At 44.0% G+C, this 121879-nt stretch overlaps 2 protein-coding genes and 1 pseudogene across 4 annotated transcripts in view; 1 reads left to right on the top strand and 2 right to left on the bottom strand.

The window, feature by feature from the left end:
• Positions 1-43530: 43530 nt before the first annotated feature.
• Positions 43531-44046, bottom strand: LOC102282608 (enhancer of rudimentary homolog pseudogene; annotated as a pseudogene).
• Positions 44047-49387: 5341 nt separating this feature from the next.
• IL1B (interleukin 1 beta) lies at positions 49388-87120 on the bottom strand. Of its 2 annotated transcripts, none has more exons than XM_070379482.1 (7): positions 87049-87120; positions 57172-57233; positions 56378-56426; positions 54310-54508; positions 53368-53529; positions 51420-51550; positions 49388-50472 (listed from the first exon to the last, which is right to left on the bottom strand). In XM_070379482.1, the coding sequence occupies exons 2-7, from the start codon at positions 57216-57218 to the stop codon at positions 50260-50262; spliced, it is 801 nt and encodes a 266-aa protein (XP_070235583.1). In that variant the 5' UTR covers positions 57219-57233; positions 87049-87120; the 3' UTR covers positions 49388-50259. The 2 variants fall into 2 exon arrangements, with proteins under 2 accessions (XP_070235583.1, XP_005890050.1); XM_005889988.3 differs by lacking the exon at positions 87049-87120 and adding an exon at positions 57853-57950.
• Positions 87121-118261: 31141 nt separating this feature from the next.
• IL37 (interleukin 37) overlaps positions 118262-121879 on the top strand; it is a 6937-nt gene continuing 3319 nt past the window's right edge. For both annotated transcript variants that reach the window (XM_014476455.1, XM_070380154.1), the window contains exon 1: positions 118262-118343. In XM_014476455.1, the coding sequence (XP_014331941.1) occupies positions 118262-118343 (82 nt within the window). The remainder of the gene's footprint in view (positions 118344-121879) is intronic.

The raw sequence follows: 121879 nt of genomic DNA, 5'->3' as shown, positions 1-121879 counted from the left end.
GGGAAGCCTATCCATCTTTTCTGAAGAGGGACGTTTGCTTGAGTAGCCATAAATCACTCTGAGTGTGGGAAGACAAGCTCCCAGTTAGGGCAGGGTAGAAGACGGAAAATCGACAGTCAACCACTGAAGTCAATCCTTTTACTCCTCTGAATACTGTCAGTCTGTTTCAGACAGAAGTGACAGAGCTTTATGAGAAAACTCTATGCCCTGGCTCATGTTACAGCAAAGTTACCTTCTACCAGAGCCCAAGGAGAAGTCTAGTCTTCTCTAGGTTAAACCCAAGGTATATTAGGATAGCTGGAGACTCAGGGAGTAGCTGGATTCAAGGGAGATTGGGTGGACTTCCCTGGTGGTCCAGTGGTTAAGACTCCACACTTCCACAGCAGGGGGCATGGCTTTGATCCCTGGTTGGGGAACTAAGATCATGCATGCCATATCGCATGGCCAAAAAAAAAAAAAAGATTGGGAGAAAGGAAGGAGGAACTCTTATACATGAAACTGATTCAGTGTTGCCTGGCTGTTATCATCAAAGACTTTTTAAGTATCCCGAAGATGGCCCAGTTCAGGTGGCAGAACACCAGACTCAGCAGATAAATGTTTCTGTTTTCCTGGTTGGAGTTTAAGCCACATAATTTTAAATAAAAGAAATGGATGGAGGAATTAAAAAAAAAGGTAAAGAGAGAAAGGCAAGGCACCAAAGTGCAACATGTTATTGAAAAGCAAAAAAGCTTAGAACCAGAAGTAAAGTGTGAGTAAGGTATGCTGTTTGGTTTTGTTACTTGTAAATGATGAGGCTGATTTTGTGATCATTAAGGTCTGTCCTAGGTGCAAAGTCTCTGGTTCTGATTCTGTAGCCCAGTTCAGTTCCTCCTGGTCATAGACCTGGTGTTATAATAGTTATGAACAAGAGCCACAGAAATAAATGGTATTCTGGATGCTGTCCTGTGCTTAGTCGCTCGGTTGTGTCTGACTCTTTGTGACCCCATGGAATGTAGCCCACCAGGCTCCTCTGTCCCTGAGGATTCTCCAGGCAAAAATACTGGAGTGGGTTGCCACGCCCTCCTCCAGGGGAACTTTCCAGCCCAGGGATTGAACCCAGGTCTTCAGAGTTGCAGGTGGATTCTTTACTATCTGAGTCACCAGGGAAGCCAATCCTGGATGCAGGCAATGTAAATGTAGGACCAGGCTGGGTCCAGCTTGGGGATCTCAGAATGGATCCTCTTGTGGACAGTGATGGCAGCCAATTCTCTACATCTGTGCTTCCCTTTGGGCTCCCCTGGTGGCTCAATGGTAAAGAAGACGTGGGCTTGATCCCTGGTCAGAAAGATCCCCTGGAGAAGGAAATTGCAATCCACTTCAGTATTCTTGCCTGGGAAGTCTCGTGGACAGAACAGCCTGGCAGGCTATAGTCCATGGGGTCGCTGAGAGTTGGACATGACTGAGCACACATACATGCACGTGCTTCCCTTCAGGCAACACAGAAATATTAAGCCCGATCACCCCCTCTTGCCTCCTACAGATCTTGTGAGAACTATTACTAAGAAACAATTGCAAAGCACATTGTAAATGTGGGCTGCTATGGAGATGCGACTAAACAAAAATAATAACAGCGCTAATGATGGATTCTGTTTCTTGGGAACCTGTATAGTCATCACTGTAACACTTTAGTTCACTGAAGAAAATATCGTTCATATGAAAATAGTAATTGGAAACTTCGATAGGGAGGACATTTTCAGGTGAAGGCCTCCACTGAAACCCTGAAGATACCCAGTTTCTGGGAGGGATACATACCACCTCTTTGGTAATCCAGGAAAATACCCTTGGTTGTATTGGCAGTGGCAACGCCCATCCTGGCCGATGTCACATCTCAGTTGTAGAAAATTCCTCAAATGTGGTTGTTGAATTCTTCAAGGAGGGTTTGAACGTTTCTTTCTAGTCAGCCAATTCTGGTTGGAGTCTTTTTCCAGGACGTGACTTTCCTTGAAACCAGTTTTCAAAGAAAGAACAAAAATGTGGGTGAGGTTTAGAGAGTGAGAGGTCCTTGCTTTGTTTTGGGGAACTGCTTTTCTGTGAATGTGAACAAAACTTGACTTGTGAGTAAGTCTCAGCATCAGAACCCCTCTTTCTCAGAAACAGAGAGAGAAACTTATGGAACCCCAAGAGTGTTTGGAGGTTGTCCTGCGACTGGGACTTTGGGTGGTTTCATGTTATACCCACTTCTTGATTCTGAGGAGACCTCAACAATCCTTCTTTAGTCCTATTTACCTACATCATTAAAAAATTTTATGGCTCACTTCTTCTGTGGCGGGTATTTTGCTGGGCATTGGTATATTTTCTTTCATGATTCACAAAATTAGGTATGTGGGATAGATGATGTAGTATTTTGGTTGGTGAGTAGATACGTTTTACGAGCTTGAAGGCTGTGGGTCCAAAAAGTCACAGTGATACTTTTCATTTGGAAACTGCTTTACGTAGTTCACAAAGAGCTCTCACCCAGGCAGTCTCGCTGACTACCTGCTTTACCTATGAGAGATATGGATCACCACGCCCTTTTACAGCTGAGGACTCTTGAAGAGGTTAAGTGACCAACCTACAGTCACAAAACCAGCAGAAGCAGCACTCGAACTCAAGTTTCTGATTCCAAGCCCAGGCTTCTCTTCCCACTGCATATAGATTGATGCTTATCTCTTATCACCACCAATGCCAAGTGACAGGGCTGAAATGGATTGTCCTTAAAGATCTTTCCTGCTTTAAACAGCCTATCATTCAGTGATTCTGGGGTTCTTTGTAAAAGAAAAAAAGATAAACAAGGAAATGTTTGAAATAGCTTCCCTCTCTTCGTCTCCAATGAAATACCACTTTTTTCTCTGAAATACAAGAAAGGGGTGAAGGTGATGAGTGTACTCGAGTACATAGTCCTGGTAGAGTCTGGCTGAGGACTTTAGTGATGCTCTTGCCTTTGTACCATGAAGATGGGAAACATCTATATGCATCTTGGGGACCAACTTTAAAATCATTGCAAATAGTGGGATGTAACAGGGTGTCTGAACAGAGAGAGAAATGTAACTCCTCTCTGTGAATTATCGGGGGATGCAGTGATTTCTTTTTAAGAGGTGAAAAGCCTCTTCAGAGAAATAAAGTGTGCAGAAACCATCACATGCAGAGATTTTTGTTTTAACTGATGCCCTACGTAGTTGTAATCTGCTTTTTTAAAATTTAAATTTATTTTTAATTGGAGGATAATAGCTTTACAGTATTGTGTTGGTTTCTGCCATATATCAACGTGAATCAGCCCTAAGTACACCTATATTCCCTCCCTCTTGAACTTCCCTCCCACTTCCCACTCCTATAATCTGCTTTTAAATTCCAGTTAGTGGGAAAGAGGAAAGGATCTAACAGGTAACCTTGTCTTTGATGTTCTGGGTGTTATACTACATTATCTCCTTTAATCCTCTAATCACACGTGTGGTATGAGGTCAGTACTCTTATCACATTTACAGAAGAGGAAGTCAAGATCCAGAGACTTGAAGCAGTCTATCTAAGGCCTCGAGGTTACCAAATTGCTGAAACAGGATTCAGAGTCCAGAGTTTCCAGAGTTTCACTCAACCACGAGGGACTCTCTTTCTCTTAGTGTGACCTCTTCCTTTCTTTTGCCCTTGTTGATGTCTACTTTTTTCTGCTTTGTCTTGTTAGTCTATCAAAGGACCTAGAAAGATATGTTGGAGAAGGATGCACTGCAGACACTCTAAATTAAACTCTTACTTGATCAAAGAGGGAGTCACTCAGAGGGAAAGTAAAAAGTCCCAAGGTCACACAGAGACCTCATTATGAGAGTGGGAAGGAAAAATGAAAACCGTTTCTTGATTTCAAAATACCCTACTATCTAGTGCTACTGACTCTTTTTAATTTTATTTTTGGTTGCATTGGGTCTCTGTTGCCACTTGCATGTGGGCTTTCTCTAGTTGCAGGGAGCGGGGACTTTTCTTGTGGAGCACAGGCTCTAGGCATTCGGGTTTCAGTAGCTGTGGCATGGGCGCTCATTAGTTGTTACTTGCTGGCTCTAGAGTGCGGGCTCAGTAGTTGTTGCACACAAGCTTAGTTGCTCTGAGGCATGTGGAATCTTTCCTGACTAGAGATCCAACCCATGTCCCCTGCATTGGCAGGTGGACTCTTACCCACTGTGCCGCTAGGGAAATCTGACCCTGGCTCTATGATAAAGAAAGGTTAGGTTAAGAAAAAAATCTTTTTATGGTGTCTCACCAGTATGTGAAAAAGGAATTAACAAAATGAGATTCCATTCAGCGAGCAAAACCATCTGTATTTTCTACTCTTCTGGAAGCTGACAGTAAAGGCATTCATCGATAATCCCCTCAGATCAGTTCAGTTCAGTCACTCAGTTGTGTCCGACTCTGCGACCCCATGAATCGCAGCACGCCAGGCCTCCCTGTCCATCACCAACTCCCGGAGTTCACCCAAACTCATGTCCATCGAGTCGGTGATGCCATCCAGCCATCTCATCCTCTGTTGTCCCCTTCTCCTCCTGCCCCCAATCCCACCCAGCATCAGGGTCTTTTCCAATGAGTCAACTCTTCGCATGAGGTGGCCAAAGTACTGGAGTTTCAGCTTTAGCATCATTCCTTCCAAAGAACACCCAGGCCTGATCTCCTTTAGGATGGACTGGTTGGATCTCCTTGCAGTCCAAGGGACTCTCAAAAGTCTTCTCCAACACCACAGTTCATAAGCATCAATTCTTTGGTGCTCAGCTTTATATAAACTGAGATAAAAGTGTTGTGAGAGCATCGAACAGAAGAGCTAGTCTGAGATTGGGAGTGGGTAGTTCAACGGGAGAGGGAAGAGGGAACATTCCAGGCAGCACAAAGGCTGTGGGGGTCAAATGATGAAATGAAAGTAGGGCATTGAGGCTGGAGCCTAGAGTTGATGGGGGGAAGGGACCTAAGAAGGTGGTGAGATTAGAGGGGAAGGAAAGCAAGAACCTGTCAGACAGGGCCTTGTGTTGCCCCCACTAAGCTCTTTACCCATTTAATTTTGGGTAAACTTTGAGCAAAAAACTAAGATCATGGTATCCAATCCCATCACTTCATGGTACATAGATGAGAAAACAATGGAAACAATGGCTGACTTTATTTTCTTGGGCTCCAAAATCACTGCAGATGGTGACTGCAGCCATGAAATTAAAAGACGCTTACTTTTTGGAAGCAAAGTTATGACCAACTTAGACAGTATATTAAAAAGCAGAAACATTACTTTGTCAACAAAGGTCTGTATCTTCAAAGCTATGGTTTTTCCAGTAGTCATGTATGGATCTGAGAGTTGGGCCATAAAGAAAGCTGAGCACTGAAGAACTGATGCTTTTGAGCTATGGTGTTGGAGAAGACTCTTGAGAGTCCCTTGGACTGCAAGGAGATCCAACCAGTCCATTCTAAAGGAGATCAGTCCTGGGTGTTCATTGGAAGGACTGATGCTGAAGGTGAAACCTAATACTTTGGCCACCTGATGAGAAGACCCTGATTCAGGGAAAGATTGAAGACAGGAGGAGAAGGGGGCAACAGAGGATGAGATGGCTGGATGGCATCACCGACTCGATGGACATGAGTTTGAGCAAGCTCTGGGAGTTGGTGAAGGACAGGGAAGCCTGGTGGGTTGCAGTCCATGGGATCGGACACCACTGAGCGGCTGAACTGAACTGAACTGAAACTTTGGGCAGGTGCTCTGAGAACTCAGAGAGCAGAGGGGTGGCTGTAACTTTCTCCAGATGGAGAAATTCAAGTTGGCAGAGTCAGGAAGGGACAGTTTCATGATCGGTTAGCAAATCCTTATTTAGCTGTGATCTCCTCGCTTTGCATAAAGCTTATTTGTTCCCTAATGTATGTGCTTTCTTGTTTCTTTTTTTTTTTTTTTTTAATTTTCTGTCCCGGGCCAGGGGTGGCTGGTCTCAACCTGCGCTCGTGCGGGTCCCCGGGATCTCAGTGCGCCGGGCCACCGGCACCGGCTTCGGGGCAGAGTTTGCCGCTTTCTTGTTTCTAAATTCGCTTTCATTTTCTCTTGGGGTGGTGGTAAATAGGGCTGTGTCCCCTCCTTGCCTTCTCTCTTGACCCTGTGTCCCTTTTTCTCTCTTTCACAGACAAGCTATAGAAACCAGAGCTCATCAGAAAGCTTCCTGTGTGGCAACAGACATGTTTGGGCCTGTTTCTCATTTTCTTCTTTCTGGCTAATTGTGATTGCTTAGTTAGAACTGCATTTTTAAGTAATTTCATTTTCTTTTGAGTCATTTTTTCATAGGAGTCATGTTTATCTCTGGTCTGAACTTGTTTCTCAGTTAAAAAAAGCTTGTATTACTTTTATGGGTTCTAAAACATGCAGATTAAATATTGCCAGGGAAATTTTTAAAAAATGAAGAAAATACACCCCCTCTTAAATTGAATAACTAGAAATATTCATTATTACTGTTTTGGTGCATTTCCTTTCAGTCTCTCTTTTTTTCAAGCCATGAATCTATTTGTTTCATACAAATGAGATACCCCAAGTACTTTCATATTTGCTTTCCTGGGATTTAGGGAGTATATATTTGGTAGACCATGTTCATCAAATATTTGTCTCATTTCTGGGGTGAATTAATAAGTGTCTGTCTTTATTTCCTGGTCTCCCTTGCAGTTAGATTAGATACACAGTTTTTCCAGCTAGTGCCCTGTGAGCCGGAAGTGAGACAGGACTTGTCACATCTCTAGGGTGATGCAATCAAGGGCCAGTGTTCGCCACCATCATTGCCAAGTTCCCCTGATGCAGCAACTTCAGAGGTCATGTGTTCCAGAGGGTGTGGTCACAAATGCATGAGGTGTGGGCGGAAAAAGCCTGCGATTAGAACAATCTGCATTAGTGTTAACCGTACTGAGATTTTAGGACTTATTTGTTACCCAGGTATAACTTAACCTATTCTGACTACTACTATGTATGACCATCCTTCCTTTCTCTATCACAAACTCTACGATGACATATACTTTTCCTCAAAACTCCTCTTTCATACAGTCGATTCCTCCTTGGACAAAAGTGTGTCTTAGAATTCTTCTGGTTACATTCTTCAACCTTTGGGAGATGACTATTCCACTAAGGTCAATCAAGAATATAATCAGATGTTTTCATTTTGGCTGAATTTCAATTTCAGATATAAAGATCAATTAACTGTGAAAGCAAAATAGCCAATGATAAAGTTGAATTAACCTCCCGGAATAGAAACACATAATAATTACATTAAAACTCTAACCTGTATACGATACTTTACAGTTTTTCAAAGCATTTTTTCATCAACAAAACTTTTGAGTTGGCCCAAAAGTTTGTTTGGGTGTTTCTGTATAATGCTATGGAAAAAACCTGAACAAACTTTTGAGCCAACTCAGTATAAGCACTGAATACAGCTTATTATGCATGCAAATGTTAAATCGCAAAGGTTCCATGCCCAGCACATGATTCTCTCCTCCCTCCCTTTGGTATGAACTCCTGGAAGCTGGAGAGAATGCTCCCTTGATAAGAGCAATTGTGGCCCAGGGAGTGGAGTTGCAGGTGTGGCAGACAGGGCAGTGGAAGAGGCAAGAGATCTTGGATCTGACTCTGACCCTAACCAGTTGGTGACCTTTGGCAATTACCACACATTCCCCAGGCTTTCCTTATCTATAGAAGGAGGAAGTTTTACTGAATGACTGTACGGACTTCTAGCCCAGATTGTCCATTCCACATTTCTTGACTACCCTGAACGTGACCGTGGCACCTCTGTGCCCTTGAAATGTTATGTTCCGTTGTGTAGAGCCTACACTGGACTCATTCCGCACTATGCTTTGGTCAAATCTTTCTCAGTCACACATACAGTTGAATCACAAAGACATATATATATTTTTCATGATTCCAATGGCAAATTTGATTTGTCACTCTGAATATAAATAGAAATAATTTCCTTTTCTAGGACAGAAGTACGTAACAGTTGCTGATAAATTGGAAGGAAATGGCAGTTGTACTCTTATCTGTTAAGTGATGATGACTCAGGCTTGTTTTCTAGAAAGCTTGGTATACATAGAGGACCATCTGAGTCCTTATTACCCTCAAGAAAAGGAAGTTTAGGTTTCTGAGCCTGAAAGGCTGGATAATTGTTGGAGTATTTTGAAAAAAGATAAAAGAACATCTAAGAAAAAAATATGATCTTAATTTCCTCCTTCCATCCAGGGCTGTCCTCAGTAGACCACTATATTCTCTGCAGGGTTGCTCAAAGCACTGACTTCCTTGGGAGAGAAGGGGCAGCCTAAGAGAGCCTGGACTCAGCAGGGGGACCTGGAGGCAGAGGGGAGCAGGTGATTCTATAGAGCACACTTCCATGAAACCTTCCTGGAGCCCTCTTGACAACCTGCTTCACAGATCCATCCCGTGTAAGGCTTTGTATTGGAAGCCACATGAAAGAGGTGAAAAAGAACTCCATTGGGCCTTAACAGCCTTGGAACTTGTGGGCAAGACCTGTGCAGATGCTGACAGGACAAGCAGAATAAAAAAAGTGCTGTAATAAGACAGAAGCAGATAGATGGGAAAGGAGTTACTGAAGCTCAGTTGGTAAAGAAGAAGTGAAATGAAGTTGCTCAGTCATGCCCGACTCTTTGTGACCCCATGGATAGTAGCCTGCACCAAGCTCCTCCGTCCATGGGATTTTCAAGGCAAGAAGTACTGGAGTGGGTTGCCATTTCCTTCTCCAGGGAATCTCCCCAACCCAGGGATTGAACCCAGGTCTCTCACATTGTAGACAGACGCTTTACCGTCTGAGCCACCAGGGAAGTCCAGGTTCCAGTGACCTAGGTTCAATCCCTGGGTTGGGAAGATCTGCTGGAGAAGGGATAGGCTGTCCACACCAGTATTCTTGGTCTTCCCTTGTGACTCAGCTGGTAAAGAATCTGCCTGCAATGCAGGATACCTGGGTTCGATCCCTGGGTTGGGAAGATCCCCTAGAGAAGGGAAAGGTTACCCACTCCAGTATTCTGGCCTGGAGAATTCCATGAACTATATAGTCCATGGGGTCACAAAGAGTCGGACACAACTGAGCGACTTTCACTTTCAGGACCTCTGAGGGCTGGATTTTAGCTTTGTCTCAAAGAATTAGATCTAGATAGTGGAGAATGGACAGTACAGGCCGAAGAAATAATGTAAGTAAAAGCATAAGACATTTCATATCTGTCTCTCCTGCTCTGTGTGTGCTCAATTGTGTCTGACTCTTTGTGACCCTATGGACTGTAGCCACCAGGTTCCTCTGTCCATGGGATTCTTTTGGCAAGAATACTGGAGTGGGTTGCCATTTCCTCCTCCAAGGGATCTTCCCAACCCGGGGATCAAACCTACAAGTTTGATCCTGTTTGTCTCCTGCACTGGCAGGCAGGTTCTTAACCGCTAGTGCCACTTGGGAAGCCCACTGTGCCCTGGGCAAATTCCTTAACTTTTACAGCTTTAGTTGCCTTATCTATAAAACTGGGCTAGTAATTCTTTAGGAATTTTGGAAAGGTTAAATGAGGTTGCAAGAGTGTTCAGTTTGTTTATTTATTTATTTAACTCTTATCTTGAGATTTTTATTATTCAGTTAGCACATTAGCTTAAGGTATAGTTCTGCTACTAAAAGGAGGAATACTGAGTCATTTATTAGACACAGAACTTGAAACCACTCATTCTCCCCAGTGAACTTCAAATTTCTAGTGCATCTGCAGTCAAGAAATGCCAATCAGTTTTTAAAATTAATTTTTAATGGAGTGTAGTTGCTTTACAATGTTGTGTCAGTTTTTTACCATACAGCAAAGTGAATCAGCTATACTTACACATATATCCCCTCCCCTTTGGACTTCCTTCCTATTTGGGTCACCATAGTGCATTAAGTAGGCTTCCCTGGTGGCTCAGACGGTAAAGCATCTGTCTACAATGCAGGAGACCGGTTCGAGCCCTGGTTTGGGAAGATCCCCTGGAGAAGGAAATGGCAATCCACTCCAGTACTATTGCCAAGTAGAGTTCCTTGTGCTATACAGTAGGCTCCTCCCACTCCCAGAGCATTCAGTTTACTACTAGTTTCCTTTTCCTTCTCCCCAAATGTCCCACATTCTCCCATCTTTCCACCCTTCCTCAAGCTTTGGGATTTATTCCGCCTCTTCCATCCATGGAATTAGGACCTTTCTTCCCTAGCCCTATTCCCTCCTGGACACAGAATGGAAAGCATAGATTTGCTGCAGGGAATGTCAAATGTAGCTGGTAAGAGATCAGGTTACAGTCAAAGGAATTCTAATGCAAGCTTGTCTAGAGTGGGTATAGTAGGCTGGAGTAATTATTAAAGGTTATCAGTTCATTCATTCATAGAAGATGGGGATCTTTGATCTGGGAACCTGTTTGAAGCCAGAGAGTGATTAGGAGAAACATGGTTCTGGGAATTCCCGGACGATCCTGTGGTTAGGACTCTGAACTTTAGCTGCCAATGGTGTATGTTCAATCCCTGGTCAGGTAACTGAGATGCTACAAGCTGCATGGCACAGCCAAACCCCTCCCTTCCCTCTGCCCCGCCCCAAAAAACAACCTCATGGATCATTTCTGCTAGCCAGAAACCATATCTTGCACATGTGATCACAATTGTGGGTGGTTATTAAGAAAGCTGTCATGTGGGATGCTATGGAGATGTATATGGGGTGGGGGAGGGGAGAACTGAATCTATTCTTAAAGGGAAACAATGTAATCCATAGAAAGAGGAGGATTTATCCCGATGAATGTGCAAGTAGATGTAGGGAAAGCAATTCACATCTTGAGCAATGAGAACAGCATGCATGTTGGCCCCCAATCTAGAAGGACTATGGTGTATTAGAGAAACTGAAAAAAGGGCCAGCTTGGCAGAAGCCAAAATAGTGAGGGGACTTTAAGTGGCTTGACGTGAGGGTGAAGGGGTTGGCAGGGCTAGGTCATGACTGGCAGCCTTGTAAACACATTAAGGACATCGGATTTACCCTGAAGGCAGTATCGAGCTGTTTTGAGCAGGTAAAATCAGGTTTGTATTTTTAAAAGATCTGTATTGTGTTTAAACTGGAGAAATCAAATGAGGGGAGAAAGCTACTGAATCCTCCCAGTAAGAGATGAGGATGGCTTTGACGTGGGTCCTGGCAGTGGAGGTAGAGAGAAAGGGTGTATTTGGGTTATTAGAAGGTAGAACCTACAAAACTTGATGATTAGACAAGGGATGTGAGGAAGATAGATGGCTCCAAAACTATCCTCTCGAATGGCTGATGTATTTGATTAACAGTTATCCCTATTGTGGAAGGAGCAGTGAGGGGAATAATTACAGCACTATATTCTAAGATAAATGGTAACGGACTTGCAGAAGAGGCTGTGGAGTGGGAGGAACCTGTGACTGAAGCCAGTGGGAGTTGGGGCCATATGTTTACAGCTCAGAAAGAGCCAATGGGCTGGAGATGGTGATGTGGAATCCTTAGCAGTGCAAGTCTTGAGAAAGGGTGAGAGGCTCTGAGAGGTGCAGCTGGCGGTCAGAGGGCAGGTGCCTGGGAAAGGGTGGAAAGAGTAAATGGGAAGCCAAGGAAGTAGGGAAAGCATAGAGAGTGTGAGTTCCTGGGAGTCAAAGAAGCTGCCAGCTCTGGTCCATCCATAGGGCACAGTGCAGCTGAAGCCATCGGCTCACCTGTGGTGTTACTCATTGCTCCTTCTAGCTTGTTCTGACCTGTTCCAGCCCTTTCATTTTAGTCACCCCATGGCCTATTGTGCCCCCAGCCTTTTCGTGGCTTAGAGGAAAGTGATCTGATAAAATCTTCCATGCAAAATTTCCAGGACCAAATATAGTGCACCTTGCAGATATTGATGTCTCTTGAAAGAAGAGCTTGGAGAAAGCAAGGTCTTAGGCTGGGCCTGAGAACTGTGCTTTGTGAGGGTACTGACCCACTGCTGTGCAGTGCTGTGCTCAGTCATGTCTGACTCTTGTGGCCCGGTGGACTGTAGCCTGCTAGGCTCCTCTGTCCATGAAATTTTTCAGGCAAGAATACCGGAGAGGGTTACCATATTCTCTTCCAGGGGATCTTCCCTACCAAGAATGGAATTTGCATCTCCTGCATTGGCAGGTGGATTCTTTACCACTTTGTCAACTAGGAAGCCTTACTAACCCACTGAGAAAAGTAAATACATGAGAATTAAGGTACAATGTAATTTAAAATGTTAGAAATTAACATTGGGCACTGTCATGCTTTATTCAATACTTGGATAAATAATCCTTAAATCCAGCTGAGACTGAAGGTAAAAGAGGAGAGAAATAACGAAATGTTGAAGAGATCAATTGAGAGCTTGTGTCAGAGGAAGGAGAAAAGATTGAAGAGGTGGGTGGGGTTCCCAGGTTGTGGTGGGCATCACTAAGTATAATATCTGAACTTCCATTTATGTCCAAGAAGGAACCCCTGGAGTGTTTGGAGCAGAGCAATGCTGCATGGGGGAAATTTCTGACAGTGATTAGCACAGGAAGTGAGTCGGGGTGGAAGCTCAGTCTGCTCCTCCAGGTGAAAAGTGACAGAAGGCTGGGCAGAGGGAAGTCGTGATGGGACCGGATGGAGAAAATGGATCAGAGAGGCCCAAGTGGGGAAAGAGGAATGGACCCTGATGGGTCCTGGGTGTTGAGAGAGAACGAGGACTCTACTGTGACATCAGTCTGGACAATAGAATTGGAGAAGTCTGGAGGCGGAAATGGTTTGGGGAGGAAAATAATGATTTATCCTCTAGACAGTTTGAGTCACATGGGGTGGGCTTCACGCATAGAAAGCGTTTCCCGTATTTCCCCATTTTATTTAGTTCTGCTTTGTCTGTGGTCCTGAGAATTTCTACAAAACGGAACCAGTGGCCTTTCCTTGCAGAGTTTGGAAAGAAGAAATTCATAGAAACAAAGTGAAAAAAAAGGAAGTGACGTATTCTCTGTCTCATAGGCTTGAGGGAGGAGACAGGATCTTCTGAGGCTCAGTCTAAATTTCCTGAAATGTAGCCTGAAAGGTGGTGGACTCCATGTCAAAGCCAAACTTCCAGTATTTAAAAGCAGTGGGGGAATACTTACGTTAATGAATGAATGCTGTTCAGGAAGGAATCATCCACTGAAAAAATGAAAAGTTTACCTTCTCCATGCCAAAAAGTGCTGGTCTCTCAGTCATGTCAGACTATGTGACCCCATGGACCATAACCCACCAGGCTCCTCTGTCCATGAGATTCTCCAGGCAAGAATGCTGGAGTGGGTTGCCATTCTTTCCTCCAAGGGATCTTCCCGACCCAGGGATTGAGTCCGGGTCTCCTGCATTAGCAGGCACATTCTTTACTGTCTTAGCCACCAGGAAAGCCTCCAAATTCAAATTCAATTCCAAATAAATGAAAGGCATAGACATTAAAAAAAAAAAAAGAAATCATAAAATTATGAGAAGAAAGTAAAGGCAGATATTTACATAATTCTGGGTCTTGGTTGTGGCATGTAGGGTTTTTAGATGGCCTGTAGAATCCTGGGGACGGCAGAGCCTGGTGTCCGACTCAAGCGACTTAGCAGCAGCAGCAGCAGTGAACTCTTAGCTGTGGTATGTGGGGTCTAGTTCCCTCACTAGGGATCGAACCCAGGCTCCCTACACTGGAAGCACAGTGTCTTAGCCACTGGACCACCAGAGAAGTCCCTATTATTACTTTTTAAAACTTCTTTATAAAATAATAATGTAAACTCATTGACTCCATTGAAGCAAATATGTTTTTTCCCTTTTGGTCTGCATTTCAGTTCCCGAACAGTGTTTATGGTCCCATGTTATAAAAACAAATAAGACTGGTTGGATATATACCAGTATGTCACAAACAGAAATATTTTGAATTTTCGATTACAGATATTTAAAATTTTCTTCTTTGTGCTTTTCTTTATTTAAAGTATTTCAACCACAAACATATATTACTTTTGTTATACTAAGAAAAACATTTAAAACTGTTTAAAAGCATTTAAAACATTAAAAAAAAGTCTTTCCCAACTGCTTATGAAAATTTTACAAGAGCTCTTCCTCTGGCCTTCAGCTCTTGGGGTTTTTCTCTTCTGGGCTTCTGAAGGGGGTGGGTATGCCTCTTTTCACTGGATATGTTGATAGTTTTTTGGGTAGCAGATCATTGTATAAAAGTCCCTCCAGACTATTCCTCTCCAGTTGGCCTGGGCCCATGTTTAGCTTTACTTAATATTCTGGGAAATCTTCTTTTTCAGCCCTCTTCACTATAATTGAGCCAGGCCCTAGAACTCATTACTTCATTTCCATCCATTTGCGTTGTCTTAATGCAATCTCTTAATGTCTAATTTGGCATTTCCTGTCTCAGTTCTTGAGTTTCATTAAACAGAGACCTTAGAAAACTCCTAGTATGTGATCGACCGTACCTTACTTCTTAGAATTTTGGACTGTTTTCCTAGTCCAACTCTTCCTCATGGTAGAAGTAAGTACCTTCACCTGCATTTCTTGCAAAGACTAGGGTGATGTGAGAGATGGGGGTGCTTGTAGCTTTGTGAAGCATACTTCCCTGATGGCTCAGTGGTAAAGGATCTGCCTGCAAATGCAGGAGATGCGGGTTCAATCCCTGGGTTGGGAAGATCCCGTGGAGGAGGAAATGGCAACCCACTCCAGTATTCTTGTCTGGGAAATCCTATGGACAGAGGAGCCTGGAGGGCTACAGTCCATGGGGTCGCAAAAGAATCAGACAGGACTTAGCAACCAAAACAACAAACAACGACAAACTTTGTGAAGCAGCCCATTCTGCAAGTGGACAGCTCTGCTAGTAGAATGTTCTCACTTTTGGTGAATGAACTGAAGCCTGTAAGTACCTCTGTGAGTTCCAGCTGTTGATCCAAGATATAGCCGAAAAGATGCACGGAAGTTATGACACCACAGCAGAGCTCTTGAGGAAGGTGATGACATTGATCATATGCACTGCCCCAACCCCCACCCCCTGCCGAGTTTTCTCTGAGTTCTCTTCACATAGCTTGTCTCTCAGACCCCTCACTGAGCTGGTTTCTCTCCTCAGTGAAGGCTCAGCTTTTCTGTGGCCCTCCTGAAATATGTGGACTCCTGAGTTCTCCAGGTGTGAAGAACAGTATGGGCTGGCCTTTCTGCTGCTCATGCTCTGCTCTGTCTAATGGAGCTAAGGTGAACCACATTCTTCTTTATTTTAATTACAATTTAAAATTTTTTTATTTTTTATTTTTATTGAAGTATAGTTAATCTACAATTTTGTGTTAGTTTCAAGTGTACAGCAAAGTTGTTCAGTTATACATCTATCTATCCTTTTTCAGATTCTTTTCCCTTGTAGATTATTAAAAGCATTGCATATATAGCCAGTAAAAACAATGAAATAATGCCATTTGCGGCAGCATGGATGGACTAGAGATTGTTGTACTGAGTGAAGTAAGTCAAACAGAGAAGGAGAAATATCGTATGACATCCCTTACATGTGGAACCTAAAAGGAAACGATACAAATGAACTGACTTACAAAACAGAAAGAGACTCACAGACTTAGAGAATGAACTCACGGTTGCTCGTGGGCTAGGGTGGGTTTGGGGGAGGGATAGTTAGGAATTTTGGTATGGACATGTACACACGGCTATATTTAAAGTGGATAACCACCAACAAAGACCTACTCTATAGTACAGGGAACTCTGCTCAGTGTTATCTGGCAGCCTGGATGGGAGGAGAGTTTGGGGGAGAATGGATACATGTGTATGTATGGTTGAGTCTCTTCACTGTTCACCTGAAGCTATCACAATATTGTTAATGGGCTATACCCCAAGACAAAATAAAAAAAGATTGAGTATAATTCCCTGTGCTTTACAGTAGATCCTTATTTTGTATATGCTATGCTGTGCTTAGTTGCTCAGTTGTGTCTGACTCTTTGCCACCCCATAGATTGCAGCATGCCAGGCTCCTCTATGTGGGGATTCTTCGGGCAAGAATATTGGAGAAGGTTGCCCTGCCCTCTTCCAAGGGATCTTCCCAACCCAGGGATCGAACCCAGGTATCCTGCATTGCAGGCAGATTCTTTACCGTCTGAGCCACCAGGGAAACCCAAGAATACTGGAGTGGGTAGCCTACCCCTTCTCCAGGGAATCTTCCCTACCCAGGAATTGAACCAGTGTCTTCTTCATCACAGATGAATTTTTTGACAGCTGAGATACCAGGGGAGCCCCTATTTTATATATGGTAGTATGTATATGTTAATCCAAAACTTCTGATTTATTTCTCTTTCCCCCATTCCCTTTGGGTAACCATCAGTTTATTTTCTATGTCTGGGGTTCTATTTCTGTGTTGCATATAAATTCATTTGTAACACATTTTTTTTTTTTTTTAAATCCTCAACAACTTTGTCTCTAGGCCTGGCGAAGCTATTTATGTTAAGGATTGGGTTGAGAATGATTGAGGAGATTATTGGGAAACTACAACTCCATTCAGATTTGGCGGACAGATTTCACATAGGCAGGGTTCCTGCGTGGTTAATGCATCTGTGGAGAACTAGTTCCTTCACTTCTTGCTGCAGGAAGGAGAACCTGGGCTTTGGAGTCTGACAGACTGATGTTTTCTAGCATCTGAAATGGGGTACCTCTCCTTATAAGGTAGGTGTGGAAATCAAACAAAAGGTGAGTTTCCTGGTAAAAAAAATAAATGCTCAAAAATATTCAAATTCTCTGCTTTTGCATCTGATGCAGTCCTTAAAATATTTGGAAATTTGCATCTCTCATAGAAATGAAATTTCTGTAATATGATAGAGGAAAACTTTATTCACTGATAAAATTTTGACCAACCATGCTGCCAAGTCGATTCAGTCGTGTCCGACTCTGTGCGACCCCATGGACTGCAGCCTACCAGGCTTCTCCATCCATGGGATTCTCCAGGCAAGAACACTGGAGTGGGTTGCCATTTCCTTCTCCAATGCATGAAAGTGGAAAGTGAAAGTGAAGTCGCTCAGTCGTGTCTGACTCTTAGCAACCCCATGGACTGCAGTCTACCAGGCTCCTCCATCCATGGGATTTTTCGGGCAACAGTACTGGAGTGGGGTGCCATTGCCTTCTCCCTGACCAACCATAAACTTATGCAAATCAATTGTTCTAAAGTTTCCCATTTTACAGATAAGAAAATTGAGCCCCTGGGAAGTTGAGTGAGTTGCCCATGGCTACTTAACTCATATTTTACTAGATATTCTGTCTTCTCTGCATCATTGTCTCTGTGTCTGTGCCTTTGGTTAGGCACAGTTTAACCCATAGGACTACCAGTTAGTAACTGATTCCATTTACTGGAAGAAGATTGATCAATCAAGCAACAAATATTTCCCCTAGGCCTGGCATTGTTCTTGGTGCCAAAGAAGATACCAGTGTACTCTAGACTCTTTAGACCTCATATCACACCTACAAGAATGTCTGCTATGAAAAAGACTGACCATACCAAGTGTTGATGAATATGTAGAGGAATAGAACTTTCATACTGTACTGGTGAGAACGAAAATGATACAACTGCTTTGGGAAACAAGGTGACAGTTTATTCATTTAAACATTTATTTTACCATATGACTCAGACCTTCCACTTAGGTTTTTATTTATCTAAGGGAAGTGAAAACATATGTTTAGACAAAAGCATATACAAAAGTATTTATAGTAACTTTGTCATTATTTGAAAATGGCAAGGACTTCCCTGGTGATCCAGTAGCTAAGACTCCACACTCCCAGTGCTGGGCACCTGGTTCAGTACGTGATTGGGGAATTAGATCCCACATCCTGCAACTAAGATTTGACATGCTGCAACTAAAAATCCCTCGTGCCACAAATAAAACGTGAAGCAAGCAAATAAGTAAATAAAGATAAATATTTTAAAAGTGGCAACAACCCAATGTCATCAGTAAATGAATGGATAAACAAACTATGGTACATCCACACACAGTGGAAAACTGCTCAGCTTCCAAAAGGAATAAACTGATGACATACACATCAATCTGGATGAATCTCAGAATAGTTATGCTGAAAGAAGCCAAACGTGGAAGAGTACATGTTGTATGATTTCATTTATAGAAGGTTCTAGAAAATACAAACTGACTTATGGGGCAGTAAGCATTAGTAGTTGTCTGGTGTTGGGGGCTGGTCAGGGGAGGGGGGGTTACACAGGGGCAGGAAGAAACTTTGGGGGTTAATGGAAATCTTCATTATCTTGACTGTGGGGATAGTTTCACGGGTGTATGCCTTTGTCAAAATGATCAGACTGTACTCTTTCAGTGTGTGCATTTTTTTAAACTGGTCAGTTGCATCTCAATAAAGCTGTTAAAAGACAAAACAAAGGTACTCTGGGTCTCACAATTGTGTGGGTGTAAAGAAACTGCAAAAACAAATAAGGACCTACTGTATAGCACAGGGAACTCTATTCAATACTCTGTAGTAAAAATGGGGACTTCCCTGGCAGTCCAGTTGTTAAGACTCTGTGCTTCGCATGCAGGGGGCATGAGTTTGATCACAGGTCAGGGAACTAAGGTTCTGCATGCCACATGGTGTGGCCAAAAAACAAAACAAATATGGAAAGGAATCTAAAAAATAAGTGCATGCATGTATGCATGCTCAGTCATGTCCAGCTCTTTGTGACCCCTTGGACTGTAGCCTGCCAGGCTCCTCTGTCCATGGAATTTTCCAGGCAAGAATATTGGAGTGGATTGCCATGTATATGTATAAATGATTCACTATTCAATAAATCTGAAACTAACACAACATTGTAAATCAACTACATGCCAATAAAAATAAAAAAAAAAAAAAAAGAAGAAACTACAAAAGCGTAATTCCAGTTTCCCCTGACTGCTGTTTCCTTCTGGCCAAGAACTCAGAGTCTGCTCCTGTGTCTCACCCGGCTTATCTTAGAGGCAGAGATAGCTTTGACACTATCTCATATGTAAATTGGCCTGGGAATTACAGTCTCCACAGTGGCACTGACGCTGCTCTTGTTGGGAGTGGCTTGTGATGCTTCTTGAGGGCATGGTGCTGGCCCTGCTGCCGGGTATCAGCAGAGAAAACTGATGTACAGGCCAGAGGCACGGTCCCTCCAGGAGGGGCTGCCCTCTGAGGACCTGCCTGTGGACAAGCATCAAGGCTATTCTGCATCAGGACGGAAGAGAGCAGATCATGTCCCTACCACCTGCCTCTGTGTCTTGGGTACTTTTTTACCCCCACCTCTCTTGGAGTCTCTGATGAGATAACTCTCCCAAGCCCCTTCTCTGGTTTCAGTGCCTGAACAGAGGCACTTACTAAAGAAGAATGCCACAATGTTTCCTCACCGCAGATTCCTGGGTGGATTCTCCTGCCCCCGCATTCAAATCAGCTCATGCCAATGAGGGACTTCCTGCTGCTTGCCCCACCTGCTCATCTGACCTGCCTGGACCAGCTGTCTCCAAGCACTGGCTTGACCTAGGTTTCCACCCGGCCCTCCCATCACTCAGGGCAGACTCGGTCTGGTTGGCAAACCCCAGACATGAAAGACTTTCCCTACTCCCCACTGCTTCTTCCTAGGCTCCAAATCAGGGAGGAAGGTAGGACAGAGGAAGAAGGGCAAGGAGGAAAAAGTGAAGGAACCGACATGCCTCTTTGTCCCAGAGCCATGGGCCAGGCTGAGTAGGACCCATGAGAAACTTTGAATTAGATGTGAGATTGGTATTTTTGCTTCCTGTCCTCCCCTGCCAGTTCTCACCACAAAAATCCTTAAACATCCAGACAAGTTTGAAAAGTAGCACAGGTTCTTCCTGTAGCGCAGGTGGTCCAGTGGTTAAGAATCTGCTTGCCAATGCGGGGGACACAGGTTCCATCTCTGGTTCGGGATGAGTCCACATGCTGTGGCACTACTAAGACCGTGTGCCACAGCTGCTGAGCCCGGACACCCTGGACCCCATGCTCTGCAACAAGAGAAGCCACCACAGTGACAAGCCCCAGCACTGCAGGGAAGCAACTAAACCCACTTGCTGCAGCTAGAGAAAGCCCACCTGCAGCAACGAAGACCCAGTGGAGCCAAAAATAAAAATAGATAAATAAATTTAAGCAATTACTGTTTGTAATACTTCTCCCACCTTCAGATATACTTGGTGTTCCCTAGTTCAAAGACACTTTATTTTACAGCCTTTACAGAATCAATTTGTTGTCTTGTATTAGCATGGGAAAAATGATCTGTAGATCTACTTATTAATTTTTTCCCCTGGTAATGTCATTTTAATTATTGTTTGTTGTTGTTGTTTAGTCACTAAGTCATGTCTGACTCCTTGCTTCACCATGGACTGTAGCCCACGAGGCTCCTCTGTCCATGGGATTTCCCAGGCAAGAATATTAGAGTGGGTTGCCATTTCCTTCTCCACTTTATTATCCAGATGTTAAATGACTATCATATTGCTTTTCAAAAACACTGAGCCAGGCAGCAACAAATGAGAATTCCCTCACAGCCCTGTCAATACTTCTAAAAAAAAAAACAACTTTACTGAGGTAAAAACAACTTTACTGAGGTAAAACCAACATATGATAAATTGTGCATGTTTAAATTGTGCAATTCATATGTTTTGATGTACCCATGCAAAACCATCACGACAATCAAGATAGTGAAGGCATTCCTCACTTCATAAGTTCCTGCAGGCCTCTTGATAATTCCTCTCCCCTCTTTCATTTCCAGCAAACACTGATCTGTTTTCTGTCACTGTGACTTAGTTTACATTTTCTAGAGTTTTATGAAAATAGAATTGCACAAGATGTACTGTTTTTTTGGTCTGTTTATCAGCTTTTAAGCAACTTTCCATAGTTTAACCTCTACTCCCTTTTTCAGAGATACTAGATGTTGCCTGGTTCTCAGTTTTCCCTCTGCTCACTTAAGGTCAGCTTCCACTGGTCCAATTACTGCTTTCCAGCTTTCAATTTTTTTTTTCCCCCTTGAAAAACTCCTGTGTGAGTCTGGGAACTCTTGCATCTCTATTGTGAAGGTGAACTCAGCACAGGGCATGCCAGGGAGCTGTCTGGTCATTGTTGCTGTCTCCTTTCCTGTTCTCTTCATCCTTGTGGGTTTGTGCCTTTAAAGACCCCTTTAATGTTATTTTAGGGTTTGGGAACAGAAATAACAGTAGTGAATGAGTTCATATCTGCCATCTTTATCTGGAATCTGAGACTGTTCAAAAATGAAGATTATTCGAGAGAAAGCTCTGCACTGGTTGGAGGCATCAGAGGGCTCTGACAGCATGTTTGAAGCAGTTGCTGCAGGAAAACAGATGAAAAGATATACTGCATTCTTGGTTTAGAAGAATCAATATTGTTAAGATGACCCTATCACCCAAGGCACTGTACAGATTTACCGCAATTCCTATCAAATTACCGATGGCATTTGTCATAGAACTAGAACAAATCATTTTAAAATTTGTATGGAAACACAAAAGATCCCAAATAACCAAAACAATCTTGAGAAAGAACAGAGTTGGAGGAATCACTTTGCCTGACAATACCACAAAGCTACAGTAATCAAAACAGTATGTACTGGCACAAAACCAGACATATAGATCAATGAAACAGGATAGAAAACCCGGAAAAAAAAAAACAAAACCCATGCACTTATGTCAGTTAATCTATGACAAGGCTCCCCAACTGGCTTAGTGTTAAAGAATCTGTCTGCCTATGCAAGAGACACAGAAGATGCAGGTTTGATCCCTGAGTTGGGAAGATCCCCTGGAGGAAAAAATGGCAACCCACTCCAGTATTATTGCCTGGAGAATCCCATGGACTAAGGAGCCTGGTGGAGAAGGCAATGGCACCTCACTCCAGTACTCTTGCCTGGAAAATCCCATGGACAGAGGAGCCTGGTAGGCTGCAGTCCATGGGGTCGCTGAGGGTTGGACACGACTGAGCAAATTCACTTTCACTTTTCACTTTCATGCGTTGGAGAAGGAAATGGCAACCCACTCCAGTGTTCTTGCCTGGAGAATCCCAGGGATGGGGGAGCCTGGTGCGCTGCCGTCTATGGGGTCGCACAGAGTCAGACACGACTGAAGTGACTTAGCAGTAGCAGCAAGGAGCCTGGTGGGCTACAGTCCAGGGGGCTACAGAGTCGGACATGACTGAGCACAACAACACAACACAACACACACACCGCAATCTATGACAGAGGAGGCAAGAATATATAATGGAGAAGATAGTCTCTTCAATAAGTGGTGCTGGAAAAACTGGGCAATTACATGTAAAGGAGTGAAATTTGAATATTCTCTAACACCATACACAAAAACAAGCTGAAAACAAAATCATTTCATGTTGCCATTCGTGCTGTTCAGACTGCCCAATGTACTGGTTATGTTTACTGTTCAGTAAAAGCTCTTTTCTCCTTCCTTCCCTCTCTGTCTCCCTTCATCCCTCCTTTTCTTCTTTTATTTCAGCAGCTGATGTGGGGAAATTTCCCAGGAGGAGAACGTGCCTGCTGTGAGTAAGGGTAAATGAAGACAAATGAGATGCTGCAGCTTAGTTTAGGATGCTGTGAAGGTCAAGAGAGGCACCTCAGGAGTCAGTTAAAGGTGAGTCTTCCTGCCAAGAAAAGAAGAGGGAGAAAGGGAAGGGAGTTAAGATAAGCCTCTGAGTAAGGGGATTCTGAGCTTCCCTGGTGGCTCAGATGGTAAAGAACCTGCCTACAGTGCAGTGGGTGGGAAAGTCCCCTGGAGAAGGGCAGGGCATTCCACTCCAGTATTCTTGCCTGGAGAATTCCATGGACAGAGGAGCCTGGTGCGCTACAGTCCATGGGGTTGCAAGAGTCAGACACGACTGAGTGACTTACATTTCATTTCTAAGGGGTTCCAGGGCCTGAGGCCAGGAAAAGACTTAGTTTTTATTTTGGGGACTATGCTACATGACATGTGGGATCTTAGTTCCCTGACCAGAGATCAAACCTATGCCCCCTGCAGTGGAAGCATGGAGTCTTCACCACTGAATCATCAGGGAAGTCCCAGGAAGAGAAATTTAAGAGCGTATAGTTTCTGAGGTGGCAGGAACTCAGCTGATGAGGAGCAGCCTGAAGGCCTGGACTTTTTTGGTGACGAGGTAGAAAGTTCCTTCCTCATACAGAAAGACCAAGTGGCTGATGAGTGGGTGGGTGTGGAGGGACAGGTTTGGGAAATGGGTTCAGGTAGAGACTACAGAGTTCGTCTAGATGAGTTTTTGTTATCCTAATCTTAGTAAATGGAATCTAAGGCTTCCTGAGAGTGGAGAGTGGCTGGGAGGAGGAAGGGTCTCTGGGGTTTAGGCCCTGAGAAACTAGGGATCCCCTGCCCAGGTGTCTCTCAGGGGCTCTGCTAGGGTCACTCCAAAGGTAAGAGTCTCTTAGCCCTGCTAGATAGTATCGGCTGAGAGAATCTTATTATAGCATTTACTTCCTTTTCTTTTGATGAAAGTTTAAAGGTCACCGTTTGCTCTTGCAAAGGAAGTTCCACAAATATTCCATGTGCAGCTTTAGAAATAAACAGCAGGACATCAAGTTCATTGCAAACTCCCTGTTCTGGGGGAATTCCCAAGGAAGTGGAGGCAGAGTTCTGGGAGAGACAAGACGAATTCAGAGTGATTACTCAGTAGCTGCAGCAGGGACCAGAATTTCCCTGCACGTTTCCCAGGTTCTCATTTGCCAACTCAGCCTAGAGGTATTTGTTGACAAAAAAAAAAAAAAAAGCTGTGGGTGAAATAATTTATTTTTCAGGCATTGGCCTCCACCCCTGCTTGGCTTGGAGGACTGGTTCCTCTTTGTCTGGGATGGCAGAGGAAGAAGGCCCTGGTGTCATTATGGAGGAAAGGGAAATGGGTGGGTATCCACTTGTAACAGTAAGCAGAGCTGAGTGTCAGCTGTGTAGACATTCTACAGGTTGTATCTGAATCCCCATCTGCCACTTTTGAGGTATTGGTGAGGACTGTGAATGGTTCTGGGACATCCATCCCCGCTTTGGGGCAGATAACCCAAATCTCACTTTCTATGGATGGAGGGTGGGAGGTTAAATGTAAGTTATGCAGCCATACTGCAGGCCAGAGAGTAACATGCCAGAGTCTCATATGTCATTCATCATTTGTGAATAGCTGTGGTATCAGGTTCAAGGTTAAGGCCTTCCTACTAGCTCTGGGGAAACAAAATTTCCCTATTAGGCTGAGATACTTCTGAATAGAGAAGCACTTGGAGGGTTGAGGGACTAATGTGTTATTTCCAGATGCTTTGCTTTAAAAATGTAGATTTCTTGGACTTCCCTTGTGGCACAGTGTTTGGCACATCTGTCTGCTAATTCAGGGGACACAGGTTCTATCCCTGGTCCAGGAAGATTCCACATGCCTCAGAGTAACTAAGCCCATGTGCCACAACCACTGAGCCTGCACTCTAGAGCTCACAAGCCATGACTATTGAAGCCCATGTGCTGCAACTTCTGAAGCAAGAGGGTCCTGAGCCTGTACTCTGCAACAAGAGAACCCACTTCAATGAGAAGCCCATGCACGCAATGAAGAGTAGCCCTCGCTCGCAGCAGCTAGAGAAAGCCCATGCAAAGCAATGAGGGCCCAGCACAGCCAAAAATAATAAGTAATAAATAAATAAATAAAAATTAAAAAATGTATACTTCTTACTCAGGTGAGGGAGCATGGTGAGTCCGAGCAGGACCAGAAGGACAAGGACAAAAAGAGGAGGGAAGAATTCAGGGTATCAAGTATGACAGTGTGTATTAATTAGGTTGGTACAAAAGTAATTCGGTTTCAGACCGTGAATTTTAAATCATTATAACTAGGTTAAAATCATTATAACATCTTTATTAATCAAAATAGGAACCATTACAATCAACCCATTTTTGCCAATGAGAAATGAGTTTATTTATTCCTGTAGCATAAAAATCCATGCTTTTGGAGTCCACGAACTCATAGAAAGTATTTTCTGCCTCCTGCGGCTTGTGGAAGCACTTTCCCTGCAAAAAGTTGTCAAGATGCTTGAAGAAGTGGTAGTCCACTGGCAAGAGATCAGGTGAATATGGCAGATGAGGCAAAACTTCACAGCCCAATGCATTCAACTTTTGAAGCATTTGTTGTGCCACGTGCAGTTGGGCATCGTCGTGGAGAAGAATTGGGGTCATATTGTTGATCAATGCTGGCTGCAGACATTGTAGTTTTGGGGGCATCTTATCAATTCACTGAGCATACTTCTCAGGTGTAATGGTTTTGCTGGGATTCAGAAAGCTGTAGTGGATCACATGGGCAGCAGACCACCAAATAGTGACCATGACCTTTCTTTTTTTTTGGTTAAAGTTTGGCTTTGGGAAAGTGCTTTGGGGCTTCTTCTCAGTCCAACCACTGAGCTGGTCATCATCAGTTGTATAAAATCCACTTTTCATCACACGTTACAATCCAATTGAGAGATGGTTCTTTCTTGTGTAGAGTAAGAGAATGCTTCAAAATGATGATTTTTTCAATTTTTGGTCAGCTCATGAGGCATCCACTTATTGAGCTTTTTCACCTTTCCAATTTGCTTCAGATGCCCAATGACCATATAATGGTCGACATTTTTCTTTGGCAACTTCTCATGTAGTTGTAAGAAGATCAGCTTCAATGATTGCTCTCAATTGGTCATTGTCAAGTTATGATGGCTGGTCACTATGGTCCTCATCTTCAAGGCTCTCATCTTGTTTGAAAAACTTCTTGAACCACCACTTCACTGTATGTTAGCAGTTTCTGGACCAAATGTGTTGTGTATGTTGTCAGCTATCTTTGCTACTTTATGATCCATTTTGAACTTGAATAAAAAAAGAATCCCTCAAATTTGCTTTTTGTCTAATATCATTTCTATAGTCTAAAACAAATGTAAAATAAACAGCAAGTAATAAGTTGTTAGCCAAAAAAAAAAAGCAAGAAATGAGCATTAAAATGATGTATAACATAACCACATTTATTTAAGAATGTGTTCCAATAGTAAAGAGCAAATTTCAACAATGCAAAACTGCAATTACTTTTACAGGGGAGATGGCTGAATAGAGGAGAAATGTGCCTACATTTGCCCACCCCTAAGCCCAACTGATAGTCATTTTGTACTTTATTGAAACAACAAAGACAGTAGGGCAGGAACTCTCTTATTGTCCACTTGAAACACCGAGTTCACCTATCTCTGCTTCTATTATGGTGGACGAAGTGTCCCTAGGGACAATGGTCATCTTGAACTCTGGCTTCTACATCTCCCCTCGTGCCCCAGCCCATGGTCTGTTCAGGACCCTTTTCTCAGCTACATCATCCATCCCTCCCTCTTTCCCAGGTCTCTGCCTAAGTTCTGACCTTGTGAATAAGTCCTTTTTGACCCCACATCCCTCTTCAGCCACCACCTCACTTCTTTGTGTTCCTTCCTGGAGGGTTGTAATTCTGCCCTTTCTTCATTCTACTCCAGTGTGATTTCTGTGGCCACCACTCCCCTGATGCCAAAGCCAATCCTTGACCACCATCTTGCAGCTGGTTATCTGTCCTCATCTGCCCCAACCTATCAGCAGCACTGGACACAGGTGGCCACTCCCTTGTTTTTGAAGTGCTTCCTTGCTTTGGTTTGTGTGACACTTAATTTTCCTGGTTTCCCTCTTACTTTTCCTCTGCCCCTGGTTGCGCTTTTCAATCACCTTTGCTGGCTCTTCCTCTCCTACCTCTTAATATTGGCATGTCCCAGGCTCAGCTTTGTGTCTGTCTTCTTTAGTCCCATGCTTCATTTACCCTCTGTTTGTCCACTCCTAAGTTTATATCTCCAGCCTGTGTTTGTTTTCTCTGAGCTTCAGACTTGTACATCTACCCAACTCTTTGCCATCATCACTTGAGTATCTAATTGATATCTCAAACTAAACATGCCCGAATGAGAATCTTCGACTCATCACCTACTTTAAGCCTGTTCCTCTCTTGGTCTTCCTCAGTAAATAGCACCAAGATTTACCTAGTTAATCTTAAGAAGTTCTCTTTTCAAAAAACTTTTTATTGGAGTATAGTTTATTTATAAGTTTGCGTTAGTTTCTGCTGTTCAGCAAAGTGAATCAGTTATACATACATGTGTATTCACTCTTTTTTAAGATTCTATTTGCAGGTCATTACAGAATAGAGTTTCCCTGTGCTATAATTAGGCCCTTATTAGTTATCTATTTTATGTATAGTAGTGAATATATGTCAATCCCAATCTCCTGAAACAATTTTTTTTAAAGAAACTATCTGATTCATTAATTTTCCTCATTCCCATATCCAATCCACTAGGATGACTATTACTTCTACCTCTGAATTGTATCCAAAATCATTTTTTTCTTTCTTTGTTTTTCTCTAGAGAAATTTGGATGCAACATATTCTGAGCCACCATATTCCTTGGATGGTGCAGTAACTTCCTAATTGGTTTCTCAGCTTCCACTTCTGCTCCTGGCCAATCCATTTTTCACACAATGGTTACAATAATGCTTAAAAAATGTAAATCTGGTAGTGTTACATTTTACTTAACATCTTACAATGGTTTCCCAATAATCTTATAATAGCTCCAAATTCCTCAAAATGATTTATAAAACCTGATGATGTTGGTCCTTATCAGTTTCATTTCATACCACGCTCAGTGATGTGCTGAAGCCACTTACATCTGCTTCTGAGATGACTCTGTGCCGGGCTTTCCAGCTTCGCATTTATTGATACCATGTTGGTAGCTTGAAGTTGGCCATGATGGAACTATTGACACCTTGGAAACTGGTATACGACAAAACCCAAGAATTTTTGTTTTCTCTCAGAGGGTCTCCTCTTTCTTATGATGTTCCAGCCACACTGGCCTTCTAGCTTTTACTTGAACTCATCCATCAGGTTGCTGCCTTAGGGTCTTTATGCTTATATAAACTTATAGTTCTCTCGGTCTGGATTGTTCTTCCTTTCCGTGGTTGACTTGTTCTTATCATTTAGTGCTTAGTTCAGAGTCATCTCCTGGAAGAGGTCTTCCTTGATGAACCTCCTTAATTCTGCTGTGTCACTCTGTTTTATTGCTGACACAGCATTTACCTCTAACTGAAGTAATTAAATTTAAATTTTATTTATTTATTTTCTTTTCGGCTGCATGGGGTCTTCACTGCTTTGTGTGGGCTTTCTCTAGCTGCAGCGAGCGGGGATTCCTCTTCTTTGTGGTGCATGGGCTTCTCATTGTGCTGGCTTCCCTTGCTGCAGAGCTCAGGCTCCGGGCACCGGGGCTTCAGTGGTTGTGGCTGGTGGGTTCTAGTGTGCAGGTAGCTGTGCAGGTTTTAGTTCTGTAGTTGTGGTGCCCAGGCTTAGTTGCCCCAACGCATGCGGAATCTTCCTGGACCCAGGATCCAACCTGGGTCCCCTGCATTGGCAGGCAGATTCTTATCCACTGCACCACCAGGGAAGGACTAAATAATTTTTTTACATGGTTACTGTTGTCTCTTCACATTAAAATGTTGCCTCCTGTTGCCTCCTAGTACCTAGAACAGGGTCTGGCACATGGTTGGTGCTCACTAAACATTACTGAATGAATATGTTAACTTCTTTATGTTCTTTATCCTCCTGGGCCTTAATTTCCTCATCTAAAACAGGATCACTGAGGTGATGTCACAAGATGGTGATAGGAGACCCCATTCTCTGTCTCCCAACAAGGATCAACACTTAGACAGCTATCTATGAATGAAAACAGCTTCAAGAGAGCTCTGGAATCCACTTACAAAATATCAGCAAGAAGGTGGAAGAGAAAAAGAGAGGAAGAGAAAATCTGAGCATAACCGCACAAAACGGGAAGGAAGAATAGTTCCATTTTGCCTACATCATCCCATCCCTCGAGCCAGTGTTGCACAGCACCAAGAGGGAATTCCCCAGCTTGAGAGAGTCCCTGTTTCTGGGAAGGCGAAAGCAGGATCAGCCACCAGCTTCCCTTTTGGGGCACTACGTGAAGGACTCACTTCATTTTCACCCCACCTGGCGACAAACTACACTTACGTCACATAAAATAGTCATTAAGTGAAGAGCTGTAACAAGACACAAGGTAGTTGTTTAATAATAAAGGTGTTAATTCATCAAGAGGATATAATAGTTGTAAACATGTATGTACTCGACATTGGAGCACCTAAATCTATAGGCAAATACTAGTATACATGAAGGGAATAATAGACAACAGTACAATAATAGGGGACTTTCAACAATGGATAGCTCATCTACACAGAAAAGCAGGAAAGACATACTGAACATGAATTGTGCTTTAGAGTAAAAGAACCTAACGGACATATATAGAACGTTCTATCCAATAGCAGCAGAATAGATGTTTTTCTTCAAGCACGTGTGGAACATTGTCAGCATGGATCATATGTTAGGTTACAAAATGTATCTTACACATTGTGTATGCTCAGCTGTGTCCAACTTTTGCGACCCCATGGACTCTAGCCCACCAGGCTCCTCTGTCCATGGAATTTTCCAGGCAAGAATACTGGAGTGGGTTGCCATTTCCTCCTCCAGGGGATCATTTCTTAGCAGATTTTAGAAGATTGATATCATACCTAGTAACTTTTATGACCACAGTGCTGTGAAACTAGGAATCAATAACGGAGGAAAAAGGAAAATTCACAAATCTGTGGAAATTAAGTGATACCCTGAGGAACAACCAATGAGTCAAGGATAAAATAGAAAGGAAAATAAAAAAATCTTGAAACAAACAAAAAAGAAACACAATATACTAAAACTTACAGACTGAAGCAAAAGCAGTGCTAAGAGGGAAGTATATAGGGATAAACGCTACATTAAAAGAAAGGAAGTATTGCAAATAAGTAGCCTAACCTTACTTCTCACAAAAGTAGGAAAAGAATGAACTAAACCTAAATTTAGCAGAACAAAAGAGGGAACAAATTTCACAGTAGTAATAAGTGACATAGAAATTAGGAAGACAATAGGTGAGAGTGACAAAACGGAGTTGATTTTTTAAAAAGATAAACACAGTTGACAACCCTGAAAAAAAAAGAGGATTCAATAAGCAAAATTAGAATTAAAGAGAGTTTTCAACCGTGATTTCAAATCACAGAAATACGAAGGAGCATAATAAATGACTATGAACAATTATAAGCCAACAAACTGGACAACCTAGAGAAATGGATAAAACCAATACAATATTGTAAAGTACAAAAAAAAAAAAAAAGAGAGAGAGAAAGAAATAAAAGAAAAGAAATATAAAATACAAAAAAAAATTTTTAAAAACACCAAAAAAAAAAAAAATAGAGAAATGGATAAATTCCTAGCAAGGTATAATCTACCAGTCTAAATTATGAAGATATAGAAAATCTGAACAGATCAATAATGAATAAGGACTTTGAATCAGTAATCAAAAACTTTCAACAAAGAAAATTCTAGGACCAGATGGCTAGTGAATTCTACCAAACGTTTAAAGAAGAATTAATGCCAATTCTTCCCAAAATCCTTCCAAAAAATATTTAGAAGAGGAGGGAACAGTTTCAAACTCATTTTATGAGGCCAGCACTACCCTGCTATCACAACAGGCTACTAAGAAAACTACAGGCCAATATTCCTGAAGAATATAGATGCAAAAATTCTCAAAAAAATTTAGCAAGCCAAATTCAACAGTACATTAAAAGGATCATACACTATGATCAGGTGGGATTTACTTCTGCCATGCCAGGATGTTTCCACATTAATCAGTCAATGTGAAACACCATAGTAATAGATAAAAGACACAAATCATATAATCATCTCAATAGATGCACAAAAAGCACTGAACAAAAATCTGCATCCTTTAAAAACAGAACTACTGGGGACCTCCCTGGTGGTTAAGACTCCACAATTCCAGTGTAGGGGGCCTGGGTTCCCTCCCTGGTTGGGTAACTAAGATCCCACATGTGGCTCAGTGTGACCAAAAAGTTGTTGTTGTTGGTTAGTTGTTCAGTCATTTCTTACTCTTTGCAACCCCATGGACTGCAGCACACCAGGCTTCCCTGACCTTCACCATCTCCTGGAGCTTGCTCAAACTCATGTTCATTGAATCAGTGATGCCATCCAATCATCTCATTCTCTGTCGCCCCCTTCTCCTCCTGCCTTCAGTCTTTCCCAGCATCAGGGTCTTTTCCAATGAGTCAGTTCTTTGCATCAGGTGGCCAAAGTATTGGAGCTTCAGCTTCAGCATTAGTCCTTCCAAGACTGGTTGGATCTCCTTGCAGTCCCAGGGACTCTCAAGAGTCTTCTCCAACACCACAGTTCAAAAGCATCACTTCTTTGGTGCTCTGCCTTCTTTATGGTCCAATTCTCACATCCGTATATGACTACTGGAAAAAAACCATAGCTTTGACTGTATGGATCTTTGTTGGTAAAGTAATGTCTCTGCTTTTTCATATGCTGTCTAGGTTTGTCATAGCTTTTCTTCTGAGGAGCAAGTGTCTTTTAATTTCATTGCTGCAGTTACCATCTGCAGTGATTTTGGAGCCCAAGAAAATAAAGTCTGTCACTGTTTCCATTGTTTCCCCGTCTATTTGCCTTGAAGTGATGGGACTAGACACTATGATCTTTGTTTTTTTTTTTTTTTAATGATCTTTGTTTTCTGAATGTTGAGTTTTAAGCCAAAAAGGAAAAAAAAAAATGAACTATGGTGTGATTCAAATGTCCTTAGACTTCATCAGCCAGAGAATCTATGTTATGTGGGCTTCTGCTTGGACTTGCTGATGTGTGACCTCTCCCTTCTCGCCTAGTCTCTTCCACTGTGTCAGGAATTTCCCAAAGCCATGGTGCAACCCAGGAGCTTCAGAACAGATCCACACACGTTTTTGCTTCCTCTCATTTGCACATGGCTTCCTTGAGCTCCAGTGTAGGGGAGGGTTTCCCAAAGTTGCTCTACAGTCTGTAAGTTGAATTGGGAGGGGCCTTCAATACTTGTGCTGGCCTTTGGCTTCTCCTAAGCAGCATGAAACACAAAAACTCTCAACAAGTAGCTCTCTGGCCCTAACTTCTCCCTCCTCTGAGAACACAAAACCAGTCTACCAGAGCATAGATGTAACCTCGCTGATGTAACAAAACATCAGATTTGTCTAATCTTTCACCTTTTTAGAGCAGATATTATACATGTAAAATATGCATTACCTAAAACATACACACTATACTATATATCACATATATTATGTGTGTATATATGTAATGAATGTATATAATATGTATTATATTACATATATATACATGTAAATTATGTATACAAGTATCAATATGTATATAGCAAAGCTAGATACAAACTAGGGTAATAATATAGTTCACTATTTTCTCTGGGCAGGATTGATTTGCTATCCTATGGGAAAAAAATGATTCACCACTCATCCATCTTCTGCAGATCAAGATCTAACTCAACACCATCTGGGCCTTGATCAATAGTAAACAGTAAGTTAAACAAAAACACTTTTCCTCTAGAGATTTTCCTGGCGGCTTAGTTGTTAAGAATCCACTTACAAGGCAGGACAAGCAGGAGACCCAGGTTTAATCCCTGGGTAGGGAAGATCCCGTAGTGAAGGGAATGGCAATCCACTCCAGTATTCTTGCCTGGAAAATTCCATGAAGGGAGGAGTCTGGTGGGCTACAATCTATAGTCACAGAGAGTCAGACACAAATGAAGCAACTTAGCGCGCACGCACTTTCCTCTGGAGAAGGTGTTCAGCAAACTGACCCATGAGTTTAATCTGGCCTTTTGTTTGTTTTTGTAATAAAAATGTATTGGGACACAGCCTGTCCATTTGTTACAGGTCTTATGCCAAAGCAATGGTGTTGAGCAATTGTGATGGAGATGTTATGACTCTCAAGCATAAAAGATTTACTATCTGTATTCTTCTAGGAAATAAAAATATTTAGAACATCTGGTGCCTTTTAGGCATGCTAGTTAGATGCTGCAGCTACTGCTGCTAAGTTGCTTCAGTCATGTCCGACTCTGTGCGACCCCATAGACGGCAGCCCACCAGGCTCCCCCATCCCTGGGATTCTCCAGGCAAGAACACTGGAGTGGGTTGCCATTTCCTTCTCCAATGCATGACAGGGAAAAGTGAAAAGTGAAAGTAAAGTTGCTCAGTCGTGTCCAACTCTTCGCGACCCTATGGACTGCAGCCTACCAGGCTCCTCCGTCCATGGGATTTTCCAGGCAAGAGTACTGGAGTGGGGTGCCATCGCCTTCTCCAAGTTAGATGCTGAAAAGGTGCAAATAGTTTTTTGTCTTTTCCCCATTGGATAAATTTTCTCAACATAATGTTTTTACTCTTATGCCTGCCTTAAATGAGCAGTTCTGCCTTAGTAAGTCCAATTGTTTAGACTTTAGTGATGTCAGTCGGTAAAGAGAAGGGGTCTAGGATATGCGGCAGAGATTTTAACAGAGAGCTTGGAAGAGAAAGGGTGGAGGCAGCTGTGAAGGAAATGGATGGAAGAGATAGGGACATTCTAAGAAATGGTACTCAGGGACTTCTTGGCAGTGCAGTGGTTGAGACTTGGCCTTCCAAATGCAAGGGGTGTGGGTTCAATCCCTGGTGGATGAGCTAAGATCCCACAAGATCTACAGTCAACATACAAAACCATAAAACAGAAGCAATATTGTAATAAATTCAATAAAGACTTTAAGAATGGCCCACATCAAAAACAATCTTGAAGGGAAAAAAAGAAGAAGTGATGCTTGGGCTATGGACACTTTTCATGGGGTTTGTGGAAATAAGCCAAGAATCTGAATTACTTGAAAATTGCTTTTTGTGGCCAAAATGTGTGTGTGTGTGTGTGTGCGCACGTGCGTGTGTTGGGTAGATGTTTTCCCTACTAGGACTCAGCCCTGAGACTAGGCAGCAGAGTTGTCCATCATTTGAGATTCAAAGGGGCCAGTGAGAATGAAGCATTCAAGGACTGTTAACAAGTTGGGAAGAAAGAAGAAGCACAGCATCCTGAAGACCACTGGGGACCAGCTTCTCTTAGTGGGATGACTTCCTGTGATGTTAGTTAATTTTTTTTTTTTTCCTTAAGGTTTGAGAGTTGCTTGTGTGGGAAGTTCCCTGGTGGTCCAGTGGCTAAGACTCTGAATGCAGGGGACCCGGGTTGGATCCCTAGTCATAGAATTAGATCCCACATGCCACAACTAAGACCCAGTGCAGCCACATAAATAATTAAAAAAAAAAAAGGAGCAATTTTTGTGTTTAGAAAAAACATTTATTTGAGCCTAAATTTGTTGTGAACTATACCCATTATTAGAGAAGGCAATGGCAACCCACTCCAGTACTCTTGCCTGGAAAATCCCATGGATAGAGGAGCCTGGTGGGCTGCAGTCCATGGGGTTGCTACAAGTCGGACACGACTGAGTGACTTCACTTTCACTTTTCACTTTCATGCATTGGAGAAGGAAATGGCAACCCACTCTAGTGTTCTTGCCTGGAGAATCCCAGGGACGGGGGAGCCTGGTGGGCTGCTGTCTATGGGGTCGCACAGAGTCAGACACGACTGAAGCAACTTAGCAGCAGCAGCAGCAGCAGCAGCATACCCATTATAAATTTAAAAACCAAGATTTTTCTTAATAAATTCAAATTACAAACCTTGCTATTCTATTTATAAGGCTAATTTTTGATACAGCAATGAGAAAATCACTCTCATTTTTTAAATTAATAGACTGTTATTTCACTGCTTAAAATATTAAATCTCATTAAATATTTAGCTTTTATTTTAGCATAGTAAATTGTGTTTTCCTTAAATATTTTAAGCTATAAATTTAATATACCTACAAATTTAGTAAGTGATTCTTGCAAACACTTCAAAAACCTGCCAGGGGCAGATTTAGAAATCTAGTGAGTAAAGTATTTCTAAACACCTAAGCAATTTCTATAACTCCAAAAAAAGAAAAAGAAAAAAGAAATTAGTAAATCAGGCTCTAAAAATTCAAACACTTTTTACCAACATAATCAAATTTTCTATCCTTCAAATTAAAATCAGAAGCCTAATATCAATTACACATTTCAAATTGGAATGGCAAAGTTAATATTTCAAATTCTTTAATGTTTCAATTTTTTAATGGTTTCAGGCACATTAAATAACAAAGACAGTTTACCAGGAAAATCTTAGAAACTTATTTCTAAACTAATACCAAGGTGACAAAACAATGGATGTTATTTATATCATCAGTTCTACCCTTTTTTTTTCTCCTTTAAGTACTTTCCCAGTGTTGTTAAACTCCTTAACAGAGGGGCACAGATCATAGATTAACTGTCTTAGATGGTGTGTAGGTCAAAGATTCTGACCCTGAGGTTCCTGGGTGAAAGATTTAGGAATTTGATTTGGACCATTGGCTTGAAAATCTGAACCCGTTAGTGACCTCTTTTTGGATAATTCTCGATGCAAACCACAATGTAACACACTCAGTCAACCCTTAGTGTTGGAGTCAGGCTGCTGAGTCAGTGGCAAGCCTTCGGATCAGACTTTTTAGCTGTGAGTTGATTTCACAACTAAGCCCAGGGACGTCTTTCAAAGGGCACTCTTAGGCAATTTTTATCTTAACCGCTTTTCATCTTTTCCCCACCTCTTGTGTATAGATAGAATCTTGCCTGTTGTCTGGATTGTAGTTAATATCTCCCATTGGTTTATCAGTTGCAACTTTCTTTACTACCTGAGTTTTTCGCCAAGTGTTCGTTGATGACTGAGATTCTGTACTCATTGTATTGATTAATGGGAACTTTAATACTCATACACATAACATTTCAGCATTCTCATGCATTTACTGCCTGTGAAAGCCACTGTTGACAGTCATCATGTAATAATGAATAAAGGGGAGATGACTTTCAGGGCCTTCTAGAACCTGGTACGACCTTAAAGGAGGTGAAAGTCTGAAAGCGTTAGTCACTCGGTCATGTCTGACTCTTTTGATTCTGTGGAACATAGTCCGCCAGGCTCCTCTGTCCATGGGATTTTGCAGGCAAGAATACTAGAGTAGGTAGCCATTTCCTCCTCCAGGGGATCTTCCTGACCCAGGGATCGAACCTGGGCCTCCTGCACTGTGGTCAGATTCTTTACTATCTGAGCCATTAGGGAAGCCCAAAAGAGCTGATGGTAAAGCACAATAGTGTTTGGGGCTTGGCAGAGGAGACTCCACTAGAACATACATACATAGTCGGGGCAGCTCAGTCTGCTGGATCTGAGAGTAAGAGTGAGGCAGTGAAATAGTCCTGCTTAGGGAATCAGGAGAGGAGAACCCAGACTGTGCAGGACTAATGACCACAAGGACCTTGACAGCTGGCATCACTGAGCACTCTGAGCTGTCTCATTCAGAAGGCAGGAAAGAGCTGCTTCGTATTTCCATCCTAGGAATGACTGACCTACCTGCTGCTGTACCCATGTATATCCCTGCACACCTGCGCCAAGCATCACCTCCCCTGTGAGCTACTGAAGGTTTTGGCTCCTGTGATTCTCCTTTTTCTCTTCCCTCTACTGACTGACTCATATAAACCTCCCTGTGTGTTATAACAGCTCTTACCTTAAACATAAAAATCCTCTTTTGACCCCACAGCCCCCTCCAGCTACCTTGGCATTTGTCTGGCCTTCTCACTCCCACTTTTATTTCACAGCAGAACTACTGAGAGGAGCCTTGCCTACTCACTGGCTTCACTTGCTCGCCTTCTATTGGATGTGCTCAGTCACTCAGTCATGGCCAACTCTTTGCGACCCCACGGACTGTAGCCTGCCAGGTTTCTCTGTCCATGGAATTTTCCAGGCAAGAATACAGGAGTGGGTTGCCATGTCCTCAGCTTTGTCCTTGCTTTTTTCTAAAATGAAAGAAAACATTATTTACTTATTTATCTATGGTTGCACTGGGTCTTCATGGCTGCGTGCAGGTTTTCTCTAGTTGTGGTGAGTGGGGGCTACTCTTCATTGCGGTGTGCAGGTTCTCATTGCTGTGGCTTCTCTTGTTGCAGAGCACAGACTCTAGGACACACAGGCTTCAGCAGTTGTGGTACTTGAGCTCTAGAGCACAGGCTCAGTAGTTGTGGTGCGTGGGCTTAGCTGCTCCTTGGCATGAGGTATCTTCCCGGAGCAGGGATCGCACCTGAGTCCCCTGCATTGGGAGGGGTTTTCTTGACCACTGAGCCACCAGAGAAGTCTTATCCTCGTTTTCGTTATGGCCACACACCGCCTCTTCCTCACTGAATCCAGTGGCCAGGTCCTCATGTACTCAACCTGTCAGCATCGTTGGATTTGGTGGACCCCTCTTAATCATTTTTCTCCTGTCATTCTCTTCCTTTTCCTGATTTTCCTCTTCCCTCAGTCTTTCCTCCTCCTCAATGGGCAGCCTTCAAATCAAGCTTTTGAGCTGTGAGTTGATTTCATATCTAAGCCCCATGGACATCTTTCAAATGGCATCCTTACGCAGTTTTTATCTTAACCGTTTTCATCTTTCCCTCACGCAATGTAAATAGATAGAATCTTGCCTCCTGTCTGGATTGTAGTTAATACCTCTCTTTGAAGGCTCCATTTCTCCCTTTCCACCTCTCCACGTAGTGCCTCTGGCTCGGTCTTTGGCCACTCTCTCTTTTATAGCTACATACTCTTAGTAGCTATTCTCACGAGACCCCCAGCATTTCATACCTTTACATGCCAGTTATTTCTGAATCTGAATCTCAAGGAGTATGCCCATTTTATATTCTCATAGAAGTCTCATATGAAATGAAGTTTTCACTCCTCAAATGAAACTTGGACAAAACAAGACTTCTGGACCACCCCTCCCCTCGCCATACCCTTTGTTCCTTCCCAAGTCTTCCCCACTTCCATTAGATACCCGCATTTGCCCACTTAACCAGCTTTCAGACCTGTGAGTTCCCCTTGATTACACTCTTTCCCTCACCTCCCACATTTACTCCATCCGCCAGTTCTGTAGTCACTACGCCAGAACACATCCCTTCCCACCTTCTCTGCTTTTACCCTAGTCCAAGGTAACATTATCTCCTCTGTAGTTCATTGCCACAGTCTTCCAACTTGTCTTTCTGCTTCCACTCTTAACATCCTCTCCTCTGTCCCCAGGGTCCATTCTTCACATGACAGCAAGAGTGATAAAGCCTCTATGACGTCATCCCTTCCGGGTGTAGTATGCTTTGTGTAACATGCTAAGTCCAAACTCCTTACACAGAGACCTGGCCCTGGCCTGCCTTCCTGTCCTCCTCTCCAGCTCTCTCTCTCTCTTTTTATTTTTATAATTTTATGTATTTATGTATTTTTGATGGTGCTGGGTCTTCATTGCCTCGAGGGCTTTTCTCTAGTTGTGGCGATCTGCAGCTACTCTCTAGTTGTGGTGTGTGGGCTTGTTGTGGATCATGGGCTCTAGGGCACATGGGCTTCAGTAGTTGTGGCATGTGGGCTCAGTAGCTGCAGTTCCCGGGCTCTGGAGCACAGGCTCAGTAGAGCAGTAGGGGCTTGATGGCTCTGAGGCATGCAGGATCTTCCTGGACCAGGGATCGAATCAGTGTCTCCTGCATTGGCAGGCAGATTCTTTACTACTGAGCCACGGGGGACATCCTCCAGCTCTCGCTCCTTTGCCCTTTCTGCTTCAGTCACATGACCTTACTTTGATGGGATTCAAAGCAGGCCACCTCCAAGTATGTCACTTAAATGTACTGATTCTTTTGAAATAAAGTTACTTTGGAAACAGTGTAAGAAGAAGGCTCTGACCCTCCTCTGTTCCCATGAATGCCAGAAATACATCTATCATGGAAAGTTACCCTACCTACACAAGACGGATGTCAGACATAGGGAATATGAGATAAGGAATTCAAGGCCAAGAAAGCTGTATAAACAAATAAGCTTCGTTACTTCAATAGTCTGCTGCCCCAAGCAAAATTCCCTCTGTTTTGTCAAATTTTCTCAAATTTTCTTTGTCTTACAGGTATAACAGTTGCCCGCTTTGGTCACTTCTTTGAGCTATATACCTTTGAGGTTCTTGGATGTGTGCAATTAAATTTGACTTTTTCTTTCTCTTTTTGATGTCTTTTGTCAATTTCATTACTAGACCAGCTCAAAAGATCCTAGAATGGTAGAGGAAAGTTTTTTCCTCCTCTACTCTCCTTGGTTCTCTCCCCTTGGCATGCTGTCCCCCCAAATCTTTGCAAGATTTGCATCCTCTTACATCTCTGCTCAAGCCACCTCCCATAAAATGGCACCTCTCATTGCACCCACCCTTTATTCTCTATCCTAAGAAAGATTGCACCCACCCTTTATTCTCTATCCTAAGAAAGCTTTGCTATTTTCCTATCACTGGTGTAGATGCTAGAGCCGATGACCCAAGCTCCCCTCCACTCCCATCATTACAGAGAAAGAAAAGAAGCCAGAGGTCAAAGTGGCCCCAGGCCCCCACTTCAGCCTTCTCCTCATCACTGTGCGGCAGAACTTGATTAAGTGTTGTCACTGCCATCACCTGACACACCGACATGAGCTGCTGTCACTCTTGGCATCGTTCAACCAGTCCAGGCAACACAGCACCAGGGCAACAGTCCCATGAATGCTGGGAAGGATGCTGGAGTGACCTTCACTTCCCATGTTACTTCTGTATGATCCCTGGCAGATGAAAGTTTTCATACCTTTTGTCTCCAAGGGCTGGTGGGATGGGGGCACAGGGGCTGGAGAGAAAGAGAAGCATTGGCCCTTTCAAACAGCTTGTGGGGAAACTCAAGACGAAGTTTGAGTTTAACAGACTCAAATAACAACCATAACTCACACCTTGGTTTCCAGAGGGCCTTTCCTGCCTCAGCCCACCTGGGCCCCTCTGTCTCTAGCTGCCCCAGTTGCCAGAAGGGAACTTGTTCTCAGAGGCAGTGATGTCCTGAGTCCCAGGCCCGTGGCACCTTCCTTGCACCTCCCAGTCTTACTTTTCCTTGTCCACATCCTGCATTTCATGGTTTTATAACCTGCTCTCAGAGAGGGATGTGAATTTTCACGATTACTGGTGTAAGCAAACAGTCATGCTTCTGCAAATAAGAAAAGCAGTACTTCTGGACTTCCCGTGGACGTCACTTGGCTTGCTTCCACACTGCCCATTTAGGAGCCAGGATGTGGGTGGGATGTGATAGGAATTGGGAGGAGGCTCTGACTGTGGCCCCACACCCCTGGGTGGGCATCTCACCAGTTCTCTAGATCATCCTCACCCCGGTGTCCGGTTCAACCAGATGGTTCTGAGTACTTCAGCAAGGTTGTACCAGGGAGTAGGGAATGGGTAGGGAGGAGGTCTACCCGAAGGCACAGTCTTACCCTTGTCCCTCTGACCGGGATGCTGGCACAGTCACCACCCCCAACCTGTCTTTCAGACCGGACATGCTCCCATCCATCATTGTATCATTTACCTTCCCGCACCTGCTTACTGCAAGCCAAGCTTACGGCATGAGCCACGCCCTAACCCTATGTTGGCTTGATACAGAATCCAGTACATCAAACCAAAATCCCCAAGCACTGGCCCCCTACTCTTCAAGTACCTGGATAGGATCTCCTTGAAAGATAGTTGGAGCTGTGGTGGTGGAGAGTGCAACCTGCTGGAGGGGCAGACAAATTGAATTCCCAGTTCATTGGAGAGACTTCCTACTTCCCGTTGTATTTCCGGTTGAGTTCATGGTGGGTGGGAGGGTGTCAGCTCTCCTCACTCAAACCCTCTGACCCTTTCCCTTTCCTTTCCAACAGACTATTTTCATTTGTTTTTCTCTTTATGACTTACTTTACTGTGTATGACACGCTGTATCTGGGTCCATCCAGGTCTCCAATTTTGTTCCTTTTATGGTTGAGCAACATTCCATTGTATACATGTACCATGTCTTTAGCCATTCATCTGTGGATGGACACTTGGGTTACTTCCCTGTCCTTGCTATTGTAAATAATGCGGCTGTGAATACTGGGATGCCTCTATCTTTTACACATATATGTAGAATCTAGAAAAATGGTATAGATGATCTTATTTGCAAAGCAGAAACAGGGACACATATGTAGAGAACAAAGGTATGGACATCAAGGGGGATTGGGAGATTGGGATTCTCGTTTATACCCTACTGATACTATGTATAAGATAAATAACTGATGAGAACATACTGTATAGCACAGGGAGCTCTACTCAGTGATCTGGGTGACTTGAATGGGAAGAAAGTCCAAAAGGAAGGGGCTATTGCTGTACAGTAGAAACGGTCACAACATTGTAATGCAACTATACTCCAAAAAAAAAAAAATTAAGAACAGCAAACAAAAAAAGAAGGCATGGAATGATACACACAGAAAATAGGCCATTTTTCTTTTCCAGGATAAGGCTCCTCAGTGCAGAGGAGGAAAGCTGGTTTTGGGAAATAACTTGTCCACAAACCAGGAATAGAATAGCCCTTGGAGGCTCTATTTTAGTCTTTGTCTCAGGTCCAGGAATTGAAACAATTAAAATACAATATCTTAATGAAAAATATTAAAATGTAAGTACATATATATATGTATAATTCATGCATATATTCCTCTTGTAAAAAATTCAAACATTATGAATAAAGTTGAAGTTCCTCTTGACAACCCCCTCCCAGCCCCATCCCACTATTTTCAGCCTGGTCTGTACTCTCTAGGGCTCTTTGCCTTCCATACTCTTAGAATCGCATGGTTATGCATTTTACTTCTTTTTCCAAAAAAATTATTTATTTATTTGTTTGGCTGTGCTGGGTCTTAGTTGTGGCACCCAAGATTTTGGACCTCTGATCTTCACTGTGGCATGCAGGATCTTTTTTTTTTTTTTTTTAGTTTCTGCATGCAGGATCTTTAGTTGCGGCATGTAGAATCTAGCTCCCTGACCAGGGATCAAACCTGGGTCCCCTGCATTGGGAGCACAGAGTCTTAGCCACTGGGCCACCAGGGAAGTCCGGATTATACATTTTGGATGGGCAGTGTTTATTTTTTCTTTTATATGAATGATCTCATTCTGTGCTTAGAGTTCTGCAGTTTGACTTTTGCACACAATGATTCACCTGGATCTCTCTCCTTTCAGTGCTCTCATTTTCTTTTTAATTTGCTGTGTTTTATTTAAGGTTTTTCCTAACAAAGGATGTTTAGCTTGTTTCCAGTTTACTTTTTCCTAAACAATTCTAAAGTAAAAGTCCTTAAACTTGCTTCTTTAGGGAAGACATTCAGTAGTGGAACAGTAAGTCATGTTAAAAATAAATTAGGCACTGTCAGGACTTCCCTGTCCAGTGGCTGAGACTCCATGCGCCTAATGTAGGAGATCCGGGTTTGATCCCTGGTCAGGGAACTAGAGTCTATGTGCCACAACTAAAGATCCTGTGTGCCACAGTAAAGTTTGAAGATTCTGCATGCTGCAACTAAGACCTGGCACAGACAAATATGAAAATAAATATAAAAAAAAATAAATTAAACATACCAATTTTCTCTCCAAAATGGCTATACCAATTTACTCTCACATAGATGATTTGCACGGCTTCCCTAATAGTTTAAGCACTAAAAAAATCTGCCTGCAATGCAGGAGACACAGGAGACTCGGGTTCAATCCCTGGGTTGGGAAGACCCCTGGAAGAAGCCATGGCAACCCACTCCAGTGTTCTCGCCTGGAGAATCCCATGGACAGAAGAGCCTGGTGGGCTATAGTCCATGGGGTTGCAAAGAGTCAGACACAACTGAAGGGACTGAGCACCTACACACAGATGAGTGAGACGCCTTCACAGTTTGTTGGTTTTCTTGCTGGCATGTCCTTTCTTTGGGGCCTGAGAGTAGTGGGTGGAGTTGAATCAAGGAAACGGAACAATACCACCGCTGGGGCTCCCAGAGGGCACATCTGCTTTCTCCCCCAAAGCAGCCGCCTGCCTCCCAGGAGTCCTATTCCGTGTTGTGGATGGGTACCACTTGGATGCCTGCTCCTAACAGCCGTCCCATCCTTTGCACTGCAGTTAGGAAGCAGACTGAGCTGGGAGAGAGGCTTTGCTGGGTTGCAGGGTCTAGTTCCATCCACGTCTTGTGCCCTGGCTGGGAGAACTGTGAAGAAGGAGGAGAGGGTATTGGCAGTGAGCCACTGAGGACCGGCACATTGTTTTTCCCCAACTAAGTCATATGCCGTTTCTCCATTTTTTGTTTTGATAGAAGGCTTTAAAAACTTAGTACTATTTTATTTGAGTAGTTAATATATTCACATGATTCAAAAATCAAACAATATAAAAAGTATTGAAAGAAATGTCCTGCTCCCACCCTCATCCCCTTGTATCTTACTCCCCAGCCCCTCATGACTACTTTTTATTTTATTTATTTGTTTTTTAACTAAAGAACATTTATTTGTTTTTCACCAAGACTTTATCTTGAGGACGTAACTAAACTGTGCTTCCACTCCCCACCCCAACTTGAAGGAGGATTAGTACAGTGGATGTTATAAAGCAGGTATGAACAGTTTGAGGGACTGGAACCAATGTTAACTGACAAAAACCAACTTCCATCTAAATCATCATAAAAATGTGTAAGTAAAAAAAAGGGGGGGGCAAAGGGGTTTTCAGATTGAACAAGATCATCACATTTTATCTAATACATTCAATTCTGGCTAGTATATACCAAAATGGAAACAGGATAACTATAATACAAAACTTCCACTACAGCACACTGCACACACCTGTGTTCCAAGCCCACCCCCGTTCCCCTAATGCTTGCAAACTCAGCTATTTCCCAGCCTGTTGGGCCTGTCCACGAAGGAGCACGTAGATCTTCTCTTTAATCCAATCTTTGTTATAAGGCTGGTATGCCTGGGTATCAGCTCGGTAAACAAGGCAGCTGAGGTCTGCCAGGTCATCAATAAAATCAAACAACTGACTGATGTCATATGTGATAGAGGGGCTGTTGGGATTCATTCTCTTCAGATGTTCTTCATACATTTTACAAACACCTTCCATACACTCATTCACAGATTCATAGTCAGCCTAAGTTCTGCCTTCTGGCCTCTTGGTAGGCTGTACCAGCAAGATGGTGTGAGACATCGCGCCAAAGTCTCCCGCTGCAGCCGATGCCGACTCCGCCGCCGCACCATGACTACTTTTTAAATTTGTTATGTATCTTCCGGAGTTCTCAAAATCAGATAAAAGACATTGGAAGGGACTGCCTTACTTCTTTTTAAACTTTTTATTTTGTATTGGGGTATAGCTGGTTAACAATGTTGTGATAGTTTCAGGTGGACAGCAAAGGGACTCAGCCATACATACACATGTATCCATTCTCCCCCAAACTCCCCTCTCATCCAGCTGTCGCATAACATTGAGCAGAGTTCCATGTCCTAATCATTAGAGTATTGCCTTATATATTTTTTTCCTGCCTTTTGTTACATAAAAGCTGTGTTCTTAGTTGCTCAGTCGTGGCTGACTCTTGTGACCCCATAGACTGTAGCCTGCCAGGCTCCTCTGTCCATGGGATTCTCCAGGCAAGAATAATGGAGTGGGTTGCCATTTCCTTCTCCAGGGGATCTTCCCGACTCAGGGATTGAAGTCAGGTCTTCTGCATTGCAGGCAGACTCTTTAATGACTGAACTTTTAGGGAAGCCCACATAAAAGCTAGCACACTATAAACACTGCCTCTTGTTCTTTTTTACTTTTCACAATATCTTGGAGAGGAGTCCCATAATTCATTCTACGAATGTCCCATAATTCATTCTACGAATGTCTCACAATTCATTTAGCCAGTCTTCTTTGATAGAAACTTGAGTTGTTGCTCATCTTTTGCTGTTACAAGTGATGCACAATGAATCATTTTGATCATTAATGCACATGACTGTATGTCCATTTGTAGGATAAACCCCCAAAAGTGAAATTGCTGGGCTATAGGTGGATGTGTATTTGTAATCTTCATAATTACTATCAAATTTCCCTCTGTAGGAGTTGAACCCATTTATTCTCCTCATACATGCACTGTAATGTTCAGGAGTGAGCGTTTCCCCAGTCTTTCCAACGGGGTGTGACGTTAAACTTTTGGTATTTGCTAATCTGATAGAAGAGTGTAATCTCAAAGTGCTGTTAATTCTGTTAATTCAACTTTATTCTAAGTAATATGGAGCATCTTTTACTTTGTCCAAGATTAAATGGTATTTCCTTTTCAGAGGACAACCTATTAATATACTGTTTTATTAAATTTCCGCCTATTGTTTTGATGGATTTTCATGATTGCTTTTTTCTACTGTTTTGTGGGAACTCTATATACTAGGCAAATTATCTCTTTGTCTGAGATTACAATTCCTTTTTTTCCCCCTGGGTTGTTTTTGTGTTTTGACTGGTGACTTCTGCAAACTTGAAAGTTTTCTCTTGGCCCCATTCATTCTTTCATCCTCCATGCCTGTGTTCATACTGGTCCATCTATCTAGGCTACTCTCTCCTTTTCTTTGTGTGGGGAACTCTTGCTCATCCTTTTAGGCCTGACTCAAACATCATACAACTTGACCCTCAGTCTCCAGAGCAAATCTTGTCACCCCTCTTAGCTGCTCCTTTCATACTTTGCCATGTCTCTACTTGTTACGCTGTCTTATTTTTAAAAATCCACCTTCCCTATCTAACTAGGAACGCCTTCAGATCAGATGAGTCGCTCAGTCATGTCCGACTCTTTGCAACCCCATGAATTGCAGCACGCCAGGCCTCCCTGTCCATCACCAACTCCCGGAGTTCACTGAGACTCACGTCCATCCAGTCAGTGATGCTATCCAGCCATCTCATCCTCTGTCGCCCCCTTCTCCTCTTGCCCCCAATCCCTCCCAGCATCAGAGTCTTTTCCAATGAGTCAACTCTTCGCATGAGGTGGCCAAAGTACTGGAGTTTCAGCTTTAGCATCATTCCTTCCAAAGAAATCCCAGGGCTGATCTCTTTCAGAATGGACTGGTTGGATCTCTTTGCAGTCCAAGGGGACTCTCAAGAGTCTTTTCCAACACCACAGTTCAAAATAATCAATTCTTCGGCGCTCAGCCTTCTTCACAGTCCAACTCTCACATCCATACATGACCACAGGAAAAACCATAGCCTTGACTAGACGAACCTTTGTTGGCAAAGTAATGTCTCTGCTTTTGAATATGCTATCTAGGTTGGTCATAACCTTCCTTCCAAGGAGTAAGCGTCTTTTAATTTCATGGCTGCAGTCACCATCTGTAGTGATTTTGGAGCCCAGAAAAATAAAGTCTGACACTGTTTCCACTGTTTCCCCATCTATTTCCCATGAAGTGATCCCGTGACCCGATGCCATGATCTTCGTTTTCTGAATGCTGAGCTTTAAGCCAACTTTTTCACTTTCCACTTTCACTTTCATCAAGAGGCTTTTGAGTTCCTCTTCGCTTTCTGCCATAAGGGTGGTGTCATCAGCATATCTGAGGTTATTGATATTTCTCCCAGCAATCTTGATTCCAGCTTGTGTTTCTTCCAGTCCAGTGTTTCTCATGATGTACTCTGCATAGAAGTTAAATAAACAGGGTGACAATATACAGCCTTGATGAACTCCTTTTCCTATTTGGAACCAGTCTGTTGTTCCATGTCCAGTTCTAACTGTTGCTTCCTGACCTGCATACAAATTTCTCAAGAGGCATATCAGGTGGTCTGGTATTCCCATCTCTTTCAGAATTTTCCACAGTTTATTGTGATCCACACAGTCAAAGGCTTTGGCGTAGTCAATAAAGCAGAAATAGATGTTTTTCTGGAACTCTCTTGCTTTTTCCATGATCCAGCAGATGTTGGCAATTTGATCTCTGGTTCCTCTGCCTTTTCTAAAACCAGCTTGAACATCAGGAAGTTCATAGTTCACATATTGCTGAAGCCTGGCTTGGAGAATTTTGAGCATTACTTTACTAGCATGTGAGATTAGTGCAATTGTGCAGTAGTTTGAGCATTCTTTGGCATTGCCTTTCTTTGGGATTGGAATGAAAACTGACCTTTTCCAGTCCTGTGGCCACTGCTGAGTTTTCCAACTTTGCTGACATATTGATTGCAGCACTTTCACAGCATCATCTTTCAGGATTTGGAATAGCTCAACTGGAATACCATCACCTCCACTAGCTTTGTTCATAGTGATGCTTTCTAAGGCCCCTGGACTTCACATTCCAGGATGTCTGGCTCTAGGTCAGTGATCACACCATCGTGATTATCTGGGTCGTGAAGATCTTTTTTGTACAGTTCTTCTGTGTATTCTTGCCGTCTCTTCTTAATATCTTCTGCTTCTGTTAGATCCATACCATTTCTGTCCTTTATCGAGCCCATCTTTGCATGAAATGTTCCTTTGGTATCTCTGATTTTCTTGAAGAGATCCCTAGTCTTTCCCATTCTGTTATTTTCCTCTATTTCTTTGCATTGATCGCTGAAGAAGGCTTTCTTATCTCTTCTTGCTATTCTTTGGAACTCTGCATTCAGATGTTTATATCTTTCCTTTTCTCCTTTGGTTTTTGCTTCTCTTCTTTTCACAGCTATTTGTAAGGCCTCCCCAGACAGCCATTTTTCTTTTTTGCATTTCTTTTCCACGGGGACGGTCTTGATCCCTGTCTCCTGAACAATGTCACGAACCTCATTCCATAGCTCATCAGGCACTCTATCAGATCTAGGCCCTTAAATCTATTTCTCACTTCCACTGTATAATCATAAGGGATTTGATTTAGGTCATACCTGAATGGTCTAGTGGTTTTCCCTACTTTCTTCAATTTAAGTCTGAATTTGGCAATAAGGAGTTCATGGTCTGAGCCACAGTCAGCTCCTGATCTTGTTTTTGCTGACTGTATAGAGCTTCTCCATCTTTGGCTGCAAAGAATATAATCAATCTGATTTCGGTGTTGACCATCTGGTGATGTCCATGTATAGAGTCTTCTCTTGTGTTGTTGGAAGAGGGTGTTTATTATGACCAGTGCATTTTATTGGCAAAACTCTATTAGTCTTTGCCCTGCTTCATTCTGTACTCCAAGGCCAAATTTGCCTGTTACTCTAGGTGTTTCTTGACTTCCTACTTTTGTATTCCAGTCCCCTATAATGAAAAGGACATCTTTTTTTGGTGTTAGTTCTAAAAGGTCTTGTAGGTCTTCATAGAACCGTTCAACTTCAGCTTCTTCAGCGTTACTGGTTGGGGCATTACTGTGATATTGAATGGTTTGCCTTGGAAACAAACAGAGATCATTCTGTCGTTTTTGAGATTGCATCCAAGTACTGCGTTTTGGACTCTTTTGTTGACCATGATGGCCACTCCATTTCTTCTGAGGGATTCCTGCCCGCAGTAGTAGATATAATGGTCATCTGAGTTAAATTCACCTATTCCAGTCCATTTCAGTTCGCTGATTCCTAGAATGTCGACATTCACTCTTGCCATCTCTTGTTTGACCACTTCCAATTTGCCTTGATTCATGGACCTGACATTCCAGGTTCCTATCCAATATTGCTCTTTACAGCATTGGACCTTGCTTCTATCACCAGTCACATCCACAGCTGGGCATTGTTTTTGCTTTGGCTCCATCCCTTCATTCTTTCTGGAGTTATTTCTCCACTGATCTCCAGTAGCATATTGGGCACCTACTGACCTGGGGAGTTTCTCTTTCAGTATCCTATCATTTTGCCTTTTCATACTGTTCATGGGGTTCTCAAGGGAGGAATACTGAAGTGGTTTGCCATTCCCTTCTCCAGTGGACCACATTCTGTCAGATCTCTCCACCATGACCCGCCCATCTTGGGTTGCCTCACGGGCATGGCTTAGTTTCATTGAGTTAGACAAGGCTGTGGTCCTAGTGTGATTAGATTGACTAGTTTTCTGTGAGTATGGTTTCAGTGTGTTTGCCCTCTGATGCCCTCTTGCAACACCAACCATCTTACTTTGGTTTCTCTTACTTTGGGCGTGGGGTATCTTCAGGGCTGCTCCAGCAAAGCGCAGCCATTGCTCCTTACCTTGGAAGAGGGGTATCTCCTCACTGCCGCCCTTCCTGACCTTCAACGTGGGATAGGTCCTCTAGGCCCTCCTGCACCTGTGCAGCCACGGCCTTACCTTTCTGGTTTCTGTACTCGAAGCCCCTAGGACATAACACTGGCTTAAGATGTGTTTGTTGAATAAATGAATAGAGAAACACTTGGCAGCTGTTACCACCAGCCCTTACTCCCTATAATACTTTAGCTGATCCTGTTTTTCAGAGGAAACTTGTGTGCCATATATACTTTTGTTGAATAACAGAAGTGAAAGGGAAGGGTGTTCAAGCTGGTCTTTGCTGGCCAGTAATGTTCCTAAGTGCTTTGCATTCAGTGATGAGGAGTGGGTTTCTAATTCCCCAAGGAGATCGCTCATGACTCCATTCATCTTTACTCTTCTACATCAGATCCAAGACAAGTCAATGACCACGTGGAAAAAACATTTGTTTTCAGTGAAATTTATTTCAAAATCATTGAACAATCTGATCATTCTTCCCTATTCATAAATGCTATGCTATGCTAAGTCACTTCAGTCGTGTCCTACTCTGTGTGACCCCATAGACGGTAGCCTACCAGGCTCCCCCGTCCCTGGGATTCTCCAGGCAAGAACACTGGAGTAGGTTGCCATTTCCTTCTCCAATGCGTGAAAGTGAAAAGTGAAAGTGAAGTCGCCTAGTCGTGTCCGACTCTTAGCGACCCCATGGACTGCAGCCTACCAGGCTCCTCCATCCATGGGATTTTCCAGGCAAGAGTACTGGAGTGGGGTGCTATTGCCTTCTCCGCTATTCATAAATAATTCTATTTAAATAATCTGAGCTTGTATGCTTTCAGGCTTGGTGAAAGGACTTGACAGAAGGATGGCACTCTAACCCAAAGGAAATTGGTTCCACAGTTACTGAAGGCTAGGATTTTTCACAGATGCGCCTGCTTCTAGGCCCCCTGGAACTAAATTAAATAGACTAACACATCAATAAATAAATAAATAAATAGTTAAGTGGTTGCTCATCAGAAGCTGGGTGCAAAGGACAGAGGATTTCTTTGAAACTAGTGTGCCATGGTTTTTGCCAGGCTGGCTTTGAGTGAGTAGAAGAAGTGAGAGAGGGGTGGCTCAGTGGATGGGGTCTGAGGATGGGCTCTAGGAGGAGGGGATTGTTCCTCCTGGCCGTGGGGAGATCTCTAAGCACTAATGCAGGGAAGGCAGTCGGGCATGGATCAGACAACAGTGAAGTTCAGGCTGCAGCTACATTCTTCCCTTCCCTTCTGCCAGTCCTCGGGGTTATTCAGCCCACGTGGACTCCCTGGGTATGGCTTTCTTTAGGGAGAGAGGGTTTCCATTCTGAAGTCAGTTATATCCTGGCCACCTCGAAAATGTCCCAGGAAGACGGGCCTTTCTTCGATTTGAGAAGTGCTGATGTACCAGTTAGGGTACAGGACAGACTCAAATTCAACTGTATTCTTGATTTCTGTCTTGTAGAAGACAAAACGCTTTTCCATATTCCTCTTGGGGTAGACTTTGGGGTCTACTTCCTGCAGTAAAACAGAAATAAACATCTTTAAGAAGGAAAGGGCAAAGACATTCTACCCTGGTCTGGACAAAGTTGTTCTCTGGGTCATTTAAAAATGGATCAGCAGGGCTCGGGTCCAGGAGCCAGACTCCTGAGTTGTCTTTGTGACCCCGGCCTTCTGTGTGGTGACAGAAGGCACACTTATCCTTCTCTGAAACTTAGCATCAAATGCTAGTGTGTATAATATAGGTGGAAATGTTTTCAAAAGTGAAAACTAGGTAAAAGCTTCTAGGTGTAGCTAGTTTCCAGGGACTTATCCTGTGTTTTTCCTCATGGCTCTGGCTAGAATGACTTCAAGTTGGACATGAAATTTTTGCTGGGAAAACTGGTGGGAAAAGGAGGTGTGGTTTTGGGAGTGCAGTGGAGATGGCAGTGACTGGTCCCTTGAACCGATTAAGTCCTCAAAGTGTCATCTATCAAATGGTGGTTGTTGTTTAGTCACTCAGAAGTGTCCGACTCTTATGTGATCCCATGGACTGTAACCCACCAGGCTCCTCTGTCCATAGCATTTCCAGGCAAGAATACTGGAGTGAGTTGCCATTTCCTACTCCAGGGGTTCTTCCCGACCCAGAGGTCTAATTGGAATCTCTTGCGCTGGCAGGCAGATTCTTTACCTCTGAGCCACCACGGAAGTCCCATCAAATGGAGGAACTCTAACAATGTATAATCTGTTGGGTGGCAAGATGGAAGAAAATCTGCAGAATAATTTACTTTTTGTGTGATGGGAGTGAAAGCTACATGCATTTGACACTTACATTAAATTGATTTCCATTTATGCAAAATTATCATGTAGATCTACTCCCAGAGGTTCTGGGGAAGGGGGAAAGTTAGTTGTCTGTGAAGTAAGTGATGGCTAGCGATGCCCCAGAAGAGCTTGAGAAGGGCCTTCAGCCCCTGGTATTCACTCACCTCCAGCTGCAGGGTGGGCGTATCACCTTTTTTCACACAAGACAGGTATAGATTCTTGTCCTTGATACCCAAGGCCACAGGAATCTTGTTGTCTCTTTCCTCTCCTTGCACGAAGCTCATGCAGAACACCACTGGGGAGAGGAGAGGGGTCTTGTGGTCAGGGATATGGCACTGCAGGGTCAGCCCAATCCCTGGACCCCAAGCCCAAGACTCATACAGTATAGCATCCTCTGTGGGAACCCACACTGAGGTTCTTATGGCAACCCACACTGAGGTTCCTACAGCCTAACAGATAGGGTAATCCCACAGATCATAGCAGCTTCAGTTTCTTGAAACAGGTTTTTCCCTCAAATGGTCTGGGGGTTTCTCAGAGACTCATCATAGTGGCAATGAAAAATCAGGGGCTCTAATTTTTAAAAATAGGAGAAAGCTCTCATGTCCCTGACTGGTCCACAAGAACAGAACAGTATGATCAACATGAAAATTGAGAAAAGAGATAAAGCTGGGCTCCTGAAAGACACTGGTCATGGATCTATTTCAAGACTATAAACAGGAAAGTGGGAAGAACCTGGGAAAGGAGAAGCTTAGCTGGGAAAAGGGGTTCCAAAGAAAAGACATGCATTTTTAGTCTTCCTTAGTTATAGCTGTCTCACTTAGAGGCCCGAAGGTCATGCTCAGAACACTGTTCTAAAGAAACAAGGTTGTCTTGGCTTGGTTGAAACCAGGATGCTTTCCCTCAGGGATGCCTCTCTTCAAGGTCAACACCCTTTGAAGAGAACAGTCTGGCTGCTCCTTTCAGCTGCCCTCTTGGTTACGCCCCTGCATACAGGGTTCAGCCACAGTGGCAAAGTGCCAGACAGATTCCTGCAACCCGTGGGCCACCCCTGGACTTGAAGCAATGCCAGTGACATGGGCTTGCCTGGTGGCTCAATGGTAAAGAATCTGCCTGCCAGTGTAGGAGACACAGGTTCGATCTCTGGTCTGGGGAGATCCCACATGCCACAGAGCAAGTAAGCCTGTGCGTCACAGCTACTGACACTGTACTCTAGAGCCCATGAGCCATCTACTGAAGCCCCCTCACCCTAGAGCCCATGCTCCACAGCAAGAGAAGTCACTGCAATGAGAATCCCATGCACCACAGCTAGAGAGTAGCCCCAGCTCATCACAAGTAGAGAAAAGCCCTCACAGCAACAAAAACCCACACAGCCAAAAATAAAGAAAAATTTAAAAATAAAAATAAAAAGGTTGCCAGTGACAGTAGAGAGATATAAGTTCCTGCTTGTCAGTTAGGTTTCCCTCTAAGGAACCATCTGGTTTTGGATGGGAAGGATGTTAGGGGTAAGGGGGCAGGGTTGAGAATGAGGAGGGACAAATTATCTCCTCACCATTCTAGTTTCAACCCCAACAACCGGAAGAAAGAACCCACAGGCAGTTAGGTCATGTCCATCAAATGACCTCTTTCTAACAGAAGCACTGCCATTAAATGACTTGGCTGGGCAGTGGTCCTGGGCTTGCTGGAGCAGTCTAATTTCTCAGAGTCACCTCTGTTGCTGAAAAATGAACGTACTAAGGGACTCAATGTGGTCTCATCACTAGAATCCAAACAAAACGTTTGCATGTCCTTCATTATTGTTGTTGTTATTTAGTTGCTAAATCATATCCCCTTGACTATAGCCCTCTAGGTCATGGAATTTCCCAGGCAAGAATACTGGAGTGGGTTTCCATTTCCTTCTCCAGAGGATCTTCCTGATCCAGGGATTAAACCTATGTATCCTGCATTGACAGGCAGATTCTTTACCATTGAGCCATCTGGGAAGCCCCAGCATGTTCTTTATTATATGCTATTTCACTGCCATGGATCATTTTCCTTAATGGTCTGCTCTGTTGAAAATGTAGAGAATTAGCAAGCAACGAGGAGGCCAAGAAAAGAGACAAAGTCCCCAGGTACCTTCTCGGTTCATTTCCTGTGAGAGGAGGTGGAGAGCCTTCAGCACACATGGGCTAGCCAGCACCAGGGATTTTTGCTCTCTGTCCTGGAGTTTGCACTTTACTGACTGCACGGGTGCGTCACACAGAAACTCGTCGGAGGACGTTTCGAAGATGACAGGCTCTGAAATGTGGAGCACAGATCTTGTTTAGGGAGATTCCCAGGTGATTATGGGAGGCAGAATTTGTTTCCTTGGAGGACATCTGAGCATGCCTAGCTGATGCTCGATTACATCAGTGGAGAGGAAGTTGGGGTGGGTCAGAACACTGCGCCTGGCACCCTAAGACGTAGGTTCAAACTTCAGCTCTATTACTTGCCGTGGATGAGCCATGGAGTCACTTATGTAAAATGGTGGTGGCAACAGATGTGGCCGAACAAGGACATCCTGAGATTCACAGGATATAATATAAATGAAAGCATACAGAATGACTGGCTGCTTTGCAAATATGAGTAGTTATCAAGGTCCTATTTTAAGAATAGTTTCAACAACTAAAAAGGAGAGTGAAACCATCACCAAGTTGGATTCTATACAGTAGTGTATTGAAATGTAACATTTTGGGTACCATTTTATGCAAGTCTGTAAATTCGAGAAAAGCTTCCATAATTTTAGGATGCATAGCATGATTAGCCAGTTACATCATTATTTCATTAAGGAAGAACTCCTTAAAAAGTCTTTTAAGGGAGCAAATCAATCTGATGGAAAACAAAACAAAAAAAGACTGGTTTCAACTGAAGAGATGATTAACTGAGCTTCTAGGTGTCTCTGTTTTCCTCTCATTACTGGGCCCTCTACTTTTAAAGGGTTTCAGCCTCGGGGGTTGGGGGGTGTTAGCTGTTGGGTTATGGCCTCTGAGAAGGAAATGACCAGCGATCTCATGTCTGCCCTCAGCTCTCATTAGGTACCTTCTTCAAAGATGAATGAAAGGATGCTCCTCAGGTCATCATCATGGAAGACATGTGCGTAGGCACTGTTCCTCAGCTTCTCCATGGCCACGATGACCGACACCACCTGCCTGAAGCTTTTGTTGTAGAACTGGTGAGAAATCTGCAGCTGGATGTTTCCATCTCCCATGGAACCGAGGTCCAGGTGTTGGATGCAGCTCTGTGAAGAGACCAAAGAAGTCAGCGTGGGAAGGTGGTTGGGCCAGACAACTCCTGTTTTGACACGAGAGAGGAGGAAGGAGGAGATTCATGCGTGCTCAGCCACTCAGTCATGTCCGACACTCAGAGACCCCATGGGCTGTAGCCAGGCTCCTCTGTCCATGGGATTCCGCAGGCAAGAATACTAAAGTGGGTTGCCATTTTCTCCTCCAGGGAGTCTTCTGGACCCAGGGATCAAACCCACTGCATCTCCTGCATTGGTGGGCAGATTCTTTACCACTGAGCCACCTGGGAAGCCCAAGGAAGAGATAACAGAGCTTCTAAAGATAAACTTTCATCTCTCTGCAACCCAGAGAGGTTAAGTGGCTTATCCAAAAACATCGGCCAGTGAGAGGCGGACCCTAAACCATAATGTAAGCTTTCTAATGCAGTATACAACATTCTTCTAGAATAAATCCATTCTTACCTTATCTTTTCTTACACATGCTCCACCTAACCATAAACTTATACCTTCTAACACTATTTATCTTTTTGGAAGCCTAATGCACCAACGTTATGTATTTCATTTTTCAGGGCTATGATGATCAGATTTTCAATATGTCTCTGCCCAATCAACAATGTTCTATACAATCTTTTTCTCAAATGCTTTCTCATAACCATCCTGCAAAAAAGTGGTTACTATTATGAAATAGTTCCTCAATTCAGAGAAACTGTTTAACTAACTGCATTAAGCCTTAACTGAAGTTGCTTGCAAGGCATGATAATGGTTTAAAAGTTTGAAGGACAGCTCAAGAGACCTGTAACAACACAGAGGAAAGCTGAGTGGGAGGGACATTCTGCCCAGAGCAGAGGCCCCAGGAGAGAGAGCCAGAATGCTGCAAGAGACTGTGGGAGGGAGGGCTGGACAGAGAAACTGGGCTCCATCTAGGGCTGGAGAAAACCAGTTGTGCTGGTTTTAAAGTCTTTAAAGAAAGGAACTTTCAGCAAGACAGGAATGCTTGATGAGGCTGGAGGAGGTTGTCACGAACTAAAAACATCAGAGAGAACAGCTGCCTGCTAATTGGTACAACTGTGCTAGCTCGGCTGATGGCTGAACTACCTGAGAGAGTTATTAGATTACAGGAGTTACTACATTTACAGAAGAGGAGGGACAGCTGGAGGGTCAACAACGCTCTCTGGGTCACAAAGCATCTGACACTACTGAGTGAGTGAGCACACACACACAAAGAAACACTCCTCTGCTAGATAAACTCAGCTCCTGCTGGTAATATCTCAGAGCCAAGGGTTGCAGGATGCTAGGGTCTCGGACATCATCCTGCTTATGACCCTTATTATTCAGACTAGCATCAAAGGGGTAAAATGACTTGCTCAAGATCCAACAGCAAGTGAATAATTTTCTCGTAACTCCCAAACTCAACTTTTTGTTTACATCATGACTTGTTGTCCTTAAGCTCCACTTCAGGGAGCAAAAAACAATCCCACCCTTGAAGGAGGCAGACATATTCATTCTCAAGGTTATCATCTCTGGGTCAGGTTCAGTTCAAGTGATTAATGTAACTTCATCACTTTTAGAGCTGAACACCTCTCCTAAAAGAAGAATTAAATTTGCTTGGAAGAGACAACAAGCACTATCTCTACTTAAATTCCCCTTCTAAAAGCCTCTGCAAGCATGGCCAGCATCACCAAGCCTCAGTGAAACACTGGTGGCATGGGAGTTGCAGAGTGGCCAGCTTCCATTTGTCTCACTGGAAGAGGATACAGTCATTTTATCACAAAATTCCATAGGAACAAGCCGGCCCAGAACACTTCCCTTGAGTCTTTCCTCTGTCAGAGCCCCTCAACATGTTGGGATCAAAGCCCATAGACTCACCTTCATCTGTTTGGGGCCATCAGCCTCAAATAACAGCTCATTCTCGTCACTGTAATAAAAACAGAAAGATTGCTCAATTTCATCTCCTGGACAAGATTAGCTTTTCTTCCCTGTTGATAATCTTCACCATCAATGCATGTGTGCTAAGTTGCTTCAGTTGTGTCTGACTCTTTGTGATCCTGTGGCTCCTCTGTCCATGGGATTTTCCAGGCAAGAATACTGGAGTATTGCCATGCCCTTGTCCAGGGCATCTTCTGGACCCAGGGATCGAACCCATGTCTGCTGCATCTCCTGCATTGCAGGCAGATTCTTTACCCACTGAGCCACCTGGGAAGCTGGGCAATAGGAAACTGCAAACAACATGTTCCTTAGGGCTGCCTGAAGCAGGTAGTTGCCATGGTAATATACAAGGGACAGCACAGGAGGAGGGCAGGTATCCATTGCTGTCTGAGCTCTCTGTTGTATCCTGAGACCTAACTTCCAGCCCGGTGAAAATCTGAGCTTTCCTTCTCAGTTAAGCCAAATCTGCCAAGGGATCCCCTGGATTGTCCACTTGGAACCTTTCTTTCCTGTTTCCATTTGCAGGAAGCCCCTGAAGCAGCATCTGGGTGGCCTAGGGGTACCATGGCTGGACCTGCAGTGGGACATCAGTCCTTAAACCAGGTTGACTTGGAACCCTGCTTGCCACTGTAAGAGGCAGTTTGGGAGATGAATCTGGTCTCTAAGCACATATAAAAATCCACTCTTGAGAGGAAAGCCCTGCTAACACAATTGGTATCAATTTTCCCACTGACCTGTAGTAAGCCATCATTTCGTTGATGGGTTCAGGTACGGTTGCCATGGCTGTTTCAGAAACCTGTGCAAAGAGGAGAAAAATGAGTGACCATTTGCCATGCCAGTCCCCATGAGGGCTGCCTTCTTCACATGTGAATTGCCCTCAGCATCTTGTACCTGGCAGGCAAGCAAAGAAGCCATTTTCAAATGAATGAGTGAATGCACGAAAGTCATCCTTTGGGTTCAGAGTAAGTGAAAGTCACTCAGCTGTGTCTGACTCTTTGCAATTCTTAAGGCCAGAATACTGGAGTGGGTAGGTGGGTAGTCTTTCCCTTCTCCAGGGCATCTTCCCAAACCAGGGATCAAACCCAGGTCTCCTACATTGTAGGCGGATTCTTTACAAGCTGAGCCACAGGGGTCCAGAGTAAAGCATTTGCTAAACCAAGCCCAAACCAGGAGCGGATCTCTTAGGTGATCTGGGGGAGAGGTAGGATCCTGAGCTCTCAGATGCCAGCTGCTAGATAAGTGGTATTAATTCCCCTATTATTTTGCAAGTTATGGTATTATAACATAGCTGGCAGTTTTGCAGAAAGCCCAGCTGTCAGGCAGAGAAGGAAGAGAAGAGAGAGGGAGGAAGACAGAAAAAAAGAGAGAGAGAGACTCCTTTAAGACCTAGTCAGAAGGAAGAATTAAAGTGGTACCTGGGCAATGAAGGTTGGCTGGAGAGAATAGGATCCCTGGGTGGCTTGCTGTGCCTCCAAGCGGGTATACTGTCTGCTGGTCTCTCCTACCTATTTTATGGCCTTCAAAAGCAGAAGTGGAGAGCTGAGAGATTTCCCCTTTGGTTAACTGATTTCGCAACCAAGTTAAAAAAAAAAAAAAAGGATTGATGGTAACTCCTGGGAGAGAAATAATTCTCCAGTCCTTGGGAGGGCAAGTGATAGCCAACTGTGACACATCCTTGCAAATGTGTCATCATGCAAATATATGTTGGTTTTTCTGACAACTTTTGTGCAGATGATGTGAAACCAAAATAGCGGGTTTTCCTAGGTAAGAAGGATGTTTTAATTTCGGATCTCCGGGGACAAAGTGGAGGACACACAGAGGCACACGCACAAAATTGCTTCCTCGCTCACTCCTTGCACTTAAGTTTAGGAAACTTCTCACTTGGAGATGAATAAGTGAGCATAGGGAAGTGACAGTAACCCTGTGAATTCTGAACCCATCATGCTGTTTTCTACCTTGAAGGCTCTGGGTCAATTACTGAAGCCTCTGGGGAGACATTTGATCTTGCTAGGATGAGGCAGGGAAAACACAGTTGTGCAGGGATGCAGGCTTCAGATGGAGCTGGGGGAACCTTGGAGACAAGCTCATCCAACCCATTCTGACCAGGTGCTGGTATCCTAGCCGATTGCATATGGAATCAACATTAATATTTGTTGGACAGTGAAATGAACCTGGATTGAGAACCTGTTTGAAAAGATTGTGAATAAGTTTCATAATCACATTCCCTTTTTAAAATGCAGAGACGTTGGGGTCTTTTCTGGAAGAACAGTGATTAAGACTCTGCGCTTCTACTGCAACGGGGTTAGGTTTGATCCTTGGTTGGGGAACTGAGATCCCGCATGCCTCATGGTGGGGCTACAAAAAAAACTGCAGAGATGGTTTATGCCTAACAGAATTTTTTTTTTCTGTTAAGTCTGAGAAGCAAAAAATTTCTAAATAAAAATATTCAGCTGAGACTATATCTGTTGGTAGCTCCAAGAGTTATTAGACATTAGACCTTTTTTTTCCTCTAGTTTTATTGCAATGCTATTTACATTAACCTTGTATAAGTTTAAGGTGTTCAACAGGGGCTTCCTCAATGGCTCAGAGGTAAAGAATCCACCTGCAATTCAGGAGATGCAGGAGATGTAGTTTCGATCCCTGGATTGGGAAGATCCCCTGGAGAAGGAAATGGCAACTCATTCCAGTATTCTTGCCTGGAAAATTCCATGGACAGAAGAGCCTGGTGGGCTACAGTCCATGGGGTTGCAAAGAGTCAGACATGATTGAGTAACTAAGTACAGCACAAGGTATACAAGTTGATGACTTTATATATATATGGGTGAGTATATATATATATATATATACACATATAGCAAAAAGTTTAACCATTCATAAACTTATACATATATACACATATGTACTATATGTGTATATATATACATATATATACACATGGTGTTGAGAACATTTATGATTTACCTTCTTAGCAACTTTCAGCTATATGATACAGTGCAGTACAGTGTTAATTGCTCAGTCGTGTAACCCCATGGATTGTAGCTCACCAGGCTCCTCTGTCCAATACTGTATTACGTATCAGTATAGTTAATAATAATCACTATACTGTACATTAGATTCCCAGAACTTAGCTATCTAAAAACTGAAAGTATCATACATACTCTTTGACCAACATCTCCCATTTCTCTCACCCCCTAGCCCTTGGCAACCGCTATTCTTTTCTCTGTTCCTATGAACTTTGCTTTTATTTTATTTTTTTTAAGATTCCATGTATAGGTGAGATCTATAGCTTTTGTATTTCTCTGACGTATTTCACTTTGCATAATGCCCCTCAAGTTCATCTGTGTTGTCAAAAAGATAAGATTTTCTCCTTTTATTTTTTTATGGCTAAATAATATTCTTTTATATACATGTTGCTGCTGCTAAGTCACTTCAGTCGTGTCCGACTCTGTGTGTGTTATATATCTCTAAATTGAGATATGTATCTTTGTAATATAGTCTGAAATCAGAAAGTGTGATACCTTCAGCTTTGTTGTTTTTAAGATTGTTTTGGCTATTCAATGTCTTTGGAGATTCCATACACATTTTTGAGTTGTTTTTCTGTTTCTGTGAAATATGCTGTTGGAATTTTGATAGGAATTGTGGTGAATTTATAGGTGGCTTTAGGTAGTATGGACAACCTAGAGGGGTGTGATGGGGATGGAGGTGGGAGGGAAGTTCAAGAGGAAGGGGATATATGTATACCTATGGCTGATTCATGTTGATGTCTAGCAGAACCATCACGACACTGTAAAATAATTATCCTCTAATTGAAAATAAAATACATTTTAAAAAAGAAAAAAGATATTAGTTATTCTAGTTCAAAACATGGGATATCTTTCCCTTTACTCATGTCTTTGATTCTTTTATCAATGTGTTATAATTTTCAGTGTACAGGTCTTTTCACCTTCTTAGAAATTTATTTCTAAGTATTTTGTTGCTTTTGATGCTATTGTAAATGGCACTGTTTTCTTTATTTCTATTTTGCACCAGACTTTGTTTAACTCAGACATCAGAAGCATGCCTGCCTGGGTACTGCTCCAGGGTAGCCCTGGAAGAATGAATGAATAAATAATCAGGTCAAAACTAGCGCATGGAGTCTCAGAACGATGCCTTCTCTACCCCCTTTGTCACCTATATTATAGCACATTTAAAAAATAATTTATTATGTATTTATTTTTGGTTGTGTTGGATCTTCATCACTGTGCATAGGCTTTCTCTAGCTTTGGCCAGCAGGGACTATTCTCTAGATTTGGTGCACAGGCTTCTCTTGTTGCAGAGCACAGGCTCTAGGGAACTCGGGCTTAAGTAGTTGCAGCACACCGGCTCAGTAGTTGGAGTTCCCAGGCTCTAGAGCACAGGTTCAGTAGTTGTGGCTCACGGATTCAGTTGCTTCGTGTCATGTAGGATTTCCTGGATCAGGGATTGAACCTGTGTCTTCTGCAGTGGCAGGCAAAATTACCACTGAGCCACCAGGGAAACCCTATAGCACTTATAGCACTGAATCGGAACCTGGCTCACTTACCAGGTTCCTTTAGGAACTTGTGAACTCTCAGAGCCGGGACAAGCACACTGTGATGTGCAAGTTCTGGCAGTAAAACTTTGCTCAGCATGGTTCATGGGAGACAGTTTTTGACTTTTGCAGGCAGGAGGGAAATAGACTTTCCCATGGGCAAGGATCATATAATGGTTTCACCAGCCAGCTTTCTGATTGGGCCCCTAGTATCTTGATATTGAGCCTCCCAGGCGGCTCAGGGGTAAAGAATCTGTCTGCTAATGCAGGAGACATGGGTTTGATCCTTGGTTTGGGAAGATCCCCTAGAGGAGGAAATGGCAAGCCATTCCAGTATTCTTCCCTGGGAAATCTCATGGACAGCAGAGCCTAGAGGGGTACAGTCCTTGGGGTCACAAAAGAGTCAGACATGACTTAGTGACTAAACAACAATCACAACAAATCTTGATATCAGGAAGGCAGATGCAAGAAACCTATCTTTGGAATGTTGTATGTTCCACATGGAATCTAAAAGTTGCAACCTGTTCAGTACATCCCTTTCTTGTGGGTTTGGGGATCTGTAGTCATTTCCTAAGTCTAAGCCCTCATAAAAGTGGAGGTCTGGTTCTGCAGACTCTGTTTTGCCATCATAGGATCCACTCTGGAAATGAACTCTTGGTCCTCAAGTCTCATTGAAAGAACTACCGACTTCCTCAGACTCTTTATGCTGGGGCCCTGGTGGTCTGGTAGTTCTGTGGGTTCTCCTGACAGAGAATCAGAATTGGTGATGTGATTAGAAGCCAAGTGAAGGAAGATGAAAACCAGCGGCAGTAAGAGAAGTAGGCAAGGGACTCAAGCATCATTTCTGAATGAATCCGTTCTGTTTCTGGGACTTGAGATAGAGGTCAGGAATAAAATTACTTCTCCATCTTCTTCATCCATCAGTATCCAGGGTGCATGAGCCCTCATTCTTTCTGTTCAAGGGAAATTTTGGAGCCGTGGGGCAATGCCCCTTGACGTAATAATCTCTACAGTTCTGCCCTGTCTCATCCCAGCCCTGTGGCCTGGACACAAAACCTGGCAGCATCCTGTCCATCTCAGGAAGTGAAACCTCTTATTGTGTCAAGTTCACAGATTGCACAATGCCTGTATTAAAAACAGTCTTTCCAGGAGGACGACTCAGGCCCCAGCACTTCCTTCCGGTCCCCAATAAGCAGAAAACATCTCATTACAGATGTAGTTGCACAGAGGGAGGGCCTGGAAGAGTGATGATGATGGGGATGGAGATGCCTGGGAATGGACCAAGCAGAAGTGGGAGATTGGCAAGCCTGGATGTCATAGGGAGCTTCAGCTCTTTGGAGATTCTTCAGCTGTTGAGTCACCCAAGCTCTTCTCATATCAAAGTTGCCTGCTACCCTGCCGAGTCATTCCTCTGAAACAGGACTGGCCTTACTTAGAGCAGCGTGTGCCTTGGTATCATTTTATGCCTCATCTTGGGCATCTAGCCTCTCTTAATAAGGTTGGTCTCACCCAAATGGTCTTCACTCAGTTTGAACAAGAAGACAGGCAAAATAATCATGGGTTAGTTCTTATATTGTCATGATACATGTAGTGATGTCTGCTCTATGTTGGAGGCCATGACCAACCCTGCCATCTTCCCCAAGTCCCTTCTCATCCTCAGCATTGACTTCCTAATATTGTTCCTAAGAGTCTGTCATTTTCCTTCCATTATTTCTGTAGATCTTTCTGGTATCCGAAAGTGTAAACAATGTCCTATATAGCCACACTTGTCACCATGGATACATGACTCCTTTTCCTTCTGCTGCTGCTGCTAAGTCGCTTCAGTCGTGTCCGACTCTGTGCGACCCCATAGACAGCAGCCCACCAGGCTCCCCCGTCCCTGGGATTTTCCAGGCAAGAACACTGGAGTGGGTTGCTATTTCCTTTTCCAGTGCATGAAAGTGAAAAGTGAAAGTGAAGTCGCTCACTGGGTATTATTTAGGACTGGGAAGTCTGATTTTTAGGTTTGAGACCTCTGTTCTTCTCAGAGCATCATCTTAGTTGGGTCTGCTTCCTGCCCCCTTGAACCCAAGTACTTATAGAGGGGACAGACTCCAGGAATGCTCCATCCTCTCTCCAGATCTAGAACAAGGAGGGCTTAGATATTTAAGCAGGAGGAGCAATTCAGTGAGGTATATGGTCTCCAGTGGACTCTCCCTATAGGCTGAGATCTTATTTCACCTCTGAGAACCCAGTGAAAACTTGCCCTTCCTTTAGATCTAGCAGAAAAACCGTGGGTGGGTGAGATGGTTACCAAGGACTTTGTGTTCTATATCTCTTTGCACGCATAATGGGTATAGGAGAGCTGGCCATAAACATAACACTCTGATACAACTTATACCAGGGGTCTGGAAACATTCTGTAGAAAGAGCCAGGTATCAAGTATTTCAGGCTTTGTTGCACCACTCAACTCAACCATCGTTGTGAGAAAGCAGCCATGGGTAATATGTAAACAGATGGGCTTAACTGGCTATGGCCTGTAGACTGAAGGGTGCGTGTCCCTGTCACATACCATTGTATTACACCATTTTTATTGTATGCAAACTTAGAGATAGTACTTTAAAAAAGCTGTCCTTTCTCATATAACTCAAGGTCCAAAAAAACAAACAACTGGATTAAAATGTGGGCAGAAGATCTAAACAGATATTTTTCCAACGAGGGAATACAGATGGCCAACAGGCAATACAACTAATCATCAGAGAAATGCAAATCAAAACCACAGTGAGATATCACCTCACACAGGTCAGAATGGTATCACCAAAGATGCCAGGAGATAGGTTTGCAGGAAGAAAGCCTGGCTTACTGCACAAAGAGAAAACAAATAACAAATATTAGCAATGATAGGGAGAAATGGGGACACTTTTACCATTGGTAGGAGTGTAAATTGGTTTAGCCACTACAGAAAACAGTGTGGTTTCTTAAAAAACTAAAAATAAAACTGACCCAGCAATTCCACTCCTGGGTATATATCTGAAACGAACAAAACAGTAATTTGAAAAGACACACAGCCTCAGTGTTCATTAGCTGAATTATTTACAGTTGCCAAGATGTGGAAGCAACCTAAGGCTCCATCAGCAGGTGAATGGACACTGAAGATGTAGTGCATGTACACAGTGAGATATCACTCAGCCGTAACAAGAATGAAATTTTACCATTTGCAACAACATGCATGGATTTGGAGGGTATTATGCTTAGTATGTGAACTGTGAACTTCCAGATGTTCAAGCTGGATTTAGAAAAGGCAGAGGAGCCAGAGATCAAATTGCTAACATCTGCTGGATCATAGAAAAAGCAAGAGAGTTCCAGAAAAACACCTATTTCTGCTTTATTGACTATGCCAAAGCCTTTGACTGTGTGGATCACAATAAACTGTGGAAAATTCTGAAAGAGATGGGAATACGAGACCACCTGACCTGCCTCTTGAGAAATCTGTATGCAGGTCAGGAAGCACCAGTTAGAACTGGACATGGAACAACAGACTGGTTCCAAATAGGAAAAGGAGTACAGTCAAGGCTGTATATTGTCACCTTGCTTATTTAACTTATATGCAGAGTACATCATGAGAAATGCTTGGCTGGATGAAGCACAAGCTGGAATCAAGATTGCCGGGAGAAATATCAATAACCTCAGATATGCAGATGACACCATTATGGCAGAAAGTGAAGAAAAACTAAAGAGCTTCTTGATGAAAGTGAAAGAGGAGAGTGAAAAAGTTGGTTTAAAGCTCAACATTCAGAAAACTAAGATCATGGCATCCGGTCCCATCAGTTCATGGCAAATAGATGGGGAAAACAGTGGAAACAGTGTCAGACTTTATTTTTTGGGGCTCCAAAATCGCTGCAGATGGTGACTGCAGCAATGAAATTAAGACACTTACTCCTTGGAAGGAAAGTTATGACCAACCTAGATAGCATATTCAAAAGCAGAGATATTACTTTGCTAACAAAGGTCAGTCTAGTCAAGGCTATGGTTTTTCTAGTAGTCGTGTATGGATGTGAGAGTTGGACTGTGAAGAAAACTGAGTGCCGAAGCATTGATACTTTTGAACTGTGGTGTTGGAGAAGACTCTTGAGAGTCCCTTGGACTGCAAGGAGATCCAACCAGTCCATCCTAAAGGAGATCAGTCCTGGGTGTTCACTGGAAGGACTGATGTTGAAGCTGAGACTCCAATACTTTGGTCACCTGAAGCAAAAAACTGACTCATTGGAAAAGACCTTGATGCTGGAAAAGATTGAAGGCAGGAGGAGAAGGGGATGACAGAGGATGAGATGGTTACATGGCATCACCTACTCAATGGACATGAGTTTGAGTAAACTCTGGGAGTTGGTGATGGACAGGGAGGACTGGCATGCTGCAGTCCATGGAGTCACAGAGTTGGACACGACTGAGCGACTGAATTGAACTAAACTGAATGCTTAGTGAAATAAGTCAGATAGAGAAAGGCAAATACTGTTTACAATCAATTAAATGTGGAATCTTGGACTTCCTGGGTGACCGAGTGATTAAGATTCCACACTTCCACTGCAGAGGGCGTGGGTTTGATCCCCTGATCAGTAAACTAAGATCACGCATGATGCATGGTGTGGCCCAAAAAAAAAAAAAAAAAAAAAGCAAACTAGTGAATATCGCAAAAAAAGAAGCAGATTCACAGATATAGAGAACAAAATAATGGTTACCAGTGAGGAGAGATGAAGGGGGAGGGACAGTATAAGGGTGGGGAAATAAGAGGTACAAGCTATTAGATATAAAATGTGCTACAAAGATATATTGTACAACACAGGGAATGTAGCCAATATTTTATAAATAACCACAAATGGAGTTATTGTTGTCATTTAGTCACTCAGTCATGCCTGACTCTTTTGCCACCCCATGGATTATAGAATGCCAGGCTCCTCTGTCCTGGAATTTCCCAGGCAAGAATACTGCAGTGGGTTGCCATTTCCTCCTCCAGGGGATCTTCCCGACCCAGAGATCAAACCCGAGTCTCCCACATCGCAGGTGGATTCTTTACCACTGAGCCACCAGAGAAGCCCATAAATGGAGTACAACCTACAAAAATTGTGACAGTCTACTGTACACCTGTAACATATAATATGGTATAGCAACTATAACTCAATAAGATAATGTGTCCGACTCTTTGCAACCCCGTGGACTGTAGCCCACCAGGCTCCTCCATCCATGGGATTCTCCAGGCAAGAATACTGGAGTGGGTTGCCATTTCCTTCTCCAGGGGAACTTCCCAACCCAGGGATCGAACCCAGGTCTCCTGAATTGCAGACAGATGCTTTAACCTCTGAGCCACCAGGGAAGCCCCAATAACTCAATAAGATAATGTGAAAACAAGCGGGAAAAAAGCTGTTTTTATTGGGCACCTACAGAGGATGAGATGGTTGGATGGCATCATCAACTCGATGGACATGAGTTTGAGTAAGCTCCGAGAGCTGGTGATGGACAGGGAAGCTTGGCGTGCTGCAGTCCATGGGGTCGCAAAGAGTTGGACACAACTGAGTGACTGACCTGAAGTACCAGTCACCTTAATCTCATTATCTTATTTAATCTTCACTATTTACCTTTAAGCTTCCCTGATGGCTCAGAAAGGTAAATAGTACTGATCCATTTCACCTATAGGGAAACTGAGGCTAACAGAAGTAATTTATCTAAGACCAAACAACCAGTAAGTGTTGAAATCATGACTTACATATGGGTTTGCTGAACCCAAACTAGATCCTCTTTTTTTTTTTAACCACTTAATTTATTGTCGTGAACACTTCTTGCCCCATTCCTGTGATGTCCATGGTGTCCATCTTTAGGCTCCTTTCTCAATAATTCGGTTATATTGCAAACAATGTCATCCTGGCGGATCGTGTGTTTTCCCCTAAGTGTTTCTACACTGGCCTAGTAGGGTTAGGGTGGACTCTTCCCTCCTTTTCCTACCTGTGATAAATTGTGTGAGTTTGTGTCTTTCTCCTTCTCTCAGGGCAGCACAGGTACTTTCCAGCTGAGTTCTCAGTTCTCTCTTCTCTTTTCTGAGTATCTTCATTATTCCTCTTCACTTTCTCACCTGCTCTGGCTGCTGTGTTGCCTGATTTCCTCTGTCCTAGCCTTTTTCCTTAAGACTTTGCTATAGCACTGTCAAAACAATCCCTTTAGGGTTTCTACCCCCGGAATCTTATGCCTTAAAAAAAAATGATGCTAAAAAATACTTCTCTCCTAAAATCTGTGATAAAATGCATCTCTCCTAAACTTTCTGTTGTGTATTCTACCCGCTGGTTGTTACATAATCAAAGGTGATTTGGCCACTTCCTTCTATGGCTTACTTAATTTCACTTCTTGACTCATTTTCTCCGAATTGGCTAGAACTGAGTTTTCTATTTTCTGGGAGAGGAAGTTCTCAGCAAGGTCACTCAGGATTTATCGGTTGTACTGCTTAAGTCTAGTACCCAAACTCCGGGTGATTATCTCCCCTAATTACTGAACGAGGATGTCTGATTGTATAAAGGTGTTATAACAATTCTGCCCAAACTTCAATACAGTGGATAGATATTACAGAATTCACCAACCTCTGACGTGGAGTTTCTTTCTCACCCTAATATTAGAAGGCTAGAAAATCTTTCAACATCTCCCTTTAAAGCATCAGTGGAACTGTCACGGAGAACCCATTTTTCAAATTAGGTTTTTATAGAGAGTGATGTTTGACATGGTTCTAGAAATGATCAAGGTTAATTGATGATGTGCACAGGCAGAAAGTTATATGCTAGTACTAGTCCCAATATCCCGGGGACTTCCCTGGTGGTCCAGTGGTTAAGAATCTGCCTTCCAATGTAGGATATGTGGGTTTGATCCTTGGTCTGGGAGCTAAGATTCCACATGCCTTGCAGCTAGTGAGCCTGCACACCACAACTGGAGAGCCCACATGTGACAACTAAGAACCAATACAGCCAAAAATAAATGAATAAATATTTAAAAAATCCCAATACCTTTCTTGGGATTTTTGTTAATCTATGTGTGTGTTAAGTTGCTTCAGTCGTGTCTGACTCTTTGCAACCCTGTGGACTGTAGCCTGCCAGGATCCTCTGTCCATGGAGTTCTCCAGACAAGAATACTGGAGTGGGTTGCCATTCCCTTCTCCAGGGGATCTTCCTGACACAGGGATCGAACCTGTTTCTCTTACATCTCCTGCCTTGGCAGACGGGTTCTTTACCGCTAGCACCAACTAGGAAGCCCTTTGTTAATACATATGCTTATTTTAAGATTTTCAAACAATTCAAAAATATTTAGAATAAAAAGAGGAAGCCCTCCACTCCCCTTCCCCACTTCCTCTCTCACTGGAAAAGTCATTCAATCAGAAAGTATCCCGGTCATCACCACCCAAGGACTCACCCATCCCTCCATTCATGATTCACCATTGATTCATAGAAAGGGTCTTTCTTGAGTGCTTCCTAAATGCCTGGGGTCTGTAGATTTCTCTTCATCCCCATACCTCACTACAGTTCAAGTCTTCCTCCCTTTTCACCTAGGTTATTTCAATCATGTCCTAATTGGTTCACTTGCTGCCGCGGAAATTCCATCCATCCATTCCCCACACACCAGCCACAGAGATCACAAAACAAATTTGGGACCCAAGCCCTTGTTTCAATCCTGTCTTTGGCTTCCCATCCCCTTTGTGGATGAGTCCTCGCTCCTGAGCAGGGCAGACAAGTCCCATCATGGAGTCTTCTGCTTTCCTCTCTGAGCCCACGCTTCAGCCCTTCCAAACTATTTGCAGTCCCTTGAATGTGATGACCTTTCTGGGCTTTGGTACAACCTGTTCTTTCTGGCCTGAAACCTCCTTCTCCTATTTGGAGTTTGACCAGACCCTAGTCCTTAAGGCTCATGCTTTGCCTCCTCCATGACAAGTCTCTTCCCAAGTTGGGTGGTGGGTACCCTTCTTACCTCTGATGTGCCTCTAACACCCTCTGCAGACCTCCTTCATTGTGTTTTATTTGCTTGTCTCTGTTACTATTTTTTCTTTTCATTATTTGAGTATAATTGCTTTTGGAGCTTCCCTGGTGACTCAGATGGTAAAGAATCTGCCTGCAATGCAGGTTCGATCTCTGGGTTGGGAAGATCTCCTGGAGAAGGGAATGACAACCCACTCCAGTATTCTTGCCTGGAGAATCCCATGGACAGAAGAGCCTGGTGGGTTACAGTCCATGAGTTTGCAAAAAGTTGGGCACAACTGAGTGACTAACACATGCATAATTGCTTTACTGTGTTCTTTAGTTTCTGTTGTACAATGAAGTGAGTCAGCTATATGTATACATGTATCCCCTCCCTCTTGGGCCTATCTCACCCTGTCCCCCTCACCCCATCCCTCTAGGTCATCACAGAGCACTGAGCTAAGCTCCTTGTGCTATAGAGCAGCTTCCCACTAGCTATCTATTTTACACATGGTAGTGTATATATTTCAATCCTACTCTCCTAGTTCACCCCATCCTCCCTTTTTCCCCCATGCCCACATGTCTGTTCTCTACATCTGTATCTCTATTTCTGCTTTACAAATAAGGTCATCTATACCATTTTTTTCTATGGGCTTCCCAGGTGGCGCTAGGGTAAAGAACCTGCTTGTCAATGCAGGAGACATAAGAGACGTGGGTTCGATCCCTGTGTCAGGAAGATTCCCTGAAGGAGGGCATGGAAACCAACTACAGTTTTCTTGCCTGGAGAATCTCATGGACAGAGCAGCCTGGTGGGTTATGGTTCATAGGTTTGCAAAGAATCGGACACAACTGAAGCAACTTAGCATGCACATACCATTTTTTCTAGATTCCACATATATGTGTTAACATACTGTATTTTTTTCTTTCTGACTTCACCATATATGACAAACTCTAAGTTCATCCACATCTCTACAAATGATTCAGTTTCCTTCCTTTTTACAGCCAAGTAATATTCCATTGTACATATGTACCACATCTTCTCTATCCATTCATCTGCTGATGGACATTTCAGTTCAGTTCAGTTGCTTAGTCATGTCCAACTCTTTGCAACCCCATGGACTACAGCACACCAGGCTTCTCTGTCCATCACCAATTCCTGGAGCTTGCTCAAACTCATGTCCATTGAGTCAGTGATGCCATCAATTTAGTTCCTTACTATTAATGTACCTGTTGCAGGCTTGGGATTATTACAGCTTTGACTTCTGTGCCTGGCACATAATGGTGCTCCACAAATGTTGGTTGACCAAATGCATGAAAGTCAGGAGTGATCACACCATGCCGCCCTCATTGCTTCCATCTTGTGCTAGCTTCCTCTAATGGGGAAGTGTTTCCTTAGAAAAGAATCTCCTTGCATGAAAAGCAGAGATTCATCAGCAGGCACAATATCCAGCCCAGAACCAACTCTTCAGCAACAAATAGGCCCCCCAGACTCTTAGAGCAAGAGAGTGGTTCTGGGCCCAGTCAGGGGTGTTACCCTCTTGGAGAAGCTCAGCTCCTGTCATGAAGGCACAGTGTATACCTTACTGCTTGGTCTTGTGTCAGAGCAGGGCCCACCTGCTTCTGTGGGGAACTCTGACCCTTCTATGAAGTTAGTTTTGGGACAGGCAGATGATGGAAGCTCCCCCCATAACCACAAACAGGTGATCTGGGTCTCACCAGAAATACCCTAGAGGCAAATTTCTGGAAAGGTGCTCCAATTTCTCCAAAAGGACAATTTTGAAGTGTTTCTTGAGGGCTTTTCAAATTCCTCTGAAAATGCAGGAATTCTAGGAAGATGAAGTCAGAGCTGATGACAAGTTGGCGTGAGAAAGTTTAGGTCAGATCAGGTCAGGTAAGGTAAAGTCCTTCACTCATTCAACATACCAGGTACCCAGTTTGATGTGTGTTTGTGTGTGTATGTGTGTGTATGCACAGAGGAAAGGTAACACAACTACACAAGGCATGATGGCTGTCCTCAAGGAGTTTTGCAAACATCCACAATTTTAGACGGAATACGGCAGTCCTGGGGCAGATATAAACTGTCATGAAGCTCATCTCACTTTCCTCTCCACACTCAGGGACACAGCCAGGCCAGAGGAGGGAGAGAAACACATTCCAGCTCTCTGTGGGCTGCATATGCTCCAGGCTGCACACCGAGCTGCTTTTGGGGGACTTGTGAGCTTTGGTGGGAAGGGTCATTTAGTGCAGGGCAGGGCTGAGGACCTGATAATGCCAGGAAAGGAGTGGGGTGAGCATCCCCTCACTCTGGACAAGAGACTGTGAGGAAAAGCAGCGCTGGCCTTGGCAATATGGTGTCTGGAGAAACTACAAAAGGCTTCAGGTCCTACTGTACAGCACAGGGCATTCTGCTCCACGTTATGTGGCAGCCTGGATGGAAGGGAAGTCTGGGGGACAATGGATAAATGTATATGTATGTCGTATCCCTTTGCTGTCCACCTGAAATTATCACAACATTGTTAATCAGCTGTACCCCAATGCAAAATTTGTTGTTGTGGTTCAGTTGCTCAGTTGTGTCCTACTCTTTGTGATCCCATGGACTGCAGCGTACCAGGCTTCCCTGACCTTCACTGTCTCCCAGAGTTTGCTCAAACTCATATCCATTGAGTCAATGATGCCATCTAACCATCTCATCCTCTGTCGCCCCTTTTTCCTCCTGCCCTCAATCTTTCCTAGCATCAGGGTCTTTTCCAATGAGTCAGCTCTTCCCATCAGGTGGCCAAAGTATTGGAGCTTCAGCTGCAGCATCAGTCCTTCCAATGAATATTCAGGGTAGATTTTCTTTAGAATGGACTGGTTTAGGATCTGCTGTTTACTGACAATCGAAACCAGTTGTATTCACATTGTGTCCCCAGGCCAGGGTATGTGATGAACAATTTCTGATCAACTGGGGATTAATCAGATCATCCTTTGCAAGTTCCGGATGGCTGATTCTGGATTCTGTTTAGGTCTTACTCCTCCTTCTCCAAAGGATGCAGGACCTGGAAAGTTAGTATCATTCAATTCAGTGCCTCTGGGTGGGCGGCTCATGTCCCTGGGTCCTGCCAGGAAGATTGTACTACTTTGGCTCATGGGGGAAGTTTCCCTGCCTCTCTCAGTTCCGCATTGGAGTTCCTTCTAAAATTGCTTGCTCAGTCCAGAGAGCAACCTTACCCAATAGGGTCCTACTTCACAGGGGCTTAAGGCACTGTGATGTCCTGATCAGGCGTCTCTTCCCGAGCTCCCCAGGGCAGCCGATGGCCGAGGGACCAGCCTGGCCCAGGGTCCAGCCCAGATCTAGCAAAGCACAGACTCCCATGCAGGTACCCAACATCCGGCTCAATATCCTCCCACCCACGCTGTATGTTCAGATGGAGAGAGCATGAGGCGTTCCACTGTGCCCCTGGGAAACCCCAGGACTCTGAAATCTCAGTGTCAGCCAGGGGCCACGTTCTTCACACAGTTCCTGCCACTTGATATCAGTTCCCTGCTTGTTGTCTTTTTTTTTTTCAATTTAATTAATTTGTTTTTGGCTGCACTGGGTCTTCATTGCTGCCTGAGGGCTTTCTCTAGTTGCAGGGGTGGGTGGACTTATTACAGGGGACAGGCTCTAGGGCATGTGGGCTCAATAGTTGTAGCACATGGGCTCAATTGCTCCGAGGCATGTGGGATCTTCCAAGATCAGGGATCGAACCTGTGTCTCCTGCATAGGCAGGTGGCTTCTTTACCTTGAGACCACCAGGGAAGCCCTGCCTATTGTCTTTTCTATAAATGACTTTGTTGACAAGGGGACTAGCCTGGTGTGAGTGGAGATGGAGGGAAAAAGGAATACATTCTCAACATTTCCTCTGAATCCACAGCAGCCAGGCTGGCTGAGCACACGTGGTTTTGTCAGACCACTTAGCTCTTATGTTATCTTGTAGATACCCAGCTCTCAGGAGTTGGCTGGTTTCTGTGAATTCCAGCAAGTTCCTTAACTCTTTCTGTCCAGAGGGTGATTTCCTAGGAGACATTATTTTAAAGCATCAAGAGTACGATCGGATTCACCTCAGGCTCCCGTTGTCACAGGACAGGGAGGTTTCCTCTGACTTCTTTTAAGTTCTAAGTCATGAGAAAGCAAGCCTACAAACAAGCAAACAAACTCGTTACATGGATACTCAGAACCAAACCTTTCATCTCCCCAGGTGACAAACGTCCTTCTTGGTTACTAGGGAGCTTCTTTGGGTGTGACGGTTTGGGAACATAGCTGACCCTCCCCACCAGTCTGTAAGCTCCTAGGGGGCCATGACACAACTGTCCACCTTGCCTTCTCCTGTGACACCTTGCTTAGGGCAAGCACTCAATGAACTGGCTGAGTTATCACTGAATAAAGGATTCCAGGAGGCACTCAATGAGTGAGTTGAAAAGACCAAGGAGGGCATCAGATACAGTGCTGCCCTCCTTGTCCGGTCCACAGACGTCATTCCCTTCCTAATGAGGAGTTGTCCCTTCCTTATGAGAATGACCTCATTTCCACTGCTGCCATTGAATCTCTGACTGTAGAGATAATCCAACAGGGATTGTTGGTTGTGAGTGCTGTGCTGTGCTAAGTTGCTTCAGTCACGTCCAGCTCTTTGTGATCCTGTAGCCCACTAGGCTCCTCTGTCTATGGGATTCTCCAGGCAAGAATACTGGAGTGGGTTGCCATGCCCTCCTCCAGGGGATCTTCCTGACCTAGGGATTGAACCCACATCTCTTAAGTCTCCTGCATTGGCACATGGGTTCTTTATCACTAGCGCCACCTGGGAAGCCGTATGAGTGAGTATGTGTGCTTTAAGACTGGAAAACGTTAACTGGCAACAGTTGCTCCTAAAGAGCTCACTTGACCTGGGGCTGCAGCGAACTTGGGGAGTCCTGTTGCCCAGTGTGCATCACTGCTCCTTTGTCTCATGAGTTCCCTGAGACTTTTGACTGAATGGAACCCCAAGTAGGTTTACTGCACAGGGGCTTCCTGAGGTCTCCCACATCCCTCATAATTTAGCCTCCTCCCTTCCCAAGGTTATCATTACCTCCCATGTAGCATTTTCAGTACTGCTAGGAATACAAAGATGGATTAAAGATGGTTTAATCAGGGAACATGGGCTTCCCTGGTGGCTCAGCAGTAAAGAATCTGCCTCCAATGCAGGGAACCTAGGTTCAATCTCTAGGTTGGGAAGATTCCCCTGGAAAAGGTCACAAAGAGTTGGACATGACTGAATGACTAATATTTCCACTTACTTATCACCTTGAATACAAGGAATTAATACTCCAGGCAGAAGAAGCCTTGCTCTGGCCACCCCCAAGGTTGGCTGCCTCTTGGAAAAGCTCCGTTTCAGCAATCATGCATGCAGGCTTCCTGTTCTCTGCCTACAGCATTCCTGCTTTCTCACTCCCACACTCTCAAAGCACCAGTTATTCACCCTTATCAGAACCTCTAGCCCACGGACATCCCCCCTCTGTATCTGCCCCCTCTGCTTTTGCTTCCTTTTCCACCCAGTTTAATTTCTAGGCTCCATCTTTGCAACCATTTTCTTGATGGTCTTCTCAGCAGACTTCCTCTTTTCTCTTCCTTATAACACGTGCATGTTCAGTCGTTCAGTCATCTCTGACTCTTGATGACCCCATGGACTATAGCCTGCCAGGTTCCTCTGTCCATGGGATTATCCAGCAAGAATACTGGAGTGGGTTACCATTTCCCCCTCCATTTCTTCCCTAGCACTCACTAGACAACACCTCTGACCTGGTTGTATTAATGATCTGCCTCTCCGTCGGAGCCCCTGGGGACTGTTGGAGAAAACTACTTGACCTTACATACAGCTGTGACCTGGATGCATGGGCTCCACCACCACCCACTGCTCTCTCATTCTGCTCAGTCATCCTATGAAGCTTTCCTTGGCGTCTGTGCACAGCAGCAATATCTTGACTCCATCACTCGCATGCTCAGTCCTTGAAAATAAATCTCATCATCTGAAAATCCGCTCAGCATCTCCCCACACTACCAACTGCATCCCACCCACCCCCACTATGCTCTTATTCCTGGAGTAGTACAGGCTCTTTCTTTTCGCCAGGTCCTGAACATCCCGACTCATTGTTATTTATTTATTTTTAGCTGTGCTGGGTCTTCATCGCTGTGTGCGAGCTTTTTCTAGTTGCAGAGAGCAGGAGCTACTCTCTAGTTGCGGTGTATGGGCTTCTCATTGCAGTGGCTTCTCTTGTTGCGGAGCACAAGTCCTAGGTGCATGGACTTTGCAGCTTGTTGACTCTAGGGTATGCAGATTTCAGTAGTTGTGGCATACTGGCTTAGTTGTTCTGTGGCATGTGGAATTTTCCTGGACCAGGGATTGAACCTGTGTCCCCTGCATTGGCAGGCAGATTCTTATTCACTGAGCCATCAGGGAAGTCCCTGACTCATTATTATATAATAAAAAAATTTATCTGAACTTTGTCCCAGATTTCTGGCAGGGTGCTTCTGAAACCCTTGGAATTTCCTCAGTGACAGGTAATGATCTGACTCATGGCAGGGTGTCTAGAGAGTTTCATGCTGGTGTCTGGTCATCAGAAGGACCAATTTGATGATTAGAGGGCTGGGGCTGGGAGACACGATATCAATCCTTTCTTCTGGCCTCCTGGGATGAGAGGGAGGCTGGGGGTTGAGTTCAGTCACATAGCCAATGATTTAACCCAGCATATTTGTGTAATAAAATCCCCCCAAACTCTGGACACTGAAGCTCGGAGAAGCTTTCTGGATGGAACATACAATGATGCACTGGGCAGGTGAGGCATCCTGACTCACAGGGAGAAGGCATGGAAGCTCTGTGGTCCCTCCCAGACCTTTCTCTAGATGTCTTGTCATTTGGCCCTTCTTCCTGATATATATCCTATATAATAAAATTATAATACTTTACACTACAATTGTTGTTGTTCAGTCACTCAGTCATGTCTGACTCTTTGCAACCCCGTGGGCTGGCTGCAGCATGCCAGGCTTCCCTGTCCTTCACTAACTCCCAGAGTTTGCTCAAACTCATGTCCATTGAGTTGATGATGCCATCCAACCATCTTATCCTCTGTTGCCCCCTTCTCCTTCTCTCTCAATCTCTCCCAGCATCAGGGTCTTTTCCAATAACTTGGCTCTTCACATCAGGTGGCCAAAGTACTAGAACTTCAGCTTCAACATCAGTCCTTCCAAGGAATGTTCAGGGTTGATTTCCTTTAGGATTGATTGGTTTGATCTCCTTGCTGTCCAAGGGCCTCTCATATAATAACAATAATAGTACTTTCCTGAGTCCCGTGAATCTTTATCCAACCTGAGGGGGTCATGGGAACTTCTCAGTTTACAGCCACTTAGTTGGAAGTCAGTGGCCCGGGGACCCCTGAAACACAGCTGGTATTGGAAGTAAGGGATGGTGCCTTTTAACTTGTGGGGTCTGCACTGACTCTGGGTGATTATTACTAGAGCTTAATTGAAGTACACTCAATTGGGATTCAAATGGGATACCCATCTTCTCAAAGACCTTGTTGTATTGATTTTTCTCATCTTCAACCATTTGCTCTCTGCAGCTCCATCTCACCAGACCCACTCATGTCTTGCTTTTCTAAAACAAAACAAAGGAAGACAACATCTTTCCTCTCCTCTCTGCCTATTGCTTTGCTTTTCTTGAAAGAGTGCTTTCCCTTGCTTCTCCTCCAACTCTTCAACCCTCAGTGGTTTGCTGCCTCCCAGATGGAAACTTCTCTCATAAAGGTCATCCTTGGCCCACAGCTGATGGACCATTTTCTGCCCCCTCCCTTTTAAAAAATCATTTATTTAAGTTTTTGGTTGCACTGAGTCTTTGTTGCTGCATGGGCTTTCTCTAGTTGCAGCAAATGGGGACCAGTCTTTGTTGGTGAGTTTCTCACTGTGGTAGCTTCTCTTGTTGCAGAGTACGGGCTCTAGGTGTGTAGGCTTTGGTAGTTGTGGCTCTCCAGCTTAGTTGCTCCACAGCATGTGGAATCTTCCCAGACCAGGGATCGAACCCATGTATGCTGCACTAGCAGGCAAATTCTTATCCACTGAACCACCAGGGAAGTCTTCCCCTCCCCTTTCAAATTTGACTTCTCAGCAGTATTTCATATTATTGACTATTTTCTTATCTTCTTCAACTATAAACCCCTCCTAACCTAGCTTCTTCAAAAGCAGAGACATTACTTTGCCAACAAAGGTTCGTCTAGTCAAGGCTATGGTTTTTCCTGTGGTCATGTATGGATGTGAGAGTTGGACTGTGAAGAAAGCTCAACGCTGAAGAATTGATGCTTTTGAACTGTGGTGTTGGAGAAGACTCTTGAGAGTCCCTTGGACTGCAAGGAGGTCCAACCAGTCCATTCTAAAGGAGATCAGCCCTGGGTGTTCTTTGGAAGGAATGATGCTAAAGCTGAAACTCCAGTACTTTGGCCACCTCATGTGAAGAGTTGACTCATTGGAAAAGACTCTGATGCTGGGAGGGATTGGGGGCAGGAGGAGAAGGGGACGACAGAGGATGAGATGGTTGGATGGCATCACCGACTCGATGGACATGAGTTTGAGTGAACTCCGGGAGTTGGTGATGGACAGGGAGGCCTGGCGTGCTGCAATTCATGGGGTCTCAAAGAGTCAAACATGACTGAGCGACTGAACTGAACTGAACCCTAGCTTCTGCAATACCACATTGATTTTCCTTTGTCCTATTTTTGAGTTTATTTATTTTAATTATTGAATTTATTTGACTGTGTGGGGTCTTAGTTGTGGCACATGGGGTTTTTGTTGTGTTATCAGGATTTTTCCTTGTGGTCTACAGCTCTCTAATTGCAGTGTGTAGGCTTAATTGCCCTGTGGCATGTGGGATCTTAATTCCCTGACCAGGGATCAGACCTTCTTCTCTATATTGCAAGGCAGATTCTTAACCACAGGACCACCAGGGAAGTCCCGTGCCCTTCTCTTGTATTTCTAGCCCACAGAAGTCTCATCATCCACATGGGTTCCTAGAGCACTACCTCGATTCCTTCTCCTCATTCACTAAGCTAGCTCTTCTTCTGATTAACCACTTTTTTGGCTTCTTCTTCCCCCAGGATACCTCTGGTCTCTGTGCATATACACCCTCTGTGTCTGTTGCTCCGTAGCCCAGATGACAACACCCAACTCACCTCTTCATTGGTCTCCCTGCTGTTCATCATGTGACTCTCCAACTTATTCTCCACCTACAGCTGGAATAATATTTTCAGAACAGATGCAATCACATAGAGCCAGAACTTTATGTGGGGCTTCCCTGGTGGCTTAGATGGTAAACAGCCTGCCTGCAAGGCAGGAGACTGGGTTCGATCCCTGTGTTGGAAAGATCCCCTGGAGAAGGAAATGGCAACTTACTCTAGTATTTTGCCTGGAGAATTCCAGAAGAGCCATGGACAGAAGAGCCTGGTGGGCTACAGCCCATGGAGCCAGAGAGAGTTGGACACGACTGAGTGAAAATATTTTTTAATTTGGTCTATGTAAGGTACAAGTGACTTTTTGGTCGAATGAATGAATGTCATGTCCTAGCTTAAACCCCAATAGTTTATTTTTAAAAATTATTTATTTTAATTGAAGGATGATTGCTTTGCAATATTGACTTGGTTTCTGCCATATATCAACATGAGTCAGCCATAGGTATACATATGTTCCCTCCCTCTTGAACCTCCCTCCCAACTCCTACCCCATCCTACTCCTCTAGGTTGTCACAGAGCACTAGTTTGAGTTCCCTGAGTAACACAGTGAATTCCCATTGGCTGTCTACTTTACACAGGGTAGTGTGTATGCTTCCACGCTACTCTCCATCTGTCCCACCCTCTCCTTCCACTCACCTCCCTGCCTGTGTCCATAAGTCTGTTCTTTATGTCTGTGTCTCCATTGCTGCCCTGCAAATCTGTTCATCAGTGCCATCTTTCTAGTTCCATATATAAGCATTAATATATGATACTTATTTTTCTCTTTCTGACTTACTTCACTCTGTATAAAAGGCCCTAGGTTCAACCACTTCATTAGGATGGACTCAAATGTGTTCCTTTATATGGCTGAGTAATATTCCATTGTATATATGTACCACAGGTTCTTTATCCATTCATCTGTTGATGGACATCTAGACTGCTTCCCTGTCCTAGCTATTGATATAGTGCTGCAAGGAACAACCTAATAGTTTTTCATGACCCTTAGAGTCCAAGCTCCTGGACAGTTTCTAGCCCTTCTGACCTAGCCCTTATACACGCCTCTCTTTAACTTTAATTGTTATCATGCTCACCCCCTCTCTATGCGGGACACTCTGCCTTTTTCCCCCTATGATTCATCTTCTACATTTCAACTTTCATGGGCTTTTTCCTGTCTCACCTGCTATTGGGTCCTAGTCACTTCCTACTCCACCTATTATATAACAATTACATTTTTATTGTGATTGTTTACAGTATCTATTTGCACATCCTTATCTGTGTCTCACTATCCCCATCACTCCATATTCTTGGCAACATTTGATGTAGCCAGACTTTTAAAAAATTGATAACTTAGTAGAAAATGATATCTTATTATAATTTAATTCCCATTTCTCAAATTTTTAATGAGATTGAGCATCTATTCAAATGTTTTCTAGCCAGGTGTGTTCTTCTATGAAATGCTTATAATTTTCTCTGCTGATTTTTATTTTTAAAATTCATTTGTAGGAGTTCTATTTATATCATCTGAATACCATTTTTTTTTTTTTTTACTCCATTGAGTGAAAGGCAGGATCTTAATTCCTTCTGTCTATGTCTATGTGCTTAGTCACTCAGTTGTATCCAACTCTTTGCGACCCCATGGACTGCAGCATGCCAGGTTTATGGGGATTCTCCAGGCAAAACAGTGGAGTGGGTTGCCATGCCCTTCTCCAGGGGAATCTTCCCAATCCAGGCATCAAAGCCAGGTCTCCCACATTGCAGGTGGATTCTTTACCATCTGAGCCATGAGGGAAACCCAGAATACTGGAGTGGGTAGCCTATCCTTTTTCCAGGGCATCTTCCCAACCCAGGAATTGAACCAGGGTCTCCTGCATTGAAGGTGAATTCTTTATCAGTGGAGTTACCAGGGAAGCCCAAACCAGGGATCAAATCATGCCTCCTGCAATGGAAGTGCAGAGTCTTAACCTCTGGACCACCAGGGAAGTCCCTAAATATCAATTTTTTGCAAAATATGTATGTTGCAAATATTATATTCCAGTTTGTAGCTTGTCATTTCACTTTTAATGAAAAAAGTTTAACTTTTAAAATGAGATCAAGTCGATCCGTATTCTATTTATGGTCTATACCATTGGAGTCTTGTTTAAGAAATATCTTCCTTCCCAAAGCCACAAAAATCCTCCTCTGTTTTGTTCTAAAAGTTTTCAAGTTTTGCTTTTCACTTTTGTGCCTTTATTCCATTTAATTGACTGTCTCCTTTGCTGAAGAGGGACTTCCCTGATAGCTCAGTTGGTAAAGAACCTGCCTGCAATGCAGGAGATTCCTGTTCAATTTCTGGGTTGGGAAGATCCGCTAGAGAAGGGATAGGCTAGCCACTCCAGTATTCTTGGGCTTCCCTTGTGGCTCAGCTGATAAAGAATCCACCTGCAACGTGTGAGGTCTGGGTTTGATCCCTGGGTAAGGAAGATCCCCTGGAGGAGGGAACGGCTACCCCCTCCAGTATTCTGGACTGGAGAATTCCATGGACAGTATAGTCCATGGTGTCGAAAAGAGTCGGCGGTATGTCTGAGCGACTTTCACTTTCACTTTCTGCTGGGGAGAAGCTGCAGGAGGATGTAAAACATCAGTCTTGTTTCTTGCTGATCCCCAGAGTCCCAAATAGTCACTGGTACCCAGTAAGGGATCTGTGACTAAACAAATAAATAACTGAGTGACTGAAGGTAGAAACTAAGCAGCATGGGCGTTCAAAGGGAGCAAGAGATACCTTTGAAGAGACGAAGGAGAAAAAGTGGGATAGCGGTTCTCAATCCTGGGTCCACAATGGAATTCCCCAGAGAGCATTAAAATGTACTGTGGAGAGACTTCCCTGGTGGTCCAGTGGCCAAGACTCCATGCTCCTAATTCAGGGGCCCTGGGTTCAATCCCTGGTCAGGGAACTAGGATTCCACTTGCTGCAACTAAGACCTAGGACAGTCAAATAAATTCACTAAATAAATAAAAATAATTTAAAAAATAAATAAAGCGGAAGGGGAGGGAAGACATGCTGGAGAGAGGGACCAGTAGAATGGGTAGAGAGTGTGAGGAAGAGAGTAGTGGGGAATCTGCCCCGGGGGAAAGGTGGGCAAACAGATGTCAAGGGGATGATTTCTCAGGGATCCCCATGGACACAGTGCTCCTCCCAATCTCCAACTCAGACATCAATGAGCAAGGGTTCCAGGTTCTCTCTTTCTCTTCCTTGTTCCAGGAGCAGAATAGTGACTGATATACAGGAGGAGAAAGGAGGCAGCATGGTGGGGAGTGAGGGGTGCAGAATGCAAAGATGGAGGAAGAGGCTTCCGTCCCCAGAGGAGGAAGACTGGGGCTCCAGAGAGGCTTCAGCTTCCTGAAGTGCCAAGCCTTTTAGATGGCTTTTAAAAGCCATTTAATGGTGTTTTCCCCTTCATGGATCACAGCCTTGTCATGGCAAAGGGTCTATGGTTTTTCCAGTAGTCATGTATGGATGTGAGAGTTGGATCATAAAGAAGGCTAAGCACCAAAGAATTGATGATTTTGAACTGTGGTGTTTGAGAGTCCCTTAGACTGCAAGGAGATCAAACCAGTCAATCCTAAAGGAATCAGCCCTGAATATTCATTGGAAGGACTATTGCTGAAGCACCAATATTTTGGCCACCTGATGCGAAGAGCTGACTCATTGGAAAATTACCCTGATGTTGGGAAAGATTGAAGGCAAAAGGAGAAAGGGGCGACAGGAAGTGATGGTCAGATAGCATCACTGACTCAATGAACATGAATTTGAGCAAACTCCAGGAGACAGTGGTGGACAGAGAAGCCTGGCATGCTACAGTCCATGGGGTTGCAAAGAATCAGAAATGACTTAGCAACTGAACAATAACAGCAACAAATGGAGTTTTATCTGGTGTTCAAGTTCACAGACAACTAATATAGTAACAATGGGAAACTATTTGAGAAGGCTCAAGGGAGTGGCCTGGAAGTTCTGTGTTGTTATAGCTTAGGGTGGCTTAGGGTGAGTTCAGACTTGGATCTTTGCATACCTGGCAGTCACCTGGCTGTCCTAGAGCATCTTCACCTTAACATGCCTTACACTGAACCTTGATATTTCTGCTCAACCCATCCCTACATCTATCTCCCAGCTCTTACCAAATGGTACTCCAACGACCCAATACTTAAGTAAAAGTCTTAGTACTCATCCTGAATTTCTCCCTGTCCCTGTTCTGTCACCCTATTTGATCCATCAGAGCTTCTCGCAGGCTGTCTCTCTGACATAAATCCTGCCTGTGTGTTGCCAGTTCATTCCAACCACCTCTCAAGGGACTCCTTTGAAGTCTCTTCCAAGAACCTTCACTGCTCAAGACAGGTATGCCTGTAAATGCAGCCAGGAGACTTAAAAGGTAACCAGTACAATTGGGTGGAGTTACACTTACAAGTTATTCTTCCTTGAACAATAAACAAACATTTGTTATTTATATAGGGAAACATGCCATCTTTCTTCTCATGCCAACTAACAGACATTATTAGTTGACGAAATCTGCTGATACCACCAGTACTGTTCTTGAATGCTCAACTTGAATTATTCTCACTGTTGTATATGGGACTTATTCTTGGGGAAAGGTAATTGAGTTTTCCAAAGCAAACGGAAATTTGAGGTGTGCCTCTGGAGCATGACTCATGGAATCAGATTCTTAGAGGGAGCTCAGCATGCCTCCAGGTAAAGGAGCTTTGATAGCTGCCATGGGGAGTGGTTGACCTTTGCTGGAGTCACCAAGGTTGAAGTTTGGCTTGCTTGCCTAAGTGTTCCTTATCTGATTAATAATAAGAATCAAATTCATAGGGGTGGATTAATAAGCTAGAACGCCAATGTATCACATTTATGGTGAAGGCCATATCTACAATAACTGTATGTAGTCAAGTTCATATCAGGATGAGAGTTCTGACAAATATATAACATAGGTGAGGGGCTACCCTGGTGGCTCAGTGGTAAAGAATCCACCTACTAATGTAGGAAACAAGAGTGTGATACTGATCCAGGAAGATCCCACATGCCGTGCAGCAACTTACCCTGTGTACCACAACTATTGAGCCTGTGCTCTAGAGCCTGGGAAGCACAATTACTGAGCCCACGTGCTGCAGCTACTGAAACCTGAGCACCCTAGACCCTGTGCTCTGCAGCAAGAGAAGCCACTGCGATGAGAAGCCCGCTCACAGCAACTGGAGAGTAGCTCCAGCTTGCTGCAACTAGAGAAAAGCCCCCATAGCCAAGAAGACCCAGCACAGCCAAAAAAAACCTAACTAATAAATAATTTTAAAAATAGCATGTGAGAACCATTGGACTGAAATTTAGATTTTCCTGGAAAATTGTGATTGCCATTGACATACTTTTCTGCAGACTGTGATGCTCATGCCCCTAATATTAAAAGATGTGTTCCCATCAGTTGCTTTACTGCCAGTTTTCTTTTTAAAACCTTAATAAGTAAGTCAAGTGAGCCTGAGGAAGCATTGCTATGAACAAAGCTAGTGGAGGTGGTAAATTCCAGTTGAATTATTTCAAATCCTAAAAGATGATGCTGAAAGTGTTGCACTCAATATGTCAGCAAATCTGGAAAACGCAGCAGTGGCCACAGGACTGGAAAAGGTCAGTTTTCATTCCAATCCCAAAGAAAGGCAGTGCCAAAGAATGTTCAAACTACTGCACAATTGCACTCATCTCACATGCTAGTAAAGCAATGCTCAAAATTCTCCAAGCCAGCCTTCAACAATACGTGAACCATGAACTTCCAGATGTTCAAGCTGGTGTTATAAAAGGCAGAAGAACTAGAGATCAAATTGCCAACATCCGATGAATCATCGAAAAAGCAAGAGAGTTTCAGAAAAACATCTATTCTGCTTTATTGACTATGCCAAAGCCTTTGACTGTGTGGATCACAATAAACTGTGGGAAATTCTTCAAGAGATGGGAATACCAGACCACCTGATCTGCCTCTTGAGAAATCTGTATGCAGGTCAGGAAGCAACAGTTAGAATGGACATGGAACAACAGACTGGTTCCAAATCAGGAAAGGAGTACGTCAAGGCTGTATACTGTCACCCTGCTTATTTAAACTATATGCAGAGTACATCACAACACTGGGCTGGATGAAGCACAAGCTGGAATCAAGATTGCTGGAGAAATATCAATAACCTCAGATATGCAGATGACACCACCCTTATGGCAGAAAGCAAAGAAGAACTAAAGAGCCTCTTGATAAAAGTGAAAGAGGAGAGTGAAAAAGTTGGCTTAAAGCTCAACATTCAGAAAACGAAGATCATGGCATCGGATCCCATCACTTCATGGCAAATAGATGGGAAACAATGGAAACAATGGCTGACTTTATTTTTTTGGACTCCAAAATCACTGCAGATGGTGACTGCAGCCATGAAATTAAAAGAGACTTGCTCCTTGGAAGAAAAGCTATGACCAACCTAGACAGCATAATAAAAAGCAGAGACATTACTTTCCCAACAAAGGTCCATTTAGTCAAGGCTATGATTTTTCCAGTGGTCATGTATGGATGTGAGAGTTGGACTATAAAGAAAGCTGAGCACCGAAGAATTGATGCTTTTGAACTGTGGTGTTGGAGAAGACTCTTGAGAGTCCCTTGGACTGCAAGGAGATCCAACCAGTCCATCCTAAAGGAAATCAGTCCTGAATAGTCATTGGAAGGACTGATGTTGAAGCTGAGACTCCAATACTTTGGCCACCTGATTCGAAGAACTGACTCATTGGAAAAGAACCTGATGCTGGGAAAGCTTGAAGAAGGGAGGAGAAGGGAACGACAGAAAATGAGATGGTTGGATGGCATCACCTAGTTAATGGACATGAGTTGAGTAAACTCTGGGAGTTGGTGATGGACAGGGAAGCCTGGCGTGCTACAGTCCATGGGGTCGCAAAGAGTCGAACACGACTGAGTGACTGAACTGAACTGAACTGAACTGGATCAGTTCCTAACATTCCCTGACCTCCATTCCTCAAAGGCTCACAGTTTCTGTTGAATGAAAAGGCAGATTTCTGTTTTGGGCAACATGGCTGAATATTTTACAGGGTCTTTCTGCCTCAAAACAAATGTTGTAGATAAAACAGACTTAAACACACACATTTTTCTTTTTTTTGGGGTTTCCAGTAAGGAAAGGAAATCTCTAAATTGCTCCTTCTGTGTCTCCCACCCGCCATCCCCATCCCATGCCCTCTAAAGTGAACTTGAGCCAGAGCGGCGGTAAAACAGCAGCAGGTAAACGTATCTCAACTTCAGTCTTCCTCCCAGAGAGGAAAACACTTACTTTAGCATTGTGATCAATGGTGCCTCTGAATTAGAGTTCAAGGTCAGTGGCAAGGTCAGGGGCTGACCCCGAGGTCACAATCTAGGACCTTCAAAGCATGCTAAACTGGGCTCCAGGTTATTCACATTTTCCTGGTCTCCCAGCACTTTGAGTTAAATCTATGGACAGAGGTGATATTAAAAATATTTAACAACTTACATGGCATCAGTTCAGTTCAGTCGCTCAGTCGTGTCCAACTCTTTGCGACCCCATGAATCACAGCACGCCAGGCCTCCCTGTCCATTACCAACTCCCGGAGTTCACTCAGACTCCTGTCCATCGAGTCAGTGATGCCATCCAGCCATCTCATCCTCTGTCGTCCCCTTCTCCTCCTGCCCCCAATCCCTCCCAGCATCAGAGTCTTTTCCAATGAGTTAACTCTTCTCATGAGGTGGCCAAAGTACTGGAGTTTTGGCTTTAGCATCATTCCTTCCAAAGAAATCCCAGGGCTGATCTCCTTCAGAATGGACTGGTTGGATCTCCTTGCAGTCCAAGGGACTCTCAAGAGTCTTCTCCAACACCACAGTTCAAAAGCATCAATTCTTCAGCATTCAGCTTTCTTCACAGTCCAACTGTCACATCCACACATGACCACTGGAAAAACCATAGCCTTGACTAGACGGACCTTTGTTGGCAAAGTAATGTCTCTGCTTTTTCATATGCTATCTAGGTTGGTCATAACTTTTCTTCCAAGGAGTAAGCATCTTTTAATTTCATGGCTGCAGTCACCATCTGCAGTGATTTTGGAGCCCCCAAAAATACATGGCATAGACACCAGCTAATCAGAACAGGAACCAGCCAGAAAAGATCATGACTACAATAATGATGTCAGTTGTTTTGTTTGTTTAGTTGCTAGGTCGTGTCTGACTCTTCTGTGACCCCACGGACTGTAGCCCACCAGGCTCCTCTCTCCATGGAATTTCCCAGGCAAGATACTTGAGTGGGTTTCCATTTCCTTCTCCAGGGGATCTTCCCGACCCAGAGATCAAACTTGAGTCTCCTGCATTGGCAGGTGGATTCTTTACCACTTGGCCACCTGGGAAGAATTCGCTTCCCAATGCAGGAGATGTAAGTTTGATCCCTGGGATGGGAAGATCCTCTGGAGAAGGAAATGGCGACCCACTCCAGTAGTCTTGTGCAATAATCCTATGGACAGAGGAGCCTGGCAGGCTACAGTCCATGGAGTCACAAAGAGTCAGACAGGACTGAGTGACTGAGCACTCATGCACAGTCTCCCAGCAGAGGGAAACACAAATCCTCTCTGGAGGCAGGACTCCAATTTACTATAGATTACAGTCCCCACAAGCTAACATCCACCATCAATGAGCACACAATCAAAGGTCACCAAACACAGAGCCACAAACTGTGAGTGACATGAATCAGAGTCAATAGAAACTACACACAACAGCTGGGACCTCCCAGACCTCAGCTCTTGGAATGACTGAATATAAAATACAGCTGCCACCAGTGTGAACATTTTAATCAGTACTTACTATGCAGCAGGCGCTGTTAAAAGCACTGCATACCTTGCGCCAGATGCAGTGACTCAGCTCCACACTCACCTTCTCATTTGCACTGGATTAAAAGGTGGGTAGAAGGTAGTAGCTATTTTGGTCGTGGAAGTGCCTCTGGCAGCCACTGCCAAATGGGCAGTAGCAATGGTAATGACAGTTAAGTGTCAGCTCTTGTGGCTTGGACTGAAGCAAGGACTCACATGCACAAGGTCCCTGATGAAGGGATGGTGGTCAGCAGATGAGCAGTGGTCTATAGCTCCTACTGTCTAGGCTGTGCATGCTGCTAAGTCACTTCAGTCGTGCCCGACTCTTTGCCATCCTATAGACTATAGCCCATCAGGCTTCTCTTTTCATGGATTCTCCAGGCAAGAATACTGGAGTGGGTTGCCATGCCCTTCTCCAGGGTATATTCCCCACCCAGGGATCGAACCGGCATCTCTTATGTCTCTGGCATTTGCAGGAGGGTTTTTTTTTTTTTACCATGAGTGCCCACCTGGAAAGCTTACCACACTTAAGAATAAGCCCATTTCTACATTGGATTCCCTCTGTGGCTACTGAGGGATAGTAACTCAGCAGGGCTTATTGCTTAATAGTGAATATCTGAGAGACATGTGAATATTATCCTAGGAAAGTCTTTTGTGTCTTTGAAAGGTCTGTGAGGCTTAAATTTTCCTGAAGTCCTAGCAAGTGTTTTTATAATCACACTCATGTTTTCAAGACAGATTCTGTGTTTCTGTTCTTCCTGGAAGCCACTTTTTAATTATAGCATTGTTTGCTCTCTGGAGAGGCTGGGAATGAGAAATAGTTTTATTGCTGAACTTTGTAAGTCTGGGTTCTTTAAAAAATTTTTTAAATTGGAGGATAATGGCTTAACGATATTGTGTTGGTTTCTGCTGTACAATAACATGAATTAGCCATAAGTATACATACGTCCCCTTCCTCTTGAGCCTATTGCCTACCCCTACCTCCCTCAATTGTATCCCTCTAGGTTGTCACAGAGCACCAGGCTGAGCTCCCTGTGTTATACAGCAACTTCCCACTAGTTATCTATTTTACACATGGTAATGCATATATTTCAATGCGTCTCTCTCAATTTGTCCTACCCTCTCCTTACCCTGATGTGGTTCCTGGAGGTTTGAATCATTTTCTCTTTTTTTTGGTTATTTACTTATTCCCCACAGCACACTGAATGCTTAATAAATGGTTATGGACTCTGAGTTTTATTTAAATGGGTATGTCCCATGTCTAATTGGCTCCTGGACAATTGCATGGTTCCTCTCTAGCATCACCAGGGGATGGGAAGCCACTTTGGGCTGCACTGTGCCAGGTGGAAATGCATGAATTGGCCCTGGCTCCTGAAAAAGAGCCTGAGAAAATGCAAAACGGAAACCTTCCACTTTTAGAGCAATGTAGTGATGTGGCACTCATCACACTCAGGTGGTATTTTATCCTGCAGTTACCACTGGTATTTTATGACAGTGCTTACCCAGGTATGGATTTTATTTCCCGTGCAGGGAACTGAGGACAGAATGAGGTTGAAGCAGACTCTAGATAGTGAAGCCAACATTCATATAATTTCTATTATGTGATTTTTGAAGAATTTGATTTTGCATTCCTTTAGGTGGCGCAGTGGTAAAGAATCTATTTGCCAATGCAGGAGACGCAGGTTCCATCCCTGGGTTGGGAAGATCCCCTGGAGTAGGAAATGGCAACCCACTCCAGTATCATTGTCTGAAGAATTCCATGGACAGAAGAGCCTGGCAGGCTACAGTCCATGGGGTCTCAAAAGAGTCAGACATGACTGAGCGATGGAACATAGCACTGAGCAACACTTTATCTAACTTGATAGTTGTAGGCTGACTGAATGTTTGAGATGTCCTCAAAAATGATGGCTTTGGTCTTAGAAAAGCTATTTTGAAACTATTATTTCTAGTGATACTTAAACAGCATGGCCACGGTTTCTGGAGACCTCCCTTAGACTGTGAAATATCCTAGATAGCAAAATCATATCATCTTTGAGTAGAAAAGTGCTTATCCTTCAGTCCTGTACAGCAGGATAGGAACCTAGCTTGTCTCCACAATGAAATCAGATGAGTAAAGTGTACTTTACTAAGAAAATAGTTGGAGCAAAGAAATCTCTGTTGCGTTTACTCTGTAGGAAATCATCTATCCATCAGACTTCCAACTGACCTCAACTCTTAAGAAATGACTACAACAAGCGTAAACATTGAGTTACATTTTTAAAGAAACTTTCCCATGATTTAGGGGACTGTTGACTGGATAAACTGACAGATACATAATTTGGGGAGAGTAGACTGTTGCCCTAACTGGTTTGACTTATTTCAAAGCTACACCTAATTTGTGTGTGTGTGTGTGTGAAATAGTCTGGATTCTTTAAAAAAAAAAATGTTGGATTGCATAATACTGAGAAATACTGAGCCATTTGCCTGGAAGAAGTAAGTGTGAGAGAAAATTTGAACTAATTTAGAGATGGATACTACTGATATCAACTGGAATTCCATCACCTCCATTAGCTTTGTTCGTAGTGATGCTTCCTAAGGCTTACTTGACTTCACATTCCAGGATGTCTGGGTCGAGGTGAGTGATCACACCATCGTGATTATCTGGGTCATGAAGATCTTTTTTGTACAATTCTTCTGTGTATTCTTGCCACCTCTTCTTAATATCTTTTGCTTCTGTTAGGGCCCTACCATTTCTGTCCTTTATTGAGCCCATCTTTGCATGAAACGTTCCCTTGGCATCTCTAATTTTCTTGAAGAGATCTGTAGTCTTTCCCATTCTATTGTTTTCCTCTATTTCTTTGCATTGGTCACTGAGGAAGGCTTTCTTATCTCTCCTTGCTATACTTTGGAACTCTGCATTCAAATGGGTATATCTTTCCTTTTCTCCTTTGCTTTTTGCTTCCCTTCTTTTTACAGCTATTTGTAAGGTGGCCACAGGATTGGAAAAGGTCAGTTTTCATTCCAATCCCAAAGAAAGGCAGTGCCAAAGAATGCTCAAACTACCACACAATTGCACTCATCCCACACACTGGTAAAGTAATGCTTAAAATTCTCCAAGCCAGGCTTCAGCAATACGTGAACCATGAAATTCCAGATGTTCACGCTGGTTTTACAAAAGGCAGAGGAACCAGAGATCAAATTGCCAACATCCACTGGATCATCAAAAAAGCAAGAGAGTTCCAGAAAAACATCTATTTCTGCTTTATTGACTATGCCAAAGCCTTTGACTGTGTGGATCACAATAAACTGTGGAAAATTCTTCAAGAGATGGGAATACCAGACCACCTGACCTGCCTCTTGAGAAATCTGTATGCAGGTCAGGAAGCAACAGTTAGAACTGGACATGGAACAATAGACTGGTTCCAAATAGGAAAAGGAGTATGTCAAGGCTGTATATTGTCACCCTGCTTATTTAACTTATATGCAGAGTACATCATGAGAAACGCTGGGCTGGATGAAGCACAAGCTGGAATCAAGATTGCCGGGAGAAATATCAATAACCTCAGATATGCAGATGACACCACCCTTATGGCAGAAAGCAAAGAAGAACTAAAGAGCCTCTTGATGAAAGTGAAAGAGGAGAGTGAAAAAGTTGATTTAAAGCTCAACATTCAGAAAACAAAGATCATGGCATCCGGTCCCATCACTTCATGGGAAATAGATGGGGAAACAGTGGAAACAGTGTCAGACTTTATTTTTCTGGGCTCCAAAATCACTGCAGATGGTGATTGCAGCAATGCAGTTAAAAGATGCTTACTCCTTGGAAGGAAAGTTATGACCAACGTAGACAGCATATTCAAAAGCAGAGACATTACTTTGTCAACAAAGGTCCATCTAGTCAAGGCTATGGTTTTTCCAGTGGTCATGTATGGATGTGAGAGTCTTACTGTGAAGAAAGCTGAGTGCCGAAGAATTGATACTTTTGAACTGTGGTGTTGGAGAAGACTCTTGAGAGTCCCTTGGACTGCAAGGAGATCCAACCAGTCTATCCTAAAGGAGATCAGTCCTGGGTGTTCATTGGAAGGACTGATGTTGAAGCTGAAACTCCAGTACTTTGGCCACCTGATGCGAAGAGCTGACTCATTTGAAATGACCCTGATGTTGGGAGGGATTGGGGGCAAGAGGAGAAGGGGACGACAGAGGATGAGATGGCTGGATGGCATCACTGACTCGATGGACGTGAGTCTGAGTGAACTCTGGGAGTTGGTGATGGACAGGGAGGCCTGGCGTGCTGTGATTCATGGGGTCGCAAAGAGTCAGACACGACTGAGCGATTGATCTGATCTGATCTGATCTGATGGTAGAGTGTTAGAGATGCTCTGATAGAGGTCAGTGCAGGAGACCAAGAAGAGAAGGGCCAGTTGATTGAGTCTAGGAATCTGGGAGAATATATTCATAGGCAGATGCTACTCACATGTCTTATAGGAGAAGTAGTCCTCAGAGGGGATGGAGGGTATCAGACCAAATGCCTTCAGGTAGGCTCTTTGAAGGCAAGTGATGAGAGATGAGACTAGCAAAGTAGGCAAGGACCACATTAGGAAGAACCTTGTGTACTAGGCAAAGGAGATCTCAGTGATACAACAAAATTTGTATTTTAGCAAGTTTATTTTTTCACTGTACAGCTGGAGATGGGCCAGGCTCAAATCAAGGAGACAGTCTAGGAGGAAGTGATGAGGCCTTGAGATAAGCCTTGAGATAAGATAATGGTGGTGGGGAGAGAGTGGAAGGGATAGAGTTGAAACATTTTCAAGGTAGAATTGGAAGGAACTTAATGGTTTTAGATATGAATGGGGATTGAAGAAGCAAAGTTGAGGCTAACTCTCAGACTTTTAGATTGACCCACTGGAAGAGGCATTACTTAACACCACCAAACAACCAGTGGGATGATCAGCTTAGTGTGTTTGCTTGCTTTAGGGGGAGGGATAAAAGAGGAGTTATTGTAGTAAAGCTTGGATAAATGAATTTGTTATGTTTTTGGTATTTATAGGTAAATCTCCCTAGACAACAGTTTGGCTGGTGATGCACAGTTGGTAGAAGTCATTCTATTTCCCTGAAATAGGGGTCCATGGAGTCTCAAGTAGTCAGACATGACTCAGCAACTGAACAATGATTCTGGTTCCCAGACCTCAGAGAGAGTAGATGGTGACCCTGCAGAAGCTGGGTGAGGAGCTTGGGGAATAAATGTTCTCACCTCTCAGCCTGCTGCCTTCTGATTTCCTCTCCATTCCTCTGGCAGGCCGAACCCAACTGAAAGCTAGACACCCAGGGAGCCCAGTGAATGCAGTCCATATGAGTCAGACTCCAAGGGACCAAGTAGGGTGGAAGAGAGTGATAGAAGATCTGGGAGTTCAAAATGAATATATGTAGGACAGGCAACCCCTGAGAGCAGGTAGTATAAGAATTGTCAGTACAGGAGAAAATAAGGCCAGAAGAAAAACCAGGTGAAGGACTTCTCTGGTGGTCCAGTGGTTAAGACCTCACCTTCCAATGCAGGGGATGCTGGTTTGATCCCTGGTCAGGGAACTAGATCCCAAATGCCTCGTGATCAAAAAATCAAAAACAGAAGCAATATTGTAACAAATTCAATAAAGATTTAATAACTGGTCCACATTTTAAAAATCTTTAAAAAAAAGTAAAACTGGTATTTAAAAATAAAAAAGAAAGAAAAGCCAGGTGACCTAGAGGATAAAAGAAAAAGGAAATGGAAGTGGTCAATGGTGCCTAGGCCTTCCCAGGTAGCGCTAGTGGTAAAGAAACCTCCTGCTAATGTAGGAGATGCAAGAGACCTGGCTTCCATTCCTGGGTTGGAAAGATCCCCTGGAGGAAGAACTGGCAACCCACTCCAGTATTCTTGCCTGGGAAATCCCATGGATAGAGGAGCCTGGTGGGCTAAAGTCCATAGGGTCGAAAAGAATTGGACATGGCTAAGCACAGCACCTAGGAATGTGGCCTAAGATGTGGGTAAATCCACTGGATTAGGAAGCTTTCACAAAAGTAGCTTCAGTGGAGTGGGTGGAACCAGGAGTCAGTCAGATGAAGTGGATTAAAATATAAAAAGGATTTTCAAAATGAAGTTCTTCTGAGCCTTCTGAGAAGGCCAAACCTTCTTAATTCCTTCGTTTCTTCATACAACAATGTTTTAGGTTCTTTCGACTTCTGAGTCATTCTCTATGTTCATATTTATTTGTTTTCTTGTTTGTTGAATATCTCTCCTATTAAGCTGTAAGTTCCATAGGGCAACATCATATCTGTTTTATGCTCCAATATACATCCAGTACCTGATACAATGCTTCACAATTAGAAGGTTCTCAACAAATATTTGCTCAATTGTTAAGTGAACAAAGTAGTGAAGAAACTTAAAAAAAACCACAATAAAAAGGCTTTTCATTTCTAGTCATATAGATGACTAATTGTGTAGCACAATTTCCCCCAGTAAAAGACATCTGGAATATAAGGATTAAGTTAGCTCTCATTAGCATATTTTTAAAAGCATGACTCAGCTGGATGCAGTAAGAAAATTATTTCACAAGTGAGGTTAACCACGTGTGTGCATGCTAAGCCACTTTAGTCATGTCCGACTCTTTGTGACCCTATGAACCGTGGCCTGCCAGGCTCTTCTGTCTATGAGATTCTCCAAACAAGAACTCTGGAGTGGGTTGCCATGCTCTCTTCCAGGGTATGCACAGGAGATAGCAAAGAGAAGCTGGTTGGTTACAGAGGCACAACAATTAGAATGATGGGGAACTCTTCAACAGTTAAAGTGAAAGCTGAAAAACAATGCAATAATAGTTTTATAGTATTGTAAGCAAATGCTATCAACTGAGAATTGTGGGTCCCATAAAAACATCTTTCAAGAACAAGAACCATGCAAAGGTGTCAGTGGTGAAAAGTTTCATACCAAGAGGCCTTTATTAAACTAACTTCCAAAGGCTGTACTAGCGGGAGGGGAAAATGACCCCACTAGGAAAGCCTGGGATGTAAGAAGAAATGGTGGGCTAAGTATATAGTCAGTGTTTGAATAAAGCTAAACAAACATTTGAGCTTCCCAGGTGGGACACTGGTAAAGAATCTGTCAATGCAGGAGATGTAAGAGACACCAGTTTGATCCCCGGGTTGGGAAGATCCCCTGGAGTAGGAAATGGAGTAGGAGCCTGGTGGCCTACAGTCCATGGGGTTGCAGAGAACTGGACTCAGCTGAGCATACACACACACATACACACACACACACACACACACACACACTCACAAACAAGCGTCAACTGTTTAATAAAATATCTAATTTGTGAGGGAACTATAGTAGGTTTGGGGAGGGGAGAGATAGAAGTTAAAGCACTCTGAGGTTCTTTTTAGTTAGAGAGAAGGGAATAAATATTGACAAATTTATTTCTGTCAAGAAAGTTTTTGACAAAATAGATTTTTATTTAATTAGATATGATGTTAAAAACTCTTAGAGGTAAGCACTTTTATAACAGAGATAAATATATAATTTCTTTAGACTAGTGAACAAAACATTAATGAAAAAATGAAACAAAACTCAAACCATCTAAGAGAAAAAAATGACATGAAAATTCATAACACATGCTATATTTTTACAAAACAGAAGTAGAGTCACAGATGTAGAAAGCAAACTTACTTTTCCCAGGGGACAAGGTGGGGAGGGATAAATTGGGAGACTGGGATTGACATATACTTACTACTATATATGCAGCTTCCCTGATATCTCAGTTGGTAAAGAATCTACCTGCAATGCAGGAGACTCCGGTTCAATTTCTGGGTCTGGAAGATCCCCCGGAGAAGGGATAGGCTACCCTCTCCAATATTCTTGGGCTTCCCTTGTGGCTCAGCTGGTAAAGAATCCACCTGTAATGCGGGAGACCTGGGTTCGATCCCTGGGTTGGGAAGATTCCCTGGAGGAGGGAAGGCTACCCACTCCAGCATTCTGGACTGGAGAATTCCATGGACAGTATAGTCCATGGTGTCGAAAAGAGTCGGATACTACTGAGCAACTTTCACTTCACTTCACTGCTGCTATATATAAAATAGACTAAATAGCACAGGGAACTCTACTCAGTGCTCTGTAGTAACCTATATGGGAAAAGAATCTAAAGAGTGGACATATGCATATGTGTAACTGATTCACTATGCTGTACAGCAGAAACTAACACAACATTGTGTATCACCTAGAGTCCAATAAAATTTTAAAAAAAAAAAAAGGAGAAACTTCTCTGAAAGAAACGAAGCAAAGCAAAACCTTTCTTAGCCTAGAGAGAAATTCTGGGAAAAAAATGGCACTTCCAAATAATTCCAGATTTATATAAAATGATGACACTAGCAGTGAGTTGGAAGTGACTCATGCTGGGTCTGAGTTTCCAAGCCTGCCTAATCCTGACAGATCAGAAGCACTGAGTGGGCTGGAGGAGGACCTCTTGCTTCTCACAGAAGTCCTGGAAAAATGGTTCTGGCTAACTGGGTTCCATTCTGAGGACCAGCCTGGGGGCTGCAAGTGAGAGAGAGTGATGAGTGATGCCCCCAGCTCCTGGTAATGGTTTCACACGCTCGGGCATATGAAGACTGGGTTGTAGGTTTTTTTTTTTTTTTAATTTATTTATTCATTTATTTTATTTTTGGCTGTGCTGAGTCTTCGTTGCTGCACAGGCCTTTCTCTAATTTTGGTGAGTCAGGGCAGCACTGTGCCAGCTTCTCATTGCAGTGGCTTCTCTTATTGCAGAGCACAGGCTCTAGAGTGCTGGGGCTTCAGTAGTTGTGGCTCCTGGACTCTAGAGCCCAAGCTCAATAGTTGTGGTGCCTCGGTGTAGTTGCTCCACGGCATGTGGAATCATCCCGGACCAGGGATCGAATCCATGTCTCCTGCATTGGCCCGAGGATTGTTTACCAGGGAAGCCCTGGGGGGCAGCTTTAAAAAAGCTTCTTAGAGTTTTACTTTCCTTCAACGTCTCTTCTTGGGGAGAGGTGGCTCAACAAGGGAACAGTTTCACAGATCAAAGGATCTCCTGGGTGGAGGTGAGGGTGAAAAAAAGTGAGCACTTGCAGTTTTTCTCTGAGACAAGCTGGAAATATATTCTTAGAGAAAATACCCAATTCTTGAGCCTTGAGCCCTCCAGGAAAGTTTGGACTGGCAGAGTAGCCACACCCACAGGAGTCTAAGAGTTTCTGTATCACCCATCCCCTTTAATTCCCTCACCAATCTTGGGTGATACTAGGGAACTCTGGCAGGTAAACTTCAAAGTATTTGATAGTAATGGGGTGGACCATATGGGTGGCATGGCATGTGTGAAGCCATGATGTGGAAAGGCAGTTGGTTCTAGACCTGAGAATTGCCTGAGAACTGAATGGATTGTTTCAAAGTTGTTCTAATGCGATTAAACTCAGGTGCAAAGGATCGGTGCTGTTGATGGACAGGACTGAGTGTGTGCGCGCGCTCAGTCATAGTCGACTCTGGGAACCCATGGACTGTAGCCCTCCAGTCGCCTCTAACCATGCCATTTTCCAGGCAAGAATTCTGGAGTGGGTAGCCCATTTCGTACTCCAGGGGATCTTCCCAACCCAGGGATCAAATCTGTGTCTCTCGAGTCTCCTGCCTTGGCGGGTGGATTCTCTACCACTGTACCACCTGGGAAGCTACTCTATCTACTTGGTATGTCAGTTCGTCCCACCCTCTCCTTCCCTTGCTGTGTCATGTGCACTAATATAAGATATTTGTTGTTCTCTTTCTGACTTACTTCCCTCTGTGTAATAGGCTCTGGGTTCATTCACCTCACTAGAACTGACTCAAAAGCGTTTCTTTTTATGGCTGAACAGCATTTCATTGTATATATGCACCACGACTTCTTTATCCATTTATCTGTTGATGGACAGACATCTAAGTTGCTTCCATGTCCTAATTAAATAGTGTTGAATGTAAATAGTGCTGCAGTGAACACTAGGATACATGTGTCTTTTTCAAATTTGGTTTCCTCAGAGTACATGCCCAGTAGTGGGATTGCTGGGGCATATGGTAGTCTTATTCCTAGTTTTTAAAGGAATTCTCCTTTAAAAACTGTTATCAATTTACATTTCCAGTGACAGTGCAAGAGAGTTCTCTTTTCTCCACTTTCTCCAGCATTTATTGCTATTAGTTTTTAAAAAGCTTACAAGTGTAGGATAAGAAATCAAACAGCATGAAAGCTTTCATTGTGAAAAGTGACACTGTCTCTTCTCTGAGTCATATATTGCAGCCCAGAGATTACTGCCATCAAGAGTGATTTTTCTATTTTGATGATTTTATTCATTGGAAGGACTGGTGCTGAAGGTCTGATACTTTGGCCACCTGATGTGAAGAGCCAACTCATTGGAAAAGACCCTGATGCTGGGAAAGATTGAGGGCAGGAGAAAAGGGGGACAACAGAGGATGAGATGGTTGGATGGCATCATCAACGCAATGGACATGAGTTTGAGCAAACTCTGGGAGATGTTGAAAGACAGGGAAGACTGGTGTGCTGCAGTCCATGGGGTCATAAAGAGTCAGACATGACTTAGCAACTGAACAACAACACGGGTTTATAGCTCTAAAAAGTAGATACTAGGGTAGATCTCAGAAAAATTATTGTGGATGAAGGCACAGCTGCCTCACAAAGATAGACACATGCACAGCAGGGACATTTCCCATGGGGCTCACAAGCTGCTGTCCCTTTTGCTTCTGTACCCATGTTGCACTCAGGATACCCTGCAGTTGGGATCAGCTTGGGGGAGAAGGCTGGCATGTAGTTCTCCAGAGACCACTTATCATCCTCGGTCACCTGGAAAACCTGTTGAAGAAACCAGATTCCCTGAGGTTCTCAGGAGGGCCATTTGGGGTTTTCTAGCCCCAGGGCTTCCCAAGTGGCTCAGTGCTAAAGAATCCACTTGCCAAGCAGGAGACACAGGTTTGATCCCTGGGTCAGGAAGATCCCTTGGAAGAGGAAATGGCAACCCAGTCTAGTATTGTCCTGGGAAATCCCAGGGACAGAGAAACCTGCTGGGCTATAGTCCAGGGCATTGCAAAAGATTTGGACAAGACTTAGTCACCAAACAACAACAATGGCCTCAAGTTTAGGGAGGGACAGTTTGCCTTTAGGTCACATGCTCCTTCACCCAGCAGATGCAAGGCACCCAGGAGCTGCTGGGTTGGATCCTGGGCAGGAGAGCAAGGCAGGGACAAGAGGCCAGGAAGTTGATGGGTTGTAGGAAATCTCATGGTGGGTGCTGGGCAGTGGAAGTTAAAGTTAGGAGTCCTGGTGGCAACTGTGGGTGTAGAGGTGGGAGAAATGACAGAACTGTAAGCCTCTGGGGCTGTTGGTGGCCTGACTGTGCTACTTTTCTTTCTGAACGCTCATCTTGGGCTCTTACAGCAGATGGCTGACAGCTGGACTTCAACCAGCAGCAGCAGCAGACAGGCAGGTTGGCTGAAGGAAAGGCATGCTGACAGCTGTTCAATCTCATTAGTATTTTTGGACTCCCAGCCAGGGAGTTCTCAATGACAGATCAAATGAGAGAGGAAATGAGGTCACCAGTGACTCAGTGCCCACAGATGCTGGGGGTCTTAGGGCGAGATCCCATCCCTTGCCTGGGTCTTCTTTGCAGCTAGATCTGGGCATGATTGGTGAAGAGTGAGCTGGTCCAAGAGGCTGTACAGAGGTCATCACACAATCTTGCAGGAATGCAAGCACGCAAGCTCTTAAGTATGCAAGCGTGTACCGACAGGTGTGCTGTCGCTTTCCCCTTTGGCACCAGGACCATGTCTGGGCTGCCTTGGCTCTGCCACGTGAGAAAACAGGCTGTCTCTGGGGAGCCCGTACATCCTGTGTCTGGGCCACATATGTCAACAGATGTCTGCTCTTCTAAGACTGGGCCTCCGGGTCCATTGGCAGTCTTTTACCCCCAAGTGACACACTCCACCTGATGAGGGTCTCCCCATTGTCTCCATTCTCTTTGCCTCTAGCAAGTGGAGGTACAGAGCCTTTGCAGGGAGCAGTGACTGTTGGAGAAAGTAAACAACAAAAAGTTATCTAAATGGCATTTCCGTGGGACAAGGGAGGGGTCTGCCTGTCATCTGACTGCTATCCCCATTTGCTGACCTTGTTCCCAAGGCTGGACATGCCATGGAGAAAGGAGGGCTGAATACAAGATTCAAGAAGGAGACCTTCCAACCTTTTGTAGAACGCAGGGAGTTCAGTACTCTGTAATGGCCTACATGGGAAAACAAGCTAAACAGGAGTGGATATATGAATACGCGGGCTTCCCAGGTGGCGCCAGTGGGAAAGAACCCACCTGCCAATGTAGGAGACATAAGAGATTCAGGTTCAATCCTTGGGTTGGGAAGATTCCCCTGGAGGACAGCATGGCAACCCCCTCCAGTATTCTTGCCTGGAGAATCCCTAAGACAGAGGAGCCTGGCAGGCTATAGTCCACAGGGTCACAAAGAGTAGGACACGACTGAAGAGACTTAGCACACACACACATATGTATACGTATGGGAATTCCTAGGTGGCTCAGTAGTAAAGAAGCCTCCTGCCGATGCAGGAGACAGGAGTTCGATCCCTGGGTCAGGAAGACTCCCTGGAGTAGGAAATGGCAACCCACTCCAGTATTCTTGCCTGGAAAATCCCATGGACAAAGGAGCCTGGTGGGCTGTGGTCTGTGGGGTTGCAAGAGAGTCGGAAATGACTTAAGCAACTGAGCACATATGTATATGTTTAACTGATTCACTTTGCTGTACTTGAAAGTAACACAACACTATAAATCAAATATACTCTAATAAAAATTAAAAAACAAAAAGAAGTAACCCTTCCAAGCTGCCCCAAATACCCGGCCTGACCAGAGATACACCGGCCTTGACTCAGCCCATGTGTTATATCCTTGTTGTGTTGACTCATCTCTGTTTAATACTATAAAGTCCCCTTTTCCTATGACAGGAGGAGCCTGGGGCTGGTTACTTTCAGTTTATGCAAATTGGGCAGGAGGGATGACAGGTTTGTGTGCCTATGGTCTGGGAGGGCAAACAGAGGCCAACACAGAGATGGGACTTGATCCAAGCTGTGCCTAAGGGAAAGGCCCAGACTTGCAGATGAGTGACTCTCCTGCTTGTCTGTTCCAGAAATGTGAGCCAGGGGACTTCCCAGGTGGTCCAGTGGTTAGGACTCTGCACTTCCACTGCAGGGAGCCTGGGTTCCATCCCTGGTTGGGGAAGATACTGCAAGTCAAGTGGCCAAAAAAAAAAAATGTGAGCTAGATCCTCAAGTTGTTGTTATTCAGTCACTAAGTCATGTCGAACTCTTGAAAACTACATGGACTGCAGCCTCAAAACTGGGACTTATTTCCACAGCTGAGGGCAAAGCCCCTCATCTCTGGGAAGAGAAGGGCTCTCCTCCTGGTATCATAGCTTTCCCTTTGCTTCTGCCCGCCCCCATCCCTGCATGGGAGTGGTTGGGAAGGCTAGGAAGGGGAGTGGAGGTGTACTGCCCAGCCACGGGGTACGTGTATCCTATTAAGGGAGAGACAGGATGTGCATATGCCTACTTGAACACAGAGAATTGACAAACATAGGCAGCTTAACCCATGCCAGTGAGTTTTCCAAGTCAGAACTACCAGGAGGATGGAAGTAGGGACCCAAGCAGGGACCTAGTAGGGACCATGGATGTTGGGGCATCCATGGAGGGGCTGTACTGGCTAAAGGAAAATTTAAGGAAAACCACTGGTATTTGTCAAAGCTATGGTTTTTCCAGTAGTCATGTATGGATGTGAGAGCTGGACCATAAGGAAGGCTGAGTGCTATGGTGCTGGAGAAGACCCTTGAGAGTCCCTTGGACTGCAAGGAGATCAAACCAGTCAATCCTAAAGGAAATCAACCCTGAATATTCATTGAAAGGACAGATGCTTAAGTTCCAATACTTTGGCCACCTGATGCGAAGAGCCAACTCATTGGAAAAGACCCTGGTTCTGGGAAAGATTGAGGGGAGGAGAAGAAGGGGATGACAGAGGATGAGACAGTTGGAATGGCAACACTGACTCAGTGGGCATGAATTTGGCCAGACTCTGGCAGAAAGTGAAAGACAGGAAAGCCTGGTGTGCTGTAGTCCATGGGGTTGCAAAGAGTCAGACATGACTGATTGACTCACAACAAGGTCAGACAGGAAGGCTTGTTCATCAATAGGAAAGTGAAGGCTTGTCATTTGGTCTTTTAAAAATTTATTATTTATCTAGGCTGTGCTGGGTCTTTGCTGCTTTGCTTGGGCTTTTCTGTATTTGTGGCGAGCTGGGGCTACTCTTTGTTGGGGTGCACGTCTTCTCACTGCTGTGGATTCTCTCACTGCAGAGCATGGGTTCTAGTAGTTGTGGCACGTGGACTTGGTTGCCTAGTGGCAAGTGGAGTCATCCCAGACCAGGGATCAAACCCATGTCCTCTGCATTGGCAGGTGGATTTGCAACCACTGGACTGTCAGGGAAATCCTGGTCTTTTTTTTTTTTTTTCCAATGCTGCTAAGATAGGAATTTCAACAGTGGAGACACAAGCAATAAATATTTTCTTGACTTGACTGATATGGATATTACTAGGGCTAGTTTTATAGCTAGTCTTGAGCCTTAGGAAACAGAAGAATTACTTGGTTATTTTCATTACAAAAAACAGATTTTCTGAAGTGGCAGAAAAAAAGGATGTTAGTATTGGATGGGGCCTTGGGGATCCAATCCCGGTAGATGAGGAAGGCATCTGAGATGGCATGGTCTGCCTGGAAATACTTATCTGGGGACAGAAGAAGCCTGGCTCCAAACTCACCACCACCACCAGCTGTATTACCTCAGTTTGCAGGATGCTTTCCTGCCTAAGTCTTTCATGTGACTTGTCTCATTTCTTGCTTCTAATGTGAACAGGGCTATAGTTATCATGAACACATCTTCTGTGTGACAAATGGGGGTGCCAGTGGCATGCATCCTGGGGACCCAAGAGCTGGAGGCTGTTGCTACAAAAACTGAAACAGAAAGAAACTCACATGAAAGTGGCTGCCTCATCACAGAACCAGTCCCCATCAGGGTCCGGTGATGTCTTTTTTCTGTGACCACATCCACCCACCTCTGCTGGGTCTTCAGTGGGTGAATCAGGATCACCTTGGAGACCTCCTCCGTGCCCACAGCCCACCCCACCCTTCAGATCATCAAATGTTACTTCCACATAACCTTCTCTCTCCTTCCCAGATGGGAAAACTGAGGCACCCCAGACAAATCACCATGCTTTCCCAAACTAGGTAGAAGTTCACTTCTGTAAGCACAACTTTGCACTAAAAAAAAAAAAAAAAAAAGAAACAGCAGTATTGCATTTCAAATTAATTCACAAGCATTGATTGCTTTTACAAAGTGAACTTTCAGTACAACTTAAGGAGTGAACTCAAAATGAGAATGAGGATGGTCAGGGAGTCTGGAAAAGCTGTATTAAAAAAAGAGTGGTTACCAGTCACTCCATATTTATTATTTCTCTTTATCCTCATACTATCCTTTATCCTCATACTATCATTAAGCGTCATTAAACACTTTGACCCTCCCTCCTTAGAAGGTATAAACGAGGCTTAGAGAAGTTAAGTAAATGGCCCAAGTTTCAGTAAATAGGAAATAGTAGAGACAGGACATGAACCAGAGTCTCACATCTTCAAAACTTCTGCACTTTCTCAAACTTTGACTTCTGGTTTTCTGAGCAGCCACTGAAACACAGAAACACAAAAGCATAAGTAAAAAACACCACCAGCAAAAAAGCACACAAAAAGGAAAAACCTCAAACAAAACCTTGGTCTCAGGAATCTTTTGACTTTCCATCGAGTACACTGACTCTGAAGCTCTGGAAAATAATCAGTAAAGGATCACATAAAAATAGACATAAAAATTCATTTTATTGAGCAGTGTCATCTGATAAAAATTTAATTGTAAGCTGCAAATGTGAGCCTCATAGGGAATTAAATTTTTTGTAGAACCTGCATTTAAAAGAAAGAGATAAGATTAATTTTTGTGTATTTTATTTAACCCAGTAGATCCAAAATATTGTCATTTGAACACATAATTAATATAATAACAATCAGTGAGATATTTTATGTCCTTTACTTAATAATAAAAGAATGTAAACTATGTCATCTGTGACATTCAGGGTGTGTTTTATACTTTAGATGCTCAAGAGCCATGTATGGTGAGTGTATAGTGCAGGTCTATAAGTAAAGAGAAGGAAAAAATTCCTGGAAGGATGGTCATTGGGTATCAAGGCCATGGTTATTTCTTAAGGGCTTGAAATTTACCCTGGCATGGGGTGTTGAAAATATCAGCAAGAAGTAAGATAAGAGAATGGTTGTTATGCCTAAATTATATATAACAACCACTCTCTCATCTTACTATTGAAATTATATACAAGCCTCTGTCCTCATCTTTTGAAGTAAAAGGCTGATTGAAGAGCTAATGATTGGGAAATGTGAAGATGCAGAAACTGTGAGGCTGGGAAACTGGTAACAATTTATACTATAAGTCTGCTATATAGCAGAATCACCGAACTCACGATTATCTGCAAGATACTGGTACAGGCCTGATACACTTTCCTGAACTGTTTCTTATAAGAGGCAGACCCTCCATTAGATGAAAACTACTGACCACAAGAACACTGACCCCAGACTGGTTGGAACCAGAAGGCTGTTGTTGCTGACTCCCAATTACCTCACCACCAGCCAATCAGAAGAATATCCACAAGCTGGCTACGCCCTGCTCCTTGAATCATAACACTCCTCATGACCCCTTCCAGGGTGGATCACAGCAGTTTTGAGGACAGCAGTCTGCTGGGGCCCCCTTTGCCTGGCAAAGCAATGAAGCTATTTCTATTTCACCCAAAACTTTGTCTCCAAGATTTAATTTGGCACTGGTGTATGGAAGCTGAATTTCAGCAATGTTATTATTATTTTTGATTTAAGAAAGTTAAACATTTCACACACGGAATAGGAATGAGATGAAGGGAGCAGATTCGAAGTGAAGAACCGCTGGGTTCACGTTCAAGCTTCGTTCCCCACCAGCAATTCTGGGAAGGTTGTTTAATCGCCTTGAACTCAGTTGCCTTGTTTGCAAAAGGGGATCCCACGACCTGCCTTGTGGAGATCTCAATTGAGAGAATGTGGCAATGATCACGGAGCCAATTTCTGCGGCTCACTTCCTTCTTTTTATAGTAACTTCCCTGCCTTCCGTGCAAAGTCCAGAAATAGAAGTCAGCCTGAATCCCATTACTAAGAACTCGGCTTTGGGCCATTTCCCAGGAAGTGAACACACGTCAATTGGTCATAGACTCAGGGGAGCACAAATAGAATTTTCCTCCTTGTTTTTTGGTAACTCCCCTGCATCTCTGAGGGCTTCGCTAGTGGCTCAGTTGGTAAGGAATCTGCCTGCAATGCAGGAGGCCTGGGTTCAATCCCTAGGTAGGGAAGATCCTCTAGAGAAGAGAATGGCTACCTACTCCAGCATTCTTGCCTTGAGAATTCCATGGACAGAGGAGCCTGTTGGGCTACAGTCCATGCGGTCACAAAGAATTGGGTACTACTTAGCGACTAACTGGAGAAGGCAATGGCAATCCACTCCAGTACTCTTGCCTGGAAAATCCCATGGATGGAGGAGCCTGGTAGGCTGCAGTCCATGGGGTCGCTAAGAGTCGGACCTGACTGAGCGACTTCACTTTCACTTTTCACTTTCATGCATTAGAGAAGGAAATGGCAACCCACTCCAGTGTTCTTGCCTGGAGAATCCCAGGGACAGGGGAGCCTGGTGGGCTGCTGTCTCTGGGGTCGCACAGAGTCGGACAGGACTGAAGTGACTTAGCAGCAGCAGCAGCAGCAGCAGGAAAGCAACTAACACTTTCAATGTATCTCTGATGAAATACCTAATTTTGTTGTTGTTGTTTCTTTCAGGCAAACTCAGGCAATTCAAATTTTCCGTAGTCATTTCAGCTTATTTGATTTTATTTTTTTAATTGAAGGACTTTAAGATATCCTCAGGTCTGCTTTTTAAAAAGTATTTATTTATTTCTGGTTGTGCTGGGTCTTCGTTGCTGCCTGCAGGTTTTCTCTAGTTGCAGCGAGCAGGGATTACTCTAGTTGTGGTAAATGGGCTTCTCATTGCGGTGGCTTCTTTTGTGGAGCATGGGCTCTATGGTAACTGGGCTTCAGTAGTTGTAGCACACGGGCTCAATGGTTGTGGCCCATGGGCTTAGATGTTCCTCGATATATGGAATCTCCCCTGATCAGGGATCAAACACACATCCCCTGCATTGGCAGGTGGATTCTTATCCACTGAGACACCAGAGAGGTCCTTCAAAGTCATTTTAGGTTTAAACTCAGCCAGCTCAGGATTTCACCCCACCCTCTCTTTCTCGCCTGGAGGCACCCAGGTTGTGAAGAGGTCTTCGCCCTGTGCAGCTTCCAGGGGGCTGTGGGGGACAGGTCTGTGTCTGGCCGCATCTGCTCTCTGTGTGTGCGTGCTGGCACTCAGTCGTGTTAGACTCTTGGGGACCTTGTGGACTGTAGCCCGCCAGGCTCCTCTGTCCTAGTGATTCTCCAGGCAAGAATACTGGAGTGGGTTTCCATGCCCTCTTCCAGGAGATCTTCCCGACCCAGGGGTCAAACCATGGCTCTTGCATTTCCTGCATTGGTAGGCAGGTACTTAACCAGTAGTGCCACCTGGGAAGCCCCATCTAGTCTCTAGTCATTGGTTTTGTCTCCCATGGTTCCTGCTGTAGGGTGCTTTGTGTGTTTCTTTTCCCAATCACCAGTTTCAGGCCCGCAGACCTCTCTCACTGCTGAGATACGGAGTAAAGGCAGCTTCTGGAAGATATTCTTCTGAACTTTCCTGGAAACTGCAAGGCTGTATAATGGTTTCTGTTTAGCGTTTTCTTGCTACCACTTTGGTCATTTCTAGCTTCTGTAAGGCTTGCAGCTTTCTTGGGCTCCATTGCTGCTGCTGCTAAGTTGCTTCAGTCGTGTCCGACTCTGTGCGACCCCATAGACGGCGGCCCATCAGGCTCCCCTGTCCCTGGGATTTTCCAGGCAAGAACACTGGAGTGGGTTGCCATTTCCTTCTCCTTAGATGTCTAGATAGGTCATGGGGTTGATCATCCACTCATCATCTGGCTCAGCCTGGAGAAGGGGGCTCTCTCTGGACTACCCCACCACCCCCAAGTCTGGCCCGGTGGGAAGGTTGTCTGACTCTTCGACATAGAGTGGGTGTAGGTTTGGGTCAGACAAATCTCATGTGGAATCAAGGTTACTATTGGAAATCTCATAGAAAGTTGTCTCATTGATACTGTCACCTGGCTCTCCTTAAGTCCATAAACCAGTTTTTTCTGGGGTAGTTTTGGAAGGCAGGTCAGGAATAATGTGGCTCAGACAGTAAAATGTGGCTCTGCCTGCATTTCAAAAGACCTGGGTTCAATCAGTGGAAAAGGGAATAACAACCCACTCAAGCATTCCTGCCTGGAGAATTCCATGGACAGAGGAGCCTGGTGAGCTATATAGTCCATGGGGTTGCAGAGTCAGACACAACTGATCCACTTTCATTTAACAAGTGGGGGTTGTATAAAACAGATGAGAAAAGACAGAAGAAATTGTGAAGTGGGTGAAAGTATGTGACAATCCTTAGCTAAATTTTCAAATTCTACCTCGCCACCAAGGCACCCTCTTCCCAGATTTGGGCTCATTGCCATCCTACCATCTGTTTCTCTCCATAGAGAGAAAAGCCAGCAGGAAGCAATGAGAGAGAGAATTCCTCCACATTATACAGCAGTTGAACGGTGTGCTGCGTGTTGTCTGGGTTCCAGGCTGATTTAAGAAGAGGGCGTTTGCAGGCAAAGCCAAGCTGGGCTCAGCTGAGCCATAAACCACTGCTTTGCTGGAGAAGTGTCTGCCTTCAGCACCTTGTATCAGGAAACATTTTTTAAAACGAGTTTGCCACAGTTTTCTTCTTAAGTCTATATAATGTTTTGATCATTAGATAGGCATGTTATGGAGGTTTTAACAAACAGATTCTATGCTTCCAAGGAATGTGTGGGTCAGAAAGACCCAGTCACTTCTTTGTGAGGAGCAGCGCATCAGTCTACATCCACCCAAGCTGCACCACCCCCGCCCCCGCGCCGCAAGGAACTCGCTCTCTCTCCCCACCTAGTGGTCATGTACCCACAGTTCAGGGGAAGTGCCTCGGAGCTTGCCAGTCTAGGATCTGTTACAGATTTTTTTAGCAAAGCTAAACTCGGTAGAGAAATAGGGAGGAAAACAAAAACAAAAAAAACACCCCCTCACCACCAAAGTGTTTTAAGAGAAAATTGGCATTTGTTTTTCAGCTCTGTCTATTCATTGCTTCTTAAATAGGGCTATCTGTATCTGACACTGTTCTAAAATTAGATTTTTAGATGCGCTGAGTCTTAGGGCACTAAAAATGGCTGGGGCTCTGCTGGTGGCTCAGTTGGTAAAGAATCCGCCTGCGATGCAGGAGATGCAGGCTCCATTCCTGAAGATTCCCTGGAGAAGGAAACGGCTGCCCACTCCAGTATTCTTGCCTGGGAAATTTCATGGACAGAGGACCCTGGCAGGCCACAGTTCATGGGGTAGAGAAGAGTCCAGCATGACTGAGCACTCACACACACATACATGATGCTTGATATAAACTTTGTTATGATTCGTATTTTTGGAAGTAAAGTGCAGAATTTTTTGAGGTCTGGGCTGTAGCATTCTGGAATGTTCAGAGAACCATTCCTGGTGGTACCAGGAGGGGCTAAGCCATGGACCTGGCGGAGAGCACTGACAGGTGAATCTGTGAATCCTGTCTGTGCCAAGTGACCCCTGAGGATGTGGAAGCAGAGACACAGCTCTTTCTAGACCCAAGAAGACATTATTAGTAACAATGACATAAATATTTAACACTTGAAATCAGTATCTACAGCACTGTTTCCACTGAAACTGAGCAATATTTTCCATAATTAGGACTTTGCTAAGTGACATTTGTTTGGCTTTGTGTGGCGTCAAACTGAGCAACAGATGGTGGAGAATGTCTTCCTTCTGAGCCCCCTCTTGGGACCTGGGTCATTCCGACTGATGGAATCAGAAAGCTTGGACTTGAATCTCATCTGCCTCTGGTGTTTCCTGGACAAATCCCATAAGCTGCATCTTCTTCTAAGTTGTTTTTAGCACAGACTTTGTAGAAGAAAAAGTCGATGTCCTGGTTTATACCTCCTCACTCCCAAATGCACTGATCTGAAGTACTTACTTTGGTTGACATCTTTGACATCTTTTGCATTTATACATACATACATACATACTTTTTTTTTTTTTGCCTAAATGAGGTCACACTTGGTTATATTATTTTCTTTTAAAAATCAACCTTACTAAAATTATAATTTACATACAATAAAAGTTCATTTTTAAAAGATTTTTTTGATGTGGGCCATTTTTAGAGTCTTCCAGGTGGCGTTAGTGGTAAAGAACCTGCCTGCCATACAGGAGATGTAAGAGACATTGGTTCAATCCCTGGGTTGGGAAGGTTCCCTGGAGGAGGAAATGGCAACCTACTCCAGTATTGCCTGGAGAATCCCATAGACAGAAGAGCCTGGAGGTTGCAAAGAGCTGGACACCACAGAAGTGACTTAGCACACATTGAATTTGTTACAATATTGTTTCTGTTTTATGTTCTGGTTTTTCTGTTGCCAGGTATGTGGGATCTTAGCTCCCTGACCAGTGATTGAACCCTTACCCCCTGCACTGGAAGGCAAAGTCTTAACCAGGGAACCACCAGGGAAGCCCCTAAAAATCCATTTATAAATGTACACCTTGATGAGTTTTGACAAATAAAAAGACTTGTGAAATGAATACCTCAACCAAATCATAGAGTATGTGCCTCACCTCCTAAAGTTCCCTTAGGCCTGTTTGCAGCCAGCCTCCCACCCCCACCCCCCACTCCACCGGGGCAATGACTTATCTACTTTCTATCATTGTAACTTCAATTGGCCCCCTCTCTAATTTCATTCTTCCCTGGTGGCTCAGCTGGTAAAGAATCTGCCTGCAATGTGGGAGGCCTGGGTTTGATCCCTGGGCTGGGAAGATCCCCTGGAGAAGGGAACAGCTACCCACTCCAGTATTCTGGCCTGGAGAATTCCATGGACTGTATAGTCCACAGGGTCACAAAGAGCTGGACATGATAGAGTGACTTTCACTCACTAATTTCATATGAATGGAATTCTACATGGTATTGTCCTTTGTGGCTGGCTTCTTTGCACAGCCTAATGTTTTCTGAGATTTTCCCAGGTTTTGGTGTTTGTCAACAGTTAGTTCCTTTCTACTGTTGAGTAGTTTCCATTGTAAGGATATACCATAATTTGCATATTCATTTGACTCCTGACGGATGTTTGATTTTTTACCATTTTTGACAATTGTACATAAAGCTATTATGAACATCCACTTACAGGTCTTTGTGGGGACTTACGTTTTCATTTCTCTTGTTTAAGTAGCTAGGACTGGAATGGCTGGGTCACATGGTAAGCATATGCTTAGCACTTTGTAAGAAGCTGCCAGAGTTATTTATAACGCTGATACCATTTTTTTTTCCCGCTCCGGGAATTTGTGAATGTTTCAGTTACTCACATCTTTGCCAAATCTGTTTTATTTAATATTTAGACTATATACAGAGGCATCTCATTGTGTTCTAAATTTTTTTTCCTGATGACTAACAGTGTTGAGTATTTGTTCTTATACATTTGGACCATTCACATATCTTATTTTGTAGATGGCTTTTGTTCAAATCTTTTGCCCATTAACAAAAAATTTGGTGGTTTGTCTTACTATGTTGGAAGAGTTGAGATAATGGGAAATATTTATACTGCACTCTGCCTCCAATTCCTAGTACAGAGCTCCTAAAACCTTTGTACATTCCTAAGTAATAAGATAAGATTTAAGATTTCAAAAAAATAAAGAGCATCTTTTTGTTCTATTGAGGCGACTCTGGAAGGGGCTTTCCAATGAGGACTGGCCACCAGAAAGACCAAACCATAATTAGAGGCTATGAATTTCAGTTCCACCCCCATCCTCCAGAGAGGGGAGAGAAGCTGGAAATGGAATTAGAAATTGATCGTGTCCATGTAAGGAAGCAGCCATAAAATACCAACAGTACAGCATTCAGGGAGCTTCCTGGTGTGTGAACACGCCTACCCCAGGAGGGTGATGCACTCCAACTCCATGGGAATGGAAGCTCCTGAACTCGGGACCCTCCCAGACCTCACCCTATGTATCTCTTTATCTGGCTGCTTATCTGTATCCTTTATCACATATTTAATTTTTTTTTAACTTTTACATTGGATTAGAGCTGATTAACCATGTGGTGATAGTTTCATATGAACAGTGAAGGGACTCAGCCATGCATATACATGTGTCCATTCTCCCCTAAAATCCCCTCCCATCCAGGTTGCCACATAACACTGAGCAGAGTTTCCTGTGTTATACAGTAAGACCTTGTTAATTATCCATTTAAAATATAGCAGTGTGTACATGTTCATCCCAAACTCCCTAACTATTCTTTCTCTCCATCCTTCTCCCTGGCAACCTTAAGTTTGTTCTCTAAGTCTGTTTCTGTTTTGTAATTAAGCTCATTAGTATCATTTCTTTTTAGATTCCACATATAAGGGATATCATATGTGTGTGACATATGACACACACTGTGTGACTTAACTTCACTCAGTTGACAATCTCCAGGTATGATATCCGGTAATAAGCTCGTAAATGTAAGTATGCTTTTGAATTGTGGTGCTGGAGAAGACTCTTGAGAGTCCCTTGGACTGTAAGGAGAACAAACTATTCAATCCTAAAGAAAATCAACCTGAATATTCACTGGAAGGACTGATATCATAGCTGAAACTCCACTACTTTGGCCACCTGATGTGAAGAGCCGACTCATTGGAAAAGACCCTGATGCTGCAAAGATTGAAGGCAAAAGGAGAAGTGGGCAGCAGAGGATGAGATGGGTAGATAGCATCACCAACTCAATGGACATGAGTTTGAGCAAACTCCGGGAGACAGTGAAGGACAGAGGAGCCTGGAGTGCTGCAGTCCATGGAGTTGCAAAGAGTTGGACATGACTTAGTGAATGAACAACAACAACAACAACAACAACAAATGTGTTTCCCTGAGTTCTGTGAGCCACTCTAACAAATTAATCAAACCAAATCCAAGGAGGTGGTCTTGGGAACCACTGATTTATAGCCAGGCTGAACAGAAGTGGTGGGTGAGGAGGGACCTACAACTTGTGATTGGTGTCTGAAGTGTAGTGGGAGCATCTTGTAGGACTGAGCTCTTAACCTGTGGAGTCTCATGCTATCTTGGGGAGATAGTGTTAGAATTGAATTGAATTGTGGTACACCTAGCATGTGTGGCAGAGAATTGCTTGGTGGATGTGTGTGTGTTAATAACCCTCTGCCATTGTAACTGGATCTTAGAATCTTTACAGAAAACTTCCATATTTAGCTTTACTTCTTTATCATTTTGTATACAATCCCTTTGTCAGATATAACAATATCCATCTTGCCTCCTCAGAGGTCAGATAAGATATTGAGCAGGAAGTGCTTTGCAAATGGGGGTGGATAATTCTATGTCATTCATTAAAGGCATAAAGGTCCTTCCTGTTGTGGTCACAGAAGCTGCCTGTTCCTCCCTGCCTTTTACAACCAGCATAGTGGAACCATCTGGGCTATCTGTGTCGGCTGCCATGAGTCAATAAGAGGGCTTTTTGTTTGTCTTTTCTCACCACGTCATTGCAATTTGTGACACACAGCCAACCACAACATGTGTTTTCGGTTGTGACATTGGCCTGGGACGCCAAGAGGCATTGTGATGTGGGTTTCCATGATTTTGCAACAGTGGTGTCTCTCTGGTCTTATTACTACAGCTTCTGTTAACACACATTCATGGAAATGAAATGCCTGGCAAAATACCTTGAAGATATTCCCCCCTTCTTCATGACCCTGACTTCTCATAAGTATAATGGTTTTTTGGTTTCCTTATCTTAAAAGCATTTTAAGGCTCATTGAGAAAATATGGAAACAACACAGTGGGGAAAAAACATTTCCGTTACTTTCAAGTCCTCTTTGTTTTCTCACATAGGGTGTAATTTCTGGGCTTTTTAAAAGTTCTTTTCTGTCCTGATTTGCATGATTGTAAACTCTGGACCTGGAAGTATTTGGATTTGGCTTGTAAATCTTCAGAGAGAAGACTGCAGAGTTGGGGGGGCGGTCCCCAACACCTTCCGGATACGTTAATTCCTACAGAGTTGTCCTTGCAATCACAATGGAGAATCACTGAAGACATTTCACACAGTCAAACACAAGGAGTGGGGTTGCCCCAGGATGCTACTGACCAGGGCTCTTGGCCTCCTTAATCAATAGATATTGACTAGAAGCCAGACAAGAAATTCAGGCAAGTCTTTACTGAGGCCCCTGCTTCAACAGCGGGCAGTGAAAACAGGTTTCCTTGCTGAGTTGCTCCCTGAGAAGGGTGGGCTGGTTCCTTACCTGGGGTGAAGGTAGGGGTGTGTCCAGAGGTAAGACCAAAGGGTGACTTCAGTGCTTTGCCTGCCCCTGAGGAGGTGTTGTGTGCAGGGGGCATATGCAGGGCCCTGTTTTTCTCCTGGCTGTTCAAAAGTGGGGCAGCAGACACAGGTTTGATCCCTCTGTTGGCAAGATCCCCTGGAAGAGGGCATGGCAACTCACTCTAGTATTCTTGTCTGGAGAATCCCATGGACAGGGAAGCCTGGAGGGCTACAGTCCATGGGGGTTGCAAAATAGTTGGACACAACTTAGTGACTATACAACAACAGTAGTTGATTTACAATATTATGCTCATTTATACTGTATGGCAAAGTGATGAGTTATATGTATATGTATTCTTTTTCATATTTTTTCCATTATGATTTATACCAGGATATTGAATATAGTTCCCTGTGCTATAGGACTTTGTTTATCCCTCCTATGTCATCCTTGGCTTCTGCCTTCTGGCTTATCTCCCAGTTCAGCCCTTCTCTGCCCAAATGTGGCTTTCACACTGTGTGAAAGAGAGCATTATAAAAGGAAAATTTGAAGGAATTCCCTCTTGCTTAAGGACCCCAAACCCAAGGGCATTGTGTGGCATCTGTGCTCAGCTTGTTCTGTGCAAGTTATGTGACCTCATCTCCAGCCAACCTGATGCCAAGGTCCAGCCACACAGAAGGGCTGGCCATGCCCAGAGCAGAACAGCTTCTTCTGTGCCCCTGGACCTTGCCTTTGCCACTTTCTCTGCTGAAAATGCCCTTCTCTCCTGTTCCCCTTGCCTGGCACTTCCTGTACTGTGAGCATCCTGGGAGCAAAGGCAATCGTGGACCAATTCCTAGTGTACCTTCAGTACCCAGTTTAGCACCTGAAGGAAAAAAAGAAAGTGAAAGCGTTAGTCGCTCAGTCGTGTATGACCCTTTGCAACTCCATGGACTGTAGCCACCAGGCTCCTCTGTCCATGGGATTTTCCAGGCAGGAATACTGGAGTGGGTTGCCATGCCCTCCTCCAGGGGATCTTCCCGAACCAGGGATCAATCCCATGTCTCTTATGTCTCCCACATTGGCAGGCGGGTTCTACATCACTAGCGTCACTATATATGATGATGTTACCTTAAATTTTCATTTTCTCTCCACAAATGAAAAGCTAGGAGTTTCCCCCATGTTCTCAAAGTTTATTCTGATGACCTATATACTCAGCCACCCCTCACTGCACTATGTCAGTCTGTGTCATCTGTCCCCATACCCGTCACCCCCTCTCACAAGGTCTCTTCAGTGACAAGAAGGCAGTCAGAGTCTGAGACAGCTCTGAGCCTCTGGGACCCTGTCGGGGAGAGGGTGTGATCAGGGCTTCATGGGGTCAATAGGACTTCAGTGTGTGGTCTTGGGTAAGGGACCTCACGTTTCTGAAATGTGCTTGCAAAGAGTTGGACACGACTTAGTGGCTAAAAACAATGATGACAGTACTCCTGAACAGATCTACCAGGGAACAGGAGGAGGTAAATCTGCTAAAAGTTACTGCTTTTTACAGATTTTATGAAATCTAAGAGATGGATGAAGTAAACAAGGCAGGGTTCAATAGTAATGTGTGGGGAAATTATCTGACTTCAATTAACAAGTCTTTCACCCCTTTATACAATGGTATTGAAAACTATTAAAAATATAAACCTAATTAAAAAAATCAAACATCTGAACTGAGTACCTTTATTAGATATTTACTTCTAGATTGAAAAATATATATCGTAGGTAAATATTAACCTCTGAATCTATACTCATCATTAAGAGTAAACCAAAAATACTAAAATATGAAATGAAGACATAAATATATTGCTACAAGTTTATTATAGTCTCAAAAAGAAAAGAATATTCATAGACTATTGTGAAGGAAGGAAATGGATCAACATACAGTTTACTTCCAGTGTTAACTCAATAATAGATTTTTATAATAGGTTTGTATTTTAGAAAGTACCTATGTTTTCATAATTACTAAAAACACTCCAATAAAACACAGTTTTTTAAAAAAGGAAGTTCCTTGAGGATGCTTTGCATGTCATCACTGAAGAAAAGAGGACAGAGAAGAGGTGGAGGGAGGTGTCAGTGGCATCCGGGAGTGCATTGGAAGGACAGATGAAAGAAGAACATATTTCTCTGAAATGTGGGTGCCCCAGCAATCACTCCTGAATATTCATTGGAAGGACCGATGCAATACTTTGGCCACCTGATGCGAAGAGCCGACTCATTAGAAAAGACCCTGATGCTGGGAAAGATTGAAGGCGGGAGGAGAAGGGGATGACAGAGGATGAGATATGGGTGGCATTACTGACTCAATGGACATAAATTTGAGCAAGCTCTGGGAGATGGTGAAGGACAGGGAAGCCCGGTGTGCTACAGTCCATAGGGTCACAAAGAGTCAGACACAACTGAGCTACTGAACAACAACAACACCTGCCTGAACACCATGAGGATGGGGACTTTCCTGCACCTCCCAGCTTGTCTTCCCAACCTGTGTCTCGTCTTTCCTTCCATTTACAACTCTTTCCTGCATCACTGTTGTCAGACTAGGTGGGCACCCATACAGTTTATCTCAAGCACTGTGAAATGTGTTGAATGGATGTACCATGATCCTTGGCAATGTGATACTACCCACAGGAATTCCTTTACACCTTTGGTATGAAAGATGGCAGGCAATGAATGATGAACTAATAACCTCAGATGCCATCAATGACTAGCTGGAGAGATGCTGCATTTGCATATAGGCTTCCAAACTGATTACTCAAAGTGAGGATCACGCCTGGTCCCTCCAGAGTATAAGACAACAGTGCTCCAGGGGCCCAAAACAGAGCCACAGACTTCGGGGATCCCTGACCCAGGTAAGTGGTCCCTTTGTTGTTTATTCGCTCAGTCATGCTCAAGTCTTTGCGACCTCGTGGACTGTAGCCCGCTGGGCTCCTTTGTCCATGGGATTTCCCAGGCAAGAATACTGGAGTGGGTTGCCATTTCCTTCTCTAGGGGATCTTCCCAACCCAGGGACTGAACCTGTATCTCCTGCATTGGCAGGCGGATTCTTTACCACCAAGCCTCTAGGAAGCCCACGTGGTCCTTACCCCTGGCTTGAGGAACCACCTGATACAGATGGAGGAGCCCAGCAGCAACTGGTGTCTGCCTTGCTATTTCCCTAACAGAAGCCCGCCCCTCCATGGAGTTCCTGAATTTCTAAATATTCTGTCTGAGACCTGCCCAGACCACCTTGCTTTCAGCCCCCAAAGCAGCTGGAAGCCTTTTAGGAGGGCTACCAATAAGCAGACATTGCTCCAGGGCCCGGCAATCCCTGAGCTTAGGAAACCTGCAAACTCTGATAATGCCAGCCTCTTCTCTGAAGGCTGAGAAGACTCATTCCAGAGTCTGGAAAGTGCTGGTCTTCAGAAAGATATTTTGGAACCCAATATTTTGAGCGATCTGAGCTGGAGAGATGACTGTCAATGGCTGAATGCACTGCCTCTTTAGGAAGCTCTGTGGAAGCCACCTGCATTTATCTTGATATAGGTGGCAAATTCCATAAACAGCTCACAGGGACATCCCTAGGTCCTCCAGCCTGTGGGCATCCTTCGGGTCACTAGCAGCATCTTCATGTATTTGGATACCTACATTTTTATCTTTTGTTCTGATGTCCTCCTGTGAATGCCAATTTTTCTGCCTTCTCAAGTGCCACCAATCCTCTGTGTCCCTTGATTTGTCCCTCAAACTGCAAAGGCAGGTGTGCTTTGTGAATTCAGGGGATGCAAACAATGAACTACTGAGGATCAAATAGTAGATATCTGTGCCCTTAAAGAACCATCAGTTCTCCGCAACCCCCAGAACTGCCCGGTGGTCATCCTCTCCTTTGCTCACTGTCCTACTGACAAGCCCTGGAGCTCTTCCTAGTCATTTTTACTTATTATAAAACCATCTAGGTTCTCTTTGTCTTTTTCCTAAGCCTTTTTCCAAGGATTGGGTTTTCACACAAAACTTCCATCTCTGCAACCTTAAAAGTGGTGTCAGCCTTGACATGTCACCTACCTTCAGTTTTTTCGTCTGTAAATTGGGAATAAACAATTCTTGCCCCACTTCCCTCACTGTGTTGCCCTGAACTCATGTTGGGGAATGGGCTTTGTGAATCGGGTGAGAGGTGATATGTACCACTGGAAAGTATTTGAAAGCTTCTCTCCTCCAAGCTTGTCCTGTGAGGGGATTCTGAGTCAGCCCTGCCCCAAGACATCAGGAGTTGAGCTCCTTGGGATCTCTGGAGGCTCTGTTTTCCATGACAAGAGGCTGCAAAGAAATGGCCTTTCTTTGCTGACTAGACTCTACCAGGGAGTTGGCAAAGTTTTTCTCTGAAGATTGGGACAGTAAACAGTAGAGGCTTTCTTTGACTCTCTTTCAATGACTTATCTCTGCTGTTGCAGTCAGAGAACAGCCGTAGACAACACGTAAACACAGACATGATTGTGTTCCAATAAAACTTTATTTAAAACCAGGTGGTAGGACAGATTTGGCCTGTGGGCTGTCTTTCTCCAGTCCCAGGATTAGAAAAATATACTCCCAACTTTTTATTTTGTATTGGGGTATAGCTTATTAACAAACAATGATGTCATAGTTTCAGGTGAACAGCGAAGGGACTGAGCCATACACACACATGCATCCATTATCCCCCAAACTCCCCTCCCATCCAAGTTGCCCCATGAGCAGAATTCTCTGTGCTGTATAGTAGGTCCTTGTTGGTTATCCATTTGAAATATAACAGTGTGTACATGTCTATCCCAGACTCCCTAACTATCACTTCTTTCCATCCTTCCCTCTCCGCAACCGCAAGTTCATTCTCTAACTAAGTCTGTGAGTCTCTTTCTGCTTTGTAAATAGCTTCATTTGTATCATTTCTCTTTAGATTCCATATATAAGTGATGTCATATGATACTGCTCCTTGTCTGTCTGACTTAACTTCACTCAGTATGACAATCTCTAGATCCATCCATGTTGTTGTAAATGGCATTATTTCATTCTTTCTAGTGAGTGGACAATATTTCATTGTATATACACACCATATCTTCTTTATCCATTCCTCTGTTGATGGACATTTAGGTTGCTTCCATGTCCTCATTACTGTACACTTATTCAGTGAACGTTGGGGTGCATGTATCCTTTTGGATCATGTTTTTATCTGGATATACACCCAGTAGTGGGATTTGGGGTCATGTGGTAGCTCTATTTTTAGTTTTGAAAGGAACCTCCATACTGTAGAACAATATAGTTTGAATTTTCTGTTTCATTTTGCTAAAATGTTGTCAAGATCATAAAAATGATATATTTCAAAAACATCGCTTTGGAGGGCAAACATCAAAGAAGGATGGCCCAGGCCTGGGAGGACCTCCTGGATGCCACAAACGTTTCCAGGCAGAGAGCAAGGCCTGCAGCCTGATGGACACTTAAGGGCATTCAGCAAGGTCTTCTGGGGTCAGAAGATGCCATTACTAGTTTTCTTCCTGTCCACTCAGGTCCTGCCCTTCATCCCAGCCTCCTGTTGAGTCATTTCCTCACACTGAAAATGTCCGTTTTGGAGGAGAACCCAGGTATGAAAATGGACTGTGAAGACTGGGAAAGAGATGAACCTCAGTGCTCCTCAGAAGGTAAGATTCTTATTTAAAAAATCCACACCAGGGCCAAAGTGTAACTCCTAAAGAGGGACCTTATGAGGTGCTGGGCCCAGACCCAGCTTCTCCCTGTTGACCTTGCCTGGTATGTGAGTTTTGAGAACTTCCTTGGAAAACGAATTAGACAAGAGAAATCCTTGAAGGGGGAATGAGGCTTTGCCCCATATGTCCAGGTGCACCAGATGGTAGCTAAATCTTCACCCAAAGATTTGGGGTGCAAAGTCCTGATTCAACACTTGGATTTTTTTTTTTTTAATTATTTATTTTTGGCTGTACTGGGTCTTCATTACTGCATGGGCTTTTCTCTAGCTGCAGTGAGCAGGGGCTACTCTGTAGTTGTGGTGCATGGTCTTCTCATTGCAGTGGCTTCTCGTTGCACAGCACAGGCTCTAGGGCTCTTGGGCTTCAGTAGTTGCAGCACTTGGTCTCGGTAGTTGTGGTACATGGGCTTAGTTGCTCTGCAGCATGGGGGATCTTCCCAGCCTAGTGATTGAACCCATGTCTCCCATACTGGTGGGCAGGGCTGTCAGGGAAGCCCCACCACCTGAATGGTTTTGAATCCTCCAAAGACATCTTTTTCCTCCCCACCGGCCCAGGCAGAGGAGAAACCCATGTGATGGAAGGGGTTCTCTGAGTCTGGGCTGGAAAACGGACCCTAGCTCAGGGCTTCTGAGTACCTGCTGGAGGAAGGCACTTGGATAGCGGCTCCACAGGAACAAGAAGGGGAGGCTTTTGACCCAAATGACTGTCTAATGCACAGACCGTGGACGGAGAGGTCTGTAACACACCAGAAACCAAATCCTGGAGTTTTCAACCCACACACAGTATTCAGAGTTGCAAAACGAAGAATCAGGATGTTGGTCTGGTGGATGTGGACCTGCTAACAGTGACAACAGAGCAGTTTGGCACCAGCCCTGCTCCTGTGACACGGGTGATGTGGAGGCCACCCTGCCCATTCTGTCCCCAAGACAGTGAGGAGCAGACACTGGAAGGCACAGACACCAGATACCATAGTCTCCGAATGCCAGGGAGCTTCAGACTGTGACCTCGAGACCACATCCTGGCTCTGCCTCTGTCTGTTGCTGCACAAGAGGTGAAGGCATGCCTCCTGTTCCCCACACAGAACTGGAGAGGCTTCTGTCTGAGCCACTTCTCCCCACAGCCTTCCCCTCCCACTTCTCGGAAGCCTAGACTGTTAGAGCTGGAGGGACAGATAGGAGGATGATGGTCAAAGTGGAGGGAGGCAGAGCTGTCTCAGATGGCAGAGGAGCAGCAAAGCAAAGATGGGGTAACACCTTCACACCAGAGCACAGGGTTCGGTTTTTCGTCTTCTGGAGAAGGAAATGGCAGCCCACTCCAGTATTCTTGCCTACAGAATCCTGTGGATGGAGGAACCAGGTGGGCTGCTGTCTATAGGGTCGCCCAGAGTAGGACACGACTGAAGCGACTTAGCAGCAGCAGCAGCAGTTCTATGTGTTCTCAGTGTGCAAGAGTTGTATGGTTTATGACCAGACACTTTATTCAGGAATTTCTCAAATGATGTTTCATGAAAGAAAATCCTCCAGATGATTCTCAGAGTAATGTGGGCAAGTTATATTATCTCCACTGGAAGAATGCAGTGCATGTGTTTCTAATAAGTATGGGCTCTAGGAAGTTCTGCACTCAGAAACTATCTCCTTTTTTAAAAAATTGTTTATTTTTGACTGGGCTGGGTCTTCGTTGCTGCGTGCAGGTTTTCTCCAGTTGCAGCAAGCAGGGGCTACTCTTCGTTGCAGTGTGTGGGGTTCTCACTGCGGTGGCTTCTCTTGTTGCAGAGCACGGGCCTTAGAGCATATGGGCTTCAGTAGTTGTGGTGCAAGTGCTTAGCTGCTCTGGACATGGAATCTTCCTGGACCAGGGATCGAATCCATGTCCCCTGCCGTGGCAGGCAGATTCTTATCCACAGCACCACACCAGAAGCCCCCCCACCGCTGAAACTAATCTTCACCTCTACCATTTTGGACCAAGGAAGCTATTTATAATGTCATCACTATTTCTCTGCTTCAGTGTTTCTCAAAACACATGCAAAAGAAGTAAGACAGTCAATGGCCCCTGATGGTCCTGAAAATTTCAATTGTCTGTGCTAACCTCCCTGTCTCTGATCCCAGACTCAGTCAGAGATGCCTTGGAGCCAGGCCCCAGCCTCACCTCCATGAGTGCTGCCCATGCAGGTAAGGCCCCTGGGTGAACTGATGAGTGTGGTAAATGGTGAGGGTGTGGATGGAGGATGAGCTGCTGGGCTCTCAGGGGAGTGGGAGAATCAGAGACTGGGGGCACCTCAGGTGCTGGGATGGAGCTGAGGCTTTATTTTCGTAGAAGCAAGTCTCAGGAGGGCTGATAACATGTATGGTGTTGATGTATGGCAGAAACCAAGACAATATTGTAAAGCAATTATTTTCCATTAAAAATAAATAAATTTACAAAAAAAAGAAAGATGAGCCCAAGTTGGTTTCTGAGGTGCAGGTAATATGCAGCAGCTGAAGGGCACAAGAGAAGAAAGGTTTTGAGCCTGGTAGTCCCTCTGATCATGGCCAGGAGCCTGGAAACTCTGAAGTCCTTTCTCACTGTGTTTATGAAAATCAGAGACATGGCCAGCAGGGGGCACCCTGGAACCCACACCCCTGAAGGCCATGGTGCCTCGGCTAAGCTAAAACCCTTCTCACAAGCTACCCTGTGAACCTCCCATAACCCCATGAGGAAATGGTTAACATCACCAATTCCATGGGCAGAAACTGAGGAACAGTGGCAGGTTACCTGTGCCAGGTGACACAAACAGAAGTGACACGTGCTGGAATCTAAAGGTTCTACATGACCTTCCCAGGTGGCACTAGTGGTAAAGAATCTGAGTGCCAGTGCAGGAGACACAGATTCGATCCCTGGGTTGGGAAGATCCCCTGGAGGAGGGCATGGCAACTCCAGTATTCTTGCCTGGGAAATCCTATGGAGAGAGGAGCCTGGTGGGTGACAGTCCATGCAGTCGCAAAGAGTCTGACACTACTAAGTGACTTTCATTTCACTTTTCAGTTTTTTCATAATGTGAGAAACACAAGTTAAGAGGATTCTACCCAAGCTTTGGTGTGAGATGATGGGGGCCCAAGCGAGGGTATGATAGGAGGGAAACAGAAGGAAAAGAAGACTAAATTTAGGAAATACTAAAAAGGTTCGAAAAAATAAAGCCCAGTATTAATGCTAGGAATGCAACTTATATAGTATGTCTGGGTCTCACCCTGGACCAGTTGAATCAGAATCTCAGGGGGCTGGGGCTCGGACATCTATGGTCTTAAAAGATCACCCACCAGGTGATTTCTGCTGTATAGCCAAGACTGAGAACACTGCCTTAGACAGTGACACTCAAAGCCTGGTCCTCAGACCATTAGCATTAACAGCCCTGAAAGGCTGAGTCTGTAGGTTTGGTTAACATTTGACACATTGCAAGGCTGAGAGTTAATTTAGTTTAATGATTCTGAATCAAC

The sequence above is a fragment of the Bos mutus genome, chromosome 11 (assembly GCF_027580195.1).
Source record: "Bos mutus isolate GX-2022 chromosome 11, NWIPB_WYAK_1.1, whole genome shotgun sequence".
NCBI lineage: Eukaryota > Metazoa > Chordata > Mammalia > Artiodactyla > Bovidae > Bos > Bos mutus.
This window is presented reverse-complemented; position numbering and strand designations above follow the sequence as displayed.

What these genes read in the sequence shown, in the direction of transcription:
- IL1B (XM_070379482.1), bottom strand. Translation starts at nt 57,218, where the DNA reads ATGGCAACCGTACCTGAACCCATCAACGAAATGATGGCTTACTACAG. An exon ending in TTCATTCATCTTTGAAGAAG is followed by an intron (nt 53,530 to 54,309) that starts GTACCTAATGAG and finishes TCCACATTTCAG; the next exon opens with AGCCTGTCATCTTCGAAACG. An exon ending in ACAGGAAATGAACCGAGAAG is followed by an intron (nt 51,551 to 53,367) that starts GTACCTGGGGAC and finishes TCCTCTCCCCAG; the next exon opens with TGGTGTTCTGCATGAGCTTC.